The 144,179-nt window shown below is 42.7% G+C and overlaps 3 protein-coding genes and 2 pseudogenes across 6 annotated transcripts; 1 reads left to right on the forward strand and 4 right to left on the reverse strand.

The window, feature by feature from the left end:
• Positions 1 to 541: 541 nt before the first annotated feature.
• Positions 542 to 30,884, reverse strand: LOC129018315 (leucine-rich repeat-containing protein 37A3-like). The gene is given in 20 exon segments (XM_063657043.1): positions 542 to 1,109; positions 1,207 to 1,339; positions 4,247 to 4,347; positions 4,940 to 5,130; positions 5,133 to 5,664; positions 5,666 to 6,226; positions 6,326 to 6,556; positions 7,990 to 8,340; positions 8,483 to 8,749; positions 9,133 to 9,524; positions 10,136 to 10,461; positions 14,222 to 14,307; positions 14,781 to 14,892; positions 15,284 to 15,355; positions 15,922 to 15,993; positions 19,441 to 19,521; positions 20,169 to 20,240; positions 26,027 to 26,098; positions 27,998 to 30,284; positions 30,287 to 30,884. Coding segments are annotated over 19 exon segments (6,456 nt in total). The 3' UTR covers positions 542 to 1,109; positions 1,207 to 1,287.
• LOC129018319 (cyclic AMP-dependent transcription factor ATF-4-like) lies at positions 8,456 to 9,522 on the reverse strand (annotated as a pseudogene).
• On the reverse strand, positions 9,762 to 10,657 carry LOC129018317 (endophilin-A2-like; annotated as a pseudogene).
• A 16,059-nt stretch (positions 30,885 to 46,943) lies between the features above and the next one.
• LOC129018318 (nucleosome-remodeling factor subunit BPTF) lies at positions 46,944 to 54,518 on the forward strand. The gene is made up of 3 exons (XM_054459920.2): positions 46,944 to 47,654; positions 50,928 to 51,148; positions 52,909 to 54,518. The coding sequence occupies exons 1-3, from the start codon at positions 47,515 to 47,517 to the stop codon at positions 52,938 to 52,940; spliced, it is 393 nt and encodes a 130-aa protein (XP_054315895.1). The 5' UTR covers positions 46,944 to 47,514; the 3' UTR covers positions 52,941 to 54,518.
• SUZ12 (SUZ12 polycomb repressive complex 2 subunit) lies at positions 53,200 to 116,480 on the reverse strand. Of its 4 annotated transcripts, XM_063656132.1 has the most exons (17): positions 115,967 to 116,472; positions 113,150 to 113,196; positions 112,996 to 113,060; positions 105,779 to 105,847; positions 87,330 to 87,379; positions 80,333 to 80,418; positions 78,079 to 78,098; positions 77,867 to 77,931; positions 76,970 to 77,063; positions 70,500 to 70,605; positions 65,114 to 65,291; positions 60,967 to 61,058; positions 60,283 to 60,426; positions 59,519 to 59,676; positions 58,475 to 58,673; positions 57,339 to 57,418; positions 53,200 to 55,578 (listed from the first exon to the last, which is right to left on the reverse strand). In XM_063656132.1, the coding sequence occupies exons 1-17, from the start codon at positions 116,238 to 116,240 to the stop codon at positions 55,233 to 55,235; spliced, it is 2,073 nt and encodes a 690-aa protein (XP_063512202.1). In that variant the 5' UTR covers positions 116,241 to 116,472; the 3' UTR covers positions 53,200 to 55,232. The 4 variants fall into 4 exon arrangements, with proteins under 4 accessions (XP_063512202.1, XP_054315889.1, XP_054315890.1 ...); XM_054459914.2 differs by having other exon boundaries at positions 77,867 to 78,098; positions 115,967 to 116,480; XM_054459915.2 differs by lacking the exon at positions 105,779 to 105,847 and having other exon boundaries at positions 77,867 to 78,098; positions 115,967 to 116,480.
• Positions 116,481 to 144,179: the final 27,699 nt, after the last annotated feature.

Here is a 144,179-nt window from a genome sequence, read left to right on the forward strand (position 1 = left end):
CAGGCCTGCGCTACCACGCCCAGCTAATTTTGTATTTTTAGTAGAGACAGGGTTTCACCATGTTGGTCAGGCTGGTCTCGAACTCCCAACTGTTATGTGCGTCCATGTGAAAAGAGTCCACCAACAGGCTTTGTGAGAGCAACAAGGCTGTTTGTTTCACTTGGGTGCAAGTGGGCTGAGTCCACAAAGAGAGTCAGCAAAGGGAGATAGGGGTGGGGAAGTTTTATAGGATTTGGTAGGTAGTGGAAAATTACAGTTAAAGGTGGTTATCTCTTGTGGGCAGGGGAGGGGTCACAAGGTGCAGGGTTGGGAGTTCATGAGACTCATTGTCCAGGGGAGGAATGCCACAAGGTTGATTGATTAGTTGGAGTGGGGCCTGTATATGTGCAGGTCACAGGGGTTATGATGGCTTAGCTTGGGCTCAGATGTCTGACATTGAGGATCCTTCTTTATCTTCCTCTGATGCCCTTCTATGAGAATGAATCTGTTTTGGAAGAAAACGCAATTAAGATTATCCATCACAACAACCATTAGCTCCAAATCTGTATTCATTCATTTTATTCATTATAAGTCTCATCTACCTGATGAGATAACTTTTTTGAAGACAGGAATTGTATGCTGTTTAACAGTGCTTTGATTCTTCCACAGTTCAGTCATCCTTGCTATCTTGAGGGGGATAGCACTTTGGATAATCCCAAAGTGCTGGGATTATAGGTGTGAGCCATTGTGCCCGGCCAGTTTTTTCCTTTTACTGTGTCTGTGGTTCCACAACGTCCTTTTTGCCCGTTCTCTGTGGACTTTCTATTTCATCTGGACTCTGCTTAGATTGGCCAAGTTTTCTCTTCAGTCAAATCTTCAGGAACCAATTTATTACCATTAAAAATGATCTAACAGGCTTTATTTTTATTATTGTTAAAAATCCTCATTTTGAGGAACACAAACACAAAGTAAAGAATGTTTTCATTGATTTAACCAGTAAAAAAAAATATTTAATAATAAAATTTTAAAAACATGGCTCCAGGCCATCCAGATGCCTTAACTTGGGCTCAGCGGCCTGATACTGATGAGTCTTCTTTATCTTCCTCTGATGCCCTTTTGTGCGAATGAATCTGTTTTGGAAGAAAACACAATTAAAGTTATCTATCACAACGACCACTATCTCCAAATGTGTATTCATTCTTTTTATTCATTTTAAGTCTCATCTACCTGATGAGGTAACTTTTTTGAAGACAGGAATTGTATGCTGTTTAACAGTGCTTTGATTCTTCCACAGTTCAGTCATCCTTGCTACCTTGCGGGGGACTGGTTCCAGGATATCGCCCTCACACCATACCAGAATCTGTGGATGCTCAATCCCTTACATATAATGGTGCAGTATTTGCATATAACCAACACACACACACCCCATATACTTTATTTACTTACTTAGAGACAGGATCACCCTTTGTCACTCAGGCTGGAGTGCAGTGTCACAATCACAGCTCACTGCAGCCTCAACTTCCTGGGCTCCAGTGATCTGCCCACCCCAGCCTCTTGAGTAGCTGGGACTACAGGTGCATACCACCACACCTGGCTAATTTTTTTATTTTTATTTTTATTAAAGACAAGGTCTGACTATGCTGCCGAGGTTGTTCTCCCAAAGTGTTGGGATTACAAGTGTGAGTCACCGTGCCTGGTCCCATGTACTTTAGGTCATCACTAATAAAATGTATAGATATTGTGTAATGGTGATAGTTGTTATACTGTACTTTCTATTTGTATTTTTATTGTTTCTTTCTTCAAATATTCAGCCTCATCTAGTTGAATCTGAAGATGTGGACCTGCTGATGAAGAGGGCTGACTGTATCTAACTTAGGGTCTTGCATGCAGCTGGCACTTAATGCATTTTATTGACTGTTTTAGCTAACATTCAATGGACAACTCCTAATAAAAAACTCTTAAAAGTATGAAAAAAAGGAAACCTGCTCTAAAGTGGCAGGAAAACCAGCCTGGGCAACATAGCAAGATCTTGTCTCTACAACAAAAGTTTTAAAATTCGCTGCCTGCCTGTAGTCCCAGCCACTCTGGAAGCTGAGGCAGGAGGCTCCCTTAAGCCCAAGAGTTTGAGGTTACAGTGAGCTAGATCACACCATTGCTCTCCAGTCTGGGTGACAACAAGGCCCTGAGAAAGAAAAAAAAAAAAAGAAAGGAAAGGAAGGAAAGAGTGTAAGTATTGAAAAGGAAGAGACAAAACTATCATTATTTGCATATAAAATAATAAATGTTAGCCAAAGAAGCCTAAGACAATCAGCTAAGATTTTACTGGAAGTAATATGAAAATTCAGTACGGTGGCTAGAAACAAAATCAAGAGAGCAGCACACAAACCTCAAATACTTTTCAGATGTACCACCAATAACTAACTAGAAAATGGAAGAAAGATCCCATTTACAATGGTAATACAAATGTCTGAAGAATTTATGAACAAAAATACAAAGATCTATTATCTAACAAAAGTCGTGTAAGATCTATATGATGGAAAACCTAAAACTCTTCTGAAAGACATTAACAAGAAATGAATACATGACATGAAATACCATGTTCTAGAATGTCATACAGATGTCAATTCTCAAATTAATCTACGAATTTAAGGTAATCCTATTCAAATCCCAAGATAGTTTTTGGTGGTGGCTGTTTTTGAGACAAGGTCTCGCTCTCGCTCTGTTGCCCAGGCTAGAATGCAGTGGTATGACCACAGCTCACTGCATCCTCGACCTCCCAGGCTCAAGCAATCCTCCCACTTCAGCCTCTGAAGTTTCTCATATGGTGTCCAAGAAATGGGGACAAATCTCACAAAGGGACTAGGCTAAGGAGGGCCGGAATATTCCGGGAAGGTCTCTTTTTTTTTTTTTTTTTTTTTTTTTTGAGGCAGAGTCTCGCTCTGTCCCCCAGACTGGAGTGCAGCGGCCCGATCTTGGCTCACTGAATGCTCCACCTCCCAGGTTCACGCCATTCTCCTGCCTCAGCCTCACAAGTAGCTGGGACTACACGCACCTGCCCTAATTTTTTGCATTTTTAGTAGAGACAGGGTTTCACTGTGTTAGCCAGGATGGTCTCGATCTCCTGACCTCATGATCCGCCCGCCTTGGCCTCCCAAAGTGCTGGGATTACAGGTGTGAGCCACCGCACCTGGCCTATTCAGGGAAGGTTTCAAGCAGAAAGATGAACTGAGTTGGCTTTGGAGAGATTCACAGGACTCCCACAGGCAGAGGGAAATAAGGGAATTTTAGATGGACAAAGGCACAGACGAGCAGAAATGGGGATGGTGTGACTGGGGTATGGTGAGGGGCTGCTCTGGCTGGAATGGAGGGCTACCACAATAATGGAAATGGTAAATGAGGCAAATAAGGTTGGATTAGGAGCATAGCGTCAACGTTGCCACCTTACTAAATCACTCTTCCAATATGCTAGCACTGGCCTGTTGGGAAAAGTAACACATCACATAATCAAACAAAAGGCAAAAAGAGGCAAGCTCCAGGAATGGGCACACAGGACTCACCCCAGAGTAGCCAGATGCAGACTTTAGATATGTTGATGCAGGTTGAGCATCTCTAATCCGAGGGGGAATGTCTCATATGGTGTCCAAGAAATGGTAACACATCTCACAGAGGGCCTAGGCTCAGGAGGGCTGGAGTATGAGACATTCCCCCTCCCCTGTGAATTTAAAAACATGGCCAAATTTTTTTTTAAAAATGGCTACCCTGTAGTGCTTTAACTGGACAACACCTTACACACTGGAGAAGGATGATACTATGTGAATCTAATAAGTCTACAAGACAATACTTCTCTCTTTTGGCTGTCTTCTTGCTCTCCAGGGTGATGACAACTCCGTGAGGGTGGAGATTATACATCTCTCATCATTTAAGCAACAAGGAAATAAATTAGTGGCAGAAAGGGGTGACTCGGTGAGTACATCCAATTGTTGACATAGTTTTGGATGGGAGAAATTTTGCTATTATATCAACTTAACTTCTTAAAATAGTCTAGTGGGATTAACTTGGTTTCATTTCACAGAGATCTCCTGGAAGTGAGGATCCTTTAAAAATCCTGGAATATACATTGCAGTAAAAGAACAAAGCATACCTCAGCCTTAAACAACAGAAGAAGAATGTCAAGTGGGAAAGTGACGTTGATTTTCAGTTTGTGGGTTCTGAATCCACACAAAGAGAGGATTGCATTCTGAAAACCTGAATTAATTATTGTCCTTACCTCAACAAGACAAAAATTATAATCAAAATTGTTAGTATTACAGTCACAGATATTGCCAAGATGAGTTTATTATAGCCATATCCTGGAACTTCTTTCGTAAGCTAAAAAAAAAAAAAAAAAAAAAGGAAAGAACAATTAAAAAAAAGAATGGAAGCTAACTTTTCAAAACCCCAGTCAGTATTCCAGTTGAGTAGCTTACAGGTTCTTTTTTATTTTTTTTGAGACAGGATCTCACTCTGTCACCCAGGCGGGAGTACAATGGTGTGATCACAGTTCACTACAGACTCGACCTCCCTGGGCTCAGGTGATCCTCCCACCTCAGCCTCCTGAGTAGCTGGGACTACAGGCACGTGTCACCACACCCAGCTAATTTTTGTATTTTTTGTGAAGACAGGGTTTCACTTTGTTGACCAAGCTGGTCTCAAACTCCTGACCTCAAGTGATCCACCCACATTGGCCTCCGAAAGTGCTGGGATTATAGGCATGAGCCACCACCCCCGGCCTACAGTTCATCTTGTGCCCTAATCTATTTCACCGTCTACATGAGCAAAGTGGGAGATCACTGTCATGGCCAAAGTTACATGGCCAAGACAAGCTATGGCCTGGGAGTCCCAGGTTCTCCTATGTGGGCACTTTCATGGCATATGCTAAATGATGGGAAATCTGGGTCTCATGTTTCTGTGTGGTCCTCACCTCACTTCACTTCTGCTCTTTCTGTTCACTGTGTTCCATGCTCTCATTAATATAGTTATCAGTTTTCCATTGGTCCGTATCCCATTCTGCCTTGGATGCCTTTGCTTCCTGCTGCTCGCTGAGAAGCTTCATCAGGAGATCTGTTCATGAGATGAGCTTGGCACAGGTCACTTTCACATATGCTTCTGAATATTCATTTTCAAGGTCCGGATAACATGAGACATGAACCTTCTCACATCCTCTTTGGGGATGAGGGACCATAGCTGCTGGGTTAGCTGAATTTCAAGCTGATCACCTGGAGACGAGAGCAACGGCTAATTGAAGCTTTTGGGCTCGGGGGACAGGTCAGTGACCACGTTGTTGTATTCCCGTTTTGTCTCAGTTTGTTTAACAGTTGGCTCTAAGTTGAATGCAGTCCCAGTGGAATCTGCCTCAGGAGGATGATTGTAGTTTGTGTTTTCAGAGACGGTGCCTTGTGGCATAATAGTGTTTTCCATAAAAACGTTTTCTTCGAAGGCATCTCTTGCAGTCGTGTCTTTTATATTAGTGTTTTCTGTAAAACTTTCTGAAGGAGCAAATACTTCCAGAAGACTGTTTTCTTGAGGACTCAGGTCTCCTAAGGATGAAAAAACACCTTGTGAATTTATGAGGCTCTTCGCTGCAGAGAACGGCGGCCTCTTTGTGAGCATCAGTCTGTTGAGATAACTGCCCTGTCTAAGCTTTCTAATCTTTTTTGGCCTTGGGTGTTCTGTGGGCCACACGGGAGTGAGTTTTATAAAAGCGGTATTTTTTTCTGGAATATGCGATTGATTTAGCAGCCTTCATGTTTTTCACTCTAGCCATTGCCATTTCTAAAATTAAAATGGTGTAGGCTAAGTCTTTCGATCTGTCTCTGACCTGAGGTAGGGCTTTTGCCGGGCTAGAGGCAGAAGGCACGCTCATGGAGAAGGGTTTCAGCACAGAGGAGACTGCTGCCTTATGCTCTCGGTTGAACGAAGGCTTGGTGTAGACGGTGTTTCCCGCTACCTTCTCAGGCCCCTGCACTATGTGAGGCTGTTCCAGCTCCCTTGGGTCTGGACCCTCAAGCCTTTTTTCTTTGGCAGCATTGTCCACAAATGCCTGGGCATGCTGTTCTTTCCTAGTGCTGTGCTTTCCCACCTCTTTGAAGTGCCTTTTCTGGATGCTCCTTGGGCCTGTGAGGACTCTGTTTACTCTCTGAAGGTTTTTGCCTAACTTTGAATCTGCCGGCTGTTTTCTTGTGGTTGGACAGTTTTGGTTTTTTTTCCCCTACAAAATAATTTATTGGAACACACAGCTACAGCAATGTACAAGCACATTGATGCTCCTGACTACCCTCAGCTAGGGGACCCTTTTCTTCCCCCTTGCCTTGCGGACCTCTTCTATCAAATCTTTCAGGCACTGGATCTCCTTGGCCAGGGAATCCGCCCTCCCTTTTAGAGCCTCGTTCTTCTTTTCCAGCTCTTTGCACTCGCCAGTGAGAGCCTCTTGCTCCACCCTCTTCTTCTGGCGGTACCTAGTGGCTGCTGTCTTGTTTTGCTCCATTTTTTTCAGCTTCTTCTCCAGTATCTCACCCTTTACTTTTGCTGCTACCATCTTCTCTCCAGGAGGATCGTAAGGTTTGGGGCGGGCAGACCCTCAGAGAACACCTGGAGATGGGAAGCACTCCTCACTTCCTAGACGGGGCGGCCGGGCAGAGGCGCTCCTCACTTCCTAGATGGGGCGACCAGGCAGAGACGCTCCTCACATCCCAGACGGAGTGGTGGCCGGGCAGAGACGCTCCTCACATCCCAGACGTGGTGGTGGCCGGGCAGAGTCACTCCTCACTTCCTAGACGGGTTGGCGGCCGAGCAGAGATGCTCCTCACCTCCCAGACGGGGTGGCGGCCGGGCAGAGGCACTCCTTACCTCCCAGATGGGGCGGCCGGACAGAGGCGCTCCTCACTTCCCAGACGGGGCGGCCGGGCAGAGGCGCTCCTCACATCCCAGACGGGGCGGCCGGGCAGAGGCGCTCCTCACCTCCCAGACGGGGCGGCTGGGCAGAGGCGCTCCTCACTTCCCAGACGATGGGCGGGCGGGCAGAGTCACTCCTCACTTCCTAGACGGGGCGGCCGGGCAGAGGCGCTCACTTCATAGACGGGGCAGCTGGGCAGAGGTGCTCCTCACTTCCTAGACAGGGCGGCCGGGCAGAGATGCTCCTCACATCCGAGACAGGGTGGTGGCCGGGTAGAGGCGCTCCTCACTTCCCAGACGTGGTGGTGGCCGGGCAGAATCGCTCCTCACTTCCTAGACGGGGCAGCCAGGCAGAGACGCTCCTCACATCCCAGAAGGGGTGGTGGCCGGGCAGAGGCGCTCCTTACGTCCCAGATGGGGCGGCCGGGCAGAGGCGCTCCTCACTTCCCAGACGGGACGGCCGGGCAGAGGCGCTCCTCACATCCCAGACGGGGCGGCTGGGCAGAGGCGCTCCTCACATCCCAGACGATGGGTGGCCAGGCAGAGAGGCTCCTCACTTCCTAGACTGGGTGGCGGCCGGGCAGAAGCTGTAATCTTAGCACTTTGGGAGGCCAAGGCAGGCGGCTGGGAGCTGGAGGTTGTAGCGAGCCGAGATCACACCACTGCACTCCAGCCTGGGCAACATTGAGCATTGAGTGAGTGAGACACCGTCTGCAATCCCAGCACCTCAGGAGGCCGAGGCGGGCAGATCACTTGAGGTCAGGAGCTGGAGACTAGCCCGGCCAACAGGGCGAAACCCAGTCTCCACCAAAAATACACAAACCAGTCAGGCATGGCGGTGCGTGCCTGCAATCCCAGGCACTCGGCAGACCGAGGCAGGAGAATCACGGGAGCCCGAGGCAGGGAGGTTGCAGCGAGCTGAGATCACTGCAGTACAGTCCAGGCTCGTCAACAGAGGGAGACCGTTGAAAGGAAGAAAGGAAGAAAGGAAGGAAAGAAGGATGGAGCAGCCTTCATGTTTTTATCTCTAGCCATTGCAATTTCTAAAATTGGTGTAGGCTAAGTCTTTCAGTCTCTGACCTGAGGTAGGGCTTTTGCAGGGCTAGAGGCAGAAGGCACGCCCATGGAGAAGGGTTTCAGCACAGAGGAGACTGCTGCCTTATGCTCTCGGTTGAACGAAGGCTTGGTGTAGACAGTGTTTCCCGCCACCTTCTCAGGCCCCTGCACTATGTGAGGCTGTTCCAGCTCCCTTGGGGCTGGACTCTCAAGGCTTTTTTCTTTGGCAGCATTGTCCACAAATGCCTGGGCATCCTGTTCTTTCCTAGTGCTGTGCTTTCCCACCTCTTTGAAGTGCCTTTTCTGGATGCTCCTTGGGCCCGTGAGGACTCTGTTTACTCTCTGAAGGCTTTTGCCTAACTTTGAATCTGCCGGCTGTTTTCTTGTGGTTGGACAGTTTTGTTTTGTTTTTTTTTCCCTACAAAATAATTTAGTGGAACACACAGCTACAGCAATGTACAAGCACATTGACGCTCCTGACTACCCTCAGCTAGGGGACCCTTTTCTTCCCCCTTGCCTTGCGGACCTCTTCTATCAAATCTTTCAGGCACTGGATCTCCTTGGCCAGGGAATCCGCCCTCCCTTTTAGAGCCTTGTTCTTCTTTTCCAGCTCTTTGCACTCGCCAGTGAGAGCCTCCTGCTCCACCCTCTTCTTCTGGCGGTACCTAGTGGCTGCTGTCTTGTTTTGCTCCATTTTTTTCAGCTTCTTCTCCAGTTTCTCACCCTTTACTTTTGCTGCTATCATCTTCTCTCCAGGAGGATCGTAAGGTTTGGGGCAGGCAGACTCTCAGAGAACACTTGGAGATGGGAGGCTCCTATCTGGAGAGCCCCTGGTAGAGGGGCTATGGTGAGCAGACCCTAGATAGGACTCTGGGCTCATAGAGATGCCACTATCATTGTCTGAAGGGGTGTCTTCCTCCTTTATGCACTGAGGGATCATGGTATAGTAAGCAGTGGAGTCTGGCTTCCTATCTCCTTCAGGATATCCACTTCACTGCCCAGCTCTAAACTAAAGGAATGATCTGGAGTGGAGGACAGGACCCCTGGGGAAAGTGGAAGAGGTTGCAAGAAGGTGAAGGGGGCAACCTAGTAGGGTTTTGTTAAACTTTCTGGGAGATGGTCAGTTGGGTTCATGGTCTGGGGGTGCTCCTTATTAGTCTCCTGGACTAGGGGGGCAAAGAGATCACAAGTGTCATCCAGCGTGGTCAAAAGGTCATCTGGCATGGTTTCCAGGTCATCTCTACCCAACAGGGCATCAAAGTCGAACTCCTTCAAATCCATTTTCTCCAACATCCAATCTGTCCCAGAGAAGGCATCCTCCTTGCTGTTGTTGGAGGGACTCCCCAACCCATCCACAGCCAGCCATTGGGAGGAGCCCGCCTTAGCCTTGTCACTGGACAACCCATGAGGTTTGAAATCCTGGGCCACCTCCAGGTAGTCATCTAAGAGACCTAGGCTTCCTTCTGCCCCCAAACCCGACTGCTGGAAGGGGAACATCAAGTCCCCCACCAACACCTCGCTGCTCAGGAAGCTCATTTCGGTCATGTTGCAGTGCATTGCTGGAATCAAGGAATGTGCTTAATTCGAAGGTGTCTTTGTCGGTTACAGCAACGCTGCTGCTGAATGCCATGAGAAGCGCCATGGCTTAAGCCTCTGGGGGTGCCGCTGCAGAGCCTGGTGCTGCTTCCACCGCTGCAAAGGCCAATGCTGCCGCAGGCACTGCTGCCCTTAATACACCATGGTGGCCGTGGACCCTGAGGGCGGGGAGGTGGGAAGGCGCGCACGTGCGGAGAAAACTACATCTGCGGGTGGGTGAAGTAGAAATGCGCTTGGACAGTTTCTAGTTTCTTTTCAAATATTTGATGTGAGGAAGATTTCCGCATCCTGTGCTTGAGCTTCTCTGTCAGCTCATCCAGGATCTGCAAAGCCTGCCAATGGTAGTCCAGCTGCGCCTCTACCAGGGCTGGGAGTTGACTCACCTGCTCAATGTTGGTGTCCAGGAGGTTGTGCATGCTGGTTTCTTCCACCTCCTTGGAGTCCTCAAACTTCTCCAGTGCCTGGCACAGCTCCTCATCGGGGCTCTTGCCCTGCCACTTCTTTTATTCTAAGTCCAGGCGGCGGCCGTCCAGCTTCTGCAGGTGGTGCGGGATCCCCTTCAGGTCTTTCTCACACAGGTTCTGGAGGAGGTCAATGAAGTTCTGCTTGACCTCTATGTCCAGGGAGTACTTCACCTCTGCCAGGTGCTTCATGGACTCACTGGCATCGAGCAGTGCATCACTGAAGTTGGACTCGTTGCCCAGCTCCTCCTGGTGGCGGATCAGGCACTCACTCAGGAGCCCCTCCGAATGCGGGTAGCCGGGGTTCTTCACCTGGCCCCGGATCTTGCACACCGTGTTGAGCATGGTCAGCTTAGCCTGCGAGGCTGGGTTGGGCTGCAGGTACTTGATGGTCCTTGCCAGCATTTCCATCACCGCCTTGCTGATGACATCTCCATCTCTTTGAAGTTATCGTCCAACTTGGTCCCGTCAGCCCCTCCGACCTTCTCACTGACCAGCTGGCTCGCCTTGTAGAACTGCTTCTTCAGCCCTGCAACCAACATGCTGCCTCCCACCGCCGAACCTCCCGCCCGGACTCCACCAGCAACAGGCTCCCAGGTGCTGCGACCCTCTGCGCGCCTCAGAGGCCCCACCATGTGCTTGCCAGCTCTGCACTTGCCCCGGCACCGCCTCGAGTTTATGAATCTTTAGTCTCCTTCAGTATAGATCTGTTCCCAGGATTGTTTTAAAGTATACTGACAAAACTTTGAGACTGCAAATGACCTGAGATTTACAGTATCCTTACTTGAGAATAGTAATTTTTCAATACGCATTAAAGATCATTACGCATGAGCCAAGACAAATGAGCTGGCCTACTTACTTTGTATATAAATGTGTAAACTCAAGAGTTCCAATAATGAACTCCAATAAGGAAATTAGTTCAATGTCTTTATGTCCTTGGTGACAAATGGTTACAGACAATCAGAGCATTTTTCCTATCCACTAATGGTCAAGAAAAAAGCAGACACTAGAGAACTGAGTGAGAAAGTTGGTCGATGAAGAGGACTTCATCCAGAGAGGAAGGGATCTAGCTCACAGGGAAGATGCTGCAGGAGGCTGAGGAAAGTGAGGCTAGAGCAGTAAAACAGATCTGACAACCTGATGAAAATAAGAAAGTGACCTGACAAAAATGAACGGAGCAGAGTGCTAAATGAAGGGCCCCTTCCATGCAATCTTGCATAATGCCCTGAACCAGCCTTAGCATAACTGAGTTTCTATTTAGCTTGCCATATTGTGGGGGGTGCTGGTGGCACAATTTAAGTTGCAGTAAGTTGTGTAACAAACTCACATAGGGCCCTGCAGAAATTATATATATATATATATATATATATATATATATGTATGTATGTATAATTAATATATATATTATATATGTTATATAATATATATACATATAATATATATGTATATTTTTTAGGCAGGATCTTGCTCTGTCACCCAGGCTGGAGTGCAGTGGCGTCATCTTGGCTCACTGCAACCTCTACCTCCTGGGTTCAAGCGATCCCCCTGCCTCAGCCTCCCTAGTAGCAGAGACTACAGGCATGTGCCATCACACCTGGTGAAGAGAGATATATATATAGATAGATATAGATATAAATATATATAGATATCTATACCTACAAAGAAGGCCAGGCATGGTGCCTCATGCCTATAATCCCAGCACTCTGAGAGAATGAGGCAGGAGGATCACTTGAGGCCAGGAGTTCGAAACCAGCCTGGGCAACACAGTGAGACCTCATTTCTCCAAAAAATAAAAATAAAATTGCAAAAAAACAAAAAAAAATAAACCTCACACCATATATGCAAATTAACTCAAAATGGATCATAGATCTAAATGTAACTATACAATTTCTGGGAAAAGACATAGAGAGTAAATCTTTTCCACTGTGGATTAAACAACAGGTTCTTAAAGATTTCTTAGGTAAGAAACAAAAAAGCACAAGCCATATAAGAAAAAATTGCTAACTTAAAGGTGATCAAAATTAAAAACTGCTCTTCAGAAAACTTTATTTTATTTATTTATTTATTTATTTTGAGACAGAGTCTCACCTGTTGCCCAGGCTGGAGTGCAGTGGTGCAATCTTGGCTCATTGCAACCTCCACCTCCCAGGTTCAAGCACTTCTTGTGCCTCAGCCTCCTGAGGAGCTGGGATTACAGGCATGGGCCACCACACCTGGCTAATTTGTGTATTTTTAGTAGAGATTGGGGTTTTGCCACGTTGGCCAGGATGGTCTCGAACTCCTGACTTCAAGTGATCCACCTGCCTCGGCCTCCCAAAGTGCTGTGATTATAGGTGTGAGTCACTATGCCCAGCCAGAAAACACTTTTAACAGAATGAAAAGACAAACCACAAACTGTGAGAAGATATTTGCCAAATACATATCTATAAGACCTTGTTTTTTGTTTTTATTTATTTACTTATTTAATTTTTGAGATAGTATCTCACTCTGTGACCCAGGCTGGAGTGCAGTGGCGATCACAGCTCACTGCAGCCTCGACCTCCCAGGCTCAAGCAATCCTCCCACCTCAGCTTCCCGAGTAGCTGGGACCACAGGTGAGCACCACCACACCTGCCTAATTTTTATGTTTTTGGTAGAGACAAGGTTTCACCATATTGCCCAGGTGGTCTAAAACTCCTGGCCTCAAGCAATCCTCCTGCCTCAGCCTCCCAATGTGCTGGGATTATAGGCATGAGCCACTGTACCTGGTCCCTGAAAAGACTTGTATCTAGAATCTATAAAGCACTCTTTTTGTTTGTTTGAGATGGAGTCTCACTGTGTCGCCCAGGCTGGAGTGCAGTGGCGTGATCTCTGCTCACTGCAAGCTCCACCCCCTGGGTTAACGCCATTCTCCTGCCTCAGCCTCCCGAGTAGCTGGGACTAAAGGTGCCCGCCACTACACCCGGCTAATTTTGTGTGTGTGTGTATTTAGTAGAGACTGGGTTTCACCGTGTTAGCCAGGATGGTCTCGATTTCCTGACCATCAACCCGCCTTGGCCTCCCAAAGTGCTTGGATTACAGGCATGAGCCACCGCGCCCGGCCTAAAGCACTCTTAAAACTCAATAATAATGAATCTCCAATGGAATTACAAGGAAAAAAAACCTCAATAAAAATATTAATATCCAATTAAAATATGGGAATAGATTTGAACAGTAAAGAAGATATTTGCACATGAACATTCAACATCACTAGCTATTAAAGAAATGCAAATTAAAACCACAATGAGATTCCTCTACACATCTAGCAGTAGAAAGGTGAACATTTCTTTAAAAACTCAAATATAAGAATCTGCTGGGCTGGGCCATGCATGGTGGCTCACGCCTGTAATCCCAGCACTTTGGGAGGCCAAGCCAGGTGGATCAAGTGAGGCCAGGAGTTTGAGACCAGCCTGGCCGACAAGACGAAACCCCATCTCTACTAAAAATATAAAAATTAGCTGGGCATGGTGGTGTGCGGCTATAATCCCAGTTACTCAGGAGGCTGCGGGAGGAGAATCGCTTGAACCTGGGAGGCCGAGGTTGCAGTGAGCTGAGATCTTGCTGCTGCACTCCAGCAACGACTCTGTCTCAAAAAAACATCTGCTGGGCTGGACATGGTGGCTCACGCCTGAACCACAGCACTTTGGGAGGCCAGGGGGTGTGGATCAATTGAGGTCAGGAGTTCAAGACCAGCCTGGCCAACATGGTGAAACCCTGTCTCTACTAAAAATATAAAAATTAGCTGGGTGTGGTGGTGGGTGCCTACAGGTACTTGGGAGGCTGAGGCAGGAGAACTGTTTGAACTCAGGAGGTAGAGGTTGCAGTGAGCCGAGATGGCACCACTGCACTGTAGCCTGGGGATAGAGCAAGACTGTGTTGCAAAAAAAAAAAAAAAAAAAAAAATGCTGAAGATGTGGAACAACTGTGACTCTCATACAATGCTGGTGGAAATGTAAAATGGCACAGCCACTTTAGGAAACAGTTTAGCAGCTTCTTAAAAAGTGAAATATACACTAAGCATGTGAACAATCCAACTCCTAGGTATTTACCCAAAGAAATGAAAACATAGGTTCACACAAAGACCTGTATATGAGTGTTTTTAGGAGTCTTATTCATAATTGCAAAAAATTGGAAGCTACCCAAATGTCCATACATTGATGAATGGATAAACAAATTGATACATCCACACAACTGGAATACTACTGAGCAATAAAAAGGAGGGAAGAGTTGTCCCTTGGTGTCTGCAGGGGATTGGCTCCAGGACCCCCTACAGATACCAAAGTCCACAGATGCTGAAGTATTTTATATGGAATGACATAATACTTGATGTAATAAATGACATAAGCCTTGGGTATACTTTAAGTACCTAATACAGTGTAAATTGTATGTAAATAATTATACCATGTTTTAAATTTTCTACTGTTTTTATTGTTGTATTATTTTATATTTTTTATTTTTTCTAAATATTCTCCATCCATGGTTAGTTGAATCCATGGATGAGGAACCTGTAGATATGGAGGGCCAGCTGTACTGATAGGTGCAACAACATGGATGGTAGCATAATCTCAAAAAAATTATGCTGAGTGAGGCCGGGTGAGGTGGCTCCCACCTAGCACTTTGGGAGGCTGAAGCAGGCGGATCACTTGAGGTCAGGAGTTCGAAACCAGTCTGGCCAGCATGGTGAAACTTCATCTCTACTAAAAATACAAAAATTTGCTGGGCATGATGGCACACACCTGTAATCCCAGCTACTTGGGAGGCTGAGACAGGAGAATCGCTTGAACCTGGGAGGTGGAGGTTGTAGTGAGCTGAGGTCATGCCTCTGCACTGCAGCCTGAGCGACAGTGAGACTCTGTCTCAAAAAAAATAAAAAACAATACTAAGTGAAAGAAGTCAAATACAAGAGGCTACATGCTACATGATTTCATTTAAAAGACATTCTGAAAAAGACAAAACTATAGGAACAGAAATCAGATTAGTAGCTAACAGGGGCTGATGGTGGGAGGAAGGGATTGCCTACAAAGGGAAACGAGGGGCCTTTCTGAGGTGACAGAAATGCTTTATATTGGGAATGTGGTGGTGGTTATGTAACTATACATTTGTCAAAACTCATCAAACTATACACTTACAAAGGGTGAATGTTATATGAAAATTATATCTCAATAAACCTGACTTAAGAAAATAATAAAGCAAACCTAAAAAACCAACTAAGTAAAAATAAATCTAAGAAAAAAATAACTTACAGTTTTTCCAGTTCAACAGTCATCATGAGAATGTTAAGTATTGTAAGTGTGATGTGCGTTGTTCCCATGTCTCTGAAGAAGAAAGCTGAATCATTCATGATATGAACCCATTACAAAATTCTGTACTTCAAAAGATAATTCAAGGACATGTGATTACTTCTATTTTGGCTTCTCTATAAAACAAGCCACTTCAACAGGATATTTGCTGTAAAATTCCAGAGAGATCTTATTAAAGAAATTTAAGTTGATCTACATTATCAAATTAATGATATTTAAGAGAACTTACACTTTTTTTTTTTACCATTATCTTACTTCTCATTTCATATTGCATTCACCCATCTTGATTTACTCTTTTTTTCGTTTTTAGAATAATGAACACCTATTCCTCTTTGCTTTCTTGGTTAAGTAATATTCCTCCATGTGTCAACATGTTCCAAATCTATACGGGTTCTTCAACACTGTTCTCTTCCCCCGCTGGCTGTCTTGACCATTATACATCCTTTCTTAATCCTCTTCTTTGCCAATAACTTTTTTCAATAACTCAGTTAAAATTTAAATTATGACTTTTTAGCCTAAATGCAAAATACTTTAAAAAGCATAAATCATCTCATGACTCATGAGAGTACTATAGTACTTACAGATATTTTAATGCCGGCAGTTCAAAGAGATATGGATCTTTGACAGCAGTCAGATGATTGCGACTGAGAATTCTGAAAAATGCAATGAAATTAAAATTACCTGCATTTTCAATGTGTGAAACTGCATAAAAAGTTTATATTCATTTTTTGGTATGGAAATTTTAGGTAAAAAAAATAATTTTCTGCTTTTACATAATAAATCACCATTAGACTCCATAAAGCACTATTCCTTTGGTAACTAGCTAGGTCTCTAGAAGCTAAAGTAGAGGAGAGAAAGCAGGGAAGAAATAGAAAAAAAAACAAGAAGTGGATAGCAAAGAAAAAATATGCCGCAGAAGTTTTCAGGTCAAAAACCCTAGAAATGACAATGTTGGTAGGAAGCCCTGAGTCTGTAGGAAACACTATTCTAGTGTCCTCCATAATTCAAGTTGTTCATCCATAATTCAAGTTCCTTTTTTTTTTTTTTTGGAGATGGAGTCTTGCTCTGTCGCCCAGGCTGGACAGCAGTGGCTCCATCTTGGCTCACTGCAACCTCCACCTCCTGGGTTCAAGCAATTCTCCTGCCTCAGCCTCCTGAGTAGCTGGGATTACAGGTGCCCGCCACCACGCCCAGCTAATTTTTGTATTTTTAGTAGAGACGGGGTTTCATCATGTTGGACAGGCTGGTCTCCAACTCCTAACCTAGGTGATCCACCCCCCTCAGCCTACCAAAGCGTTAGGATTACAGGTGTGAGACACTGCGCCTGATTGCTTGCCTTTTATCTGTATAAAGTTTTTTAAATTTATGGTTTAATTTGCACAGTTAAGGAAAAAAATAGGACCAATTCTTTTGCTTTATACCCAAAGAAAAAGGGATAAATCTAAGACGAGGAACTGGTCAAAACCATACTCCCATCACATACTCCCACTTGTCTTCTTGTATGACATCACAGCCTTCGTTACACTGCATGTAACCACCTGTCTACTTGTCAGTCTCCTGGGCTATCAGCTCCTTGAGGGCAGAGACCACATCTTATTGTCATTGTCATCCCTGTGCCTGGCATGATGTCTGAAATTTACTACGGATTTAATAAATGTTTACTGAATAAACAAATGACATTTTGTTTATATGTCAATAAAATGAATAAATTCATTTTGATGTGAATTTTTATTCCAAAATGCTGGAATCTATTTTCTTTTTAATTCTTTAAAATGAACATGAAAAAGAAAAGAAACAGGAAGAAATAAAAGAAAATCACCCTTTAGATTAACCCAAGAATCATCATTGTACTTTTGCAGAAATTATAAAAGTAATAATTATTACAGTGAGTATCTATTAGGCTGCCACATATTTGTGATCAGCATTTCACATTTCATCCTCACAATAACTATGTGGTAGATATTATTATTGCCCTATTTTATAAATGAGGAAACTGAGGCACAGAGAGGTTACATAACTTGTCCTAGGTCACCAAGCTACGAAGAAGCAAAGCTATAATCTGAACTCACGTGCTTAATCTGTATGAAGAAAAAAGGTTTACTTTAACCTTATGGTTTTACAATTTTTTCTTTTCTTTCTTTCTCTTTCTTTCTTCAATTCCCTCCCTCCCTCCTTCTTTCCCTTCCCTCCCTTCCCTCCCTCCCCTCCCTCCCTTCCTCCCTTCCTTCCTTCCTTCTTTTGAGTTAAAGTTTCCATTTATTGGCTGGGCCTGGTGGCTTAGGCCTATAATCCCAGCACCAGCACTTTAGGAAGCCAGACGGGTGGATCATCTGAGTTCAGGAGTTCCAGACCAGCCTGACCAACGTGGTAAAACCCCATCTCTGTCAGAGCCTTGCTCTGTCGCCCAGGCTTGAGTGCAATGGCATGTCCTTGGCTCACTGCAACCTCCGCCTCCTGGGTTCAAGTGATTCTCCTGCCTCAGCCTCCTGAGTAGCTAGGATTACATGTGCCCGCCACCACACCCAGCTAAGTTTTGTATTTTTAGTAGAGACGGGGTTTCACCATGTTGGTCAGGCTGGTCTCGAACTCCTGACTTCAGGTGATCCACCCACCTCAGCCTTCAGAAGTGCTGGAATTACAGGCATGAGCCACTGCTCCCGGCCGCCAGATTGTTATGTGGGACTCCTACTGTTATAAAGTGCTTAGTAAAGGTGGTGAGTTTAAGACATTTGTATGGACGCTACCTAAACCTCTTGGTGGAGGGACCTAATGAGCCTGTTCTCTGGTGTGAAGGCAAAAGAAAAACAGACCCTCAGTGTCTCTTCCCTAAGTTAAGCATCAGCAAATTAATGAAGACAGAGAGGAGCATCTGCAGAAACTGCTGCTCTAATCCAGATACATCCTGAACACCTCCCTCTACCTCAAAATGAACTGTGTGAAACTAGATTTCTCAACCACAAGAAAGGTGGAAAGTATTTTCTAAAGTCAGATGTAGAGGAGAATCTTCACCTTGAGTCTAGAGTCCCCTTCAGGCCATTGAATATACCCACTCTGATTTGCTGGGTATGTTATACAGAGAAATCATAGAATTTTTGCACTTATGGTAGAAGAGTAGTCAGGAAAGTATATGGAATTAAAATAGAGCGACGTATTTTCTTTACAAAATTTTTTTTTGCACAACAGCTTAACAAAAACACCATTTTGGCCAGGCATGGTGGTTCACACCTGTAACCCCAGCACTTTGGGAAGCTAAGGTGGGCAGATCACCTGAGGTCACAGGAGTTTGAGACCAGCCTTGAGGGGAGGTTGGAGTGCAGTGGCACAATCTCGGCTCACTGCAACTTCCACCTCCCGAGTTCAAGCCATTCTCGACCCTCAGCCTCCTGATAGCTGGGATCACAGGCGCCTGCCACCACGACCTACTAATTTTTGTATCTTTAGTAGAGACAGGGTTTTGCCATATTGGCCAGGCTGATCTCAAACTCCTGACCTCAAGTGATCCTCCCACCCCAGCTTCCCAAGGTGCTGGGATTATAGGCATGAGCCACTACGCCCAGCCCTACACTTTGGATTTAACTTTGATTCCTGCTCACATGCAGAGTTTCAAACTGCTTAAATGTCTGCAACATTTAGCTTCAAGGAAGAAAGCTTAACACAAAGTCCTCCAGGGAGCAAAAAACTGCACCACTACACCCAGCTAATTTTTTTGTATTTTTAGTAGGGATGGGGATTCACTATGTTGGCCAAGCTCGTGTTGAACTCCTGACCTCAGGTGATCCGCCCCCCTCAGCTCCTAAAGTTCTGGGATTACAGGCCTGAGCCACCCCACCCAGCAACAAGGCTAATTTGAGGGTCACTTGTTTGATGCCTTTTCTTGCCCATGCCATAGGTCAGAACTAGGACAAGCAGAGCGGGTCATATATAAGCTGCGTAAGTCTCTTGGCCTCTTTGTACCTTAGTTTCCCCATTTGAGAAAAATGAATGGATCTTAAGACATGCTTTTCAGAGTTCGTAATGGGCTTATACCCAGCTAACCAATAATTGTATGAGTTTTTATACAAAATAGTTGTTTACACGTATTCATCTTCTATTTCACTTACAACTTGTATAAAAACTGCATTCCGTGCCAGGCCTGAAATGTTCCAAGGCTCAGTTCCGTAATTAAATTGCAGCCCAGATTTCTACAAAAAAAGACATAAGCCAAAGGAAAAAAAATTATTTCAGAACACTTACATTTGCTGTGAGTCTAATCTATATAGGATGGAACATAACCTCAATCCTTTCTGTATGCACTAAGGAAATCTCACTGTGGAAGATACTGGCTTATGATTTATACTTTAACATTGCACATGTGGTGCATTAGCTACAAAAGAGTGAACGCTCATTAAATACCTATGTTAAGTGACCTTTATTTCTCTAGAACAGGATTTCACAACTTCAGTACCATCGACAATTTGGACTATATACCTCTTTGCCTTTGGGGCTTGTCTTATACTTTGCATGATGTTTAGCAGCATCTCTGGCCTCTGCCCACCAGATGCCAGGAGCACAAACACAGTTCTGTCAACCAAAACTGTCTCTGGACATTACCAAATGTCACCTGAGTACAAAATCACACCAGTTGAGAACCACTGCTCTCTGATGATTCACTATGATCTGTGTAATAATTCTCACACTAATCTTTGCTAGAGACAAAAAGGACTTGCTATATAATTTTAGTACCTTTCTACTGGTCAAATTTTAATCATATTTCAAAATGAATAGCAAAGAGGTTATAATTAAGTTTTATAAAAATTCCAAATGTAATAAAGTTATATTTGTAACTTACGTATATTGCAAAAATGGTAGTGATTCAAATGTATGTCTTTCAATATACCGTATTTTATTGCAGGATAAATCTCTAGGAAAAATAAAAGGAAAATATTGCCTTGATAAGTTATCAGTGTTGACTAGTAAGAATAATAGCAAGAGTTTAGAATAATATTGAATACACATTTTTCATCTCGACTCTAAACGTTTGGACCTGTATTTGAACTTTCCAGAGCTCCTAACCCTGCCTGTACCTCTCCTAGAGTCTCACCTTCATACTTTTAGTAAATAAAATATACAACTTAATAGACTTTGGAATTAATTTTTCCTGAGAGCAGTAGACTTGATTAGATGCCCTTTTGTAGTCTCATCAAATCCTAGATTATGAGCTCAAGGCTTTTATCTCTATATATAGTTTCTAATATAAAAACGAATAGCCTCACATTTATATACCTTCCTAGTTTAGGTTTGTTTTCCTAAGCCAGTTCAGTATCAGAAGAAATAAAAGACATCCTTTCAACAGCATTTGAAAGGAAGTTACCCCTTTACTTAATAAATAACGTTGAACTAATATTCAAATCATATTAATACAATTAATTTCTATCATATTAATAGAAATTCATTTTTGGTTTTATATTGCTTTAATATTTCATGAAAGCAATTTCTTCAGTTATACAGTGATGGGGCTTTTCCCTCCTCCTTTACCTGGATGGTGTAACTTTGGCTGGTGTCTCCATCTCTAGTCTCTCCCTTCCTAAACTATCCTACACACAGTCATCATATAAACTCTCCAGAAGTGGCTTGCAAAGACCAGCACCTCCTGGGAAATTATTGAGGATGCAAATTCTTGGTCCCACTCTAGACCAACTGAATCAATAACTATGAGGGTGGAGTCCAGAACTGAGTTCTAACGTGCCCTCTCAATGATTGTGATGCAGATCCATCTTACAGCACTGCTGTGATAACACGGTTCCCCATGATGGCTCCTCAGCTTGGCATTCAAAGCCCTAGAAGATCTGGCTCCAATTTCCTACTCTCCCTCCTTGTAATCTACAGGTACTCATGGCATTCCTCGAATACTTTCCTGTGTTTTGCCCTTCTCCTATTTCCCTTTTGCAAGTTTAGAATATTGTCCCCAAGATGTCTGTCCGATGCTACACAATGGCCCTTCAAAGTCCTATTCAAATGGGATTGTTCTAGTAACATCTTCCTGGGTCCAAACTGAAGTCATTTCCCCCTCTTCTGTGCTTCAGAAACAATTTATCCCTCCTAGTGCCCACATCCATTTCTTCTTCTTAATGGAGTTATTTTTCATCCCATTTTTTCTGAGCATAAACTCCTTGAAAGCATGGACTAGGTCTTGCTCATCTGCATTGCCCACCATGTTTAAAACTGACACATGGAAATAAAGTAAATTCAAATATTTGTAAAACAAATGAATAGCTGGCCGGGCGCAGTGGCTCATGCCTGTAATCCCAGCACTTTGGGAGGCTGAGGTGGGTGGATTACAAGGTCAGGATATCGAGACCATCCTGGCTAACAAGGTGAAACCCCATCTCTACTAAAAATACAATAAATGAGCTGGGCGTGGCGTGTGCCTATAGTCCCAGCTACTTGGGAGGCTGAGGCAGGAGAATGGAGTGAACCCAGGAGGCAAAGCTTGGGGTGAGCCGAGATCGTGCCACAGCACTCCAGCCTGGGTGACAGAGCGAGACTCCGTCTCAAAAAAAAAAAAAAATTAAAAAAATAATAAATAAATAAATAAATGAATGAATAGCTGGGGGAGTGAGTAGAAGGAAAATGATTATTTTAAAGCAAATGTAGTTTTATTACTTCATGGCCTCTGTAGCACTTTGGCATCCACTTGAGGGTCTTTACACCCACTTTCCTTAAGCCTTTCACATTTGAAAGAATCTGTTTGCAAAAGAGCATCACTAATAAGGATTAATGACATACACACCTCTATGGACAGAGGATAAGAATCAAGCTTTCATAGCAATTGAACATAGTATCTTCTTGTCTCTAAACAGACAGAAATACTATGCAGGTATCCCTTTCCTGGTAACAGGGCTGGGGAGATAGTTACTGTGGAATTAGTGAAGAGTTAGGGGCATTTCTGATATGCTTGTTAGTGTAAACATTTCTAGCTCTACCACTTAACCATCATTTTAAACATCTGTTTTAATATAACAATTCCAAAAATGAAATCCTTAATACTAGTCTATTCTCTTGGTAGCTTAATATTCTTGATAATATTATTTCTATAATTCAGCTGATTTCAAATATTTAAATGTTAATTTAATTCCGATTAAATTACCAAAAAATTCTGGATTAATGATGTTCAAATGAATGTAGGTGGTCTATATTTTCTTCTCCTTTAGGCAACAATCTGAAGTTAACTTTAATTCCTTTCAGCCTACCAAACCAACTTTTTCAAATCTTTTTTTGTGAAGGTCAGACGGTAAATATTTTAAGGCTTTGTGGGCCACATATGATCTCTCTCACAGATTTCTCTTTTTTCTTTCACAGTCCTTTAAAAATGCAACAACCATTCTTAACTTAATAGGCTATTAAAAAACAGACCTTAGGTTAGCTTTGATCTATTGGCTGTAGACTGAATAGAAGAAGATGGTATGTAAACCCTTATAAAGCAAGGTTCATATGGGTGTCAGTCACTGCTCAGATCTTCTTACCACGTGAACTTTTTCTGTCTGTATTTTGTCTATACAATTTAAAAACTGAAAATGCATAGGACGTAGCTAATGCTAGAGATGGGCTGAGACCCTATACAAACTTACAGAATTGCAGAATTTTATTGCTGGGAGAAATCTTAGAGATTATCTCATTTGAACCCCTTATTCATTTTAAAGATAATATGACTAAAAACTCAAAAATATGATTAACTAACTTATAAATACTGGAGGGATTGCAGGCTTTCAAATGAATCCTTACGTAATTCAGTCAAATAATTTTCACTGAGAATTCTGGAAAATGAAAAAGTTATTTCTAGATTAAAATGCAAACTACAACTATTTGCTACACAGGGACTATCTCCTGCATGTGGAGGAAAGCTGGGTCATGATCATTTCAAAATGGTGGGATCTGCTCTGCTTTCATTCAAATCTTTCCCTACATTTTCCTTTTAGTGTCTATCTCTCTCCACCAACACCACCACACACACAGGCAAGCACACACACACATATGCAAGCACACACACACATGCAAGCACACACACACACAAGCACACACACATGCAAGCACACACACACATGCAAGCACACACACACACATGCAAGCACACACCCACACGCAAGCACACACACACACACGTAAGCACACACACAAGCAAGCACACGCACACAAGCACACCGCTCCACTCTTCCCACCAAATTATATCTTTAACGATTCCTCTCTAGATCATAATATACCTTTCAGAATCCAACTCTGGGTGGCACCAAGATCAGCAGAACCTCCATTTCCTCCTCTCTTTTCCCAAACCTTACTATGAAAGCTCCACATGGGACCATGTCAGGGCTGCAAGTGAAGCCATTCAACTCTTTTCCCCCATCAAAAAAATTTGAGAACTACAGTGTGCATAAAGTGCACATAACATAAATGTTGTTTATATTTAATTTAATTTAATTTCTGAGACAGGGTCTCATTCTGTTACCCACACTGGTCTCGGACTCCTGGCTCAAGTGATCCTCCTGTCTCTGCCTCCCAAAGTGTTGGGATTGCAGACATGAGCCACCTCACCGGGCCAAATATTCAGTTTAATAATTATAAAGCAGATACCCATGTAAACATTGTTACAAAAGATTATTGCTAGCATCCCAGAAGCCCCAGTGTGCCCCTTTCCAATCATATTCCTCTCTCTAACCCTAACAGGTAACCACTACCCTGACTTTTGTAATGATTTGCTTGCTTTTAAAATGTAGTCCTGGCCTGGCGTGGTGGCTCATGCCTGTAATGCCAGCATTCTGGAAAGCTAAGGCACATGAATCACCTGAGGTCATGAGTTTGAGACCAGCCTGTCCAACATGGCAAAACTCTGTCTCTACTAAAAATAGAAAAATTAGCTGGGCATGGTGGTGGGCACCTGTAATTCCAGCTACCCAGGAGGCTGAGGCAGGAGAATCCCTTGAACCCGGGAGGTGGAACTTGCAGTGAGCCAAGATCGCACCATTGAACTCCAGCCTGGGCAACAAGAACAAAATTCCGTCTCAAAAAATAAATAAACAATTCTCCTGCCTCAGCTTCCCAAGTAGATGGGATTATAGGCACCCACCACCATGCCTGGCTAATTTTTGTATTTTCAGTAGAGATGGGGTTTTGTCATATTGGCCAGGCTGGTCTCAAACTCTTGACCTCAGGTGATCCGCCTGCCTCGAACTCCCGAGGTGCTGGGGTTACAGGTGTGAGCCACTGCACCTAGCATGTGTTTTATTTTTAATTTAGAATTCATGTATATCTTGTCTATATAAGTCAAACTAATGATGTGACACAAACTGTTGTGAAAAATGTTACTTTGAATGTAAGCATTTTTTCCAAAATCATTTATGTGTCTAAACTAATTCCTTCCATAAATCAGGAAGAAAACGATAGAACAATTCAACAGGAAAATGAACAAAGGACAGAAAACTCAGAGAAGAAACACAAATGTTCAACAAACATATAAAGATATTTAATTAAATTCATAAGTGATCAGAAAAATTCAAATTTGGATGGAATCCCTTTTATTCATCCATAACTTCAACAAAAAGTTGGCGAATACCTAGCAGTGAAAAGGTGTGGGGAAGTGAATGCTGTCCTATTCTGCTGACAATAGAGTCAGTTGGCACAACATTTTTGAGGACAATTAAAATTTTATATCTACATAGTCTTCACCCCAACTCTTCCATTTCTAGATATCTATGCTACAGGAACACTTGCCCACTAAGCATAATCTAAATATTCGTCAGTGGGGAAATTATTAAATAAACTATGATGCATCCATACTATGGATTATGCAGGACTTTAAATGAATGGGGTGACCCTCTAAGTCCTAGGAAGGAAAGAAATTATGAAGTGAAAGAATATCATGTGATATAAGTGATACCATGAAGTGAAAGAATCAAGTTGCAAGATGTTACCCTTTATGGAAAGAAAAAAGATTTTAAAAACCACACAACAAATCTATTTTGCTTTATGTAAATATGTATGTAGGTAAATGGGGAAAAGTCTGGAAGCATGTATACTAAACACAGAGTAGCATTACCTCAGGGATGAGGGAGTAGGGCACAAGGAGGGTTTTTGTTATACCTGTTATTATATTTTTATACATTAAAAATAGAATCATGGGCTGGGGGTGGTGGCTCATGCCTATACTTTGAGCACTTTAGGAGGCCAAGGTGGGAGGATCACTTGAGCCCAAGAGCTCAAGACCAGCCTAAGCAGCATAGGAAGACCCTGTCTCTACAAAAAATACAAAATTAGGTGGGCATGGTGGCATGCACCTGTGGTCCCAGCTACTTGGGAGTCTGAGGTGGGAGGATCTCTTGTGCCTGGGAGGTGAAGGCTGCAGTGAGATGTGATTGTGCCACTGCACTCCAGCCCAGGGAACAAAGAAAGACCCTGTCTCTGAAAAAAAAAGGGAAAAAAAAGAATATAACCATGTATTATTTGTATGATAAAAAATAAATTTAAATTGCCTCTTATTTTAGAGAGAGCCTACCAAATTTAATTTTAAAATAACCATAGGATTGCAATCCACAGAGGTTGATTTGGGGTATGGAGGGGAAATATCTTTTCTCGGAGGTACGGACCTCAAAATTCTGGACCAAGAAGGATCTTACAATGCAGTTAGTTTTTTGTCATATTTGGAGAGAATATACTCACAGTTTTTCGGTCCAACTGTATGCTTTCCATACATTTCCATCAATATATGAAATATAGTTTCCTTGGAAATTTCTGTGAAGAAAGACAGTTTATATCCTTGAATAGGCAGGAAAAGAATGAACAGGATAAAAGAATCACAGCAACCTTGTCGGGGATATTCAGAAACAGAAAATAACACCTGCTTTCTCATTTCCAGAGCTATCAGCTTCCCAGTTTGCACAATTCATCAAGAAATAATGCGGGGCCACTGGCACAAATGATGAGGCATCTCCTGGAAGCTTAACTTCCTATCCATCCCATCTCTTGGACAGACGATGCCAGTTAATTACTTTGAATGTAAGTATTTTATCCAAAAGCACTTATGTGTCTAAACAAACTCCTACAAATCAACACAAAAATGGTAAATAATTCAACAGAAAAGTGGGCATAAGCTTATCTTTATCGATAAATAAGTAGAAAGAAACCCTATGCCAGGTAACACCAAAGCTTTGCTCTCTGTTGAAACATCCTAGGCTTTTCCTTTCCACTCTTATTACAACTGATCTGATTTAGCCCCTTCACACTTTACTCCTACATTTTGCTAGACCTTTCTATTTTGTCTCCCTGAAATAAGCTTTTCCTTTTGGGCATTCTATATATGGATTCTAAAATAATCCTTTGCATGTCTGTACTTGAACATAAAGCAAAAAAACAAAATAAAATAAAATAAAATAATCTTCCTGTTTTAATCATTTAATCTCTCTTGCTTGGAAACTTTCAATGGCTTTCCATACCTCATTGTGTACTCTTTAAGACCCAAGTAAACTTTTAGCTTATCCATGTAGATTTCCCTGATCTCCACACCTCAAGGATCACAGATTCTGGTAAATTCTAGCACTGATGGTATGCATTATACTTTAGTAATTAATTATATACACCTCCCTTTTTATGCCTATTCTCTTTCTTCCCTCCTATCATTTTCATGTTCTGCAGACGACAGCATACTTCATCCTGGGTTTGACACAAAATGAGTGCTACATATAATAAAGCCAGGGACAAAGATGAGTTCTGGACATAACTAAAGGATGGAGTAATCATGCTAACAGCCAACACTCCTACATATGCTAGGCACTGATGAAGTGTTTCATATATTCACTCACCTAAATTTCACAACAATCCTATGAAATGGTAACTAGCATAATCCCCAGTTTAAAGGTGAGGAAATTGAGTCACAGAGCAGAATAACTTGCTCTGGATCACCAAGCTAATAAACAGACCTGGGTTCAAACCCAGGCAGCCTGGCTCCAGAATCAACTCTTAACCACTTAGAGCATCATCACTGAGATCGGGAGAGTGACAGGCTGCTGTAAAGAGGGTGAAGCAGGCCAGGCATGGTGGCTCATGCCTGTAATCCCAGCAATTTGGGAGGCTAAGGTGGGTGGATCGCCTGAGGTCAGGAGTTCAAGACCAGCCTGACCAACATGGAGAAACCCCGTCTCTACTAAAAACACAAAAAATTAGCCAGGTGTGGTGGTGCATGCCTGTAATCCCAGCAACTCAGGAGGCTGAGGCAGGAGAATCACTTGAACCTGGGAGATGGAGGTTGTGGTGAACCAAGACCGTGCCATTGCACTCCAGCCTGTGCAACAAGAGCAAAACTCTGTCTCAAAAAAAAAAAAAAAAAAAAAAAAAAAAACAGGGTGAAGCGAAAATAGGAGCAGAGCAGCGGTTAAGCAATGATGTGATGGGGCTAAATAAGAATGGATAAGAAAACGAGTAAGAGTAAAAGACTGGAGTAAAAGTAAAAGACTGGAGAATGGGTCTAACATTAAAGGAGAATGAGGAGAAGGGAGAGTTGACAAGCAAAGGTGAAAGCAGAAAGTCAGTTGTCAGTACGGCTTGGGGAGATAAAGAAGGCCCAGGAAGACCTCCAGGAAAAGGCTGCCATGTCAGGCAACACACAGAGGATGATTGAGGAAAGGTGATTCTTACAAGGTGGTGAAGATGCCATTGTAGGTGTTGGGCTCTGGCACAGGCACTTGGCGGAGCCTCTGCTTTGGGCTGAGATCAACACATGACAGAGTCTCATCTCCACAGGTACAGAGCTCACATATGTTGTTGCTTGTGGAGGCCATCTGTTCCTCTGGTGCAGTTTCAGACTGCACCAATGAATTCTGCGAAGATTCTAACTTTGTAGGTGGACCTGTGACTTCAGTCAGGCTTCGATGCAGAGTCTGAACCTGGTCTAGACGAGGAGCTGTAGTCTTCTCCAGGACTGTGGAATGTCCAATCTCTGTAGTGGGTTCTGGAGTTATGGCAAGCCCCGGGTCTGGAGGCTGAGCTGAGGTTTCCTCCTTGGTTGGAGATGGTTTAACCTCTGTAGTAGGCTCTGTAGTTTTGCTAAGCTCCAGGTCCAGAGGTTGAACTGTGGCTTCAGTCAGGTGTGAATGCTGAGCCTGACCCTTGTCTGAAGGTGGAAGTGTCACCTCAGGGTGTTCTGGAGGAGGAGCTATAGTCGTCAGGGCTGTAGAAGATTCAACCTCTGTTGTGGATTCTGGAGTGGTGGTAAGCCCCAGATCCAAAGGTTGAACTGTGGCTTCAGTCAGGTGTGAATGCTGAGTCTGAACCTGGTCTGGATGTGGAAGTGTCACCTTAAGATGCTTTGGAGGAACTATAGTCCTCTTCAGGGGTGTAGAATGTTCAGCCTCCATAGTGGGTCCTGGAGTGATGGTAAGTCCCAGGTCCAAAGGTTGAACTGTAATTCTGGGTGACATTGGATGCTGAGCTTGATCCTGACCTGGTGTTGGAATTGTTACCTCTTGATATACTACAAGTTGGGGTACAACTTTCTTAGGAGGCTGAGTTGGGGTCTCCTGCATGGTTGGAGAAAGTTCAACCTCTGTCGTGGATTCTGGAATGATGGTAAGTCCCAGGTCCAAAGGTTGAATGGTGACACTGGGCAATGTTGAATGCTGAGCTGGATCCTAGCCTGGTGTTGGGACTGTCACCTTATAATGAGCTGGAGGTTGAGCTGCAACTTCCTTAGGTGGCTCTGGAAGCTGAACTGGGACCATTTGCTGCCTTGAAGGTTCTACCTCCTTAGGGGCCTCTGGAGCCTGAACTGTGGCCTCCTGCTGGGTCACAGAAGGTTCTGCCTCCACAGGGGGCTCTGGAATCTGAGCTGGAACCTCCTGCTGAGTTACAGATGGTTCTACCTCCTGAGGGAACTCTGGAGGCAAAGATGGGGCCATCTGCTGGGTCAGAGAGGGTTCTATCACCATAGCGGGGTCTGAAGACTGAGCAGGGACTGTCTGCTGGACTGGAGAGGATTCTACCTGTTTAGGTGGCTCTAAAAGCCGAGTTGGGGCCTGCTGTAGGACTGGAGATGGTTCGACCTTCTCAGGTGGCTCTGATGGCTGAGCTGGTATCTCCCACTGTGGTGGAGGACTGACCTCTTCAGTGGATTTCCGAGGATGACCTGAGGCTTCCTGCTGAGTTGCAGATGGTTCAACCTCCTTAGGGGGCTCTGGTGGCCCAGCTGGGAACTCTTGCTGGACTGGAGAAGGTTCTGCCTCCTTAGGGGGATCTGGAGTCTGAGCTTTAGCCTCCTGGTGGACTGGAGAAGTTTCCACCTCTGCACTAGGCTCTGTTGCTATGGTGAGCTGCACGTGTGGAGGCTTAACAGAGACATTGGGAAAATCTGAATGCTGAGTTTGATGGTGACCTGGAGGTGAAACTGGGATTTCATGATGTTCTGGGGACTGAGCTGGGGTCTCCTGCTGGGTTGGAGAAGATTCAACCTCCCCAGAAGACTCAGAAGGCTTAGCTAGCTGCTCCTGCTCACTGGGGGAAAGTTCAGGCTCTATAGGAGGACCTGGAGGCTCAGTTGGGGCCTCCTTTTGGATTGAAGATGGTTCCATCTCTTCTGGAGGCAGAGCTGGGGCCTCCTGCTGGGTTGAAGGTTCTACCTCCTGAGGGAGCTGTAGAAGCTGCGCTGGGGCTTCTTCCTGGAGTGAAGAGGACTGGATGTCTTCAAGGGTCTCTGGATTTTTACTTTTGGGCTCTAGATGGAATTGAGAAAGTCCAACTTGCTCAGGAGGCCCTGGAGGCTCATCTGCATTCACCCAGAGCTCTGGAGGCAGGCTGCCAGGATACAGTGTGTCCATACTCAAATATTCATCCTGCAAAGTCTGCTTCTGATGCTGAGGTTTGGATAATTGGTGTGGAATCCCAACAATCTCAGCAAGGCTCCAACGCTCAGCTAGATCTTTCTTCTCAGCGAAACAACAAATTTGGTTGGTTTTGAAACCTTACTGTCTAGTGAAACAAGTATTTCATCTGCCTGATGACCTGCAGCCCGATCTAGATCTGCAGTTTGAACCTTACTTTTGAGGCGAGGAAGCTGAACTAGGGCCCGGTTCTGATCCCGGTCCAGCAGTGGAACCACCTCTGGGAGCCTTTCTTGCGGAGTCAGCTTGTCATTTAAATACTGATGTGCAGCCAAGAACTGCTCTGGCCCCAGGGGCAGCTCTCCAGCTGAATCCGTGTTCAGGAATGGAGCCAAATTTTCAGTCGATTCCTGGGGCAGGGATGACATCTGTGAAGAAGCAGAGGGCCCCAGGTAATCAAAGTCCCCCGGGGCTGCTGGGGGAGCAGGTGCATGGGGAGATTCCCACGGGAGATGGGAGGAGCAGGAAGACCAGGGCTCAGGTGGCCCCAGGGGTTTAGAGGTCAGCTGGAGCGGGTCCTTGACCCACACCAGAGGCTGAGCCTCCTTGACTAGTAGACACAACAGTTGCCACGTAAGGAGGGGTCATGGGCCCCAGAAACGCAGCCAAGACATGACACACGCTGGTGCTATGCACTCAACGAGAGCCATGCTAAAAACTCTTCATGCTAAAAACTCTTCATGCTAAAAACTCTCAATAAATTCATGCTAAAAACTCTCAATAAAACAACCCTTCATGCTAAAAACTCTCAATAAATTAGGTATTGATGGGATGTATCTCAAAATAATAAGAGCTATCTATGACAAACCCACAGCCAATATCATACTGAATGGGCAAAAACTGGAAGCATTCCCTTTGAAAACTGGCACAAGACAGGGATGCCCTCTCTCACCACTTCTATTCAACATAGTGTTGGAAGTTCTGGCCAGGGCAATTAGGCAGGAGAAGGAAATAAAGGGTATTCAATTAGGAAAAGAGGAAGTCAAATTGTCCCTGTTTGCAGATGACATGATTGTATATGTAGAAAACCCCATTGTCTCAGCCCAAAATCTCCTTAAGCTGATAAGCAACTTCAGCAAAGTCTCAGGATACAAAATCAATGTACAAAAATCACAAGCATTCTTCTACATCAATAACACACAAACAGAGAGCCAAATCATGAGTGAACTCCCATTCACAATTGCTTCAAAGAGAATAAAATACCTAGGAATCCAACTTACAAGGGATGTGAAGGACCTCTTCAAGGAGAACTACAAACCACTGCTCAAGGAAATAAAAGAGGACACAAACAAATGGAAGAACATTCCATGCTCATGGGTAGGAAGAATCAATATCGTGAAAATGGCCATCCTTCCCAAGGTAATTTACAGATTCAGCGCCATCCCCATCAAGCTACCGATGACTTTCTTCACAGAATTGGAAAAAACTACTTTAAAGTTCATATGGAGCCAAAAAAGAGCCCGCATCGCCAAGTCAATCCTAAGCCAAAAGAACAAAGCTGGAGGCATCACACTACCTGACTTCAAACTATACTACAAGGCTATAGTAACCGAAACAGCATGGTACTGGTACCAAAACAGAGATATAGATCAATGGAACAGAACAGAGCCATCAGAAATAATGCCACATATCTACAACTATCTGATCTTTGACAAACCTGAGAAAAACAAGAAATGGGAAAAGGATTCCCTATTTAATAAATGGTGCTGGGAAAACTGGCTAGCCATATGTAGAAAGCTGAAACTGGATCCCTTCCTTACACCTTATACAAAAATCAATTCAAGATGGATTAAAGACTTAAATGTTAGACCTAAAACCATAAAAACCCTAGAAGAAAACCTAGGCATTACCATTCAGGACATAGGCATGGGCAAGGACTTCATGTCTAAAACACCAAAAGCAATGGCAACAAAAGCCAAAATTGACACATGGGATCTAATTAAACTAAAGAGCTTCTGCACAGCAAAAGAAACTACCATCAGAGTGAACAGGCAACCTACAAAATGGGAGAAAATTTTCGCAACCTACTCATCTGACAAAGGGCTAATATCCAGAATCTACAATGAACTCCAACAAATTTACAAGAAAAAAACAAACAACCCCATCAAAAAGTGGGCGAAGGACATGAACAGACATTTCTCAAAAGAAGACATTTATGCAGCCAAAAAACACATGAAAAAATGCTCACCATCACTGGCCATCAGAGAAATGCAAATCAAAACCACAATGAGATACCATCTCACACCAGTTAGAATGGCAATCATTAAAAAGTCAGGAAACAACAGGTGCTGGAGAGGATGTGGAGAAATAGGAACACTTTTACACTGTTGGTGGGACTGTAAACTAGTTCAACCCTTGTGGAAGTCAGTGTGGCAATTCCTCAGGGATCTAGAACTAGAAATTCCATTCAACCCAGCCATCCCATTACTGGGTATATACCCAAAGGACTATAAATCATGCTGCTATAAAGACACATGCACACGTATGTTTATTGCAGCATTATTCACAATAGCAAAGACTTGGAACCAACCCAAATGTCCAACAATGAGAGACTGGATTAAGAAAATGTGGCACATCTACACCATGGAATACTATGCAGCCATAAAAAATGATGAGTTCATGTCCTTTGTAGGGACATGGATGAAATTGGAAATCATCATTCTCAGTAAACTATCGCAAGAACAAAAAACCAAACACTGCATATTCTCACTCATAGGTGGGAATTGAACAATGAGAACACATGGACACAGGAAGGGGAACATCACACTTCGGGGACTGTTGTGGGGTGGGGGGAGGGGGGAGGGATAGCATTGGGAGATATACCTAATGCTAGATGACGAGTTGGTGGGTGCAGCGCACCAGCATGGCACATGTATACATGTGTAACTTACCTGCACATTGCGCACATGTACCATAAAACGTAAAGTATAATAATAATAATAATAATAAAGAAATTTAAAAAAAATCACCTCTGAGATGCTCATGCCCCTTATAAGCGTGCGCCCCGCCCTGTCTTTATGACACCTTTATTTATGCCACTTTTATTAGGCTCGGGTCCAGATCTGCTCCGTGTTAACAGGGCAATCTTATGTCATAATCCCACCCAAGCACCCCTTCCCACCCCGCCCGGCCGGAACACCCCTCCCCTCCCCTTAGTGAGGAAAGATTTGGGCCGCAGACCGGGGTGGTCCCAGGACTCCAGTGGCCTGCTGTTGTGGGGTGGGGTGGGGGCACGGCAGAGCTTCCCAAGGAAGTCACAGGACCTCGCCTTGGGATCTTCAGAAGTTCTAGTCCAGTTCTGGCAGCCTGAATTCTTCCTCCTCCGAGGTGAAATCCGAGAATACTCTTCCTTCCGGGGAGAGCAACTGACCTGCAAAATGGGCGCCAGTTAGGGTGGCAGGCAGGATGCACGTTACAGTCATTTATTCCAAAATGTTGCCATTTTCGCTAAACTGTTGCATGTTTGATAATTAATTCACCACCCTATTAGGTAGGATCTGCCAGGGAATAACAAGGACTCCAAATTTTCTGTAGGAGGGGTGTTGGGGGTGGGCAATTCAGTCTGGGAGAGAACGTCTTAATCCGAGGGAAGAGCCCTTTGCACTAGCCTGGCAGGAGGCTGAACTGTCATCCTGCCTTAACTCAACACAGCCATTATCCTAGAAGTTACAGCGCCACCCTTCAGAGATCTACCCTCTGTGCACACATGGAGAAGAGGCTTAGGTTGTTAAAGTCAGCATGTTAAATAATTTCCTGAAATGCTACTATAACTAGAACCCAGCTGACTTCCCCCACAGCCCTTACCTATTTTATTACTGTCTGGCACAATTATCAGCATGTAAACTCCAAGAAGGCACTTCATCTTATTCCAGTGCCTAGCACAGGCACAGGGTGCATAGTGATGGTTTTAAAATTGAAGGGGGGCTGTGCACAGTGGCTCACACCCATAATCCCACAACTCTGGGAGGCCGAGGTGGGTGGATCACTGAGGTCAGAAGTTCCAGACCAGCCTGATCAACATGCTGAAACTCCGTCTCTACTAAAAATACAAAATTAGCCAGGCGTGGTGGTGCATGCCTGTAATCCCAGCTACTCGGGAGGCTCAAGCAGGAGAATCACTTGAATCTGGGAGGCAGAGGTTGCAGGGAGCCGAGATCGCAACATTGCCCTCCAGCCTGGGCAACAAGAGAGAAACTCCGTCTCAAAAAAATAAAGTAAAATTGAAGGGATTCCAAGATTCGCCTCATTTAGGGATGGATCTATTGTTATAATCAGATTTCTGAAATCAGTGCTAACTTCCTCTCACATTTCACAGGAAGCTAGACTTCTTAAAGCTGGAGGTTTCCTTGGTGGGTTTTATTTAAATTGAATTAAAATAATTATTTTACAGGGAAAAACTTCAAAACACTTTGCAACTTTGGAGTGAAAGTTAAATAAAACACTCCAGCCCCAAATTAAGTTCCCATTGAAATGAAACTTTTGCTCCTTTTTTTAAAAAAAATCCATAAATAGTAAATGATTACTGTTTTCTTTTGAGATTAATTTAGAAACTTAATCCCTATTTAAGAGCTTTCATATGCAGTCATGCATTGCTTGCCATGTGAAGAGCTTGAGAAATGTGTCAGGTGATTTCACCACTGTGCTAACATCATAGTGTATACTTACACAAACCTAGGTGGTGTAGCCTACAGCATACCTAGGATATACGGTATAGCCTAGGCTACAAGCCTGTACTGTATGTTACTGTACTGAATATTAAAGGCAACTGTAACACAATGGCAGGTATTTGTGTATGTAAACATGGAAAAGGTACAGTTAAAATAGTGTATAAAAGATAAAAATGGGGCCCAGGCGCAGCGGCTCACACCTGTAATCCCAGCACTTTGGGATGCAGAGGTGGGTGGATCACCTGAGGTCAGGAGTTCGAGACCAGTCTGGCCAACATGGTGAAGAACAGTCTCTCCTAAAAATACAAAAATCAGCTAAGTATGGTGGCGCGTGCCTATAATCCCAGCTACTCAGGAGGCTGAGGTAGGAGAATCACTTCAACCCAGGAGGTAGAGGTTGCAGTGAGCTGAGATCGTGCCATTGCACTCCAGCCTGGGCCACAGAGTGAGACTCCATAACAACAACAACAACAACAACAAAGATAAAAATGGTACCTGCCTGTGTAGGGATAGCTCCTTTATACTCCTATGGAACCACCATCATATATGTGGTCTATTGTTGACCGAAACCTCATTTTGCAGCACGTGATTGTAAATGATTGATAGAAAGATCTTCAGCAAAATAGTCCACCCAAGGTATACGGGAGATAATGAGATCCAAGCAATAAGCCATATTTGAAAGGCATTATAGTTTTTGAAAGCCGTAGCACAATCAGTCTTAAGGCCAGTTACATTCCCCCCACATCTCTGGTATCCTGTTTGAAGGGAGTTCTAAAAAGGCCTGTGTTCAAGCAGCCCAGCATCCCTTACTCCTGGGGCCAGGAGAGACTAACCCCTCTCCTGTGTCCACAGCTGTAGTAATACAGTACTCAGTTCTGCTTTCCAAACTTCAAATAAGGGGTCAGAGCCAAGAGTCAAGACTTTAGGAAAGCCCCAGAAATATCCTGCACTCAAAAAGCAGTTTCAGAGTTTCACATTTTCCTCAGAATGAAACAAATTATCCTCCAAATTCTGCTGCTTGTTTTGAATTATGGTTACACTGGCTATGTTATCCGACCCTTGAGTTTTGTTTTCTGAGATGGAGTTTTGCTCTTGTCGCCCAGGCTGGAGTGCAATGGCATGATCTTGGCTCACCACAACCTCCACCTCCTTGGTTCAAGCGATTCTCCTGCCTCAGCTTCCAGAGTAGCTGGGATGCATGCACCACTGTTTCCCCCATGTTGGTCAGGCTGGTCTTGAACTCCCAACCTTAGGTGATCCACCCACCTTGGCCTCCCAAAGCACTGGCATTACAGGTGTGAGCCACTGTGCCTGGCCCTGTTACCTTTGAGTTTTTATCTCCACATACTTGAATTAAACTGTAGTTCTTCCCATCTGACATCTACAGTCTCTCCACTGGGTCTGTACTCCACAGCTATTTTACCACTTTCTGAAATAAAGTTAGCAAGTATCAGTTCAGAATCTTCTTCATTCTAAAACTTCCTGAATATAATGATAGCACCCCACAATGAGACATTCTTTTGGTTTCTAAAAGCAGAAAATAAGAACATTTTCCTGGAAGTGTCCTTATCATATGCTTCCTTTTTTTTTTTTTTTTTGAGACTGGGTCTCACTCTGTCACCCAGGCTGAAGTGCAGTGGCACTAGCATAGCTCACTGCAGCCTGGAATTCCTGGGCTCAAGTGATCTTCCTGCCTCAGCCTCCAGAGTAGCTGGGACTACTCCCCTGTGCCCAGCTAATTCTCTTTTTTAGAGACATGGTCCTGCTTTGTTGCCCAGGCTGGTCTCGAACTCCTAGCTTGAAGTGATCCTTCCGTCTTGGCCTCCCAAATTGCTGAGATTTTAGGCGTGGGTCACCATGTCCGGTCTCACAGCTCAGTTTTTAACATATGTATGAAATATCAACTGTGTTTGGTTCAAAGGACTTTATGATCTTACAGATAAGAACTAAGGAATAATAACATAAGAAATAAAAAATGTGGACACAAAAATGTTCAATCACAATATGACTAAATGGTAAGGCATCAGGTTGGGGGTCGAAGTAAGTTCAAATCCAAAATAGAGACCATGGGCTAGTAGACACTTCACGTTAGAAGCATGGCTAGGTGTCTACTCCCTGAGAACCAAAATTTCACCAGATACAATGAACAAAGCTTCAGAGAGAGAGAGAACATTTGAACATTTTATTGGGAGAAAATGGCCCACATGCTCTACAGATAATACAACTTCCTTCAAGGCAAAGTAGAGCTATAATGCTTTTGGTCTAAGAAGTTTTCAGTGTGTGCAAGGGATACCTTTGCATAAGAGGGAGAGGTAAACAACCCACACATTTAGCTTGGTTATTAAAGGTCCTCCTTCCCTATAACCTGATAGATTATTTCCCCTAAGATCCAGATGAGTACACATTAGATGAAATTCCAGAAGTTATCTTCAAACTTTGCTACTCATTGAATGTCATGAAGATCCTAGAAAAAAAAGAACAAAACAAAAAACAACCTTGCTACTCAACAAGGGATTGATATTATCACATCTGAGAGAAATTCAGAATCTCAGGCCTAAACCCAGGCCTACTAAATTAGGATCTGCAGTTTCTCACAATCTTCAGGTGATTTCTGTGGTGATGAAAGTTTGAAAAGTTGCCTTGAAACAGTCCTTCCTAAAACTGAAGTGGAGGTGCAGCAAAAATCATCTGGTAAATTGTTAAAAGTAATCTCAAATGCAACCCAAATTTACAGAATCCCAGGTGAAGCTCAGTAGTCTGTATTTTTATCCTTCTCCCCAAATAATTGTGATGTGCAGGCCAGTTTGGAAACCACTGCTTTAAAGAAAATGGATACTCCCCTTACCAAGTAGAAAGTAGGATTTTGGAAACTCATGCAAGGGAAGCAAAAAGATGCCTCAGGAGGCATGATTACAACAGGATTGATGCAAACGGAAGCCGAAGCTTAACCACAGACATTAATATACGCCTACAAAAGAAAATGCTAAGGAAGTCAAGTGGTCTGCATGAATTCTGAAGAAAAACGGAGAACCAAAGACCAAAATTTGTCAATGAATTTCCAGCACAGCCCTAGGTTACAGGAGTGAATTTCTTGACTGAATGACACAGACTCTGGACCACCTGATCGGTTATTACCTTAATGGAGGAATTATATTACAATGTATAGGTACTTTAATTAGAATGACCTGGCAGTTACTGAGGCAAAATTTTCCGCTCCTTTGTATTCTGTAATACAAGAAGGATCTACATGGATGTTCTCTGAACTGTTTGAATGAACTGGTCAACGGCACTCATCATGCCTTGGGTTTTAAATCTGCATTGTGGTCATAATCTGTTATTTAATTAATTTCTCATATTTTAAATAAAAAGTTTGCCTATATATTTTAGATAGAAATTACCTTACTTGGCTGAAATTCTGAGAAATCCTAGACGGTTTTCAAGGCCGGGCTCAAATGTCACCTCTACTACCCTTTGCTGTGCCTCCTGGCGCTGTGCTTCTGACACTTTGTACAGTTCTCCATGACAGCGTGAGCACAATTATATTACAGGCAATTACTCATGCCCCCCTGGCTCATTTTTGACTCCTTTAGAGCACAGATCATGTTTTAGTTATTGTAGTAACTAAAACAATATTTGTTCAACCAATGACACCCATAAACAAAAGTACCCACTGAGGGCAGAGATGCAGGGGTAAAGTCATGCCAAGATTAAATCCCAGAAACCATTGTAGGCTTTTCAGAGTTGACCCCTACATTTATTGTATTCTAAAAAAAAAAATTACAGTGTTTTCAGACTTCTAGACTTCAAAAGACAACTCTCTATATAATGTATGTTTCTAGAAGGAAAAAGTGTAACATTGTCCCCTTATTTCTAATTGGTATCTGAGAAAAGAGGCCTCACTCAGTATTGGTATAGGGAAGGGGGAAGTTCATTTCCAGCAGAAGTTAATACTCCAGAACTAATAAAATCTAATTATTTAATCTGCTATTACACATCTATAAACCATGAATGGCATACAAGGATTCACCTTTTGATGTGGAATAGTGTCCCAATCTGGTATTAACGTTATTACTGAACAAGGCTGTGCTCTTTGAGTACATTCCATTTGCCCCCAATCCCTGTCTTCTGTGTCAGTAATAATATAAAAATCACCAGCTAGCTTTTATAGGTGCTTTCTTTTTTTTGAGACAGTCTTGCTCTGTCGCCCAGGCTGGAGTGCAGTGGCACAATCTTGGCTCACTGCGACCTCCACTTCCTAGGTTCAAGCCACTCGCCTGCCTCACTCCCAAGTAGCTGGGATTACAGGAGGCCACCACCACACCTGGCTAATTTTTATATTTTTAGTAGAGATAGGGTCTCACCATGTTGGCCAAGCTGGTCTCAAATTTCTGACCTCAAGTGATCCACCCACCTAGGCCTCCCAAAGTGCTGAGATTACAGGTGTGAGACACCATGCCTGGCCTATAGAGTGCTATTTGCCAGACACTGTGCTGAGCACTTTAAAGTGCATTATCTTATTTTATCCTCAGATCAGCTCCATAAAATAGCTACCATTATTACCTCTACATGTATATAGATATAGGTATCTATCTATCTATCTATCTATCTATCTATCTATCTATCTATATACATATATTGGAAGTCTCACCAGTGTTTTAACTTGTGCTTTCAACCACTATACATATTTTAAAGAGTGTAAGAGGAGAAACAACCATTTGTATTTTAAAATTTTCCCAGATACCATTTCTGCTGCTCTTTCTTTATCTCTGAAGTTCTAGTATTACCACTGGTATAATTTTCCTTTGGCCTAAAGACCTTCTTATACATTTATTTTAGAGCAGAACTTCTGACAACACATTCTCTTAGATTTTCTTCATCTGAAATGTCTTTTTTCTTTTTCTTTTTGCCTTAATTGTTGAAGGGTATTTTTGCTGGATATAGAATTCTGGACTGACATTTCTCTCAGTACTTTAAAGATGTTCTGCAGTTACTTGAATCGCTGAAAGGCTTAAAGTTGGGGACCGGCTCTATCACATACATGTTTTACAGAAAGGTTCATTGCTTTTATATCTTCATTGTGGACCATAGCCTTTATCATCACTAAATCTTTGTCTCATTTATGAGTTTTTAAATTTTGCTTTGAACCTAAACTTTTATAACTCCTTTCTTTTTATTTCCTACAATATAGAGTTTATCGGGGACAACATGGGCAGTTGGAAATACGTAACTCGAGTTTAGAAGAGAGGTCTAGGTAGGAAAATGGATCTAGAAGTCATTGATATTTTGGTGGTAATTGAGTCAAGTGATAATTAGGGGAAAGTTGAGGTAACTAAATGCTGAGGACTATCACATGTAAGAGAGATGTTTGAAGGAGGAAAAACAGGTCAAGGAAATTGGGTCATGAGTGGCAACAGGCAATTTAAGAAGGATGTAGTGGCCAAAGGTATCATACATGCATTGTATATGTATGTAGATATATATCTTTCAATGTATGTGGATATATGTCTACATACATATACAATGTATGCATGTAGATATACATTGAAAATATAGATACATATCTATGTATCTACATACATTGAAAGTGTATATAGATATATACACACATACACACACAGAAACATATATACAATTATAAGGGAGGGGGACTAGAATAAAGAAACCTATATGGTTGCAATATTTTTACGTTTTATTTAGATGTAAAAGGCTAACTCTAAGTAGGTAGGTTAGGTATATATTTTGTAATTCCTACAGCAAAAACATAGCACAGATATGACCAAAAGCCATTTAATAAAACATAGCACTAAAAAATATTCAATTAATCCAAAAGTAGGCAGAAAAAAGAAACAGAAGAAACCCCCCAAAAAAGAGATAATCAGAAAGCAAATAATAAAATAGGAAACCTAAATCCAGTCATTATCAATCATATTAAATGTAAATGTTCCAAAACATATTAACTAAAAGACGCTGTCAGATTACATTTAAAAGAAAAATAAAAAAACAAGAAACCATTTGAAAATATAATGATGTGGCCAGGTATGGTGGCTCACACCTATAATCCCAGCATTTTGGGAGGCTGAGGTGGGCAGGTGGCTTGAGCCCAGGAATTCAAGACCAGCCTGGGCAACATGGTGAAACCCCATCTCTATTTTTACAAATTGAAAACTAAACGAGTATCATGATATATAGATTAAAAGCAAAAGGGTAGAGAAAGATGTCATCCTAACACTAGTCAAAAACAGTATTATATCACTAACATAAAACACTAATTTTATATTAGTATTAAATAATGGTTTTTTGTTTGTTTGTCTGTCTGTTTTTGAGACAGGGTCTTGCCCTGTTACCCAGGCTAGAGTGCAATGGCATGATCTCGGCTCACTAAAACCTCTGCCTCCCAGCTTCAAGCAATTCTCCTGCCTCAGCCTCCCAAGTAGTTGGGATTACAGGTGCCCGCCATCGCGCCTGTCTAATTTTTGTATTTTTAGTAGGGACGGGGTTTCACCATCTTAGCCAGGTTGGTCTGGAACTCCTCACCTCAGGTGATTCACCCACCTCAGCCTCCCAAAGTGCTGGGATTACAGGTGTGAGGCACCATACCCGGCCTGTATGTATGTATGTATGTATGTATGTATGTATGTATGTATGTATGTATTTATTTAGAGATGGAGTCTTGCTCTGCTTCCCAGGCAGGGATGCAGTGGTGTGATCTCAGCTCACTGCAATATCCACCTCTTGGATTCAAGTGATTCTCTTGCCTCAACCTTCTGAGTAGCTGGGACTATAGAAGTGTGCCACCACGCCAGCCTGTTTTTCTACATTTAGTAGAGATGGGGTTTCACCATGATGGCCGGTCTGGTCTCGAACTCCTGACCTCAGGTGATCCACCCATCTTGGCCTCCCAAAGTGCTGGGATTACAGGCATGAGCCACCATGCCTGGCCAAATAATGGTTTTTAGTATAATGATTATTACCAGAAATAAAGATTATTTCAGAATGATAAAGGGGTCAAATAATCATCAAGAGGACAAAACTGTAAATGTTTCTGCATCTAATAACAGGGCCTCAAAATACAGGACGCATAAACAGAATTTCAAGGAGAAAGAGAACAAACCCATAACAATCGTTGTAGACTTCAACACTCCTTTCTCAGTAATCACTAGAACAAGCAGACAGGAAATCAGCAAGGATACAGAAGACCTTAACACGATCAACCAACTTGACCTAATTATTATTTATGAAACACTTTACCTAACGGCAGCAGAACACATCTTTCCTATTACAAACTGAACATTCACCTAAAAAAGGTTTCAGGCCATATACAAACCTCTAAATTTTTTTTTTAATTCATCATACCAAGTATGTTCTCTAACCATAATGGAATTAAATTAGAAACCAACAACAGATATCTGGGAAATCCCTAAATGTTTGAAAATTATGTTTTAAAACAAATCATTGGTCAAAGAGTAAGTCATAATAGAAATTTTACTATATTGTGAACCAAACGAAAATGAAAATAAAATATATATCACAAATTCTAAGATATGTTTTAAAAAGTGCACAAAGGGGCTGGGCGTGGTGGCTCATACCTGTAATCCCAGCACTTTGGGAGGCCGAGGCAGGTGAATCACCTGAGGTCAGGAGTTTGAGACCAGCCTGGCCAACATGATGAAACCCCATCTCTACTAAAAATCCAAAATTAGCTGGGCGTGGTGGTGGGCGCCTGTAATCCCAGCTACCTGGGAGGCTGAGGCATGAGAATCATTTCAACACGGGAGGTGGAGGCTGCAGTGAGCCAAGATCGTGCCACTGCACTCCAGCCTGGGCAACAGAGCAAGATTCTGTCTTAAAAAAAAAAAATGAATAAAGGAGCACAATAGTTTAGCCTGGAATCCCAGCATTTTGGGAGGCCAAGGCAGGAGGATTGCTTGAGCCCTAAAGTTCAAGACCAGCCTAGGCAATATAGTGAGACCTCATCTCTACTTGAAAAGAAAGAAAGAAAGAAAAATCAAAGAAAATGAGGTATATATGCACGATAGGATATTATTCAGCCATTAAAAAAGTGAAATCCGGGCCCGGTGTGGTGGCTCACACCTGTAATCCCAGCACTTTGGGAGGCTGAGGCGGGCAGATCATGAGGTCAGGGGTTCGAGAACTGACTGGCTAACATAGTGAAACCCCGTCTCTACTAAAAATACAAAACTCAGCCGGACATGGTGGTGGGTGCCTGTAGTCCCAGCTACTTGGGAGGCTGAGGCAGGAGAATCGCTTGAACCCAGGAGGCGGAGGTTGCAGTGAGCCAAGATTGTGCCACTGCACTCCAGCCTAGGTGACAGAGCAAGACTCCATCTCAAAAAAAAAAAAAAAAAAGGTGAAATCCTTCATCTATAAAGCTGGAGGTTTGGAAAATAAAACCTGTTTGCAGCAACACGGATAGAACTGGAGGACATTATGTTAAGTGAAATAGGCCAAGGACAGAAAGACAAGTACCGCATATTCTCATTCATATGTGAGAGATTAAGAAGTTGATTTCATGGAGATAGGCAGTAGAATGATGGTTACTGGGGGCTGGGAAGCAGGTAGGGATGAAGACAAGTTGATTCATGGGCATAAAAGCTCAGTCAGATAGAAGGAATAAGTTTTAGTTTTTGTTTGCACAGTAGGGTAACTACAGTCAACAATAACTTAGTGTATATTTTAAAATAGCTAGAACATTTGTTATCTTCCCAACACAAAAAAAGGATAAACATCTGAGATGATGGATACCCTAATTAACCTGATTTGATCATTATGCATTGTATGAATCTATCAAAATATTACATGTACCCTTATAAATATGTACACTCTACCTTAAGGAAACAGTGAAAAAAGAAGGTGTGGAACAACAATGAGCATAACAAAATCAGAGAGGAAAATCTTTGTGAACTTGGGTTGGTCAGGCCAGGAATCAGCAAACCATAGCCAATCCACTACCCATTTTTGTAATAATCAAAAGAATAACAATATAATTGATAATTTGTAAATTATGTGAAATTCAAACTGCAGTGTTCATAAAGTTTTATCGGAACAGCTATTCTCATTCACTTACATATTGTCTATGACTGCTTTCATTGCTACAGTGGCAGAGCTGCAACAGGGACAGCAAGGCTGAATATTTACTATCTGACCTTTTACAGAAAAAGTCTGGCAAGATCTGGGTTAGGCAGAGTTGTTAGATGAACACCAAATCTGTAAAAGAAAAAATGTGGTAAATCAGACTTCATCAAAATTTAAAACTTATGCTCTGGGAAAAAGACACTGCTAAGACAATGAAACACAAGGCACAGATGGGGAGAAAATATATGAACATCACACAACCTAACAAAGCACTTATATCCAAAATATATAAAGAACTCTTACCACCCAATAATAAGAAATTGGCCAGGCATGGTGGCTCATGCCTGTAATCCCAGCACTTTGGGAGGCCAAGGCAGGCAGATTGCTTGAGTTCAGGAGTTCAAGACCAGCCTGGGTAACATAGCAAAACCCCATCTCTATTAAAAATACAAAAATTAGCCACACATGGTGGTGGCATGCACCTGTGGTCCCAACTACTTGGGAGGCTGAGGTGGGAGGATCACCTTGAGCCCAAGGTCGAGGGGAATGACAGGCTGCAGTGAGCCGAGGTCATGCCACTGCACTCCAGCGTGGGTGAAAGAGCGAGACTCTGTCTTAAAAAAATAAAATAAAAGAAGAATAACAATAAAGAAAGCAACCCAATTAAACATCTTAAATAAAGATTTTGGTATCTTGGCCAGGCATGGCGGCTCATGCCTGTAATCTCAGCACTTTGGGAGGCCGAGGCAGGCAGATCGCTTGAGCCCAGGATTCGAAATCAGTCTGGGCAACATATCAAAACCCCATCTCTATTTAAAACAAACAAACAAACAAAAAACTAGCTAGGTACGGTGGTGCGCACTTGCAAGCAATCCCAGCTACTTGGGAGACTGACAGGTGGGAGGATGGCTTGAGCCCAGAAGGTGGAGGCTGCAGTGAGTGGTGACTGTGCCACTGCTCTCCAGCCTGGGCAACAGAGCAAGACTCTTATCTCAAAAAAAAAAAAAAAAAAAAGATTTTAGTATTTTTCCATAAACAATGATATACAGATGGCAAATAAAAAGATGCACATAAAAAGAGGCTCAGAACCATTAGTCATTAGGGACAAGCAAATTAAAACCACAAGGAGCTACCACCATATACTTATTAAGGTGGCTAAAAACAACAACAACAACAAAAACTGACAATATCAAGTGCTAGGGAGGATACAGGGCAACCGGAACTCTTCACACATTTGCAGGTAAGAATGAAAAATGGTACAGCTACTTTGGAAAACAGTTTTGGCAGTTTCTTATAAAAATACAACCCAGAAATCATACTCCTAGGTATTTACTCAAGAGAAACAAGTATTGTGTTCATACAAAAAACATGATGGAAATATTTGGGGCAGCTTTATTCATCGCTGCCAAAAACTAGAAATAACCAAAACAATTTTGAATCGGATGAATTGCCGAATTTGGTTGGATCTTGTTTGGCTTTCTGCTTTGCTTTTTAATCAGCCATTTACCAGCAACTGTTGCACAGGCCCGTCAGCACTCGAAGAATAAAAACAAACAGGAGGACCAGGTAAGGTTCCCCTACTAAACCAAATGATCCATTTCCTTAACACAATTTAAAAGCCACAGCTAGGGATGTGAACACAGGCATGTTTTTCTGTGTGTTTCTGTGCCACAATCTGTCCAAATCCTTAATTCCCTTTTAAGGAACAGATATATAATGAAAATCCGAAAGGAAACACATTAGAAATGCAAAGAGGTTTGCAAAACAAGAGGCTTCTTTCATTCCAGAAAACCACACCAAAACAAGGGGAGAAAAATGAATGCAATGGATATGTGCTTGCCCAAGTTTCAATCCTGCCCGGTGGAGACACTGCACTGGCACAAATTTTGAGGAGAAAAAAAGGGGGTTGGGGGGACGGGGAGCAAGCCAGTGTGGCCTGCAAACTGCAACAATGCAATCTCCATTTTGAACAATGTGCTGCTTTCCTCTTATAAATCTAGTTTTTTGCCACTTAATGTGCCCTCCCATTTCCCCTCTGTTTAGGGGTCGGTGGGGTTGGCGGGAGATCGGAGCGGGATGCACAGCATATAAGTGAGAAAGGGGGGAGGGGAGAGGAGGTGGGGAATGAGTCTGCAGCAACTGCGCTGGGTGGGTACCTGGAGAGCTGCTGAAGCTGCTTTCCGTGGAGTAACTGGCGTCCTCGTGGTCATCTTCCAGCTCCTCCGGATAATCGGAGTCATCGTCGTCCTCCTCCACGTCATCCTCCTAGTTGTCCTCAGACTCCTGGGTCTCCTCGTCATCGCCGTTCTCCTCCTCTTCCTCCTCGCTCTGGTGGTCATCATACACCACTTTGTTGACGGCCCTCCGGGCCGCGGTGGTCCGCACTAGGTGGCTGCCCCGCCCCCACCCCCCCCCCCAGCCCGGTACGCTGGTGCTGGCCAGCCGCGGTGGCTTCCTCCGGCTACTGCTGCCCACCCTGGGCGAGCTCAGCCGCGTCTTGGGTGCCACCTCATCCTGGCGGCTGCCCACCTGCCTCGCATATCCGCGAGTGGAGCCCCCGATGGGTCCGGACGTGGGCTGCGGCGGCGGGGCCCAGGCGCAGCGCTCCGCAGCGGGAGCCGCGGGCTGCTTGGTCGGCTTGCCCCGCTGGCCCCTCTTGTTGGAGCCTGAGGCGGGGGGGCCGAGAAGGGAAAGCTGACAGGGAGGGCCGGGCGCAGTGGGGGCGGTGGGGAGCGCCGGGGCTGGGTTGGGAGGCCCGAGGGGCCCGGCGGGAGGGGCCTGGCGGGCGGAAGCGGATGGAGGGAGAAGGCTCAACCGAATTGCTGGGGCCCCACTGAAGATCGCCTTCGACCGCCACCTTCAACCGCCTTCAACCGCCACGGTCACGTGAGCTGCACCGGAGGAGCCTGGGACGGGGGCGAGGTGGCGCGGGGCGGCTAGGGGGAGCGCGGGAGCGTTGAGTTGAGGGCGGAGAGCCCGGGGCGCCTGGACTGGGGGCAGCGCCGCGCGAATGGACTCCGGGCACAGGTGGGGCGGCTGAGAGAGGCCCGCAGCTCGTGACATGCCTGGGGTCTAAGGCTTTCCGAGACCACAGTCTCCGAGGACCCCTGGCTGGAGCCCAAAGCGGGCCGGACCTCCTTCCTGCGACTCCCCTTCTGCGGCTCAGAGAGGAATGCAGGAGAGCCCCCAAATATCGTTCCCTTCCCGCCCCCTAGGGAAACTGAGGCTGAAGCAGCGAGAGAAAGAAAAAAAAAGTCATGGAGGGGGGCGGCCCGAGCGACCTAAGGGACGGGGCAGCGCCAGCGACCGAGGGAAATTAGTCGGGGTGGGGTACAGGGAGACAAGCCCCCAGAATTTAGGAAACTCCGAAGCTTGGAGCTGGAGTCCTGAATTGACTCCGATGACAACTGCTCCGGATCTGTGCCAGGAGCCACGCTCCGGGCTGCCACGCCCCGAGGGAGGGGGGCTCTAAGACCTATTGCATGGAATCCCCACTCGGAAAGCCTCAGTAAACTCCAGAATGCAACTACTGCATGTTCCAATCTCCCGCCAGTTTCCCAGTGTCCCAGCTAGGACCCCGACCGCCTTAGCAAGAACTTACCTCTCCTTTGCAGTGGAAAAGAGGGAATCCTGCCTAAAACCAACTTCGCGGTGTTACAGGTTTGTATTATCGGGAAATAACCTTAATTTATTTACCTGACAAGTCACTAGGTTTGAGCTTAGCCCAGGGGACGAATCATGGTGACATTTCAGGCACCCTCAAACCTTACCACAGGGACTCAACCCTGAGTGGCTGAGGTCAGTTCTTCACAGAAGAGAAAGGTTTGCCGGGCGCAGTGGCTGACGCCTGTAATCCCAGCACTTTGGGAGGTCGAGGCGGGCGGATCACAAGGTAAGGAGTTCCAGACCATCCTGGCTAACACAGTGAAATCCCATCTCTACTGAAAATACAAAAAAAAATTAGCAGGGCGTAGGTGGTGCACGCCTGTAGTCCCAGCTACTTGGGAGGCTGAGGCAGGAGAATGGCGTAAAATCCGGGAGGCAGAGGTTGCAGGGAGCCGAGATCGCGCCACACTGCACTCCAGCCTGGGAGACAGAGCGAGACTCCGTCTCAAAAAAAAAAAAAAGGGAGGTTTTGTAAACATATATTAATATTTATTGAGATAAGTGACAACCAAAAAGTAATTTAAAGAAAAATAGTTGGCCGGGCGCGATAGCTCACGCCTGCATTCCCAGCCCTTTGAGAGGCCAAGGCCGGACGATTGCTTGAGGTCAAGAGTTTGAGACCAGCCTGGGCAACATAGCAGGACCTCGTCTCTAGAAAAAAATTGAAAAATTAGCCGGGCATGGTGGTGCGCACCTGTGGTCCCAGCTACGCCAGAGGGTGATGGGGGAGGATAGCTTGAGCCTGGGAGGTGGATGTTGCACTGAGCCATGATTGCACCTCTGCACTCCAGCCTGAGTGACAGAGCAAGACCCTGTCTCAAAATTTTTAAAAAAGAAAGAAAAATACCTAACAGGAGATGGCTTATTTCAATCTAGTTAGGAAAATGGAACACATATGTGAAATGAAAATTAAAATACAAGCACTAATTGCCAAATACATGCATTCAATACAGTTTGGTTGAGCTCTAAGGGTGGCAAATGTGTGTATGTCTTCAGGGACTAGGTAAGTAATGTAAGTCAATAAAGTAGACAAGGTGAAGACCTAGGCCAATGGAAATGCCCATATTTTGTTTGAAGAGGGTGGCCAGGTGTGGTGGCTCAGGCCTGTAATCCCAGCACTTTAGGAAGCCAGGTGGGCAGATCACTTGAGCCCAGAAGTTCGACATTAGCCTGGCCAACATAATGAAACCCCATCTCTACTTAAAACACAAAAATTAGCTGGGCATGGTGGCATGTGCCCATAGTCCTAGCTACTCAGGAGGCTGAGGCAGGAGAATCGCTTGAACCTGGGAGGCGGAGGTTGTGGTGAGCGGAGACGTGCCACTGCACTCCAGCCTGGGCAACAGAGCGAGACTCCGTCACCACCCCCCTCCCCCCCAAAAAGAGAGAAAAGTTAAACAAAACAGACCAAAAAAATCCCAACTCTTCTTTGAATGGATTAGCAGGTATTTGCTGTTTTGCTACTTTATGCTTTCATGAATTTATCTTTCTGTGGCTTCAAGAAGAAAAATGCTAAGTCAGTGAATACTGTATATAGGTTGAGCATCCTTATCTAAAATGCTTTGGATCAGAAGTGTTTTGGGCTTTGGAATATTTGCATTATACTTACCAGTTGATCATTTCTAATCTGAAAATCTGAAATGCTCTAATGAGCATTTCCTTTGAACAGCATGTTGACACTGAAAAACTTTTGGACCTTGGAGCATTTTGGATTTCAGATTTTCAGAATAAGGGTACTCCACCAGTATCCATTTATCTATGATTTAATATAGCCCTTCTTTCTTCAGAATTACTGAGTGACTCATTCCTGTAATGCTGCTAAATTTTTATTCATTTATTACCTTAATAATAATATTTAACATTTATTGATCACTAATGTGCCCAGGCACTATGGTAGATGCCTCATCATTATACTTTTAAGTCTTATAGTGGCACACAGGCAGGTTTTATTATATCCTCATTTTACAAGTGAGATAAATAAAATGTCTTAGAGACTCGGAGAGGTTGTGTTTTGTCCATGTCCACGTATCTTATAAGCACATTAGCCTATTTAAAGCCAGATCTCTACGAAAGCCCAGTTTTTTCAGTTCCCTCAGTTTGACATTGAGGAACAGGAAAATCAGACTCGCTCTCATCAATTGCCTCACACATACTCTTGAATTCCTTTTGAGTGGGAACAGAAATACCATTATATGTGTTCCTCTACGTCTAGTCCTAGACATTAATTTGCCTTGTTTCTTTTAAGTTAGTGACCATCTCTGTTGAAGTCTTTAAATCCATTAAAAGTGAATGGAACCTTAGGAGAGTTTTAGGCTGGAGAGGAAGCTCCTCTTCTCTTCAGTTTGGGCTTCGATTGTCCAGAAGTAAAGAGGGATGAGATATTATTTGAGATAACTCCTTCAAGAACCAGAACTTAGCAAAGCGTTTACACGATTTTGATGGAAATATTTCTAAACTGTATTATAAAATTAGCCAGGTATGGTGGCACATGTCTGTAGTCCTAGATACTTGGGAGGCTGAGGCTGGAGAATTGCTTGAACCTAGGAGTCTGAGTATGCAGTGAGCCATGATGGTGCCACTGCACTCTAGCCTGGGTGACAAAGTGAGACCCTGTCTCTAAAATAAATTTATTTTATTCTAAAATAATTCTAGGCCAGGTCCAGTGGCTCATGCCTATAATCCCAGCACTTTAGGAGGCCGAGGTGGGCAGATCACAAGGTCAGGAGATTGAGAACATGTTGGCCAATATGGTGAAACTCCATCTCTACTAAAAATACAAAAATTAGCTGGGCATGGTGGCACATGCCTGTAGTCCCAGCTACTCTGGCTGAGGCAGAAGAATCACTTGAACCTGGGAGGCGGAGGTTGCAGTGAGCCGAGATCACGCCACTGCACTCCAGCCTGGGTGACAAGAGCAAAACTCCATCTCAATAAATAATTAAAATAAAATAATTCTAAATACATTCTGCTCATCATATTGTTACATTGATGATCTTAAAGTTGATTGAGATGTAGCTGAAACTGGCTTCCACAAAGTACTCTCATGTGGTTCTGAAGTTTGAGGTCATCTTTCTCTGTATCAAGTTCTTTAGACGTCCTTTCTCAGAGTAAATCAAGTTTGAGTAAGATCTGCAGGGATCTCTTATGAGCACATATATTGAGTTTTAGTGCATAAGCTTTGTTTTAACTTTTCACTGGGTAGATGAAACTGTCAGATAAGTGGCATTATGTCTAAGATACAAAGTATTTCCCCCCATTTTTAAACAGCGAAGATACAGAAAATGAAAATGAAAATAAAATTTGGTACTACAGCACAAAGGTCCAGCTTGCAGAATTAATTGACTGTCTAGACAAAGATTATTGGGAAGCAGAACTCTGCAAAATTCTGGAAGAAATGCGTGAAGAAATCCACCGACACATGGACATAACTGAAGACCTGACCGATAAGGCTCGGGGCAGTAACAAATCCTTTCTGGCGACAGCTAATGGTGAGAGGGTCATTTTCTCATTTTATTTTTGTTAAGTCTGAGCTAAACTGTTGGTATGAAATCACTGCAAAATTTGAAAATAGATTAAAATTTTCTTTTTTTTTTTTTTGAGACGGAGTCTGGCTCTGTTGCCCAGGCTGGAGTGCAGTGGCACAATCTTGGCTCACTGCAACCTCCGCCTCCCAGGTTCACGCCATTCTCCTGCCTCAGCCTCCCGAGAAGCTGGGACTACAGGCGCTGACCGCCACCACGCCCGGCTAAATTTTTGTATTTTTAGTAGAGACGGGGTTTCACCGTGTTAGCCAGGATGGTCTCGATTTCCTGACCTTGTGATCCGCCCACCTTGGCCTCCCAAAGTGCTGCGATTACAGGCTTGAGCCACCGTGTCCGGCCAAAAATAGATTAAAATTTTCAAGTACAGTCATGTATTGCTTAATGATGGGGATACATTCTGAAAAATGTGTCATTTGGCGATGTCACGATTGTGTGAACATCATAGAGTACACTTATACAAACCTAGATGGTAGGGTTTCCTATACACCTAGGTTATACGGCATAGCCTATTGCTGCTAGGCTGCAAACCTGTACGTCATGTGACTGTACTGAATCCCGTGATCAGTTGTAGCACAACGGTAGGTATTTGTGTATCTAACCATATCTAAACATTTAAAAAGGTACTACATAAAATCTTATGGGATCACCGTCATGTATGTGGTTCCTTGTGGACAAACATCGTGCAGTGCATGACTGTGTGTATATTTTACTTTAGTTCTCCGTATTTCATTTTCCCAAGAGAACCTTGTTCATTCCCACATAAATTAGGGATGATATACATTTTAGTGTTTTATTTCTGCCTTGGGTCATTACTAATATTCCCCAAAATGTTAGTTTAATTCAAGTATCTTATTAAACTTTTTTGGCATTCCAGCTTTTAAGAAATATTCTTTTTGAACTTTTTGCCTTTTTTAAAAAATAAAACTTTAAAATTTTAGAATAGTTTTAGATTTATACAAAAGTTGCAGAGATAGTAGAAGGTTTCCATATATCCTGTACTTGGTTGCCCCTGTTATTAGTATCTTCGATTAGTGTGGGATATTTGTTACAACTAATGGACCAGTGTTGATACACTGTTATTAACTCAAGTCCATACTTTATTTAAATGTCCTTAGTTTTTACCTGATGTCCTTTTTCTGCCTCATGATCCTATACCACATGATATTTAGTCATCATGTTTTCCTCTAGACTGTCGGTTTCTCAGACTTTCCTTGTTTTTGATGACCTTGACAGTTTGGAGAAAGCCCTCCTTATGGGTTTTTCTCATGGTTAGCCTAGGTTTTTGCATTTTGGGGAGGAAGACCACAGAGGTGATGTGCAGTTCTCATCTTATCAAGAGTGCACGCTGTCGTCGTGACTTATCACTGATGATGTTAACCTTGGTCCTCTGGGTGAGGCAGTGTTTGTCAGGTTTCCCTACATCCTCCCCCATCTCCTCAAACCCCCAATACTGTAAGTCACTGTAAACAGCCACACTTACTGGGTGGGGAGTCATGTTCTACCTTCTTGAAGGGGCAATATCTACATAAATTATTTGGAAGTTTTCTGCACAGGAGATTTGTTTATTCATTTCTTTTCAGACATTTATTTCTGAGTATAGATTCATGGATATTTTATACTCATTGGGTTATAACTGGTTATTTATTAGGTTATAATTCAATGTCACCTTATTTATTTTGTCACTCAACTCTGCTTTTCTTTTTTAGGTTTGAAAAACATATATACCTTAAAAGTTTAAATAGTATAAAAAGGTATGCTGTGAAAAATGAATCTCTCCTTCATTACTCTGAACTATAAATTTTTAAATATTTATGAAATACCATAAATGACATATTAGTTGTAACTGCTGAAAGCAGGATTTCACATTAAGATTTTCCTAATTTCTTATTAGCTCTGACTCATTTGAGGCTGAAATCTTACTATGCTATCTAAATCGAAATTTTAATGTACATGTTAACAATGCATAGTAACAAAAAAACCCCAAAACAGAATACAGCTTTTATATTACTGAACTTTATGTACAAAATCATTTGATTTCAAATAAACATTTAATGTAAAAACAAATGTTCTTTTAAACTGAATTTTTTTTACATCTACTGTACCATTCAAATGCTTTATCATCTTACATGATTTCTTCAAAATCTGTTATCAAGGGTACATATAGAAAAGCACTTTTTTTATAAATAGAAACAAAGGGATTTTTTCAGCTTTTACGATGACATAAAAAGTTTACTCAACAGAAGTAATTTTATTACTATTTGGGGGAGGGAATCACCAACTTTTTGTGCAAACAATGCTAGCCTTCTTTTAAGCATTAAGAGCATAACTGCTTAAGAAATGACATAAGCAATAATTCTACACCTACATCTCCCCTAAAATAATCTATTTTTTTTTTTTTTACATATGTGCACAGCTTTAGCAAATTAAAGCCCGAGATAAACGCTCGAGATCTACTATCCAGAGGCAAAATCAGAGTTTACTAGAACTCACCATTTGGAGAGCTTACCAATCAAGGAATCTGTAATGAAAGCTGCAGTTTCCCTCTTTCCTATTTTTTTTTTAAACACAAAAATCAATGACTAAGAACTTAATACTGGATGACAAATCACATCCACACTATTCGTTAAATAGCCTCACAGTTAAACACATCTTAAAGACCAATCAAATCAGTATTTACATTTTATAAATTTCTGAAGACACCATTAGAAAGCTTATATATCCCTTCATTAAACAAAATAGGGAACTGCATCTGATGGTGGTGGAATGAAATTTTAAAATTAAAAATACCTGTATTTACAGCAGCATTGATCCTTTATAAATAAAGAATATGAAAATGCAATATCTTTAAGGATAATAAAAAATTGAGGTGATGTTACTCAACCACAGTGCTCGGAGTTGGAATAAAAACCTATTGATGCTTGTTAATGTGCCAGTAGTGAATCCACTTTCTGTTGGAGAAAATCCAACTGCAAATATGTGCGTGAAACACATATAACACAGGGCAAAATTGCTCAAAATGATTCAAGTCAGCTTATCTGTATTGGATATTCTATTCATGAAACACATTACAAAGACATCCTTGCAAAGAAATAAAAGGCATAACAGTTTTCTGGTTGACTTTTTAAGAACACTTCTCCCCTTATAAGTGACATCTTAAAATCTCAAATGTGTTCTTCCCTTGGTTTGCAATCCTAATTTAAAGATACGAACAGCTTAATTTTCCATGTGATTATCTAATTAAAAAAGAAAAACCAAAACAAGCAAAATGTTCAAGTTAAAAAAAAAAAAACATACTGGGCGAGCAATGCACTAAAATTATCCACATGAAAACAAATGGTCAGTAATCTTATAAACCAACATAGCATTTCACTGTCAACAATGTGAAAATTTAATATCTTCTCAAACAGGCATAAGATGAAGAAGTGCTATTTTTTAATTATAAAATCAACTTATGTAAAATATCTTACATTGTAACTTTTCATTCCGAATTGACAAATGATTTCAAAAACAAGGATCAAAGTTTGACTGCAAATAGTAATGCAATATAATTTCATAAAAATCCTTCAATTTCTATTTTTTTCCTTTTCTGTAGTTGATATATGAAGACCACTTCAATTTCTAAAAAAGGGAACCATTCCAATTTTCCCTCCCCAAGAAAATGTCTCACAACTACAAAGTAGAAAAACAGCCGGTCATAAATGCAAAAAAAATTCTAATTTATCTATGAAATAATTTCTAGACCAATTCAACATATTTGATGACATTTGTTGAGTTTAAAAATACTTTGAAATATTGCTTTTCATGCTTAAAGTACAGAATGTTTTGATGACATCAATAAAAGTGATATACATGTAATGCTGCATAATGAAGTGAAGTAGAACCCTGATACAAATATCCTTGTTGAAATCATTTACTTCATCTAACAGTGCCTGTTTGGAACCTATGATTAAAAACAAAAACATAATTCTTAGAGGATGAATTCCCTAAAATGTAATTTCAGTGTTTGTCCATAACATGGGGTTAGATCTTTTCAGAGTTTTTGTTTTTTGCTCTGTTTTGAAACCCCTGAGACGCTATCTGTTTCCAAAGCTTTCTCTTTTGAGTTAATTTCACTAAATCCATTTGCTGTCCCATTTTGTTCTTCAGTTATTTCTTCGTTTGCAGGGGAAGCAGATTCCCCCTTTTCTAATTTTTGCTGCATTTCACGGAGCTTGGTAACAGCTTTATCTATTGACATTATGCTAATAAGATTAAAGTCATGCATGCTGACTAGATGAAGCATGAAGTTTCGACATAAATTCTTCTTAATTATTTTCTGTCCATAATTTTCTACAAACAGCATACAGGCATGATTCATTTGATTGTCAGCAATAAACCTATTTAATAAAAACAGAATATGAATAGCAATACAAAGCATTTTTGTCAAATGCAATAGTGATAACCATTATAATAAGACTATATCCAATTCCAGTAAAATAAAAGATGATTAAAGAAGCAGTAAAACTATAGAGAAACTGAGATTCAATCATCTGAATGAGCTTACCATTTTAGAAATTTCAAGAGATTTAATCTAACTTAAGCTTAAACAGGTGCCATTAGAACAGTAGATATAATTTCTGTTCTTCAATTACATAAGCAGTCTTAAAAGCATAAAATATTTGGGCCGGGTAATTACGCCTGTAATTCTAGCACTTTGGGAGGCCAAGGCGGGTGGATCACAAGATCAGGAGATGGAGATCATCCTGGCTAACACTGTGAAACCCCGTCTCTACTAAAAATGCAAAAAATCAGCTGGGCGTGGTGGCGGGTGCCTGTAGTCCCAGCTGCTCCGAAGGCTGAGGCAGGAGAATGGCGTGAACCTGGGAGGCGGAGCTTGCAGTGAGTCAAGATCACACCACTGCACTCCAGCCTGGACGACAGAGCGAGACTCCGTCTCAAAAAAAAAGAAAAAAAATTTAGTAGAGACAAGGTCTCACTATGTTGCCCAGGTTGGTCTTGAATTCCTCAAGTGATCCTCCTGCCTTGGCATCCTAAAGTGCCAACATTATAAGTGTGAGCCACCACACCAAGCTGGGAACATACTTTCAGCCACAAAGGAATAAGAAACAAAAATTGTTCTCCTTTCACCTCTGTGAAATGGTAAACAAATCCAAAAAGCCATGTTTTATTCTGAAAAATTAACCAATGGTTAAAAATTGTGGTAATAACTGGTAATTTTCAGGATTTCCAGACATGTAACACGTGGCAATAAAAGGCATGAAAATTGGGTCATTAAATGAACCTACAGCTCCGTCTTGCCTTCTGCTGCTCCCTGGTTCTAGGTCCCACCAAGGTGGCTTTTTTTTTTTGGAGATAGGGTCTCACTCTGTTGCCCAGGCTGGAGTGCAGTGGTGCAATCTTGGCTCACTGCAATTTCCATTTCCCGGGTTCTTCAAGTGATTCTAGTGCCTCAGCCTCCCGAGTAACTGGGATTACAGGTGTGTGACACTGCACCCGGCTAAGTTTTGTACGTTTAGTGGAGACAGGGTTTCACCATGTTGGCCAGGCTGCTCTCTAACTTCTGACCTCAAGTGATCCACCTGTCTTGGCCTCCCAAAGTACTGGGATTACAGGCATGAGCCACTGTGCCCAGCTCTATGAAATGTTTTGAGTGTGAACGAGTCAACCCTGATAGAGTTTGCAAGCATGGGAGAAACACTACTACGAGAGTTAGGATGGGCACCAGTGATTTCTGAGGAGGGTCTATGATGATGACACCCTTTCCTACGGACACCAGGGTTGCAGCAGCCTGTTTCCTCTTGAAAGCTGACGGAACCACAACCCTGATATATAATGCTGCAATGACTCACATCTCTCCAACAAGTTCTAAAGGCAAGGCCCGGTTTTTGCCCTGATTTTATTAATACTAATGAATATAATATTAGTTCATTGTTATAAATAATACCAAAAGGAACGTCTTTGTACCTAAAAAAAACCTGCCAAACCAAAAAACATTGGACTAGAATAAAATTTGGGACAAATATACATTAATAGAATTTTAAATAAGATTCTAACACACGCAAGATTTCTAGAATGTGAAACAGCAAAAGACCATAAAGAATAATAAAATATTTAAATTAATTTAGAAATACCCTACCCATGCTTCATGACATGGAGATTCCAGAGTTTCATCACTTCTTTCTCTCCTTCATTAACATCAGAAAATTCTTCAATTTGCTGGGAAAAAGAAAAACACCTATTAAACACATATTTTAAGAAAAATTTGTGAGAATGTCAAAAACAGAATGTTTTGGAACTAAAAATACCACAACATATTTATACAGCAAAGTGGCAACATTTCTTAAAATTAACTTCTATTTAAGCAGTCATTTAATTTAATTTAATTTAATTTATTTATTTATTTAGAGACAGAGTCTTGCTCTATCGCCCAGGCTGAAGCACAGTGGCACGATCTCAGCTCACTGAAACCTTGACCTCCCGGGTTCAAGCAATTCTCCTGTCTCAGCCTCCCAAGTAGCTGGGATCTCAAGCACGCGCTACCATGCCCAGTTAACTGTTGTATTTTCTTTTAGTAGAGACGGGGTTTTGCCATGTTGGCCAGGCTGGCCTCAAACTCCTGACCTCAGGTGATCAGCCCAACTTGCCCTACCAAAGTGTTGGGATTACAGGCATGAGCCAGCACACCTGCCGTCATTTAAAAAGGGAAAGCCTAAATTACGATTACCTATAAATATAGAAATGAAAACACACAATACAAATTTACTTGAAGAAAATCCATCTTCCCTTTAACTTGGTAACTTTTTTGTTTGTTTTGATACAGGGTCTTGCTCTGTCACCCAGGCTGGAGTGCAGTGGTGCAATCTTGGCTCACTGCAACCTCCACCTCCTGGGGTTAAGCAACTCTCCTGCCTCCGCCAACTGACTAGCTGGGACTACAAAGTCCCAGCTACTAGCCCACCATGCCCGGCTAATTTTTTGTATTTTTAGTAGAGACCGGGTTTCGCCATGCTGTCCAGACTGGTCTTGAACTCCTGAACTCAGGCAATGCACCTGCCTCACAAAGTGCTGGGATTACAGGTGTGAGCAACCACCACCAGCCTGACTTGGTTAAGTTTTAAAGTGACATAATTTTAAAAACTGTACATTTCTGGATTCCTTAATTTTTTTTAAAAAAAAGTTCCTTTACACTAAAAGTCTAGTTCATAGTAAGCGATTTTCAAAACAAATTAATAATGTTCCAAGATAATTGCCAATAAAGATAATAATAATTACCGTAATGGTTTTTTCTCTTAGCCATTCAGGATCCTTTTCATCTTCACTATCTACTTCCATTTCTTGTGGACGGAGAGGTAAGCAGGTATCACTATGGAAATACAGACGATTGTGGCCACTACTATATGTTCTTTGCTGTTCTACTTCCCCATCTTCAGATTCAAGAAATTCAGACATGCTTGCTTTTGTTCGTTTTGGTCTAATGAAAAGAAATAAATGTTGATTTATGGCCTCTACATGTATACCATCTAACCTCACGACTAGGAGTTGAGATCTGTGATAATCTGCAACATCACCATTTTATAAAACTAACCATAAAACAACAGTATTAGAGGCACACCCCCACTAGTTATTTTCTTTCGGTACATAATGTAAATCAAACCTATTACATATTAATTCAAACACAAACTGTCTTTCTGGGTGTGAAAAGTTACAGTTAAAAAGGAGGAAAAAGAAATGAAGTGCTAGTTAAGGCACATTCAGATAGGAATATGCATATAAAATCCTACATGTCAAAACTGTGTATTCTAACTCATGTATATTCACAAAGCAGAAAAGCCGTAACACTGGTTATACGCGTACACCTGCCTGAAAAATTTTTTCAGTTTTACTAAGATTAAAGATTCCCTGTTTGTAATTTTATTTATTACTATTATTATTATTTGAGATGAAGTTTCGCTCTTGTTGCCCAGGCCGGAGTGCAATGGCACGACCTCGGCTCACTGCAACCTCGGCCTCCCAGGTTCAACCAATTATCCAGAAACTTCTACTGACAGAATTCTTTAATCCCAATAACCACTGCAGCAGTAGTGACATTAACATCATTAAAACTTAAGTATAAAGTTCAAAGAAAAAGTGAGAAAACTTCTCTGTAGAAATAGGAGCTATCAAGTGTTATAAACTAGTTAACAACCCCATAGACACCTAATACTGAAAAATAATAATTTCCACCTAACTAACTAGTAGCTTCGTCTGGCTCCTTTGTTTCTCCAACATCAGTAAAAATCAGAGCTTAAATTTTTGTTATATGCCCTTTTTACCTACCTGCACACAAGAATGTGTGTGATAGGTGTTCTCTTAACTGGTCCGTTGCGACTAAAAGCAAATCCAGGTTGGCGATGAATATCCTGAGGATTTCCTGCATAGGAGCCATCATAACACTCATTGATAGAAACATCTATCCTAGCACCTTTTGGATGATACTGCAACAAAAATGTCCAAAAAAAAAAATTAATTATCCTATCCTAAATATCCCTCCAATTTAATTAAAGAATTTGTGGGCTCTTAATATTTAGAAAACTGAAATAGGCCAGGCACACAGCATGGTAGGGCTCTTCATATTTAGAAAACTAAAATAGGCCAGGGACATCAGCATGGTAAACAGGCAATCAGAAGACCTGGGGTCAACAAAATGTGTTAAAATCTTAACTATGTCATTTATTGCTTGGTGACTTTGTACAAATTATTTCTTGGTTGAGCAAGAATAAAAAAAATTATCACTTAATTCAAAGAGTTGGTTGAGGATTTTGTGAGTCAATTAGAGACACTACACAAACATTAATTATAATTCCAAATATATGTCAACTCTGAATCATTCACTGTAATCCATATATACGGCAATCTATCAAATACAGAAATTTGTTATTTTTATACAAAGTACAATTTCTGAAAGTCATGCTATCTTGTACTTAATGCCTATTTTTTCCCTTTTTTAATTTAAAAAATTTTTGTGGGTACATAGGTGTATATATTTATGGGGTACAAGAGATTTCTTAACACAAATTGAGAAAATATGAAAAATTACTCACAACATAGTTGAAGATAAATCTGCTATGGCAGAGTTTAAGATGCTTGAGTAAACTATAAAGTTTGCGGCAGTTCAGAGTACACCAAGGGCAATGCAGGTCATCTCTTGCTTCAGTTTGTTGTCTCGTATTGTTGTTATAGAGAAACTAAAAACAATAAAAAAAAAAAAAAAGCAAATCTCCAATTTACGCATAACAAGATATTTTGTTTAAGTTTAAATATCACTTCTAAAAATAGTTTTAAAAATTTAAAAGGAAAATCAAATTAGAGATATTCTCTTTAATTAAATATGCCCAGCGAGGCGAGGTCACTCACGTCTGTTAATCCCAGCATTTTGGGAGGCCAAGGCAGACACTGTCAAATGTATCGCTTGGAGCTCAAGACAAGCCTGGGCAACATGGTAAAACCCTGTCTCCACAAAAACTACAAAAATTAGCCGGGGGTGGTGGCATGTGCTTGTAATTAGTTACTCGGGAGGCTGAGGCGTGAGAATCTGGTTGAACCCAGGAGGCAGAAGTTGCAGTGAGCCAAGACTGCACCACTGCACTCCAGCCTGGGCAACAAAGTGAGATCCTGTCTCAAATAAATAAATTAATTAAATAAAAATGAACAAAAAAGTTTCATGTTTGACATACAAAAAACAAATACATTTCATAATTACTTTAAGAAGGGTCAGCTATGTTTACCTGATAAAATATTCTTAATTTTTGTCGGTTTTCATTTGGAGTATCCTTTTCTTTTCTTGTTTGTAGATCTGCAGTCAATGATTCTTTAACAGCTGAAAACATACACTTTTATATTCAATAAAAACATTGCTTTTGAAAAGCAAAATAACATACCTCTCAAAAACTATTAAATATTAAAGGTTTCACAGAACTCTACTTCTGGTATTTAAATACATTTCTGTTATCTCCCTCAACTGATGATTACGGGAACAATACCCATAATCAGCATCCCTAATCTGATGTTAAGGTCTATTGGCAGGACATATTTTTTTTCCTTAAAAAGCACCTCTGGCCGGGCGCGGTGGCTCACGCCTGTAATCCCAGCATATTGGGAGGCCAAGGCAGGAGGATTACGAGGTCAGGAGTTAGAGACCAGCCTGCCCAACATGGCGAAACCCCATCTCTAATTAAAAATATAAAAAATTAGCAGGGCATGGTGGCGGGCACCTGCAATCCCAGCTACTCAGGAGACAGAAGCAGAATTGCTTGAACCCGGGAGGCGGAGGTTGCAGTGAGCCAAGACCACACCACTGCACTTCCGCCTGGGTGACAAGAGCAAAACTCCGTCTCAAAAAACAAAAACAGGGCCGGGCGCGGTGGCTCACACCTGTAATCCCAGCACTTTGGGAGGCCGAGGCAGGTGGATCACGAGGTCAGGAGATCGAGACCATCCTGGCTAACACAGTGAAACCCCATCTGTACTAAAAATACAAAATTAGCTGGGCATGGTGGCAGGCACCTGTAGTCCCAGCTACTCGGCAGGCTGAGGCAGGAGAATGGCATGAACCTGGGAGGCAGAGCTTGCAGTGAGCTGAGATTGCGCCACTACACTCCAGCCTGTGCGACTGAGGAAGACTCTGTCAAAAAAAGAAAAACAGAAACAAAAACAAAAAACCACCTCCTATGTCCTAAACAATTATAAAAGTAACTCCAAGTAATTATATGTCATTACCATGCTGTTTTAAGCACTCTGAGGTCAGAATGTGTTTTTTGTTGTTGTTGACACAGATTCACTTTGGTGACTAGGCTGGCGTGCAGTGGCGCAATCTCAGCTCACTGCAACCTCCACCTCCTGGGTTCAAGCAATTCTCGTGCCTCAGCCTCCTGAGTAGCTGGGATTACAGGCGCCCGCCACCGCACCCGGCTGATTTTTTGTATTTTAGTAGAGACAGGGTTTCACCATATTGCCCAGGCTGGTCTTCAACTCCTGAGCTCAGGCAATCTGCTCATCTCGGCCTCCAAAAGTGCTAGGATTACAGATATGAGTCACCGTGCCCAGCCCAGAGTGTGGTTTTAATTGGTGTTTGTATTCTCAGATCCCAGGTGTGAGCAGGCACTAAGTGTTGGTTTATCAGAAAGTAAGTTACACTTATTATATTAAAATTATTTCAGGCCGGGCACGGTGGCTCATGTCTGTAATCCCAGCACTTTGGGAGGCCAAGGTGGGCAGACTGCCTGAGCTCAGAAGTTTGAGACCAGCCTGGCTAACATGGTGAAACCCCATCTCTATGAAAAAAAACTAGCCAGGCATGGTGGCACACACCTGTAGTCCCAGCTACTTGGGAGGCTGAGGCAGGAGAATTGCTTGAACCCGGGAGGCAGAGGGTGCAGTAAGCTGAGGTTGCGCCACTGCACTCCAGCCTGGGCGACGGAGCAAGACTCTGTCTCCAAAAAAAATAATTATTTCAAATCTAAAAAGATAGTGACAAATGATTCTGGTATATTTCCTCTCAGACATAAGAAGAAAAAAAGGTATTTATATTTCCTTACATGATTAACAATTAGGTATAATTTGTATAGAACTTTTTCTTAGTTTTGATGCAATCTTTTACCTATTTCACTGGCTTCTGAGTATTCTGAGAAGTGCCCATACTACAGTTTACTTGCAAAACCTTTCCCCTGACACAAGCCATTTCTTATTTTATTTATATTTTTTATTTTTTATAAGCGACAGGGTGTCACTATGTTGCCCAGGCTGGTCTTGAACTCCTGGGCTTCAAGCAATCCACCCACCCTGGTCTCCCAAAGTGCTGGAATTACAGATGTCAGCCACTGCGCCCAGCCCCATTTCTTATATCTCCTTAATCTGACCATTACTGTGACCTGCACACAATGAGTGTACATGAGTGGTCAAAGAGGACAACTTAAGCCTTCTGCCTTCTTTAAACAGGCAGATAAAGACACATGAGTGCTCTCTCAGGTCAAGGACAATGTACCTACTGGACAGATACAAAAATGACAGAACTTGGCCAGGCGCAGTGGCTCAAGCCTGTAGTCCCAGTACTTTGGGACGCTAAGGTAGGTAGATTGCTTGAGCTCAGGAGTTTGAGACCAGCATGGGTGACAGCAAAATCCCATCTCTACCGAAAAATACAAAAATTAACAGGGTGTGGTGGCACGAGCCTGTAGTCCCATCTATATGGAGGGCTAAGGTGGGAGGATCACTTGAGCCTGGGAGGCAGTGGTTTCAGTGAGCTGAGATGGCACCACTGCACTCCAGCCAGGGTGACACAGAGAGACCCTGTCTCAAAAAAAAAAGTAAAATAAAAATGATAGAACACTGCAACTTGGGCCTTAAACTCAGCAGAAAGTTAACTCTATTTGTAAATGTTTTTTCCTCTTAAAAACTGGCTGGGCACAATGGCTCATGCCTGTAATCCCAGCACTTTGGGAGGCCGAGATGGGTGGATCTCCTGAGATCAGTAGTTTGAGACAAGCCTGGCCAACGTGATGAAACCCTGTCTCTACTAAAAATACAAAAATTAGCCAGGCATGGCGGTGTGTGCCTGTAATCTCAGCTACTCGGGAGGCTGAGGCAGGAGAATTGCTTCAAACCGGGAGGCGGAGATAGTGCCGAGCCGAGATCACGTCACCGCACTGCAGCCTGGGCGCAGTGGCTCACACCTGTAATTCCCAGCACTTTGGGAGGCCCAGGCGAGCGGATCACGATGTCAGGAGATCGAGACCATCCTGGCTAACACGGTGAAATCCCATCTCTACTAAAAATACAAAAAAATTAGTCTGGGCATGATGGGTCACGCCTGTAATCTCAGCACTTTGGGAGGCCGAGGCAGGCAGATCATGAGGTCAGGAGATTGAGACTATCCTGGCTAACACGGTGAAACCCCGTCTCTACTAAAAATACAAAAAAAAAAAAAAAAAAAAAAAAAAATTAGCCGGGCATGGTGGCCGGCGCCTGTAGTCAGTCCCAGCTACTCAGGAGGCTGAGGCAGGAGACTGGCATGAACCCAGGAGGTGGAGCTTGCAGTGAGCTGAGATCGCACCACTGCACTCCAGCCTGGGTGAGACAGCAAGACTCCATCTCAAAAAACAAAACAACATACAAACAGAAAAACTTATGTGTGAGTTATAAAAAACATAGTTCCTGGGCTGGGCACAGTGGCTCATGCCTGTAATCCCAGCACTTTGAGAGACTGAGGCGGGCAGATCATGAGGTCAGAAGATGGAGACCATCCTGGCTAACATGGTGAAACCTCGTCTCCACTTTTTTAATTTATTGACTTACTTTTATTTTTTTTGAGATGGAGTATTGCTCTGTCGCCCAGGCTGGAGTGTAGTGGCGCAATCTCGGCTGCAACCTCCGCCTCCCGGGTTCACGCCATTCTCGTGCCTTAGCCTCCCAAGTAGCTGGGACTACAGGTGCCCGCCACCACACCTGGCTAAATTTTTTTGTATTTTTAGTAGGGACGGGGTTTTACCGTGTTAGCCAGGATGGTCTCCATCTCCTGACCTTGTGATCTGCCAGCCTTGGTCTCCCAAATGCTGGGATTACAGGTGTGAGCCACTGCGCCCGGCCAACCCTGTCTCTATTAAAACTACAAAAAATTAGCCAGGTGTGGTGGCATGCGCCTGTAGTCACAGCTACTCGGGAGGCTGAGTCAGGAGAATCGTTTGAACCCACAAGGCAGAGGTTGCAGTGAGCCGAAATCACGCTACTGCACTCCTGCCTGGGCAACAGAGCAAGACTCCATCTCAAAAAAAAAAAAAAAAGAATCACATAAAGCAAAACACAAATGAATTAATCTAAAGCACAAGACCTAACTCTGCAAACCATTATTTTATTATTTTGATTGCAATGTTTTCTTACCAATAGTTTGAGTAGGTTTAACTGAACCAGGCTTGTTTTCCTGATGGAGACTCTCTGAATTTCTAGTAGCAAGAGGTTTGGCAATAGGAGCTGTAGATTTATCATTGGTCTCTCCTGTCCAACGAAGAGTGAACTGCAACGTAGGTCCCTGAGAAAATGTTTCGAATGGAGGCAGCCTCTAAAAAATAAAAAACATGAAAAGACTGGAGACTCAGATAATGAATTCAAATAAATTGCAGAAATTTAAAAAAAAATTCATTATAAGTCAATGTGGATTTGCCTTAATAGATTTGTCTTGAAAATCCAAATGCTGACTGAGATGGCTAGGCAAACAAAGTCAAAGTATGGAACGGACACTGTAGAACTTGAACTGGAGAGCACAGGCTGTCTAAAAGAGGCGACCACTGATCAGCAACAGGTGAATTGTTGCCATGTGAAAACATTGGTCCAACACAGACAGATTTTCAGATTTTTCCAAATAGGTCAGAAATCAAAGTTTTCATGGGAAAATTTCCCATTTAGGTTGTTGCTAACCAGTTCAAATGTCTTTTTTTTTTTTTTGAGATGGAGTTTCACTCGTCGCCCAGGCTGGTGTGCAATTGGTGTGGTCTCAGCTCACTGCAACCTCTCCCTCCCAGGTTCAAGCAATTCTCCTGTCTCAGCCTCCCAAGTAGCTGGGATTACAGGCACCTGCCGTCACGCCCGGCTAATTTTTATGTGTGTGTTTTTAGTAGAGACGGGGTTTTACCATCTTGGCCAGGCTGGTCTTGAACTCCTGACCTCAAGTGATTCGCCTGCCTCGGCCTCCCAAAGTGCTGGGGTTACAGGCATGAGCCACCACGCCTGGCCTTGAAATGTCTTAAAAACAAAATTGTGGTACCCAAAGCCCACCAGCATGCAACCTTTGCTCTTAGGTGACCACTTTTTTTTTTGTAAATTGAACAGCTTTTCAATTAGTAATTTTCTTTGACTTCTCTCAGTTTCACTGACAATGACTGCCAGTGCTTCTCTTCTTTGATTTTAGGACACTGAGGTATTGAAAATAGCTAACTTTTAGCCATCTGACTGAATCACTCACCCATCCTCAAGAATTTACCTATTAAGCTGATGATCCCAAATTGTTTCTCCATTCTTATCCTTACACTTGAACTGTAAACTCATATCTCCAATTGCCTCTTGGACATTGCCAGTTGATCTCAATGTCACCTTGAACTAAAACATGTTTAAAAGTGTATCCAGTATCTTTTCTTCTAAAACACTTTCCTTCTCACGTTATTTTTGTTCTTGTCATTATCATTCTACTAGTGACCCTAAGCTAAAAATTCTGGAATTATACTTGATTCCTATTCTTTCGTTTCTCATGTAATTACCAAGTCCTTTTTGAAATGTCTATCATTTCTTTCTTGTCCTTCAAGGATCACCAAAAAAAAAAAAACCTTTGTATAGATCAGTATTGCCTTACTACTAGAGTATCTCAATTGTTCTACTTGCTTCTGATTTTTACTTTCCTATTCAAATATAGGAGAGATCAAGTAATCTTCAATGAGCTTCAATTTATTTTACTGCCACTGAGGCCTAAACTCCTTCTATATCATTATTACAAAGTAATCCTCTTAAAACTATTTAGACTAGAGGACTGGGCGCAATGGCACACGCCTGCAATCCCAGCACTTTGGGAGGCCGAGGAGGGCAGATCATGAGGTCAGGAGTTCGAGACCATCCTGGACAACATGGTGAAACCCCGTCTCTACTAAAATACAAAAAATTAGCTGGGCATGGCGGCTGTAATCCCAGCTACTCGGGAGGCTGAGGCAGGAGAATCGCTTGAACTCGAAAGGCAGAGGTTGCAGTGAGCCGAAATTGCACCACTGCACTCCAGCCTGGCGACAGAGCAAGACTCCATCTCAAAAAACAAAACAAAACAAAAAACTATTTAGACTAGAATGTAGTAGAAGTGTGTTCAGAGACTAGTTTGGACACAGCAGTCCACAGGAATTTATCTTATAAAATACTTGACACAGGTTCAAGTATAATCACTATTAACATTTTTGACAAGATTTAAAAAAATCAAATAACCCAATTATCTATTAGACCAGCATTGGTTTAGTCAATTAAGGAACCCAAAAAAACAAAACAAAATAAAAAAACTCAGAACTTTTAAAAAGAGGTAAATCTATATGCTCTGACTTAAAAGGATGCCCATTTTACAGGGTTAAGAGCTTCCAGATAGGCCGGACACAGTAGCTCACACCTGTAATCCCAGCACTTTGGGACGCCGAGGTGGGTGGAAAACCTGAGGTCAGGAGTTTGAGACCAGCCAAGCCAACATGGTGAAACCCCCAGGCGTGGTGGCGCATGCCAGTAATCTCAACTATTCAGGAGGCTGAGGCAAGAGAATTGCTTGAACCCAGGAGGCAGAGGTTGCAGTGAACCAAGACCACGCCATTGCACTCCACCTCTGGGTGACAGAGCGAGACTCCATCTCAACAGAAACAAAAAAAAAAGGCCAGGCCGGACACGGAGGCTTATGCCTGTAATCCCAGTACTTTGGGAGGCCGAGGCGGGCGCACAAGGTCAGGAGTTCGAGACCAGCCTGGCCAACATGGTGAAACTCTACATGGTGAATCTCTACTAAAAATACAAAAATCAGCTGGGCATGGTGGTGCGCACCTGTGATCCCAGCCACTCAGGAGGCTGAGGCTGAAGAATCGCTTGAACCCGGGAGGCGGAGGTTGCAGTGAGCCAAGATCGTGCCACTGTACTCCAGCCTGGGTGACAGAGTGAAACTCCATCTCAAAAACAAAACAAACAAAAAAAACCAAAAACAACAAACAAAACCAACAACAACAACAAAAACCCTTCATATATATAATCCTTATAGTCTCATGAATAAAAACATACTTTAAAACAAGAAATTTAAAATGAAAAAGATCATAAAGATAAATCCATGCAGAAAACCCAAACAGTATAGATAAAAATTATTTGAAATCTCATCACCTGGAGTTGACCACTATTATAAATTTTAGAAAGAGGGGAAAAAAAAAAAAATATATATATATATATATATATACACACACACACACACACACACACACACTTATGTAAAAATTTAATATGGAAATCTTGTCAAACTATCATCCTTTTTAATAGCTTTTTAGATTTAACATGTTTCTAACGTTTCATTATTTAAAAAATGCTGAGAAAACCTGTTACCTACATCTTTTGTTAACAAGTTACTACAGTGTGACAAAAATATAAAATTTGAATTGTTAAAGACTATATATACAATTTTAACTTTATACATATTGCCAGTCTGCCCTATAGTAAGACTGTATCAACCTTTTTTTTTTTTGAGACAGATTCTTGCTCTGTCTCCCCGGGTAAAGTGAAGCGGCAAAATCTCAGCTCACTGAAACCTCTGCCTCCCAGGTTCAAATAATACTCCTAACTAAGCCTCCCAAGTAGCTGGGACTACAAGCATCTGCCACCATGCCCGGCTAATTTTTGTGTTTTTGGTAGAGATGTGGTTTGACATGTTGGCCAGGCTGGTGTCAAACTCATAACCTCAGGTGATCCACCCGCCTTGGCCTCCCAAAGTGCTGGGATTACAGGCATGAGCCGCTGAGCCCGGCCCCAACTTAATGTTAACATCAAAATATTATTTGAGAGTATATGTGTCCTCACATCCCTAAAACACTAGAAACTGTCAAACTTTTAAACTTTGTTGAACTCTCAAAACTAGTATCTCTGCATTTGCATGCCTTTGAGTACTAATAAGGTTGAGTACTGCTTTAAAAGTTTGCTGGCCATCTATGTTTGTTTTTTTAAGAACTGCGTGATAGTTCTTGACACATATTTCTTATTAGACTGCGTATCTTTTTCTTGTTTTATAATTCACAATATTATGTATTCATATTAGCATTTTGTTACAGGTATTTCCTCATTCCATAATTTGTTTGTAACTTTAGATATTTTGCAGTATAAAAATGACTAATTTTAACCCGACAATTTTTACTTTATGCTTTCTTACTTTTAAATCATCCTTAGAAGGGTCTTCCTCACTGCAATATATTAACATTCACCTATTTTTTTTCCATGCTTATGAATGTTCATTTTCACATGTTTATGAGCCTTCCAGAATGTATTAGGTCTAAGATTATTTCCAGATGACTGGAGAAGAGTTGTCACAATTAATGAACAGTTTCTCTTTCTCACATCGCTATAACCACCACCTTTATCATAAACTAAATTTCAAATATACATCAAACTATTTCAGGACTATGCCTGAATGATATGCTTGTCTATTCCTATGCTTATACCATAGGGTTTAAATTCTCTTAACTTTATGGTATGTACTACTGTATATTGTATATCATACTAAAACTGGTAAGTAAAAATTCTCAAAATATTTTTCTAAAATTTCCCTTAGTATTACTAAATACTTATCCTTCTAGATTAACTTGGAACTAATTTTAAGGCTTAAAAAAATCCTTATGAGATTTTGCATTGGATGGTACACTGACCTAACATATTTAGAAATAAAAGACATCGTTAGTTTTGAATCTACCTATTTAAGAAATGTATGGATTCCTCTTTATCTCTTAAAAGAGTTATTTTAAGTATGCTTAATCTAAATTCTGCAGATTTCTTGATAAATGTATTACTAGTCATCCCTTATTACCTGCCATTACAATGAATAGAATTTAAAATAGCCGTTAACATTTATTGAGCACTTATTGTATGCCAGGCACTGTACTAAATATTTTATTATTTCATCTAATTCATCAATTCTGTGTCTCATGTTACAGGTGAAGAAACTGAGACATGGATAAGTAACTTGCCAAACGCCACATAGCTAGGAGCAGAGATTTGAATCAGGCAGTCTGGCTCTCAAAGTATGATGCCTTCCGTGTGGCCGGGTGCAGTGGCTCATGCCTGTAATCCCAGCGCTTTGAGAGGCCAAGGTGGGCGGATCACAAGGTCAGGAGTTCCAGACTAGCCTGGCCAACATGGTCAAACCCCGTCTCTACTGAAAATAAAAAAAATTAGCCAGGCATGGTGGCACGCACCTGTAATCACAGCTACTCGGGAGGCTGAGACAGGAGAATCGCTTGAACCCGGGAGGTGGAGGTTGCAGTGAGCCGAGACCATGCCACTGCACTCCAGCCTGGGAAACAGAGCAAAACTCCCCCTCAAAAAATAAAAAATAAAAAATAAAATAATACCTTCGGTTAAATGCTCTGACTATATCATTTACTTGTGTTTTTTAAAGTATAAAAAACAAAGGACTCTACTTCCAACATGAATTAGCATTTGGAGAAGAAAACATCAATCAAAAATGGGAGTTCATAACTATAACGTGCTCAACCTTCTAAGTAGTCCATACCTTCCCATCAAGAATAGTCTCCCATGTTGCTCTTTTCTTGCTTATTGGACATTCTTCCATTTCCTGCATGGCTACTTCATATTCCCCATCTAAAAGCTGTAAGCGCCTGTTAGACAAACACATATACTTTAAAGTAACCTGTGTTATTACTATAAGTACACAAATTCTACATCTTTAGATTTATACTAAAAGCATTTATTAAATTTATAAACTAGCTTACAAACCCAACAAGATTTTAAAAATACAGCTACACTCCAGTCCTGATGAAAGCAATTTTAATGATGTACACTAAAAACTGTATTACTAGGAATTCATTACTGTAGCTACTCAGATATAACTCTAAACATGTAAAGTATAATATGCCTGAGGTCTCAAAACCTGGTACGTTGTCAACATTAAATATAAAGCGTTAAGTACAGGCTTTATTTATTTATTTATTTGAGATGGAGTCTTGCTCTGTTGCAACCCAGGCTGGAGTGCAGTGGTGCAATCTCCGCTCACCACAATCTCTACTGCCCAGGTTCAAGCCATTCTCCTGCCTCAGCCTCCCGAGTAGCTGGGATTACAGGCGCGTGCCACCATGCCGGGCTAATTTTTGTATTTTTAGTAGAGACGGGTTTCAGCATCTTGGCTAGGCTGGTCTTAAACTCCTGCCCTCGTGATCCACCCACCTCGGCCTCCTAAAGTGCTGGGATTACAGGTGTGAACCACCGTGCCCGGCCCAGGCTTTATATTTTTAAAAATAGGATAACAGTGTTACAATGCTCGTCTTAGAGAAACACTAAGAATTCTGTTACTTCTAACTACTGTAATTGTTTGAACTAGAATCCTTTACTTTTATACTTGACCAGTAAACTGATTATTATAATGACGAATCTGGTAACTATGGAATTCTGGGGGCACCTGGCACATATAGGTGCTCAATAAACACTTCATGGAATACTAATTGAATCAAATAATTCAAATATATTCACACAATATAGTTTTAAGGTGTGTGTACATATGTGTCTATGTATAACTTATTTTTTCCATACTTTAAACACTAGTAACCACTACTAAACACCATTCTTCAACCATGCTCAGTAATTAACTGTATATATCAAGAAACTGGCTTCTCTTCATCACTCTTAGAGAAATTCTATTAGGTAAAAACAGCTGACATTTATTGAGTGTTCACTATGTGCCAGGCACTATTATAAAGATTTTACATGGTTCATTTAATCTTCCCAACAATGCTATGAACTATGTACTATTACTCCACTGCCAGAAGAGAAAACTGAGGCAAGAAAAGGCTAAATAACTTGCCTTTAAATCAAACCGTAAATAGCCAGATCTAGCAAATGAATCCAGGTGTCTGTCTCTAAAGTCTCTTAAAACCCAACGATTGACACTTAAGAATTTTTGTCTTTTCTCTATGCTGTACGACTTAAATTTAGTCAACTTCAATAGTACATCAGCAAAGCCATTCAACTCTCTATTTTAAAAACTAATTTATTTATTCAAATAGGTAATAAATTCATATATTTCTAAATCAAAAAGGAGCTTCCTTATGCTTTTAAATAGATATATACTATTCCATTTTGTGGGTGTACATTTGATACCTACAATCCAATGCACCCTCCTATCTGTAATGTACGTGGAGACCTTTCCCCCACAGCCTCATCAAGTGCTTTATCAAGTTTTTTGGTCTCTGTCAATCTGGTAAGTGAAAAAACGCATCTCAGTGTACTTTTAATTCAGATGTTTTATCGTTTTAATTGTTTAAGAACCATATATATCTATTTTGGTAAACTTTTTATTGTTTCCTTTGCCCATTCTTCTATTGGGCAGTGGTCTTTTAAAATTAGTATGACCTGTTTACATTCAAGAATGAGATATCTACCTGAAAGACAAGTTGAAAATAATTTCTCCCCATCTTGTCATTTTTGACTTTGGTTATGGTGGCTTTTTTGTTTTCTGAAGAAGTTTTTGATTTTTATTTTGTTCAACTTTGCATTCTTTTCCTATATGGCTTTTTAATATTGGTTATTATTTCAAGGAGTTAACTGGATTTTTTTTTTTTTTTTTTTGACAGTCGCTCTGTCACCCAGGCTAGAGTGCAGTGACACAATCAGAGCTCACTACAGCCTCAGACTCCTGGGCTCAAGAGATCCTCCCACCTTGGTCTTCTAAAGTACTAAGATTACAAGTGTGAGCCACTGCACTCAGCCCTCTGTGAGATTTTAAAAACAATTTTTACACATCTAACATGCAGATTTTGGCTTAAAAATACTATTCTTCTATAAGGAATCAGGACTGCTTGAAGAAATCACAACTTCAGAGCAGAGGTAACAAAAGAAGAAGGTAGGCCGGGCGCAGTGGCTCACGCCCGTAATCCCAACACTTTGGGAAGCTGAGGTGGGAGGATCACCTGAGGTTGGGAGTTCAAGACCAGCCTGACCAACAGGGAGAAACCTTGTCTCTACTAGAAATACAAAATTAGCCGGGCATGGTGGCGCATGCCTGTAATCCCAGCTACTTGGGAGGCTGAGGCAGAAGAATCGCTTGAACCCGGGAGGGAGAGGTAGCGGTGAGCTGAGATCGTGCCTTTGCACTCCAGCCTGGGCAACAGGAGCAAAACTCCGTCTCAAAAAAAAAAAAAAAAAAAAAAAAAGGAGAAGGTGATTCTGGTATATCTTACTATTCTAGAAAATCAGGAAAAAATAGCAGCAACAAAACAGAACACAGAGGCCTACTTAGAAGGGCTCCTCCTGACCAAATATGAGACAATTTGAGCATTAAAATAACAGTATCAATAGATTAAAACTAATTGAATAAATAGAATTTGTTCATCCATACTGATTTTAAAATATCAAAGCTGGGGAAAGGAACGCTCTTCTTTTTAAATTTACATGTAACTTTAAAAAAAATTTTTTTTTTCTTTTTAGGAACGAGGTCTTGCTATGTTGCCCAAACTGGTGTCAAACTCCTGGGCTCAAATAGTCTTCCTGCCTTGGACTCCCAAAGTGTTAGGGCTACAGGTATCAGCCACCATGCCTGCCTGTTTCTTTCTTTCTCTCTCTCTCTCTCTATATATATACACACAAATATTTTTTTTTAGGGTTAGTCAAGTGAAGCAGTGGGAGCAGAGAAGGAATGCTCTTCTTCATATAAAAATGCAAATAAATGTGGAAGAAATGTTAGAAAATTACCATTTTCCAACTGCCAAAGGAATAATTTATTCAAGCAAAAATAATCAATTGATGCTAAAACTATTGGGTGAAAGGCTATGGGAAGAAAATTGATATTTACTCAGCTTCACATATTAGCATAAGAATTATATGCTGGTTTATATAAAAGGGAAAAAAAGTACTGTTACAATGGAGAAATATTGTGAACAGCATCTTAACTGAGTGATCAAACCTAATATTACCTTTTGTCTGTGATGTAGTATGTAAAGAACACATCACTCATTAGAATCCCTGCCAAAAATCTTTAACCTGAAGCTAATCAAGAGGAAATCTTCACAGACGTCCTAATTGAGATACATTCTGCAAAACTACAGGCCTATACTGGGAGAAAAATGTCACAGAAGGTAGGGAAAAAGGCTAGGGGACTATTCCAAATTGAAGGAGACTGAAGAACTATGACATCTAGCTATGGAATCGGGGTGGGGACAGGACAAATTATAAAGGACATTATTGAGGTCAACTGGGGAGACAGTATTGTATTTGTATTTTAATTTTCCTCATAAGTGTACGGTGGTTATACCAGAAAATGTCTTTGTTCTTAGGAGATACATGCAAGAGAGTTTATAAATGAGGAATAAAGCAAACTTTCAAATTGTTCAGCACAAAAATGAAATATATACTCATAAATAAAATGTGGCAAAAAGTTAACAACAGATACAATCTAGATGAAGAGTATGTGGATATTAAATGACTTTAGTATTCTTTCAACTTTCCTATAGTTTTGAATTTTTCTTTTTCTTTTTTTTTTTTTTGGAGACAGAGTCTCACTGTCACCAGGCTGGAGTGCAGTGGCACGATCTCAACTCACTGTAACCTCCGCCTCCCGGGTTCAAGCGATTCACCTGCCTCAGCCTCCCGAGTAGCTGGGACTACAGGCACGCACCACCACGCCCAGCTAATTTTTGTATTTTTAGTAGAGATGGGGTTTCACCATGTTGGCCAGGATGGTCTCGATCTCTTGACCTCGTGATCCGCCCACCTCAGCCTCCCAAAGTGCTGGGATTACAGGCGTGAGCCACCACGCCCAGGTGAATATTTTCAAAATAAGCTGCTGTGGGGAAATTCTCCCAGTTTCTTCTTGGCACTTTTTCTTTAAAATAAAAGCATTATCTTTTTCTTACAAGAAATGTGTAAACATATGTGTCAGGTACAGTGATTAAAAAAGAAAATAGAACATACCCCATGCTGCCTAAAATAGAACAATTAACAGCATCGATGAAGTCCAGTGTGCCTCATTTTAATTGTTTCCCCCACAGACATGACCACTATTTTCTAGTACATTTATGGTTCTATTGTTTTCCATTTAAATCTTCGATCCACAATAAAATTTCTGACTTTAAAAAGACACTGGCCGGGCACGGTGGCTCACCTGTAATCCCAGCACTTTGGGAGGCTAAGGCAGGTGGATGATCTGAGGTCAGGAGCTCCAGACCAGCCTGGCCAACATGGTGAAACCTCATCTCTACTAAAAATACAAAAATTAGCTGGGCATGGTAGTGGGTGCCTGTAATCCCAGCTATTCAGGAGGCTGAGGCAGGTGAATCGCTTGAACCCGGGAGGCAGAGGTTGCAGTGAGCTGAGATCATGCCACTGAACTCCAGCCTGGGTGACACAGCGAGAGTCCGTCTCAAAAATAAACAAATAAATAAATAAAAAATAAACAATAGGAGAAATGGCCTAGTTACTTTCCCTGGTTCTTTGTCCTATACCTGACAATAAACTGTTAACTACCAGCACACAGCCTGGTACAAGAAATGACGGCATAGGTTTCTTTCTCCAATCCCAAAAAGAAAAAATGCTGGATTTGCTTCCCAGACATTCTTTCACTGGTGATATTTTCACTAAAATATTTCGTTTCCAAACAGAAATTGCAGAAATTATTATAAGTCTGTGTTTCTTGCCATCCTGTACAAAATGCACAGAGGTACACAATGATTATACATGATTTTCTTTTCTTTTTTTTTTTTAAAGATAAGAGTCTTGCTCTGTCACCCAGGATGGAGTGCAGTGGTGTGATCTCGGCTCACTGCAACCTCTGCCTCCTGGGTTCAAGCGATTCTCCTGCCTCAGCCTCCTGAGTAGCTGGGATTACAGGCACATGCCACCATGCCCGGCTAATTTTTGTATTTTTAGTAGAGATAGGGTTTCACCATCTTGGCCAGGCTGGTCTCTAACTCCTGACCTCGTGATCCACCCGCTTCAGCATCCCAAAGAGCTGGGATTACAGGCGTGAGCCACTGCGCCCGGCCTTCTTTCTTTTTTTTAAAAAAGATGGGGTCTCGCCTAGGCATGGTGGCTCACGCCTGTAATCCCAGCACTTTGGGAGGCCAAGGCAGGCAGATCACGAGGTCAGGAGACCGACATCATTCTGGCTAACATGGTGAAACTCCGTCTCTACTGAAAATACAAAAAATCAGCCGGGCGTGGTGGCACACACCTGTAGTCCCAGCTACTCCAGAGGCTGAAGCAGGAGACTTGCTCAAACCCAGGTGGCAGAGGGGTTGCAGTGAGCAGAGATTGCGCCACTGCCCTCCTGCCTGGGTGACAGAGTGAGACACCATCCTAAAAAAAAAAAAAAAAAGATGGGATCTCACTTTGTCACTCAGGCCAGAGTACAGTGGCATGATCACAGCTAATTGTTGCCTTGAACTCCTGGGCTCAAACAATCCTCCCACCTTAGCCTCCTATGTAGCTGGAACTACAGGTGCATACCACCATGACCAGCTCCTCTTCCTTAATTTTTAATAAACACATAACCCCAAGATTTACGTAGGGCCCAGTCCATTTAAGTCTCTTCTCAAATACTACCTCCTCCCAGAAGATATCTCTCTAAAACAGGAACCATTTATTCTCTATCTTTCTTCACAACACTCATCACTAAGTGACATTAGTTGATTTTTTGGGTGGTGGTCTGTTTCCTCCACTAAAAGTTAAGCTCCATGGTGAAGGAAGGGATTTTGTTGCCTTCTTAATGTCTAGAACAGTGTCTGGCAAAGAGTAGACACTCAGAAAATATTTGCCAAATAAGTAAGTTTAACTGAGCTATCTATCCAAATAGTTCCTTAATTATTGTTTTCTATGAAACAGACAAAAATTCAGTGTTTGCAAATTTGTTTTTTCATCCATAAGAATAAAAAGAAACAAAGGCAATGAAATAATCAATATAAATAATTATATTCTGCTTCAGAATGAAAACATTTCCAGAACATTGTGGGAGCCTCATTTGTTCATCAACATTACCTGTTTTTATCAAATACTGTCATTTGTGCAACAAATGTCTTTTCCCCATCCTCACGATTTCGTTTTCTTCTGGCTGGAAGCTCTTCATTGACATCTAAATTTAACAAACATTTCTCATAAATCAAGCATTAGAACAAAAATGTGTTATGATATATGGTCCCTTAACATAAAACATGCTACATTTATCCCAAATGAGGTACGAATTACACTAAAGTTGCAATAATATACAGACCACATTTTCCAATTTTGCATTTTTACTATATGTTCTTTTTAACACTCACAACATTAACCCCACATCTTTGCAAATGCTAATGTTTCTGTTTAGAATTATCTTTGCTAGGCAAACTCCTTCTCACTCATGGTAACTCTCCAAAAATTTCAATCAATACTTCAAGAGTCAAAGATTATTTCTTCCAACGTGTTTCTCTGCTGAACTTCACATATACCTGTATTATGCCACTCATCATTTTGCTGCAATGATATATTTCATGTCTATTTCCCTACACTAGGGTTGTGAGACTTGAGGATAGGACTGAATGTTTTAATCATCTTCAATTAAATTAAATCATCCCCAGCACCTATGTGTTTGTTGAATGAATACCTCAAAGATGAATTCACAATTGTTGGAAGAAAAGAGGGATGGGTAGGGGGATAAATATGCAACAAGTATAATAAAATGTTCATTGTTGAATCTAAGAGGTAAGTAGATAGGTGTTCACTATAAAATACTCATTGTCCTTTATGTTTGAAAATTTGCACAACAAAATGTTGAGGTGGAGGTGAATTCACTGTTTGCTTTAAGACTCAGCACCATGACTATCATGAAGGAACACTGGTACAATCATTTTCAATGACCATCTTAATCTCCAGTGATAAAATCTAGTAAAAAAAAATTACCAATATTTTCATTGGTTTCTCCATTAATCATTCCATTAAACTCTCTTCTTCCTGGACGAGTCACTCTAAATAGCAACGAGTAAGACTTCACCATATGGCTGTTACTAGGTTCAAATTCATTACTGGAAACTGCAAGGGATGGGAAATTTCCAGGTTTTGTTTGATTGAGGTCAGGATTCAAAGGCACCTGCTTTTTACCTGTGGGAACTTGCCTTATTGGACAGCTTACATCCTGCAAAGGTAAAGATTATTAATTATTTGTACATAAGCAATAAGAATTATAATAAAACTTCTAATCACAGCTATAGGAAACACGAGAGATAGGCCATGATCACCAAATGTAATGTTAAAATTCTAACCATAGTTCTGAAAACTGTGAAGCAAAAATAAAAATTTGAAATACCTATATTCCAAATATTAAAGCAATTGAGGTTTTCTCCAACATAATGAAATTATGATACAGTACATCTAATATTTAGCTAACAGTGATCTGAAACAGTTGTATATTAGAAATTTAGAACTAAAAGTATGCTAAATCTCTCTGGTAAGGCTTTTTAGCAACAACAAAAAAACCATGCTAAAATGTTAAACTCATGTACTTTTATCAAATCTCTTAAATGTTCTATTTTAACATGACAATGACTAATAGGACCATTAGAAATAAAAAAAATGACTAATAATCCCATGGTCAACAACTACATTATGAAACAGTAAATCCATATAGTTAAAATGTTGTTTAACAGAAAGGATCATCATCCTTAAAAAAACAAAAACAAAACTGGTTTTATCTACCAATGATCATATTCTGAGTAATATTCTGTTATTGTATGATTAGTTACACTGAAAATGCATACTAGAAAAACTGGAAGGATCAGAAGACCTTTATGACAGTATCTTACAGCAGCTACTTCTTTTAAAATAAATACACACAGTCTAAAAAAATTTCTATTTTCTATGACTATAAAGTGAAAACTATGAATTCTCACCCACCCCCAGGTCTTACACTCCGGAGATGACTAATACTAGCAGTTGGCTGTGTATATTCTTCCAGGAAAATGATTACCCCGATACATTTTTTTGAACATAAGAATGACTATATTTATATTCATATCTTATTCTAAGTAATGTATCTTGGATTTTCGTATCATCACTTGTTGTAATGTGTATGGAGGTTAGGTAGGAGTAAGAAGTGATAAAGGCTGGAGTGCAGTTGTGCGATCTCAGCTCGCTGCAAGCTCCGCCTCCCGGGTTCATACCATTCTCCTGCCTCAGCCTCCTGAGTAGCTGGCACTACAGGTGCCTGTCACCATGCCTGGCTAATTTTTTGTATTTTTAGCAGAGACGAGATTTCACTGTGTTAGCCACTCGATCTCCTGACCTCGTGATCTGCCCACCTTGGCCTCTCAAAGTGCTAGGATTACAGGCGTGAGCCACTGCACCTGGCAAGGAGTGATATTTCCTAACTTTACATACATTTTTTTTTTTTTCTTGAGACAGTTTCACTCTGTCGCACAGGCTGGAGCTCAGTGGTGCAATCATGGCTCACTGCAGCCTCGACTTACTGGGCTCAAGCAATCCTCCCGAGTAGCTGGGACTACAGGCACAGGCCATCATGCCTAGCTCATTTTTGTATTTTTGGTAGAGACAGGGTTTCACCATGTTGCCCAGGATGCTTAACTCCTGGGTTCAAGCAATCTGCCCACTTCTGCCTCCCAAAGTGCTGGGATTATAGGTGTGAGCTACGGCAACCGGCCTTTACATAAACTTTCAAAAATAAAGTTCCACTGCTGCCTCCGAGGTGCCTTAGTCTACTCCCTCCCAATGATTGAGGCCCTTATGGCCTATGGTCTTGGAAGAATATCAGCACTGGGACCCTGGACCCAGACCAGTTCCTACTCCTCTTGAAACACTCGAGGACTTGAGGCAACTAAAGGTACATATGTTGGCTTTCATCGGTTGACCAGGAAACATCTTAACACTTGTTTCTATGGTGAAATAACTTCACCTTATAAAAATTTGAAGCAATGTACTAATAAGTGAATGGCTAATAACGCTGACAACAAAATTTCTTTGCCTGAGAGCAGTGTTACAAAGGATAATCTTGTGGAAAAAACTCTCTCTTAGCCCTTATCTAAAATGTCAATGGGTACAAATAGCTAAGAAATACGCTAACAGATTGAAATGGTAGGAAACCAACTGAATTTATGCCAGATGCTAAAACACAGCTTCTCCATTTCCAGACTCCTATGAGAAAGTTTTGTACAGACACTTATTAAAAGACTAGAAAAACTACACAGATATGCGAGTTGGCAAAACAGGTTATCAGTTTTATAATTAGGCCACCAACATACTTCTTAAGCTTTCAAAATTTAAAACTCAGCTTTAAAATACAATATATATGCATAAAGATGTCCAATTAAGCAAACTATTCCATTTAATCTACCAATATCATTTTGTTGACATTACCTTTCTTTTTTTGTGGCAAACTTTCACAAGCAGGACTTCCAGGGTAACAGAATTTTGTTCATTTTCTGAGTTTTGTGATGGCTTATCTAAACAGAAAATCAGTATTTTAAAATATATTTTAAAAATATATGAACACGGTATTCATTTTGCTAACAAGACAGGGAACTTCCAACAGTTTTCCCTTCCCATAATAAGACTTCTCAAAAGTTCACTCATTCTTTTTTCCTCAAATCAGTTCCAAACTTACAGCAAACTCTTTAAAAGCCTTTATATATAGTGTAAATAAACCATTCACAAAACAAATATAATTACCGTCCTATATGCTGTAATTTTTTTTCCCATTAGATACAGGTTTTGCTCTGTTGCCCAAGGTACAGTGCAGTGGCACAATCACAGCTCACTGCAGTCACAAGCTCCTGGGATCAAGTGATCCTCACACATCAGCAAGGCAGCCTCCTGAGTACCTGGGATTACAGGCGTGAGCCACCATGCCCAGGTTGTAAGTATAAAAAATATTCACTGGCCAGGCATAGTGGCTCATGCCTGTAATCCCAACACTTCGGGAGGCTAAGGCAAGAATATCACTTAAGGCCAAGAGTTCAAGACCAGCCTGCGCAACACAGAGACCTCGTCTCTACAAAATGTCAAAAAATTAGCTGGGTGTGGTGGGTGTCATGTGCCTGTAGTCCTAGCTACCTCAGAGGCTAGGTGGAAGGATCTCTTGAGCCAAGGAGTTCAAGGCTGCAGTGAGCTATGATCCTGTCACTGCCCTCTAGTCTGGGTGAAAGAGTGAGATCCTGTGTCTAAAACACATCTACACGTTTCTATTTCTATATATATTTCCTAACTCCTTTTTTCTTTTTGAGACAGAGACTCGTTCTGTCACCCAGGCTGGAGTGCAGTAGGGCGATCTTGGCTCACTGCAACTTCTGCCTCCCAGGTTAAAGTGATCCTCCCATCTCAGCTTCCCAAGTATCTGGGACTACAGGTGCGCACCACGACACCCAGCTAATTTTTTTAATTTTTAGTAGAGATGGGGTTTCACCATGTTGGCTAGGCTGGTCTTGAACTCCTGACCTCAAGTGATCCACCTGCCTTGGACTCCCAAAATGCTGGGATTACAGGTGTGAGCCACCACACCTGGCCATATTTACTGAATATTTCTAATTTGAAGATTTAATATTTTTGTTTGTTTTTCAGACAAGGGTCTGGCTATGTTGCCCAGGCTGGTCTCAAACTTCTGGGCTCAAGTGATTCTCCCATTTTAAGCCTCCTAAGTAGCTGAGACTACAGGCACATGCAACTGGGCCGGCTTGAAGATTTAACATTTATGATAATACACTGCTAGTCAAAAGTAATTCTGACAAATACAGTTAAAGCTTCTTGGCAGAAAGCATAAATGAAAATAGTTGCAGGAGGGCCGGGTGTGGTGGCTCACGCCTGTAATCCCAGCACTTAGGGAGGCCAAGGCAGGTGGATCACCTGAGGCCGGGAGCTCGAGACCAGCCTGACCAACACAGAGAAACCCCGTCTATACCAAAAATATAACATCAGCCAGGCATGGTGGTGCATGCCTGTAATCTCAGCTACTTGGGAGGCTGAGGCAGAACTGCTTGAACCAGGGGTGGGGGGCAGAGGTTGCAGTGAGCCAAGATCACACCATTGCACTCCAGCCTGGGCAACAAGAGCGAAACTCCATCTCCAAAAAAAAAAAAAGTTGTAGGAGACAACCACATTCAAAATAAGCATCTTCAATTTTTTTCTTCTCCTAAAATCTACTAGAAAAATTATTAAGATAACATTTGAATTAAATCAGTTACTATTATACGTTTCATTATGAATGCATAGAGACAACTAAACTAAAAAGTTCTTGATCTGACGAAGACTTGTGGCCAAAAGGATAAAAAATGGATTTCAAAAAACATTAAACATTACAAAATGTAGAGACAGAGCTATTTTTAGACGCTTTCCCCAGAATTTCTCTACAGTTTAAATGGGATAACAAAGATCAAGATGTTATTTACTATCTAGAAGAATATCTTGGCTTACAAAAAATTTAGGGGTGTTAATTTTGAAAACCATAGTCTATATTCTCTATGTAAATTAACTAACAAAGGCTTTACAAATTAAGGTTCTAGAGTGTCCTCCATAACTTGTTTTTAAAGTCCCAAAGGTATTAACAGTTCATAACTGAATATTTAATCACTAATTCATCAAATAGCTTCAATAACATCCAGAACTATTATAATAGATGAATCCATGAACATACAAAAAAAATTTTTTGTTCTAAGGCATTGGGCAACACATTTTTTCTTTCTTTTTTTTTGAGAGATAGAGTCTTGCTCTGTTGCCCAGGCTAGAGTGCAATGGAATGTTCTTGACTCACTGCAACCTCCGCCTCCTGGGTTAAAGCAGTTCTCCCTGCCTCAGCCTCCCGAGTAGCTGGGACTACAGGCACACGCCACCAAGCCTGGGTAATTTTTTTTTTTTTTTCTTGAGTCAGTCTCACTCGGTTGCCCAGGCTGGAATGCAGTGGCACGATCTCGGCTCACTGCAGCCTGCACCTCCCAGGTTCAAGCACTTCTCATGATTCAATCTCCAGAGTAGCTGGGATTACCGGGATGAAACACCATTCCCAACTAATTTTGTTATTTTCAGTAGAGACGGGGCTTCACCATGTTGGCCAGACTGGTCTCAAACTCCCTACCTCAAGTGATCTACCTGCCTCGGCCTCCCAAAGTGCTGGGATTACAGGCGTGAGCCATTGCGCCTGGCCGGCAACAGTTTTTTTCTACTTAAAAACATTCTTATTGGGGGTGTGTGTGTAAAACACATTTGATCAGTTTCTTCGGAAGTTGCATCCAGGATAAAAACACCTTAATACAGCAAAAAATAGTCCAACATCTAAATGCAGTAACAAAAATATTTGCCGAACAATACTCACCATGAAAATAGTACCCAAATAATCTTTGTGTATTCATTCTAAGAAGCAGTTTCAAGTAGTACTTGCCAAACAAAAGTTTTCATTTAAAAACAAAAGAGGCCGGATGCAGTGGCTCATGCCTGTAATCCTAGCCCTTTGGGAGGCTGAGGTGAGAGGATCGCTTGAGCCCAGGAGGCTGCAATGAAGCAAGACTGCTCACTGCACTCCAGCATGGGTGACAGAGCAAGACTCTGTCTAAAAAATAATTAATAGTAAGAAAATAAGAAGAAAAAATCACATTTTAAGAATTAAAATTTTTTTTTGCTTGTTTTGAGAGAGGGTTCCACTATGTTGCCCAGACTCTATACAAACGCCTGCGCTCAAGCAATCCTCCCAGCTCAGCCTCCTCAGTAGCTGGAAATACAGGCAAGCATCACTGCTCCTGGTACATTTTAGAGAACTTGATGCTGGTTTTCTATCCTCGTTTCTTAAAAATATTACTGAAAACAAAAAAGGTACAAATAAACCTTGGATGGAAAAGAAACACAATATATCTACTTCCAACTTCTACTAGCTTCAAAGTTATAATAGAAATTATTTTCAACACAGGCGTTGTGGCTCACGCCTATAATCCCAGCACTTTGGGAGGCCGAGGTGCGCGAATCACTTGAGGCCAGGAGTTTGAGACCAGACTGGCCAACATGGTGAAATGAAATCCTGTCTCCATTAAAAATATAAAAATTAGGGGCCGGGCTCGGTGGCTCATGCCTATTGAAATCCCAGCACTTTGGGAGGCCGAGGCAGGCAAATCACCTGAGATCGGGAGTTTAAGGGACCAACCTGACCAACATGGAGAAACCCCATCTCTACTAAAAATACAAAAAATTAGCAGGGCATGGTGGCGCATGCCTGTAATACCAGCTACTCTGGAGGCTGAGGCAAGAGAATTGCTTGAACCCGGGAGGTAGAGGTTGTGGTGAGCTGAGATTGCACCATTGCACTTCAGCCTGGGCAACAAGAGCAAAACTCTGTCTCAGAAAAAGAAAAAAAAAATTAGCTAGTGTGGTGGCACCCGCCTGTAATCCCAGATACTTGGGAGGCTGAGGCATGAGAATCACTCGAACCTGGAGGCAGAGGCTGCAGTGATCTGAGATCAAACCACTACACTCCAGCCTGGGTGACAGAGGAATGATTTTCTGGAAACAGAGATATCAACAGAGTTCACTATCTCTTTTACTTCAATATCAAGAAAAATAAAAACAAAGTAAATCTGAGCAATTGTTGAACTTTATATATTTTGTCATGTAGACAGGAAAAAAGCTTAATATGACTACTTTCCAAAAATTTCAGTGATGGATAAACTATGTGTTCTACACAAGTCCCTGAGAACAAAGGGCTAATGAATGTATAAAATTCAAATTATAAGCTTCTGAAGAATTAAAGTCTAGACACGTCAGAAGTACCACAGAAAACAAAATACGATGACTAGAAATAAGGACTCTAAGCAGACCATTACAAATAATTTAAGGAAAACAAAAACCGTAATGCTACACAGGTTACTTCTATATAAAAAATAGACCAGATCTAAGGTAAAAACTAGAAGTTACATTAGCTGCTAATACAAATACGAGATTTCAAATTTCTTACATAAAAACCCTAACTAGGGCCAGTCTCAGTGGCTCACACCTGTAATCCCAGCACTTTGGGAGACTGAGGTGAGAGGATCACTTGAGACCAGGAGTTTGAGACCAGCCTGGGAAATGTAGTGAGATTCCATCTTAACAAAAAAATTTTTTTTAATTAGCCAGGCATGGTGGGGACGCCTGTAGTTCCAGCTACTCAGGAGGCTGAGGCAGGAGGATCACTTGGGCCCAGGAGTTGATCACACCACTGCACTCCAGCCTGGGTGACATGAGCAAGACCCTGTCTAAACAAACAAACAACCCCCAAAGAGTCATTAAAAAATGGTTATATTAGAGCACTTTGACAATTGGCCAATTGGCAAGGTTGTCTTTTTGTCTTTTTTAGACAGTGTCTCACTCTGTCACTCAGGCTGGATTACAGTGGTGTGATCTTGGCTCACTGCAGCCTCAACCTCCAAGACTCAAGCAATCCTCCCACCTCAGCCTCCTGAGTACCTGAGACTGCAGAATAGCTGGAACTACAGGCATGTGCCACTGTGCCCAGTTAATCTTTTTTTACTTCTTACAGATAGGTACTCCCTACGTTGCCCAGGCAAGCCTCAAGCAATTCTTCCATCTCAGGGTCCCAAGGTGTTGACATTATAGCTGTGAGCCACCACGCCCAGTCTAATATTTGGGATTTTTTGGAGACAGGGTCTCACTCTGTTGCCCAGCCTGGAGTAGAGTTGTGCAATCATAGCTCACTGTAACCTTGAATTCCTGAGCTTACGCCATCCTGCCATCTTGGACTTCCAAGTACCTAGAACTACAGGACATACCACCATACCTGGCTAATTTTTGTAGAGATGGGGTCTGTGTTGCCCAGGCTGGTCTTGAACTCCTGGCCTCAAGTCATCTTCCCACCTCAGCCTCCCAAAATGCTGAGATTACAGACATGAGCCACCAGGCCAGGCCTCATTTTCTTTCCTTTTTTTTTTTTTTTTTTTAAGACAGTCTCGCTGTCACCAGGCTGGAGTGCAGTGGGATGATCTTGGCTCACTGCAACCTCCAACTCCCAGGTTCAAGCGATTCCCCTGCTTCAGCCTCCCAAGTAGTTGGGACTACAGGTGTGCACCACCACACCCAGCTAGTTTTTTTGTATTTCAGTCGAGACGGGGTTTCACCATGTTAGCCAGGATGGTCTCGATCTCCTGACCTTGTGATCCACCCACCTCGGCCTCCCAAAGTGCTGGGATTACAGGCGTGAGCCACCATGCCCGGCCCACCAGGACTCATTTTCAATCTTTGTTTCTTACTAAACGATACCAAGACAACCAACCTGGCATGTTTCTAATAATGGTTTTATTCCATTGCATAATAAAAAGATATGCCATATACACAGAATTATGATGGATAAGCTGAAAAGTAATTTTCCCTTTTTTTTTTTTTTTTTGAGATGGTCTCGCTCTGTCGCCCAGGCTGGAGTGCAGTAACGTAATCTCAGCTCACTGCAACCTCCGACTCTCAGGTTCAAGCGATTCTTCTGCCTAAGTCTCCCAAGTAACTGGGACTACAGGCACCCACCACCACGCCCGGCTAATGTTTATATTTTTAGTAGAGATGGGGTTTCACCATATTGGCCAGGCTGGTCCTGAACTCCTGACCTCACGATACACCCGCCTCAGCCTCCCAAAATGTTGGGATTACAGGCGTGAGCCACTGCACCTGGCCGTATTTTTCCATTTTTAAAACATCTCTAATTCTTTCCAGCATGCTTTGAGCTTTTACTGGAGTAATACACTATATAATTTCCTTTGAATAATATCTAAAATATTAATATATCCCATTGGTAATAGTGGTTATTTCAGTTGTTTTACTGTGTTTTTTTAAAACATGATACAGTATCATTAACTCAAAATGTTTATGCATAAAAGGTTCTACTGAGGAGATTCTTTACCTATTGAAGTTCTAAGACAATTTGTTAAAATCTTCATCATTAGCCAGACGTGGTGGCTCACGCCCCCTTGGGAGGCCAAGGCGGGTGGATCACGAGGTCAGGAGTTCAAGACCAGCCTGGCCAGCATGGTAAGACCCTGTCTCTACTAAAAATACAAAAAATTAGCTAGGCATGGGGCGCGTGCCTGTAATTCCAGCTACTCAGGAGGCTGAGGCAGGAGAATCGCTTCAACCTGGGAGGCGGAGGCTGCAGTGAGCCAAGATCACAACATTGCACTCCAGCCTGGACGACAGAGCAAGACTCTGCCCCCCCGCAACCCACCAAAAACAAATTTCATCATTAGCCTTCATACCTTAAAGCTCAAAAACATCAGAATCAACATCTTTTCCATTAAACATAATTTTATAAATTTACACTCAGAAGCCCCACTTTTTTTACATTCACAAAGGTATCTTGCTATTAAAATGCCACTTTATTTACTTTTAAAGTACATACCATTTTTGTGGAAGAAACCAGTAAACGTAAGCTGCAAATGAGCTGACAAGCTAAAAAAAAAAAAAAAAAAGGAAATACTTTATCATTTTAATGCTCTGTAGTAAAATAACTTAGACTTTAAAATATAACATTGAAATCAAAGTTACTTCAACTAATTTATAAATATTTGTACTCAATTGTTATTCAGGCCCATGACTCTATGCTTTCCCTGTTAAATACGACATCTAAAAGTGTGTCTACACACCTAACAAAAAATAAACAACAAAAAACCCCTCACAACTCACAAAAAGTAAGAACAAAACCACAAAAACACCAGGGCAAGGCAGAAAAAATCAGACTACCAAGTTGGAGGCCAGGTAATTTACTGTGTTTTAGTGTTCTACCTATAAAATGACAGCAGGTATGCCTTCCCATCTTTAAAAAGGAATTTTGGAGGGTTTTTGGAATTATTTTTTTGTTTTGTTTTAATGACGCTTTAGTCAATGACTTCATCAAAAGGAAATTTTGAAAAGGGTAGCTAAATCCATGCAAAAAAATTTGAATATTTTGAAGCTATGGAAATTCAACCTTCCCAATAAATGATACAGAACCATTACTTTATACTTCAAATAACAATGAAATACACAATTACAAATCTGGTATAGATCTATAATTTACTGTTTCAATATATCATTTTCACTGTTAGTTTTAGAAGCTATGGAAAAGCAAAAGAAAGCATGAACTAGAACTAGTGCTCCTTCTATTTTCACAAACACCTATTAACAATAGAAAAAAACTATAAGGATGGGATAAAATAAACAGAAGCATCAATAAGCTTTTGAAGTACATTTAAACTGCAAAACAGAATACAGTTGTTGATCAGGAGACATTCATAACTTTCCTGAGCATGGTTTCCATAGCGTGACATGTACAGACACCAGATTATGGAGGGCTATACAGAACAGATGGTGGGGAAAGGAAAGCAGTACTGATCCCTTACATAAGGCATTTACTAATGAAATAGTTGCTGGGCACTAAGGACTAGTAAAGGGCATATATATATATATATTTTTAAATGATGGTGACAATCTAGGCATTTTTATAGTCAGATGGGAACAGTTACAGAAAGACATTGTGGCAAGAGAGTACTAAGGAGCAAGTAATGACTGGAAATAAGGACATATTATGAAGAGGTTAGCCCTGTAAATTTGACCAGGACTCCTCCTTTTCTTTTTTTTGAGATGAAGTTTCGCTCTTCTCGCCCAGGTTGGAGTGCAATGGCGCAATCTTGGCTCACTGCAACCTCCGCCTTCCGAGTTCAAGCGATTCTCCTGCCTCAGCCTCCCAAGTAGCTGGGATTATAGGTTTGAGCCACCGAGCCCGACTGGATTCCTCTTTTTCTAAGATAGAGAAATAAGAGGCAAGTAAGAAAGACATTTCCATGGAAGATGGGGGGATATCTCCATCTACTTAGTGAAGTAGGCCATGAAACTGTCTGCTAAAAAAACTACAGTGTGGGCCAGGTGCAGTGGCTCACATCTGTAATCCTGGCACTTTGGGAGGCCGAGGCAGGGGATCACCAGGTCAGGAGTTCGAGACCAGCCTGGCCAATATGGTGAAACCCCGTCTCTACTAAAAATACAAAAATTAGCTGGGTATGGTGGCACATGGCTGTAGTCTCAGCTACTCAGGAGGCTGAGGCAGGAGAATCGCTTGAATCTAGCAGGCAGAAGTTACAGTGAGCCGAGATTGCGCCATTGCGCTCCAGCCTGGGCAACAGGGGGAGACTCCGTCTCAAAAAAAAAAACCTATAGAGTTGGGATTTTGAAGGGCATTTCTAGAACAGTAGTACAGAAAGTATGCTAGGGGCCAGGTGCAGTGGCTCACAACTGTAATCCCAGCATTTGGGGAGGCCAAGGCAGGAGGATCACGAGATCAGAAGATGGAGACCATCCTGGCTAACACGGTGAAACCCAATCTCTACTAAAAATACAAATATTAGCCAGGCACGGTGGCATGTGCCTGTAGTCCCAGCTACTTGGGAGGCTGAAGCAGGAGAATCACTTGAGCCCAGGAGGCAGAGGTTGCAGTGAGCCAAGACTGCATCACTGCACTCCAGCCTGGGCAACAGATCAAGACTCCGCCTCAAAAAAACAAAAAACAAACAACAAAAAAGTATGCTATCAGTAGTGGACAAAATTATTATGGAAGAGTAGAACTATAAGGGTCCAAGCAGAGTTAGAAAGCATAGGGCCGGTGCCTATGGCCATACCACCCTGAACGTGCCAAATCTCGAAAGCTAAGCAGGGTCGGGCCTGGTTGGTACTTGGATGGGAGAAAGCAAAAATACAAAGTTAAAAACTAAGAATGGCCAGGCGCGGTGGCTCACGCCTGTAATCCCAGCACTCTGGGAGGCCAAGGCGGGTGGATCATGAGATCAGGAGTTCAAGACCAGCCTGGCCAAGATGGCGAAACCCCGTCTCTACTAAAAATACAAAAAAAAAAATGCCGGGCTCGGTGGCAGGTGCCTGTAATCCCAGCTACTCGGGAGGCTGAGGCAGGAGAATCGCTTGAACTCAAAAGGTGGAGGAATCACTTGAACTCGGAGGGCGGAGGTGGCAGTGACCAAGATCGCGCCACTGCACTCCAGCATGGGCGACAGAGTGAGACTCCGTCTCAAAAAAAAAAGAAAAAAACCTAAGAACCACCACCCCAACTTAAGTATCAGCTGGGCGTGGTGGCTCATGCCTGTAATCCTAGCACTTTGGGAGATGAGGCGGGATGGGAGATGAGGCGAGTGGATCACGAGGTCAGGAGATCAAGAACCATCCTGGCTAACACGGTGAAACCCAATCTCTACTAAAAATACAAAATTAGCCAGGTGTTGTGGCATGCGCCTGTAGTCCCAGCTACTCAGGAGGCTGAGACAGAATCACTTGAACCCAGGAGGTGGAGGCTGCAGTGAGCCAAGATTGTGCCACTGCACTCCAGCCTGGGCGACAGAGTGAGACTCTGTCTCAAACAAACAAACAAAAAATCGTATACATTAGGAGTCTTAAAAACCTATTCTGTATAAGCAATTCATATATTATAAACATTTTTACATGAATCAGATAATTTCTACATGCTATTTTACTAAAAAGACAGCATTATACTAGAAAAAGTTCCATAAATACTACCTTACATAGCAGAATTAGCTAAAACCCAAAACATAAGTGAAAGAGGAATATTCTACAATTCTCACATTAGAAGATAACCCACCAGTCACAACAAATCTATCCTACTCTGTTGCTTCAATTAAACCTACATACTAAGACCAGATTAACTTTCATAAGAATCTACTTTTTATCTATCATTCCTTTCTCCACATCTACTGAGACCCCAACTACCAAATCTTTTGTCTAACTGCTGAAATGGTTCTCATTTCTTGTTCTACGAAAGCCTTACATACGAAAATAGAATCGAATTTATAGAGTCAGAAAATCCAAGTTTGAATTCTGGTGCCACTTATTCACTGTGGTCTGTTATCTATAAAATGAGGATATTTTGTCTCACAAAGAGTGTGAGGCTTAAGATTTTGTTTTTTGCTTTCAGACAGGGTCTCATTGTGTCACCCAGACTGGTGTACAGTGGCACAATCTAGGCTCACTGCAACCTCCAACTTCCAGGCTCAAACGATCCTCCCACCTCAGCCTCCAAGAATAGCTGAGACTACAGGCATGCACCATCACGCCTGGCTAATTTTTGCATGTTTGTGGAGTCAGGGTTTTGCCATGTTGCCCAGGCTGGTCTCAAACTCCTGAGATCAAGAGATCCACCTGCCTCAGCCTCCCAAAGTGCTGGGATTACAGGTATGAGCCACTACGCCTGGCCTGTTTAAGGTTTTAATTCAATTATTTTTTTTTTCTTTTAGAGACAGGGTCTCGCTATGTTGCCCAGGCTGGTAATGAACTCTTGGCACAAGTGATCATCCCACCTCAGCCTCCCCAAGTGCTGCGATTATAGGCATGAGCCACGGTGCCCAGTCAGGCTTGCAGAAACTAATAAAGCATCCAGCAAAATACTCTCTCCCTCTTCTACAAAGACCCTAAACCCAATCAATCAAGAGCTAAATGACCACTTTATCCCTTTACAAGCACTCTTATTTACCACTTTTTAGTCACTATTTTTCCATATACATCTTTTTATTAGTGTCCCTAGCACCTAGCAGTGTCTTAGGGAAAGTGACCCAACAAATTTTTTTAATAAGATAATGTCCTCCTAGAGTAATACAAATTTAAAGGTCAGGAATGATGGCCCATTACACTGCAGTACTATTAGTATTATTTACATTATTTTTCTGAGAAGTGTGAAGGTAAGCTCCAACTCTGAAATGCCAGAAAGATCTTACATTTATTTACCCCAGAGAATATTTTAAATCAGTATTACTTAAAATGTTGTCTACAAACTGAGGTCACTAGGAAAAATGTTACCATTCTATAACAACTCAAGAAATTGAGAATACTACTAACAACACACTGAAAATTAACAAATAAACAAAATGATCTTTCACCACAGGTGATTTGAGACAGTTTTAAATGGTACATTATACCTTACATAGGATAGCCTGTATAACCAGCTTTTTTTGTTTTGTTTTGCTTCGAGACGGAGTCTCACTGTAGCCCAGGCTGGAGTGCAGTGGCGCGATCTCAGCTCACCGCAACCTCCCACCTGGGTTCAAGTGATTCTCCTGCCTCAGTCTCTGAGTAGCAGGGATTACAGGTGCCCGCCACCATGCCAGGTTAATTTTCCTATTTTTAGTAGAGATGAGGTTTCACCACGTTGGCCAGGCTGGTCTAGAACTCCTGACCTCAGGTGATCCACCCGCCTCAGCCTCCCAGTGCTGAGATTACAGGTATGAGTACTGTGCCCAGCCAACCAGCCATTATTATACTAGTGTTTCTTTGTGAGAAAGAATTTTTTTTTTTTGAGCCGGAGTCTCGCTCTGTCACCCAGGCTGGAGTTCAATGGCGTGATCTCGGCTCACTGTAACTTCTGCCTCCCAGGGTTCAAGCCATTTTCCTGCCTCAGCCTCCTGAATATAGCTATTCCTGAATATGCTCCCATGAATATGGGAATATGCTGCCATGCCCAGTTAATTTTTTGTATTTTTTAGTGGAGAGAGGTTTCGTCGTATTGCCCAGGCTGGTCTCAAACTCCTGAGCTCAGGCACTCCACCTGCCTTGGCCTCCCAATGTGCTAGGATTACAGGGGTGAGCCAGCATGCCCGGACTTTGAGAAAGAATTCTAAATTTCAATTAACCGATTTTAAAAGGCAACATTGGGGCCAGGCACGGTGACTCACACCTATAATCCCAGCACTTTGGGAAGGAGGCAGGGGGAATCACTTGAGGTCAGGAGTTGGAGACCAGCCTGGCCAACATGGTGAAACCTTGTCTCTACTAAAAATACAAAAAATTAGCCGGGCGTGGTGACACCTGCGTGTAATCCCAGTTACTCAGAAGGCTGAAGCAGAAAAATAGCTTGAACCTGGGAGGCGGACTTTGCAGTGAGCCAAGATCACACCACTGCACTCCAGCCTAGGTGACAGAGAAAGTCTCAAAAATAAATAAATAAATAATAAATAAAGGTGACATTGGGAATGTGACTTGCTATGCATGATTTCCCCTTCCTCACCTAAAAGTAAACACTCTGGCTGGGCACAGTGGCTCACGCCTGTAATCCCAGCACTTTGGGAGGCTGAGGCGGGCAGATCACAAGGTCAGGAGTTCGAGACCAGCCTGACCAACGTGGTGAAACCTCATCTCTACTAAAAACACAAAAATTAGCTGGCCGTGGTGGCAGGCACCTGTAATCCCAGCTACTCAGGAGGCTGAGGCAGGAGAATCACTTAAACCTGGGAGGCGGAGGTTGCAGTGAGCCGAGATTGCGTCACTGCACTCCAACCTGGGCAACAGAGCGAGACTCCATCTCAAAAAAAAAAAGTAAACACTCTGATATGTACCTAGAATAAAGTGTACCAATGATCCCTTCCATAGGTGGTTTGTTCCAAGGAAAAGGGCAAAGTTTTCTCTCCCTTCCCTCTCCCCTCTCTTGCAGCTACTTTGTCTACATCTTAATTGGTTAGGCTGGACCAGATGAACAGAAGGAAAAGAAACATGTAAGGTTGGTCAGGACTATTTGGTTTTAGGCCACAAAAAAAATCTAGTTTAGATGAACAGAATAAGATATAAGAAACTTAGTTCATCTATGTGATGTGCTCCCTGTATCTTCTCAGGAAGTAAGACACATGATAACAAGTCGTCAGGTAGAGAATTTGAAATTTTGAGATGCAAATTTCAGCATTCCAAGCACAAACATCTGACAGTTCTGATACAGTCTACAGAAAATGATGCTAAGCTAATTCATAAGAGACTAACACTTTGAAATCTAATTCAAGGAAGAGCCTCCCATTTTAAGAACAGCCAGATCCCACAGAGGAAGTAGTTTTTATGACAAGAGGAGACCAAGATTAGTGCCTCTAATTTATATACATGAATCTGCTAGCGGCAGGAATAAGGCTTCATTTTAAGGGCATGGCAGTATTACCTCAAAACAGGACAAGTCTGATAATCTACTTGGTTTCTATAGTTAGATGTTAGCTATTCAACTTTTGTTATATACATTTTATCCTATGATATGTAAAGCTGAGAAACTCGTGTCTACATCAAGTCCAATATTCTGAAATCCAGGATCTCAAAATATAGGGGTTAGATGCACTATGTAATGAGAAGATAAAGCTGAATGGTAGATGATGTGTGTGTGTCTATTAATTATAAATGGATCACTCTGCAGAAGTACTGTGAAGAAAACAAAGGAATTACTACAAAACCAAAAATTATACAAGGAATATTTTTACAATTTGTTCTTGAATACTCAAATTTTTAAGAATCAGATATGCTCAAGTGGCAACTGATGAGGCACCTTCAAGAGTAAGTACGCAAAAAGAAATGTACAGCCAGGTTCTGAAAAAAGAACAAAAACTCAAGACTGAAAAGATGACAATTTGAAAACAACTTCAAAGCTTATAGTCAAGGCAAAGTGTATTAAAAAAAAAGAAAGGGAAAACATCAGATCTTATTAATGGTGGGAAAGACACACAACCAACCTAAGAGGTAGTCTACAGATTTTATTTATTTATTTATTTTGAGATGGAGTCTCCCTCTGTCACCCAGGCTGGAGTGCAGTGGTGAGGTATCTGCTCACTGCAACCTCCACCTCCTGGGTTCAAGCAATTCTCCTGCCTCAGCCTCCCGAGTAGATGAAATTACAGGTGCACGCTACCATGCCCAGCTGATTATTTATTTATTTATTTATTTATTTTTGAGACAGAGTTTCACTCTGTAGCCAGGCTGGAGTGCAGTGGTGTAATCTCGGCTCACTGCAACCTCCACCTCCCAGGTTTAAGCAATTCTCCTGCCTCAGCCTCCCGAGTAGCTAGAAATACAGGCACGTGCCACCACGCCCAGCTAATTTTTGTATTTTTACTAGAGACGGGGTTTCACCATGTTGGCCAGGATAGTCTCAATCTCTTGACCTCATGATCCACCTGCCTTGACCTCCCAAAGTGTTGGGATTACAGGCGTGAGCCACCGCACCTGGCCTAATTTTTTGTATTTTTAGTAGAGATGGGGTTTCACCATGTTGGTCAGGCTGCTCTCGAACTCTTCACCTCAAGTGAACCACCTGCCTCGACCTCCCAAAGTGCTGGGATACAGGAGTGAGTCACCATGCCTGGCCAACCTAAAGATTTTAAAATGCAGCTAAATGTACAAAATAGAAAAGTAGGAAAAAATCATTAATACAATAGTTCTCTTAAAAATAATTTAATAGGTCGGATGCAGTGGCTCACGCCTGTAATCCTAACACTTTAGGAGGACAAAGTGGGCAGATCACTTGAACTCAGTAGTTCGAGGTCACACTGGGCAATATGGTGAAACCTCATCTCTACAAAAAGTACAAAAGGGGCTGGGCGCGGTAGCTCACGCTTGTAATCCCAGCACTTTGGGAGGCCGAGGTGGGCGGATCATGAGGTCAGGAGACTGAGACAACTTGGCTAACACTGTGAAACCCCATCTCTACTAAAAATACAAAAAAATTAGCCGGGCATGATGGCAGGCGCCTGTAAGTCCCAGCTACTTGGGAGGCTGAGGCAGGAGAATGGCATGAACCCGGGAGGCGGAACTTGCAGTGAGCAGAGATTGTGCCACTGCACTCCAGCCTGGGCGACAGAGCAAGACTCCATCTCAAAAAAAAAAAAAAAAAAAAGTACAAAAGGTGAGCCAGGGCCAGGTGCAGTGGCTCACACCTGTAATCCAGCACTTTGGGAGGCTGAGGCCGGTGCATAACTTGAGGTCAAGAATTCGAGACCAGCCTGGCCAACATGGTGAAATTCCATCTCTGCTAAAAATACAAAAACTGGCCGAGGGCAGTGGCTCACGGCTATAATCCCAGCACTTTGGGAGGCTGAGGCGAGCAGATCACCTGAGGACAGGAATTCGAGACCAGCCTGCTCTACCTGGTGAAACCCTGTCTCTACTAAAAATGCAAAAAAATTAGCTAGGCGTGGTGGCAGGCGCCTGTAATCCCGGCTACTCAGGAGGCTGAGGCAGGAGAATCGCTTGAACCTGGGAGGTGGAAGTTGCAGCGAGCCAACATCATGCCACTGTACTCCAGCCTGGGCAAGAAGAGAGAAACTCTGTATCAAATAAAAATAATACAGAAATTATCCGGGTATGGTGGTGCATGTCTGTAATCCCAGCTACTCAGGAAGCTGAGACAGGAGAATCACATGAACTCAGGAGGTGGAGGTTGCAGTGAGCAGAGATCACACCACTGCACTCCAGCCTGGGCAACAAAGCAAGACTCCATCTCCAAGAGAAAAAAAAAAAACAAAAAACATAGCCAGGTAGTCCCAGCTAATCAAGAGGCTGAGGAGAGAGGATCTCTTCATCCCAGGAGGTTGAGACTGCAGTGAGCCATGATCGTGCCACTGCACTCCAGCCCGGGCAATGGAGCAAGACTCTATCTCAGAAATAATAATAGTAATAAAATAAGGCCGGGCACGCTGGCACAGGCCTGTAATCCAGCACTTTGGGAGGCCGAGGTGGGTGGATCACTTGAGGTCAGGAATTCAAGACCAGATTGGCTAACACAGTGAAACCTAGTCTCTGTTAAAAATACAAACATTAGCTGGGCGTGGTGGCACACGCCTATAATCCCAGCTACCTGGGAGGCTGAGGCATGAGAATCCCCTGAACCTGGGAGGCAGAGGTTGCAGTGATCCTAGATGGCGACATTGCTGGGCCATAGAATGAGACTGTCTCAAAAAACCAAAAAACATATATACACATATATACATATATATACACATATGTATATACACACACTATATATAGAGAGAGAAAATAAAATAAATAATTTAAGAATTTAATGACTTTTTTACATACCACAATACTAGGCGAGAAGTGCAATAATAGCTGAGGTGGGTAGGGAGGGTTTTCGGTGGTATCTCGAGGTTCTGAAGTGACCAAAGAGCAGCATCCTGCTCCTGGAACTCAGATTACAATCCTAACCATCATATGTACTAATGGTCTGATGTTAGAAGAAACAGAACAATGCAGAAACAATAACTATATATATTTAAAAACTGACTGGGTGCGGTGGCTTATGCCTGTAATCCCAGCAGTTTGGGAGGTTGAGGCGGGCCGATCACGAGGTCAGATCAAGACCATCCTGGCCAACATGGTGAAACCCCATCTCTACTAAAATACAAAACATTAGCCAGGCATGGTGTCGCACGCCTGTAGTCCCAGCTACTCCAGAGGCTGAGGCAGGAAAACTGCTTGAACCCAGGAGGCGGAGGTTGCAGTGAGTCGAGACTGCTGGCGACAGAGTGAGACTCCCTCTCAAAAAAATAGTAATATTGGCTGGGCGCGGTGGCTCACGCCTGTAATCCCAACACTCTGGGAGGCCAAGGCGGACAGATAACGGGGTCAGGAGATTGAGAACATCCTGGCTAACACGGTGAAACCCCATCTCTACTAAAAAATACAAAAAATTAGCCGGGCGTGGTGGCAGGCGCCTATAGTCCTAGCTACTCAGGAGGCTGAGGCAGGAGAATGGCGTGAACCCGGGAAGGCAGAGCTTGCAGTGGGCCGAGATCGCGCCACTGCACTCCAGCCTGGGTGACAGAGCGAGACTCCGTCTCAAAAAATAATAATAATAATACACAACTTTAAAAACAACAGGCTGGGTGTAATGGTTCACACTTGTAATCTCAATGCTTTGAGAGGCTGAGACAGGAGGACTGTTTGAGGCCAGAAGTTTGAGACCATCTTGGGCAACATGACAAGACAATGGATCTCTACTATTAAAGTTTTTTTGAGATGTAGTCTCGCTCTGTCGCCCACGCTGGAGTGCAATGGCTCAATCTCGCCTCCCTGCAACTTCCATCTCCCAGGTTTAAGCGATTCTCCTGCCTCAGCCTCCTGAATAGCTAGGATTACAGGTGCACGACACTCTGCCTATCTAATTTTTGTATTTTTAGCAGAGATAGGGTTTTACCATGTTGGTCAGGCTATTCTCAATCTCCTGACCTCGTGATCCGCCCGCCTCGGCCTCCGAAAGTGCTGGGACTACAGGCATGAGTCACCATGCCCGGCTACAAAATTTTAAAAAATCATCCAGGCATGGTATATTGCGCCTGTGGTCCTAGGCTATTCGGTAGGCTGAGGCAGGAGGATCATTTGAGGCCAGGTGGTCAAGGGTAAAGTGAGTCATGATCGCACAATTGCAATCCACCCTGGGTGATGAAGTGAGACCCTGTCTCCTAAAAAAACTTTTTTTAATAAAATAAAATAAGTGGGGCATGGTAGTACGTGCCTGTAGTCCCAGCTACTCAGGAGGCTAAGGCAGGAGGGTTACTTGAGCCCAGGAGTTCATGGCTGTAGTTGAGCCATGATCACACCACTGTACTGCCACCTCAGTGACAGGGCAAATCCTCATCTCTAAAAAGTAAAATAAAAAATAAAATAAGACAATGGAGCCTGGAAGTTCGAGGATGCAGTAAGCTATGAACGTATCACTGCACTCCCGTGTGGGTGACAGAACAAGACCCCACCTCTTAGAGAAAAAAAAAAAAAGAACGAACGAACGACTTTCTTAAGACCAATATCCTTAAATTACCTTGAAGACAATGCACTGTCTGGCCCTGGCCATCTGCTCCAGCTTCTTCTCATACCACTCTCAAGGAGACTTGCTCTTTCTACATAGCTACTCTGGCATCAAATGCTGTGTACGTAATATTCCCTTTAACTAGAACCACCTATTTGTTCATCCTCCCACCCCATTTTACTTCTGTACACTTCTTTCAAATCTCAGCTTATTTCTTCAGAGATGCCTTCCCTGATCATCATTATTCCCAAATCTAACACCTCAAATGAAAGCTGGTTCTCCTGTTTTATACACTCACAGTTTTCTTATGCTTTTCTTTCCCAGCACTTATTTCATATTTATTAAATGATTATGTCTTTCTCCCCTAAACACTAAGCTCCATAAAGGCAGGGCCTTCATCCATTTTGTTCACCATTATATACCCGAGGGCTTAGTATAGTGCCTAGGACATTTGCACACTACGGAAACGAAACGCGCCCCCAAGAATATAGATGCAGGCCCTCTTATTGTAAAAATAAATGCTTAAAAAGGGGGAGGTTTAGAAAAGGAAGGTTACTAATTCAAAAGCTTAGGTTGCATCAAAAACAAAAAGTCGGCTGGGCGCGGTGGCTCACGCCTGTAATCCCAGCACTTTGGGAGGCCGAGGTGGGCAGAACACGAGGTCAGGAGTTCGAGACCAGCCTGACCAACATGGTGAAACCCCGTCTCTACCAAAAATACAAAAATTAACCGGGCGTGGTGGTGTGTGCCTGTAATCCCAACTACTCAGGAGGCTGAGGTAGGAGAATAGCTTGAACCCAGGAGGTGGAGGTTGCAGTGAGCCAAGATGGCACCACTGCACTCTTGCCTGGGCAACAAAGCAAGACTCCGTCTCAAAAATAAATAAATAGTCAAAAAAGGCACATTGATTTATCAACCTACTAAAAATAAAAATGAGCTGGGCACGGTGGCTCACACCTGTAATCCCAGCACTTTGGGAGGCTGAGGCGGGTGGATCACAAGGTCAGGAGATCGAGACCATCCCAGGCAACATCGTTAAACCCCTTCTCTACTAAAAATACAAAAATTAGCTGGGCGTGGTACCGCGTGCCTACAATCCCAGCTACTTGGGAGGCTGAGGCAGGAGAATTGCTTGAACCAAGGAGTTACAGGTTGCAGTGAGCTGAGATCGCGCCACTGCACTCCAGCCTGGCGACAGGGCGAGACTCAGTCTCAAAAAAAAAAAAAAAAAAAAAAAAAAATTGAGGCTGGGCATGGGGGGCTCATTCCTGTAATCTCAGCACTTCAGGATGTCGAGGTGGGAGGATCATTTGAGGATAGGAGTTCAAAACTGGCCTGGGCAAGATGGTGAGACCCTGACTCTACAAAAATTCAAAAAATTAGTGAGGTGCGACAGTACATGCCTGTAGTCCCAGCTACTCAGGAGGCTGAGGCAGGAGGATCCCTTTAGTCCACGAGTTCAATCCATCAGTGACCTATCATTGTGCCACTACACTCCAGCCTTGGTGACAAAGTGAGAGCTTGCCTCAAAAAATAAAAATAAGGCCAGGCATGGTGGCTCACACCTGTAATCCCAGCAATTTGGGAGGTCGAGGCAGGTGGATCACCTGAGGTCAGGAGTTTGAGAGCAGCCTGGCCAATAGGTGAAACCCTGTCTCTACTGGAAAAAACAAAAAACAAAAATTAGCCAGGTGTGGTGGCAGGTGCCTGTAATCCCAGCTACTGGGGAGGCTGAGGCTGGAGAACTGCTTGAACCTGGGAGGCGGAGGTTGCAGTGAGCCAAGATCATGCCACTATATTCCTGCCTGGGTGACAGAGCAAGACTTTGTCTCAAAAAATAAAAATATATGCTTGAAAATAACCTAATAAAAGTTCTAATTCGGGTATCCTTTGAGGGGATTTTTCTCCAGCTAACAGAAGACCAGGAATAGAAGAGGAATAAGGGCAAGAGAGAAGTGACATTTTGCTTCGTTTGGCCCTGGTCAACACTCGGAAGCAACTCAGATTTAAAAGTCTTTTCATGATGCATTTTAGTCCATGGAGATGCACTCAGCACTCAAGAGTTGTTACCAGAGAATTCCAACACTGGGGACAGGCACGGTGGCACACGCCTGTAATCCCAGCACTTTGGGAGGCCACGGAAGGCGGATCACTTGAGGTCAGGAGTTCAAGACCACCCTGACCAACATGGTAAAACCCTGTCTCTACTAAAAATACAAAAAGCAGCTGGGCGTGGTGGCAGATGCCTGTAATCCCAGCTACTCAGGAGGCTGAGGCATGAGAACTGCTTGAACCCGGGAAGAGGAGGTTGCAGTAAGCCGAGATGGCGCTACTGCACTCCAGCCTGAGCGACACAGCTACATTCCATCTCAAAAAAACAGCAACAAAAAAAAGATAATTCCAAAATTGGTAGGACCGCGTAAGAATCCCTAGAATCCTGCTAGCATATACAACTACACAAAGGCAAGAGATTTATTCTAATCAGCCATAGTGCCTAGTCAAAATCCATGAAAAATTCAAAACTGGAGTACCAGAAACAAGAGTTGGAAAGGATGTAAGGCATTATATCAGACCTTCTGTAAAGAAAATAAAGGCCAGGCGTGGGGGCTCACATCTGTAATCCCAGAACTTTGGGAAGCCAATTTGAAAGGATCACTTGAGGCCAGGAGTTTGAGACCAGCCTGGGCAACATAGCAAGATCCTGCCTCTACGAAAATTTAAAAATTAGCCAGGCATGGTGGCATGCACCTGTAGTCCTAGCTATTCAGGAGGCTAAGATAGGAGGATGGTTTGAGGCCAGGAGTTAGAGGCTGCAGTGAGCAGCCACTTGCGCTCCAGCCTGGGCAACAGAGCAAGACCCTGTCTCTTAGAAAAAGAAGGCTGGGAGCAGTGGCTCACGCCTGTAATTGCAACACTTTGAGAGGCCAAGGTGGAAGGATCACTTGAGGTCAGGAGTTTGACACCAGCCTGGCCAACATGGTGAAACCCTGTCTCTACTAAAAATACAAAAATTAGTCGCACGTGGTAGGGCATGCATATAATCCCAGCTACTAGGGAGGCTGCGGCAGGAGAATCACTTGAACCTGGGGGATGGAGGTTGCAGTGAGCCAAGATCGCACCACTACACTCCAGCCTGGGCGACAGTGTGAGACTCTGTCTCAAAAAAAAAAAAAAAAAAAAAAAGGCTGGGCGCGGTGACTCACACCTGTAATCCCAGCACTTTGGGAGGCCAAGGCAGGTGGATTGCAAGGTCAGGAGATCGAGACCATCCTGGCTAACATGGTGAAACCCTGTCTCTACTAAAAATACAAAAAATTAGCCAGGCGTGGTGGCACGCACCTGTCCCAGCTACTCGGAAGGCTGAGGCAGGAGAATGGTGTGAACCTGGGAGGCGGAGCTTGCAGTGAGCTGAGATGGCGCCACTGCACTCCAGCCTGGGTGACAGAGCGAGACTCCGTCTCAAAAAAAAAAAAAAAAAGAATAACCATTTAATAGCCCATGTTTTTCTATCAGCTCCTTCCACCAACAAGTTTCTGCAAGTGACTTAAGACAACTGTAGGTCTAAAATATAAAAGACCCTGAAACACCAACTTCTTTTGAACAGATAATGCTCATATCTTGGTTTAGTTTATAAATTACTACAAATGTCATAATAAACTCAGGCATTTATTTGACTAAACTAACTTTTGGGCTATACTACTATGGTACTTTTATCTTGATACCCCTTGAACTTTGAGGAATGAAATATATTGGGCTCAGGAGCAGACAAACTATAACTTTGGAGTGCTAAAAGAACATGAATTCTAGTGGAAGACTCCCAGACTAGACCTGTACAGATCCGGGACCCAGTCAAACTGAAATAGTACAAAGAATGTATGCCGGGTGCGGTGGCTCACGCCTGTAATCCCAACACTTTGGGAGGCCGAGATGGGCGGATCATGAGGTCAGGAGATCGAGACCATCCTGGCTAACACGGTGAAACCCCGTCTCTACTAAAAATACAAAAAATTAGCCGGGCGAGGTGGTGGGCACCTGTAGTCCCAGCTACTCGGGAGGCTGAGGCAGGAGAATGGTGTGAACCCCGGGGGAGCAGAGCCTGCAGTGAGCTGAGATCGCGTCACTGCACTCCAGCCTGGATGACAGAGCGAGACTCCATCTCAAAAAAAAAAAAAGAAAAAAGAATATAAATGGAGGAGAGATACTTTTGTGTATGATTTAAGATATTAACTTCTACTAACTAATGTTATGGAACAACAAAGATTTATCATCTTTTTTCTTTGTTTGAGACAGAGTCACATCTTGCCCAGGCTGGAGTGCAGTAGCACAATCTTAGCTCACTGCACCCTCTGCCTCCCGGGTTCAAGGGCTTCTCCTGCCTCAGTCACTCAAGTAGCTGGAATTACAGGTGTACACCACCTTGCCTGGTTGAATTTTGTGTTTTTTGTAGAGAAAGGGTTTTCCCCTGTTGGCCAGGGCAGTCTCAAATTCCTAGCCTCAAGTGATCCACCCACCTCAGCCACCAAAATGCTGGGATTATAGGTGTGAGCCACTATGCCCGGCCTGTGTTATCTTTTAAGAATTTGACAATAGATTTTAGAAGCAAATATTTATACTGCTGGCATCATATACTGGTGTTTAGGGTCCTTCTTACAACCCTGTGTGATAGGTTTAGGAGAAAAATAAGATTACCTTGATTTGAAATAAGAAATAGATTAAAGGAGGCTGGGCGCAGTGGCTCATGCCTGTAATTCCAGCACTTTGGGAGGCTGAGGTGGGCAGATCACCTGAGGTCAGGAGTTCAAGAAAAAATTAGCTGGGTGTGATGGCGGGCACCTGTAATCCCTGCTACTTGGGAGGCTGAGGCAGGAGAACACGGGAGGCAGAGGTTGCAGTGAGCAGAGATCACGCCATTGCACTCCAGCCTGCACAACAAGAACAAACCTCCATTTCAAAATAAATAAATAAATAAATACAAAAATTGGCCAGGCTTGGTGGCTCACACCTGTAATCCCAGCACTTCAGGAGGCCAAGGCAGGTGGATCACTTGAGGTCAGGAGTTCAAGACCAGCCTGGCCAACATGGTGAAACTGTTTCTACCAAAAATACAAAATTAGCTGGGTGTGGTGGTGCACGTCTGTATTCCCAGCTATTCAGGAGGCTGAGACAGGTGAATCGCTTGAGCCCGGGAGGTGGAGGCTGTAGAGCCAAGATCGCGCCACTGCACTCCAGCCTCAGCGAGAGGGAGACTAGGTCTCAAAAAAAAAAAAAAAAAAAAGGCTGGGTGTGGTGGCAGGCGCCTGTAATCCTAGGTAATTGGGAGGCTGAGGCAGGATAATTGCTTGAATCCAGGAGGTGGCAGTTGCAGTGAGCTGAGATAGCACCACTGCACGACTCCATCTCAAAAAAAAAGAAATAGATTAAAGAAAGTTAATAATGTAGGGTCTTAGCAGTAAACTTAAAATGATACACTTTCTTAATTCATCTTAGTGCCTCTGGGAGCAATACTGAGACATTCATAAGAATCTTGAGAGGCTTAAATGGCCAACTCACTGGTCCTAGCTAGACCCTAAAGACTGAAAAAATACTCTTCCAAAACTACAAGCAGGAATTTATGTAACCCTCTGATTTTAATCTTTGAGTTGCTATTGAACCCACCGGGTCAAAAGGAACAAAATTACTGGTGAAACAATTGTTCAGAGAGAATTGAACAGTATGTATCTCCCACACACTCTTACTTAGGGAAGCTCTGTAATTTCAAACCCAATGTCACAATGAGATAGTAATAGGGTTTAGTAGTGAAGGTAAACCTTGATGAGGAAGATGAAGAAAAGGGTCAAGTGTTCTTGTTGTTGGTTCATGCTTCCTTCTCACTTGAACCCTGAAATGACTATAGGGCAAACTTTTAATGTGGTCAGGAGAAAAGAAGCAGGGAGGTCAGACCAGGATCTTACTACAGTCTGTATTTTAAGTAAGAAAGGCCCTGAGGATCCCAAGAGCTCTGTCTAGGGTGGGTGACCAGACAAAAATCTGGAATATAAATTCTAGTAAAGAAAAATGTGTGTGCACTGGGAATATTCTCAGTTCTATCTTATAGGGTCCTCCCTGGGCAGTAACAGATATAACAGGTAACAATTCAGCATCTCAGCTTCTAGAATGGACTATCACAGTTTATTTACAAGTCAGGATTGCCTAGACATGGAAATATAAATTATACTTCAACCCCACAAGATTGCAGGATATAAAATAAAAAATATCATTTTACAATCCAAGTAAAAAAATCACTTAATTCCAAAGCCAAACTTAAAATGTAAGGAAGCCAAACTGAAAAAAAGGAAGTCTTTTACCAGTCAACAAAACAATGGGAAAACAATGAGATGCATAAATGATGCATCATTAAGTGTATATCCTATCTAAATTCGTAAGCTGTGATTTAAAACTAGGAGGAAAAGAAAAATGCAGTGACAAATTTTCCAACTCTATTTTTTCAAGAATCTAATATTTTTAGTTCTGCATTCTCTCTAAAGGTAGTTAATGAATGAACAAACACCACCCAAGCTGCTGTTTCTCTTTAGACTATTCAATTTTCTATCAAAAATATCAAAAAATAAAGTTTACATATCAAAAAATAAACAGAAGCATACTATCTAGAGTAGACAGATATTATTAGACTAGTCAGAATATTTAGGGATTCATTCTAGGTATATATTTGATAATGTACAATAAGTAGATTCTGTCCAAATGTTCACGTTTCTAAAACTATGTGAGAAACATATTTCAAATATAAAAGAAAAGTTATGACTATGTTGCCTGACAGATTTAAATGAGAAGAAAAAGATGGAAAAAAAGAGAACCCCTCTCATATTTCAGAATAACTTACAAGATACGTGATATTGTGAAGTCCCTGCCACAGTACCTAGCACATATACTATAAATGTGAGTATCCCTCTTTAAATGAGGTGGTAGAGTTAAGACCAACGGCTGAAGTCAGAGGTTTCGCTCAAAATGGAAGAAACTGGTAATAAAGATAAACAATAATAAATACAACTACACTGGAGGTATTCAAGCCACAGCTTAAGTATTCTCTGCCAGTAATGCTACAGAAATTAATTTCTGACTTGTGTGTGAGTTTGGACCAAACTGACCTCTAAGATTCCTTCTAACTCCTTATATCAAGGTGATCACTAGGAAAATGATCACTGTAATTTTTCCTCTTTCCTGAAGTATATCACTTAATGTAAACTGATAGGTTATCTTACCTATGAGATTCTTGCTCTCCTTTCATTTTCTCTACTTTTGATAACATATCATCAACTTTAAATGTTTTCCTGGAAGAAACAGATAAACAAAATAATCACTTCTCAACTGGGAAAAAGAAACAAATTATACTTTATTGTCACTCTAATAGGCAAGATGGAAATCAGATTTTGATTATTTTTAGTAAGATAAATTATGGATGATTAGCCATAACAATGAATACTATGGAGACGGTGTATAATACAGCACACAAGCCTTCAAGCCCCATCTAAAACGCTAACTTGTTTTCATTAAACCTTTTACCCAATTATTCCCAAACCAGTGATTTCTCCTTACCCATGGTACTTGGTTTATATTTATTTTGACACTTAGTTTTCATTCAGTTTCCTACATGTAAAACTCATGTAAATATTTTATTTCTCCTACTAGATTATACACTCCTGAAGGGCAGTAATTGCTCTTCTTCAAGGAAAGCTATGCAGGGCTGGCACAGTGCCTTATACTTGGTAGGTATTCAAGTATCTGTTGAATTAAGCCAAACAAATATAAATTATGTGTATTCTGAAACACTTAATACGTCTACTAAGCAACACAACAAATATGTACTAGCACCATCACATGAAAAAAGAAATATTCTATAAAATATATTTGAAGTTCATAAGGTATCCTCAAAGATTATCAGCAAAGCCTAAAGCTCAATGGTATGTCATATTAAAGAGATGGTTGTTGACATCATGAAAAAATTTTGAAGTTAGGGAATGATCCATCAAATCGTAATAAAACTATTAGCTTTTAACTTCACAAGTTTAAGAGAAAAAAGCTATTTCCCAAAAAAATAGAAACTTAAGTATAACTTCTCAAAGCAATTAAAGAATGAATGGATTGTAAAACAAGCCTCATCTTAGTTCTTAAGGTGGTCTATGACATGTTCTAGAGATAGAGTCTAAAAATCTATACCCATATATAATTTAATTAGAAAAAATGTTTCTCTTGATACTCATATAGTCCCTTCCTCTTTAGGACTTGAAAAGCCAAATGTATTCCACATCAATTTATTACTTTATAATGCTTGAATGCAGACACCAAAAATTACGAATAATCTCATTCCTCAAAAAGAGCTTTTTTTGTTTGTTTTTTTTTGGTTGTTTGTTTTGTTTTGTTTTTGAGATGGGAGTGTCACTCTTGTTGCCCAGGCTGGAGTACAATGACGTGATCTCGGCTCACTGCAACCTCCACCTCCCGGGTTCAGGCAATTCTCCTGCCTCAGCCTCCCGAGTAGCTGGGATTACAGGTGTGCACCACCACGCCTGGCTAATTTTTGCATTTTTAGTAGAGACAGGGTTTCACCATGTTGGTCAGGCTGGTCTTGAACTCCTGACCTCAGGTGATCTATCCACCCCTGTCTCCCAAAGTGCTAGGATTAAAGGTGTGAGCCACCATGCCTGGCCAAAAAAGAGCTATTTATTGTATTCAACTACTGTAAAAATTATCAGTAGAGAAATGTTAATGTAAATATATTATAGTAAACTACTGATATTAGAGCAGAATTGATACAATCTATATTTCAAGTGAATGAGAAGAGCCTGCATAGTGAAGATCTTAAGGGAAAAAAAAGCTTCTCTCTTTACCTTTAGAGTTACTGAAAACTTCAATATTAAAGTTTCATCCAATAGAGTATAGTAAGAAGTGCTTTCTGAAGGATGGCAATATATTTTCAATCTCCACAGATAAGAGAGAAAAAAGAACAAAAATAAAGGACTCTTTCAGGCTAGTTGCAAAGAGCTATTCAGTATAAATACTGAAAGTTACTATTGAGGAGGACCATGAAATTACTGAAAACTTTTCAGAATAATGTTTATGTAATGATTAAGAAATTCTGTCTGCAGAAAAAGACTGTACATTCTAAGGTTCATCTCGTCTACCTTTATGAAGCTGTATACAGGAGAAGTGAATAGAATTGAATATTAACCATTTGAAACAGATTAAGATCACAAAAGCAACCCAGCCTTCCTGAGGAAAAAAACAAAACAAACCTCATAAGCAACTATATAAAAGCCACTCCTCCCCCAACACCAAGTATTTCTGTTCTTTAGAAAGGTAATGTTACTGTAGGTCAGATTTAAAGAAGGAAATAATTATCAAAACGCCATCAAAAAGGAGAATATTTAAAAATTCAAGAAATTTCAGAAAATTTTCTTGGGAGACTTCAGAAACAGCTTACACAAAATCTAGCAAAATGGATTCAATAAAAGATGCCCTTCTCGTGACCTATATTTCTATTTTGTTGGGGCAGTGTTAGCCTACAGAAGTTGAATACTTCTAGAAAGAGTAAAGCCCAAGCTGACTTTAATAAATATACCTGAATTAATATCACGACTGAGAGTATGACTTTAAAGGGAGTGATATGCTTATTCCAACAATGGATATTATGTTGTTGTAATAGTAAAAAAGGAGTTCTGAAAACATTTTGAGAAAAGACGACAATCACTGGGCTAAATCTGCCACCTTCCAAAGTCACCAACTACGCTGAAGACAACAGCAAATGAGTTGTGCTTTAATTTCTTAATTAGTCCTAATAAGTAATAAGATCAGGCATCTAACAAGATGATTAAACGATTCCCATACTTTTTTTTTTTTTTTTTGAGACACGGTCTCCCTCTACTGCCCAGGCTAGAGTGCACCGGCACATTCATAGCAACCTTCGAACTTCTGGGCTCAAGTGATCCTCCTGCCTCAGCCTCCTGAGTATTTGGGACTACAGTCATGAGCCACCACGCCCAGCTAATTTTTTTAACTTTTTGTAGATACAGGGTCTCGCTATGTTGCCAGGGTTGACCTATAACTCTCGCCTTTAAATGTAAACTTGTTCACTTGATATGCTCAAATAAATATAATCTTGCACCTAGGACAAAAAACTTGCATTCATAATTATGTATGGTTAAGTACTAAATGTTACACAAGCAATCCTCCCAACTCAGTCTCCCAAAATGCTGAAATTACAGGTCTGAAACACCATGCCTAGCCTATTCCTACCCACTTCTGTAGGAACTAAACTAGGTGGAACTTAAATTTGTTTCTTGGCTGGCAGATTGCTTAAAAATTCCCCAAAGACTTTTTTTTTTTTTTTAACCTAAAGGGCAATAATTAAGAAAATCAGTTTTTACTTAACCAAGCTTTTAAAATTATCTCTACCCATGCAGACAACAGAAACATATCCTGCAATGGGACAAATTAATAAACATGACGGGAAAATGGAACTTAGATTTTAAATGTATACTTTTTAGCAGGACGCGGTGGTTCACACCTGTAATCCCAGCACTCTGGGAGTCCGAGGTGGGCAGATCACCTGAGGTCAGGAGTTCAAGACCAGCCTGACCAACATGGAGAAACCCCATCTCTCCTAAAAATACAAAATTAGCCAGGCATGGTGGCGCATGCCTGTAATCCCAGCTACTGGGGAGGCTGAGGCAGGAGAATCACTTGAACCCAGGAGGTGGAAGTGGCAGTGAGCCAAGATTGCACCATTGCACTCCAGCCTGGGCAACAAGAGCGAAACTCCATCTCAAAAAAAATAATAATAATAAAATAAATGTGCACTTTTTAATCTATGAATGCAAACTTATTTTATAATAATTTAATAACTTTGTAAATTAAGATCAGGTTGCATCCTAGGCAGCAACTCAACTGACCTTCTATATTAAAAATGCTTTGATGGCCAGGCACGGTGGCTCACGACTGTAATCCCAGCACTTTGGGAGGCCAAGGCAGGCGGATCATGAGGTCAGGAGTTTGAGACCAGCCTGACCAACATGGTGAAACCCTGTCTCTACTAAAAATACAAAAATTAGCTGGGCGTAGTGCCACACGCCTGTAATCCCAGCTACTCAGGAGGCTGAGGCAGAATTGCTTGAACTTGGGAGGCGAAGATTGCAGTGAGCTAAAATTGCGCCACGGCACTCCAGCCTAGACAACAGAGCAAGACTCTGTCTCAAAAAAAAAAAAAAAAAAAGCTTTGATGAAACAAAACAGTTAGTCGAATTCTACTAGTTTTATAGAATAAATCAAGGGTGAGGAAACTATGGACCATGGTCAAATCTGGCCTATCACCTGTTTTTGTACAGCCCGGAAGGTAAGAATGGTTTTTACAGATAAACATTAGCAATTGATTTGATTATAGAAAACACTAACTCTGAACCCCAATTCAGCTAAGTGTTATCTCCCCTACCCTCACAAAAATAAAATTCTCATTTCTCATTAGTAGGCCTGTATTACAAAATGTTCTATCTTATATTGTTGTATTTTTATCAACAAAAAATTACAGATTGACATTTTGGACTGAAATTTTAAAAAACTGTAAATTTTTTCTTTCTTTTAATATTAAGTACCTACATAATATCCTCAATTTTGCATCCTGGCCGCAAAGGCTAAAATAATTACTATTTACTGGTCCTTTACAGAAAAAGCATGCTGAATGCTGGCAAAAATCAAATAATGGAGTATACAGGTAAAGGGTGGACAAAACTAATTCTGTAACCTAATTCATCACCTCCTTTTTAGTTACGTAGGTGCTCAGCAATTTTCACCTATTAATTGCAATGCAAACTTGCTCATGCACGCTCTCTATTCAGAAAGACTGCCAAAAGACAAATAATTTTCACACTTCAATCCTTCAAAATACAAGTAGATTTACAAAACTCAACTATGTCTTGCTATAGAAATGTGATACCTACTTAATAAACAGTAGCAGTCCACCAAAGAGCTTAGTTTCAAACTCTATCGAGATAACTTGATGGTTTTACTAAAACTATAATGACAATACCAAATGCTTAACACAATTCTCGCCTTTAAATGTAAACTTGTTCACCTGATACTCTCAAATAAATATAATCTTGCACCTAGGACAAAAAACTTGCATGGATAATTATGTATGGTTAAGTACTAAATGTTACACAGCAAAAATAAGCTGTCTCCCACCTCCAGACCCCACTTTAAAATCTAATGATTTAAGACTTCATTGTTTTTAAAAAACCTTCATCCTACTGATTTCAAAAGTGTTTCCCCTTCAATAAGACCACCACCAAGGCCTGGCGCTGTGGCTCAGGTCTGTAATCCCAGCACTTCAGGAGGCCAAGGTGGGTGGATCACCGGAGGTCAGGAGTTCAAGACCAGCCAGGCCAAAATGGTAAAACCCCGACTTCATGAAAAATACAAAAAATTAGCCAGGCATGGTGGTGGGCACCTGTAATCTCAGCTACCTGGGAAGCTGAGACAGGATAATCCCTTGAACCCGGGAGATGGAGGTTGCAGTGAGCCAAGATTGCGCCATTGCACTCCAGCCTGGGAAACAAGAGTGAAACTCTGCCTCAAAAAAAAAAAAAAAAAAAACCAAAGATATAAAATGAGACTTTCTGAACCCATTACAGGAGCTAATTCAAATTACACACAATAATCAAAAATTAACTTAAATTTTACGTAACAAATATAGTTACCCTGAGCCCTTTAGTAAATATTTAAATCCTCAACTTCTATCAAACTTGAAAATAACCAGCGGAGGCCGGGCGCAGTGGCTCACATCTGTCACCTCAGCACTTTGGGAGGCCAAGGCAGGAAGATCATGAAGTCAGCAGTTTGAGACCAGCTTGGCCAACATAGTGAAACCCGATCTCTACTAAAAATACAAAAAATTAGCTGAGTGTGGTGGCGGGACCCTATAATTCCAGCTACTCGGGAGGCTGAGGCAGGAGAATTGCCTGAACCCGGGAAGCGGAGGTTGCAGTGAGCCGATATCGCACCACTGCACTCCAGCCTGGGAGACAAGAGCGAAACTCCATCTCAGAAAAAAAAAAAAAGAAGGCCAGGCTGGGCATGGTGGCTCACTCCTGTAACGCCAGCACTTTGGGAGGCCAAGGCAGGTGGATCCTGGCATCAGGAGATCGAGACCATCCTGCTAACACAGAGAAATCGCGTCTCTACCAAAAGTACAAAAAATTAGCCAAGCATGGTGGCACGTGCCTATAGTCCAAGCTACTCGGGAGGCTGAAGCAGGAGAATCTCTTGAAATCTGGGAGGTGGAAGTTGCAGTGAGCCGAGGTTGCACCACTGCACTCCAGCCTGGGAGACAGAGCGAGACTCCGTTTCAAAAAAAAAAAAAAAAAGGCCAGGCATGGCGGCTCATACCTGTAATCCTAGCACTTTAGGAGGCCGAGGCGGGTGGATCACCTGAGGTCAGGAGTTCGAGACCAGCCTGGCCAACATGGGGAAACCCCGGATCTACTAAAAATACAAAACTTAGCCAGGTATGGTGGCAGGCGCCTGTAATCCCAGCTACTTGGGAAGCTGAGGCAGGAGAATCGTTTAAACCCAGGAGGCAAAGGTCACAGTGAGCCGAGATTGCACCATTACACTCCAGCCTGGGGGACAAGAGTGAGACTTCTCTCAAAAAAAAAAAAACAAAAACAAAACAACAACAACGATAAAAAAAAAAAATAAGGAGGCTGAGGCAGGAGAATGGCATGAACCCAGGAGGCGGAGCTTGCAGTGAGCCGAGATCGTGCCACTGCACTCCAACCTGGATGACAGAGACTCTGTCTCAAAAAAACAAACAAACAAACAAAAAGAGAAATAACCCATGGCACAGAGTAAAAATATAATCAGTAAAATCACTTTATTCACTTCACTACTAAAATCAGTTGTTTTTTTTCTTTGAGGTAGAGTCTCTGTTGCCCAGGCTGGAGTGCAACGGCGCAATCTCGGCTCACTGCAACCTCCACCTCCCGGGCTCAAGCAATTCGCCTGCCTCAGCCTCCCAAGTAACTGGGATTACAGGCACACACCACCACGCCCGGCTAATTTTTGTTTTAGTAGAGACAGGGTTTTGCCATGTTGGCCAAACTGGTCTCGAACTCCTGACCTCAAGTGATCCGCCCAACTTGGCCTCCCAAAGTGCTGGGATTATAGGCATGAGCCAACACACCCAGCCTCATTTCTATTAGGTGAAAAAAAAAAAAAAGCTAATAACAACCTGAGACTTACAAAAATTATACTATTGAAAACCACTCTGCAACCAATTCAACCAGTCACTCTCTCACTTCAGTTTTCATATTAAATCTTTAGTTAGAAATAGTACTTATTTTTGTTCTTTTTTTTTAATTTTGAGAAATAGTACTTTAAAATAAAACTAACGGCTTGATCAGCTTGAAATAAGATTCATAAAATGTACCTTTTGATGTTTGTTCTGGAGTTTCGATGAGACATGTAAGTAAGAGTTCTGTGCAAAAATATTGGCTACAAAAAGAGTTTTAAAAATGTTAAAATTGAATACAGATGCAGTTATAAGAGAGAAATAATATTGATGAATTTTGTTGACTACTTACTGCTATGAGATTCCGAGTTCGAAGAAATCTATAGATCTGTGTTGGCTCTAGGTAATAGGAAACAAAATCCAAACATGATCTAAACTTACTTGTCAGAAAAATATCAACCTAGACCATGTTATAATCAACATAAACTTATCATCTGCTATGGAAATCATGCACTAAATATTTATATCGCACTAAATATTTACATCAAGAAAGTTAGTATGCACAGTAAGATCAAGTTATTCAATCAATGGCATACATTCACAAAGTTCATCTACACTTTTTATACTGAAGATTCTCTACAATATTTTTCTTAAGCCTTTCTAAGATAGTTACTGTTACCGAGCAGAACTCAAGAGAAGTAGTTGTACTCATTTAACTTAGCTAATTTAAACTATTTATAACTGATTTTCTTCCAAAAAGCAGCTGTAATAGGTAGCTGGAGTCAACAAAAGAACTACTGATTGATGCCAAACAAGATGAAAATTTCACTTTTTAAATTGTCACTTAAAAAATTTGTAGCCAGCCGGCCAGGCGCGGTGGCTCACGCCTGTATTCCCAGCACTTTGGGAGGCCGAAGTGGGCAGATCACCTGAGGTCGGGAGTTCGAGGCCAGCCTGACCAAGATGGAGAAACCCCGTCTCCACTAAAAATACAAAAATAGCCAGGCATAGTGGCGCATGCCTGTAATCCCAGCTACTTGGGAGGCTGAGGCAGGAGAATCACTTGAACCTGGGAGGCGGAGGTTGCCGAGGGCCGAGATCGCGTCATTGCACTCCAGCCTGGGCAACAAAAAGCGAAACTCTGTCTCAAAAAAAAAAAAAAATTGTAGTCAGCCAAAACAGAATCCTAATACATCCTAATACAGACATGATGACATCCTAATACAGATCCAGACATTCCTAATACAGGTATGATGAAAGTCAGTCAAGATTTTTTTTTTCTTTTTTTGAAAAGGGGTCTTGATATGTTGCCCAAGCCGGTCTCAAACTCATGGGCTCAACAGATCCTCCTGCCTCAGCCTCCAGAGTAGCTAGGATTACAGGTGGGATCCACTACACTCAAAATTCAGTCAATATTGAAATAAATCTCGGACAGAAACTGCAGCAAAAATTCTCAATAAATATTCCTAATTATAAAGTTGTATCTATTTTGTTCAATATAAATATTACCTCAATACATTTTTTACACAATTGACAGATTCACAAAAAGTCTAATGCTTTAAATGAGTTGAATTAAATTTCAAATTAGTTAAAATGTAATTTGTTATACAGGACTTAAGTCGATGAAAAATACATATACTATTATATCAGTTACATTAATGACCTATTAGTATCACGTTAGGTCATTATACAGCAGTATCAGAATAAACCAAATCGAAATAACTATGTGAATAATTACATTCAAGTATTTAAACTTTCCAGAAAACAACTTCAAGTTGTTTTATGACCAGATCTAGCTCTTAATGACACTTGACTTCCCTGAGGTCGACTCATCAGAACGCAAATAGTTAAAACTTTCTTGGAGGATGTGTCTTCTCTTAACATTCAGAAAGAACTTTTAAAATTTCCACCTAAATCTTCAATTGGTTAGTTTTATTTTAAATTAACTAAAGGGAGATGAGATACTTTAGAAGGGGTACAAACAAGTATCATTATTGTCACCACTGCCCTTCAGTTCTCCATACTATTTCCAATTAAAGCCTCTCCAGATATTTCAAAGTATATTAAGAAATATAATATGTGAATAATGTGAATCTCTCTGAAGCGGGTTCAATATTCGTTTCGATAAAAACTGAAATTCCTTCTATTAAGTTCCAATTAGAATTTCATGAAGCACTAATGAGAGAGAATGAAGGAAGGGTATTAAACAACGTAATACGTCTTTCTAAGCACAGCTGATACCATGCCCTTAACATACGCCACAGTGAAATTATAAATAAGGACACTGGGCGGTAGAGCCAAGTTTATTCAAGTTTCTGTAAGATTATTTAGCTATTAAAGATCACCCAAATTATAACTCACAAAAGCAAAAAAGGAAACCAATCAGGATATAACATTCCCTAAAGAACAATCAGGATTATTTATAGTCACGATGTTTTTAATAAATTCTATTGTTTGTTTCCAGACACCTTGCTCTCTTTCCAAATAAGTCAGTTTCACCTTCCAGACAGACCTTAGAAACAGAGATTGACGCAAGAAAATGTTCTGTAAGCCGAGGAGAAAAAGCAGAATTCCGGGGTCGTCTCCAGAGAAGATGCTTGAGCACTCTCTGGCTCAGTTTACATATCCACAAAATGGGTGGACAGATTTGAAGGGTTTTAAGCATCCAAAGGTGCCATATGAACCTGCAGCACCAAGTTAGCGCGAAGGCATTTCAGACTAAGGACAATTTCTTCGGTTCCACTGCACTCATCCCTTCACTGGCTTCATTTTGCCCCTCAAAAGCTACAACCGAAACCCCTGTATTTCTAGAGTCCGAAAGGCAGGAAAGAAAACAAGAACCAGTCTCGGGATGTGACTGCGGCTCAGTTCAACTGCTACCTCCTCATCTAAAAGCCGCCTGTTCTGAACGTGGGGCCCCAGTCCCGAGCCTCTTGCGTCAATCTTGGGGGAGCCAAGAACCTACCCGAACCCTCTTTTCCAGCTCTCCCAAGGCCCTAGACTCCGGATCCCCTGGAGACGTAATCTCCGAAAGGGGGACATCCCCTCAATTCCTCCCTCCACTACCACACAAGTGGACTCCCGAGGAGGAAGGGGGCCCAGCAGACTGTCCCATCCCCGGTGTTGGCAGAGTGGGTCTTCCTGCCCTCAAAGCCTCGCACACACTCACTCTCAAAGGCCTGGAGGAAAAGCTCGTGGTCAGCCTGGACGTGCTCCATTTTCGGCTTCTTCACCGGTAACACCGCGGCCCCCGCCGCTGCCGCCGCGGAGGAGGAGGAGGAGGCCGAGTAACTGCCACCGCCTCCACAGCCCCCGCCGCCGGATTTGCCGCCCGAAGCCGTCGCCGCCGCCACCGCCGCCGAACCCCCGAAGCCGCCTCCCCCGGACCCCGCGCTGGGCCCCGAGCCGCCCCCTCCCCCACCGCCGTGCTTCTGAGGCGCCATCGCGGTTCCTGCCTCCTCCCCCCGCCAGCTACCCGCCGGGCGGCCCCGGAGAGTGAGCGCCTGCAATACCAACCGCTCGCCCCAGCAGGCTCCGGCGGACCGAGGGGGGAAGGAGGAGAGAGGGGAGGAGAGGGGAAGGGAAGGGAGGAGGAGAGGAGGGAAGGAGGGAGGAAAAAAAAAGTGTCTCCTCAGAGCCCCGCTCCGCTTCGGAGGCCGCTCACCCTACCCTGGCCTCGCTCCGCCCACTTCCCCCGCCCGGCGCTCTGATTGGCCGGCGGGAGCGCGCGCCGCCGGGCCGCCCAGCCCGTTGGCCCGCGGATTCCCCCGTCAGTCACGCGGAGGCGCTTCTCGCGGAGGCGCGGCTTGGTTGGCCCGTGCGCGCTGCCGATCGCGGGCCCGGCCGCCTCTTTGAACTGAATTCGCGGGAAAATTAGGGGTCGGAGCGGCCTTCCTGCTGGCCCCGGTGCATTGTGGGGAGAGAAGGACCCAGCGAGCGGTTTAGGGAGTCTAGATCCTTAGTTTTCTGCCCCCAAACACCGTAAGAGTGGTCAGAGAGGTAAACTGGTTGAGAAGTACTTACACTCTTCTTTTCTTGAGGATCTATACCTTTTCAGCTCAGAAAGCTGAGAAGGAATCCGGTGTTTTGCGAGTCTTGCTTTTTTTTTTTTTCCCCAGACGGAGCCTCCCTCTGTCGCCCAGGCTGGAGTGCAGTGGCGCGATTTCGTCTCCCTACAACCTGCGCCTCCCGGGTTCAAGCGATTCTCCTGCCTCAGCCTCCAGAGTAGCTGGGATTACAGGCGCTCGCCACCACGCCTGGCTAATTTTTTGTGTTTTTAGTAGCGACAGGGTTTCACCATGTTGGCCAGGCTGGTCTTGATCTCCTGACCTCGTGGTCCGCCTGCCTCGGCCTCCCAAAGTGCTGGGATTACAGGCGTGAGCCACCGCGCCCGGCCAAGTCTTGCCTTGAATGATAGACACATAGGCCCATTTCAGTCTTCTGGCACAGATTGGTTTGGAGTTGAGCTAATATTCTTAAAGATTTGAATTTCAGGTTGGACAAGATGATCTCTAAGGATGTTCTTCCAATTTACATCCTATTATTTTATATTACATTAAAATTTCAAAAATCCCAACCTATAAACATAGAACCATTTCATACCCTAAACAGCATTTTTTAAATGTCTACTTGGGTTCTCTATAGTTAACTGCAAAACACTGTTTACAAAACAAGTGTCTTTGGAATGGTTATTCAAGTTGTTTACAAAACTAGTTATCTTTTTAATGATTAAATACCTAAAGTACAGGTTTTATCAAAGCCTTTGCTACTTAAAGTGATCTCTACAAATGACGTATATAGTATTTGGCATTTCAGGAACACATCTGAAATTAGGTATACCTTCTTACCTGAAATAAGGAATGCCTGTTGGTAAGGACAAGCTATTTTTTATATTCAGACAAAAAGTTCAGAATCCCGTCTTGTTTATTACACTATCGTCTGTACTCTTTTTTTTTTTGAGACGGATTCTCGCTCTGTCACCCAGGCTGGAGTGCAAGGGCGTGATCTTGGTGCACTGCAACCTTGGCCTCCCAAGAGAAATATCAGTAATTTCTCTTGGTAACAAAGCCACAGGCACTGCTAACACTACTATGATTTGTCGCCTATTAGTAGTTGAAGAAGATGCTAAATTCTAGCTAGAGGTTAGTGTAAATAAATATATATATTTTTTGTCATTCAAGTTCTCAGACTTCCTGAAGCCTGTTCAAGTTAAGAACCTTTGTGTTATGGCAGCAAGTGTTTTTCTTTCTCCTTTACTGTTAAGCTCTTGGGGCACGGATGATGAATGCTTTGGTAGCTGAGGTGTCTATCACTGTGCCTGGCATAGAATCAGGATTCATCCAATGAGTCTTGATGAATAAGGTTGGACACCAGTGCACAAATATAAATTAGGATAATAATGACTGAGTGCTTACTATGTGCCAGGCAATATTTTAAGTTTTTACAAGCTTAACTCATTCAATTCGCACACCAATCCTCTGAGGTAGACACTTATTAGTATCTCCATTTCATAGATGAGGAAATAATAGCAAGACTTGTTAAGAAGCTTGCACAAACTGGGATTTTAACCCAGGCAGTGTCTCTGGAGTCCTCATGCTTCACTATCATGCCAGAAAAATAAAGAGTTTTGTTTGTTTTTTGTTGTTGTTGTTGTTGTTTTGAGACGGAGCCTCACTCTGTGGCTCAGGCTAGAGTGCAGTGGCACAATCTCGGCTCACTGCAACCTCAGCCTCCCGGGTTCAAGTGATTCTCCTGCCTTAGCCTCCCAAGTAGCTGGGATTACAGGTGCACGCCACTATGCCCGGCTAATTTTTTGTATTTTTAGTAGAGATGGGGTTTCACCTTGTTAGCCTGGATGGTCAGGATCTCCAGACCTCACGATCGACCAGTCTTGGCCTCTGAAAGTGTGGGGCTTACAGAAGTGAGCCCCGCACCTTGCCAAGAGTTTTAAAGATAAAAGATGTAGGATATGTCAGGCCAGGCGCGGTGGCTCACGCCTGTAATCCCAGCACTTTGGGAGGATGAGGCGGGCGGATCACGAGGTCAAGAGATCGAGACCATTCTGGCCAATATGGTGAAACCCCATCTCTACTAAAAATACAAAAATTAGCTGGGCGTGGTGGTGCTTGCCTGTAGTCCCAGCTACTCAGGAGGCTGAGGCAGGAGAATTGCTTGAACCTGGGAGGCGGAGGTTGCAGTGAGCTGAGATCGTGCCACTGCACTCCAGCCTGGCGACAGAGTGAGACTCCGTCTCAAAAAAAAAAAGAAAAAAAAAAAAAAGTTGTAGCATATGTCATGTCTAAGTCAAGAAAGATCAGTAGGCCCGGTGCGGTGGCTCACGCCTGTAATCCCAGCACTTTGGGAGGCTAAGGCGGAACACAAGGTAAGGAGATCAAGACCATCCTGGCCAACACAGTGAAACCCTGTCTCTACTAAAATACAAAAAATTAGCCGGGCATGGTGGCATGTGCCTGTAGTCCCAGCTACTGGGGAGGCTGAGGCAGGGAAATCACTTGAACTCGGGAGGCAGAGGTCACAGTGAGCCTAGATCGTGCCACTGCACTCTAGCCTGGTGACAGAGAAAGACCCCATCTCAAAAAAAAAAAAAAAAAAAAAAGGCCAGGCGTGGTGGCTCAAGCCTGTAATCCCAGCACTTAGGGAGGCCGAGGCAGGCGGATCACGAGGTCAGGAGATCGAGACCATCCTGGTTAACATGGTGAAACCCTGTCTCTACTAAAAATACAAAAAAATTAGCCGGGTGTAGTGGCGGGCGCCTGTAGTCCCAGCTACTAAGGAGGCTGAGGCAGGAGAATGGCGTGAACCCAGGAGCTGGAGCTTGCAGTGAGCCGAGATCACGCCACTGCCCTCCAGCCTGGGGGACAGAATGAGACTCCGTCTCAAAAAAAAAAAAAAAGATCAGTAAATATTGCCTCTAAGGCTGGGCGCAGTGGCTCACGCCTGTAATCCCAGCACTTTGGGAGGCCGAGATGGGTGGATCATGGGGTCAGGAGATCGAGACCATCCTGGATAAAATGGCAAAACCCTGTCTCTACTAAAAATACAAAAAAATTAGCCGGGCGTGGTGGCGGGCGCCTGTAGTCCCAGCTACTTGGGAGGCTGAGGCAGGAGAATGGCATGAACCCGGGAAGCAGAGCTTGCAGTGAGCCGAGATTGCGCCACTGCACTCCAGCCTGGGTGACAAGCGAGACTCCGTCTCAAAAAAAAAAAAAAAAAAATTGCCTCTGATGTGCTGAAATGAATAATCATCAGTATGAATGCACTTGACTTAAAATAACCAAGGTATCAAGCCTCCCTTTTACTTGTACAGTGTCTATCCTCCATTCATCCTCATTTCCTTAAAATTTAGCACTGAGACTATTACAATAAGTCAACATGGCCAGGTGTGGTGGCTCACACCTGTAATCTCAGCACTTTGGGAGGCCAAGGTGGGCAGATCACAAAGTCAGGAGCTCGAGACCAGCCTGGCCAATATGGTGAAACCCTGTCTCTACTAAAAATACAAAAATTAGCTGGGCGTGGTGGTGGATGCCTGTAATCCCAGCTACTCAAGAGGCTGAGGCATGAGAATTGCTGGGTGTGGTGGCACGCACCTGTAGTCCTGGCTACTCGGGAGGCTGAGGCAGGAGAATCGCTTGAACCCGAAAGGCAGAGGTTGCAGTGAGCCAAGATCATGCCACTGCACTCCAGCCTAGGCGACAGAGTGAGATGCCGTCTTAAAAAAAAAAAAAAAAAGTCAACAGAGGCTATATCCGAAAAAAAATTTTGTCTTGCTTGAGGAAACTGACATGTTATATTAGCTGATAAGTTCTTAAAGAAATAGAATCAAATTTGATTTTTTAAAAAAAGAATGTCAACTGGTGATTGATTATCTGAATAGGAAAAACAGAAAAAGAAAAAGAAATAAAAATAAGTAAAAGCCTGGGTGTGTTGGCTCATGCCTGGAATCCCAGCACTTTGGGAGGCCAAGTCAGGTGGATCATCTGAGGTCCTGAGTTCGAGACCAGCCTGGCCAACATGGTGAAACCCCATCTCTAGTAAAAATACAAAAATTAGCCGGGCATGGTGGTGCATGCCTGTAATCCCAGCTACTTAGGAGGCTGAGGCAGGAGAATCTCTTGAACCCGGCAGGCAGAGGTTGCAGTGAGCTGAGGTCGTGCCACTGCACTCCAGCCTGGGCAATGCAGCAAGACTCCATCTCAAAAATAATAATAAGTAAAAAAAAGGCCTCCAAGATAAAAATAGTAATGACCTGCCTAATAAAAGGTAGTTTGAAGGAACAGTTTTAACAGTCCTGTTCAACTCTTAAAACCAAAAGTTTACTCATTTTTGTTTTCTTTGTGTAGGAAAGAAAAGCATGAGAACCATGGAACATTCACTGTATATTATAGGGTTTTCATAATAAACCACTGATTTGTGTATGTGTGTTTATCTAGAGTTAACGAGATATAATAAGGATGTTAGTAAGCCATAGTTAGAACTCCTGGGACAGGAAGAAACTTGACACTAATAACCTGGGGAGAAAAAAAACCACCTGAGCCAAAGTGGAAATATCTAAACCTGAATTTTGGGAGGCCTATGTCTGGAAAAAAACTATTAGGGCTGTTTTTCAGACTGTGGGACAAGTTGTTTTACATTTAACTTGAAACAAATGTGAAGTAAGTTGCCATTTATTGAGCAACCTGTCCACACAACAATCATAAACAGTAATGTTAGTTACTATTAGTATTAGTCAACCCCCTCAGATACTTCTCACTGAATCTCAAAGAGATTAAGTAACTCCCCCACCATTACACCATCCCACAAAGGAGAGAGCTGGAGTTTAAACTCAGCTACAGGGGACTCAAAACCCCATGTTTTCCAGTATGACTAAAGTATCCAAGCTGTCTTTCTGGAACCCCAGAGTTTCAGGAAGCTACCCTCAGGGAGAAGAGGAAGCTGCAATATGGTGGGCTCTGCATTCCCGTTTGTCTTTCACAGAGACGTTCTACTTGTGACTGTTTTATAATTTGTTTGAAGATAATGGTTCTACTTGCTAAAAGAATTTTTTTTGAAAACCACCACAGTATACTATGCTGTCTTCCCAAGTCTGATAATAAGAAATAACCAGCTAAAATAGCACCAATAGTGTATTCTGGGATATACTCATCTCAAAATTTGACAGCATTAAAAACAAACCTGGCCGGGCATGGTGGCTCACGCCTGTAATCCCAGCATTTTGGGAGGCTGAGGTCGAGGCAGGCAGATCACGAGGTCAGGAGATCAAGACCATCCTGGCTAATACGGTGAAACCCCATCTCTATTAAAAATACAAAAAATTAGGCCACGCATGTTGGCTCACGCCTGTAATCCCCAGCACTCTGGGAGGCCGAGGTGGGTGGATCACCATGTCAGGAGATCGAGACCATCCTGGCTAACAAGGGGAAACCCTGTCTCTATTAAAAAATACAAAAAAAAAAATTAGCCGGGCATGGTGGTGGGCGCCTGTAGTCCCAGCTACTGGGGAGGCTGAGGCAGGAGAATGGCATGCACCTGGGAGGCGGAGCTTGCGGTGAGCCGAGATCACACCACTGTACATCAGTCTGGGTGAGAGAGCGAGACTCCTTCTCAAAAAAAAAAAAAAAAAAAAAATTAGCCCGGAGTGGTGGCAGGCGCCTGTAATCCCAGCTACTCTGGAGGCTGAGGCAGAGGAATCGCTTGAACCTGGGAGGCAGAGGTTGTAGTGAGCTGAGATCGTGCCACTGCACCACTGCACTCCAGCCTTGGTGACAGAGCAAGACTCTGTCTCAAAATAAAATAAAATAAAATAAAATAAAAAATAAAAACCTATGACAAGACTAATGAAGATTACTTTGTTTCATGGTAATGAAATGCAGATGAAAAAGATCATTCTGGCCAGGTGCGGTGGCTTGCACCTGTAACCCCAGCACTTTGGAAGGCCGAGGCGGGCATATCACCACACGTCAGGAGTTCAAGACCAGCCTGACCAACATGGAGAAACTCCATCTCTACTAAAAGTACAAAATTAGCCGGGCATGATGGCGCATGCCTGTAGTCCCAGCTACTGGGGAGGCTGAGGCAGGAGAATCGCTTGAACCCAGGAGGCGGAGGTTGCAGTGAGCCAAGATCACACCATTGAACTCCAGCCTGGGCAACAAGAGCAAAACTCCATCTCAAAAAAAGAAAAAGAAAATGAAAAAGATAATTCTGTAAATATGTCATGCATGCCCTGCCCAGAAAAAAAAAAAAATTAGTTTTGCTGATAATACCACTAATCTTTGTGTGAACTTATGTTTTCTTCATTTTCTAGGGAAAAAAACAGCATTATTATGTCATCATACTTCATAAATCATGTCAACATGATTATTAGGGTCAACCTGTCAGGTATTAGCATCACTTCTTTTTTTTTTGAGACCGAGTCTTACTCTGTCACCCAGGCTAGAGTACGGTGGCACGATCTTGGCTCACTGCAACCTCTGCCTCCCAGGTTCGAGCGATTCTCCTGCCTCAGCCTCCCGAGTAGCTGGGATTACAGGCATGCACCACCACGCCTGACTGATTTTGTATTTTTTAGTACAGACTGGGTTTCACCATGTTGGTCAGGCTGGTCTTGAACTCCTGACCTCAGGTGATCCGCCTGCCTCGGCCTCCCAAAGTGCTGGGATTCAGGCATGAGCCACTGTGCCCAGCCATCACTTCTATAATACTACTATAGTCTGGATGTCTGGATTTCCATTCAGAGTTTGTAAATTAACCTTTATTTTGCAATTGCTAATTTACTGCTGTTAAGCAGAACATATTAAGAGATGCAGACCTTTATTTTTAGCTAGTTTTTTTTTGTTGTTGTTGTTTTTTTGAGAGGTAGTCTCGCTCTGTCTCCCAGGCTGGAGTGAGTACAGTGGCGCGATCTTGGCTCACTGCAAGCTCTGCCTCTCGAGTTCACGCCATTCTCCTGCCTCAGCCTCCCGAGTAGCTGGGACTACAGGCATCTGCCACCATGCCTGGCTAATTTTTTTGTATTTTTAGTAGAGACAAGGTTTCACCATATTAGCCAGGATGGTCTCGATCTCCTGACCTCGTGATCCACCCGCCTCGGCCTCCCAAAGTGCTGGGATCACAGGCATGAGCAACGCACCCGGCCAGCTAGTTGTTATTATTACAAATATTGTTCTTATTTTCATAATACGATTTTATTTATTTATTTATTTATTTTTTAGACAGAGTCTCACTCTGTTGCCCAGGCTGGAGTGCACCGCAGCCTGGGCAACAAGAGCTAAACTGTCTCAAATCAACAACAACAACAACAACAACAAAAACATTTTTAGGGCCGGATAAGGTGGCTTAGGCCTGTAATCCCAGCACTTTGGGAGGCCGAGGCGGGCAGATCACAATGTCAGGATTTCGAGACCAGCCTGGCCAACATAGTGAAACCCCGTCTCTACTGAAAATACAAACAATTAGCCAGGCTTGGTGGCACGTGCCTGTAGTCCCAGGTACCCGGGAGGCTGAGGCAGGAGAATCGCTTGAAGCCGGGAGGTGGAGATGGCTGTGAGTGGAGATCAGGCCACTGCACTCTAGCCTCGGCAACAGAGCCAGACTGTCTCAAAAAGAAAGCAAAAAACTTATTTAGGGTGTAGAAGTACATATTTCCTAAAGGCATATATTATGTAGCAGTAAAGTCTAAGCTTTAATGTAGGTTCTTGTTAAAGTTACCTCAGTTCTTTAATTCTGAGAACTCACAGAAATTACCAGTGTGCAATACCAAAGTTAAATTCACTTTTTTACACCAAAATTAAATTTATACAAATGTTATTTTTCTATAGAATTATAATTTTTTTTTTGAGACAGAGTTTCACTCTGTTGCCAGGCTGATGTGCAGTGGCACAATCTCGGCTCACTGCAATCTCTGCCTCCCGGGTTTAAGCAATTCTCCTGTCTCAGCCTCCTGAGAAGCTGGGATTATAGGTTCGCACCACCATGCCCAGCTAATTTTTGTATTTTTAGTAGAGACGGGGTTTCGCCATGTTGGCCAGGATGGTCTTGACCTCCTGACCGTGTGATCCGCCTGCCTTGGCCTCCCAAAGTGCTGGGATTACAGGCGTGAGCCACAGCGCCCAGCCTAGAATTATAAGTTTTATAAAGCTTGAGATCCATTTTTTATTCCTGAATTATCCAAAAATAAAAGGCAAATGGTGTTATCGTCTAATGGGTGCAAAAAAGGGTTACAAATTTAGCTCAAAACATGTCAAGTGATATAGAAGAGTTCGGCCGGGCACGGTGGCTCAAGCCTGTAATCCCAGCATTTTGGGAAGCCGAGGCGGGCAGATCATGAGGTCAGGAGATCGAGACCATCCTGGCTAACACAGTGAAACCCTGTCTTTACAAAAAATACAAAAAAAAAATTAGCCAGGTGTGGTGGCGGGCGCCTGTAATCCCAGCTACTTGGGAGGCTGAGGCAGGAGAATGGCATGAACCCGGGAGGCAGAGCTTGCAGTGAGCGGAGATCGCGCCACTGCACTCCAGCCTGGGCCACAGAGCAAGACTCTGTCTCAAAAAAAAGAAAAAAACAAGAAGAGTTCCTGGTAAGAAAATATACAACATTTAGGAAGGGAAACAAAATTAAAAACTAGACTTTACATTACACTTACCATATAGTAATTTAAAAGTTATCTTTTTTTTTTTTTTGAGAGGAAGTTTCGCTCTTTTTGCCCTGGCTAGAGTGCAATGGCACCATCTTGGCGCACTGCAACCTCTGCCTCCCAGGTTCAAGCAATTCTCCTGCCTCAGCCTCTCAAGTAGCTGGGATTACAGGAATTTGCCACCACACCAGGCTAATTTTTTGTGTTTTTAGTAGAGACGGAGTTTCACTATATTGGCCAGGCTGGTCTCGAACTCCTGACCTCAGGTGATCCACCCACTTTGGCCTCACAAAGTGCTGTGATTATAGGCATGAGCCACAACATCCGGCCTTGTCTGATGTTTTTCTAATGATTGGAGTTCAGTTATAGGTTTTATGGAGGGAGACCACAAAAGGGAAGTACCACTGTTATCATACCATATCCAGGTTGATATCCATATGATTGTCATTGATGACATTAATCTTGATCACCTGGCCAACATTTTTCAACCTTCTCCATACTTTTCTCTCCTGTACTCTTTTTCTCTGCTGTACTCTTTCTCTCCTACTTTTTCTCTCCTATATTCTTTTGAAGCAAGTCCCCAAGTGTAGCACTACACTCAAGGTGTGGTAATAGTGGTTGTGGTGAATTAAGCTCTGCCACCTTGATGGCTAAGTATCTGTATGAAGAATTTGGAATTCTTTCGTGAAGTGGATATTTACCTTCTCTTCCATTTCTATATTTATTCAATACTTTATATCAGTATGGGTTCACGGGTATTTATTTTATACTTTGGGGTATAATCTAATACTATTTTTTTTTTTTTTTGAGACAGGGTCTAGCTCTGTGGCCCAGGCTGGAGGGCAGTGGCACGATCTCGGCTCACTACAACCTCTGTCTCCCAGCTTCAAGTGATTCTCCTGCCTCAATCTCCAGAATAGCTAGAATTACAGGCTCCTGCCAACACGCCCAGCTATTTTTTGTTTTGTTTCGTTTTTTTTGCTTGAGACAGAGTTTTGCTCTTGGTCCCCAGACTGGAGTGCAATGGCACAATCTCAGCTCACCACAACCTCTGCCTCTGGGGTTCAAGCGATTCTCCTTCCTCAGCCTCCCAAGTAGCTGGGATTACAGGCATGAGCCACCGTGCCCAGCCCTGTTGCCACATTTTAGTGAGGAAGAACTAATTTCATTTTCCCAGGAACCTTGAAATGTTAGGGAGGTAAGAGATGACAACCAAATACTAGAGGAAAAGGAAAGCTAGAACCAGGTGCCATGGGTCATGCCTATGGGAGGCCAAGTCGGGAGGATCACTTGAAACCAGGAGTTTGAGACCAGCCTGGACAACACAGCAGGACCCTCATTTCTTTCTTTCTTTCTTTCTTTTTTTTTTTTTTTTGAAACAGAGTCTCGCTCTGTCGCCCAGGCTAGAGTGCAGTGGCATGATCTCGGCTCTCTGCCAGCTCCGCCTCCAGGGTTCACACCATTCTCTTGCCTCAGCCTCCCGAGTAGCTGGGACTACAGGCGCCTGCCACCACGCCCGGCTAATTTTTTGTATTTTTAGTAGAGACGGAGTTTCACCGTGTTAGCCAGGATGGTCTCAATTTCCTGACCTCGTGATCTGCCTGCTTCGGCCTCCCAAAGTGCTGGGATTACAGGCGTGAGCCACCTCACCCGGCTCTTTTTTTTTTTTTTGATACTGAGTTTCACTCTTGTTGTCCAGGCTGGAGTGCAATGGCGCAGTCTCGGCGCACTGCAACCTCTGCCTCCCGGGTTCAAGTGACTCTCCTGCCTCAGCCTCCCGAGTAGCTGGGATTACAGGCGCATGCCACCATGCCCGGCTAATTTTTATTTTTAGTAGAGAGGGGTTTCTCCATGTTGGTCAGGCTGGTCTCAAACTCCTGACCTCAGGTGATCTGCCCACCTTGGCCTCCCAAAATGCTGGAATTACAGGTGTGAGCCACTGTACCAGGCTGCGAGACACTCATTTCTACAAAAAATAAAAGAAGGCTGGGTGCAGTGGCTCAATGTCTGTAGTCTCAGCTACTTGGGAGGCTGAGGTGGGAGAATCTCTGGAGCCCAGGAAGTCAAGGCTGCAGTGAGCCGTTATCACTCCACTGCACTCCAGCCTAGATGATGGAGCAAGACCTTATCTCAAAAACAAATAAATAAATAAAATTAAAACAAAAAAAAAAAAAGGAAAGGGGGCACTGCTCATTGCCCTTCCCAGCAAATGTAGTTGAAAGAGGAGATGAGGGGCCGGGTGCGATGGCTCATGCCTGTAATCCTAGTACTTTGGGAGGCCGAGATGGCCGGATCACCTGAGGTCAGGAGTTTGAGACCAGCCTTCAACATGGTGAAACCCTGTCTCTACTAAAAATACAAAAATTAGCTGGGCGTGGTGGCGCATGCCTGTAATCCCAACTACTAGGGAGGCTGAGGCAGGAAAATCGCTTGAACCTGGGAGACGGAAGTTGCAGTGAGCTGAGATTGCCCCACTGCACTCCAGCTTGAGCAACAAAGCAACACTCCATCACAGGGGGAAAAAAAAAAGGTAAGAAAATCATTTGAGCCCGGGAGTTTGAGGCTGCAGTGAGCCATGATTGCACTACTGTATTCCAGCCTGGGTAACAGAGTGAGACCAAGAGAAAAAAAAAAGCACAGTTCCCTTTTCCTCATTAGAAGCTACTTTTCATTTCTTAGAAATCTTTAAATTTTACCAACGTGTCTGAGTGGAAGAAGGGAGAACAGAATATGTCATGAATAGACATTGAGTTCACCATAAAACTCCGAAACAGAATTGGGGAACTTGTTATATTCTGAAACTCTTGTTACATCAAGAGTTTTTCAGAGAGAAGCATGGCTTATAATAAATAGTTTGGAAATCTGAGTCTTAAAGACCTTTTCAAGAGCCTAAGCTACTGACTCCTCCTTCAAAGAACACTAAGATGGAGACTTTTGCAAGTAAATAAATATCCCTAATTTCTCAGATAAAGGCATTGCAAAATGAGTGCTTTCTACCTTCTTAACTCCTTCCATTCCTGGCCATACTGCTCTCTGATCATTCAGCATTATTCCATGAACATTTTCTACATTTTCTTTTTTTTCTGAGGCGGAGTCTTACTCTGTCACCCAGGCTGGAGTGCAATGGCGCAATCTCAGCTCACTGCAAGCTCCGCCTCCCGGGTTCACGCCATTCTTCTGCCTCAGCCTCCAGAGTAGCTGGGACTATAGGCGCCTGCCACCACGCCCGGCTAATTTTTTGTATTTTTTTAGTAGAGACGGGTCTTCACTGTGTTAGCCAGGATGGTCTCGATCTCCTGACCTTGCGATCTGCCCGCAATATAGAGCTTTACTCAAGAGAGTGACATGATCAGAACTGCATTTGGAAGATTATTCTGATTTACCTTTTTTTTGAACCCAGGAGGCAGAGGTTGTAGTGAGCCAAGATCCCACCACTGCACTCCAGCCTGGCGACTGCGCGAGATTCCTTTTCAAAAAAAAAAAAAAAAAAGTTGGCACTTAACTGAATAAACTAGCAGTTTTTTCTGAGGACATATCTTGTAGATTAAAAAAAAATCAACTAGCAGTCTTTGAAATGAACACTATACTTTACCTTTATGGCTTGTATTGAGAAAAGTATATAATGCTTAATAAAATAAAAACTCCAGCTGGGTGTGGTGGCTCATGCCTGTAATCCCAGCACTTTGGGAGGCCCAGGCAGGCAGATCACCTGAGGTCAGGAGTTCGAGACCAGCCTGGCCAACATGGAAAAACCCCATCTCTACTAAAAATACAAAATTAGCCAGGCATGGTGGCGCATGCCTGTAATCGCAGCTACTCGGGAGACTGAGGCAGGAGAATCGCTTGAACCAAGGAGACAGAGGTTGCAGTGAGCTGAGACCATGCCACTGCACGGCAGCCTGGGTGACAGAGTGAGACTCCGTCTCAAAAAAAAAAAAAAGAAAAAGAAAAAAAGAAAAGAAATGTATATTACTCATCCTTGTATCCTCAGCAGCTTGCTTAAGCTTGCTTAAGACCGTGCCCATAGCAGATACCTAATCAATATTTGTTTGAGTAACTAATAAGAAAGGTGGAATGTGGGCCGGGTGCGGTGGCTTACGCCTGTAATCCCAGCACTTTGGGAGGCTGAGGCAGGTGGATCACCTGAGGTCAGGAGTTCGAGACTAGCCTGACCAATATGGTGAAACCCTGTCTCTACTAAAAATACAAAAATTAGCCAGGCATGGTGGCGGGCACCTGTGGTCCCAGTTACTGGGGAGGCTGAGACAGGAGAATTGCTTGAACCTGGGAGGCGCAGGGTGCAGTGAGCCAAGATCGCACCACTGCACTCCAGCCTGGGTGATAGAGCAAGACTCCTTCTCAAAAAAAAAAAAAAAAGAAAGGTGGAATGTGAATTGAGCCTTGAGGGTTTCAGTAAGCACAGAAGCAATATAGAGCTTTACTCAAGGGAGTGACATGATCAGAACTGCATTTGGAAGATTATTCTGATTTACCTTTTTTTTTGAGATGGAGTCTTGCTCTGTCACCCAGGCTAGAGTGCAGTGGCACCATCTCGGCTCACTGCAACCTCCGCCTCCTGGCTTCAAGCCATTCTCCTGCCTCAGCCTCCCCAGTAGCTGGGATTACAGGCATGCACCATCATGCCCAGTTAATTTTTGTATTTTTAGTAGAGATGGGGTTTCACCATGTTGGCCAGGCTGGTCTCGAACTCCTGACCTCATGATCTGCCCACCTCGGCCTCCCAAAGTGCTGGGATTACCGGTGTGAGCCACCGTGCCCGATCCCTGATTTACCTTTATTACATTAGAGACCATGATTATTTTGAAGCAATAGTTTACAAGAGCTGGCTCATACCAGGTTGTAAGAATCAACTGTTGAATTTTTAGAAATTTTAAAAGCCAGTTGTTAAAACACTGTCACTGTTAAATTATTATGTAAAGTTACAATTAAATCAGTTATATTAAAAACCAAAATAAATACTCAAAAATCATTACTTCCAAATTATTATTATTATTTTTGGAGACAGAGCTTCACTGCTGTTGCCCAGACTGGAGGGCAATGGCATGATCTTGGCTCACTGCAACCTCTGCCTCCCAGGTTCAAGCAATTCTCCTGCCTCAGCCTCCTGAGTAGCTGGGATTACAGGCACCCGCCACCATGCCTGGCTAATTTTTGTATTTTTAGTAGAGGCAGGGTTTCACCATGTTGGCCAGGCTCATCTCGAACTCCTGACCTCAGGTGATTCGCCCACCTCGGCCTCCCAAAGTGCTGGGATTACAAATGTGAGCCACTGCGTCGGGCCCCAAATTATTTTTCTACATTTTATTATTATCTATGCTCTTGAGATTATTTATATGTGTTCTATCTATATAGTGGGAATGCTATGATATGCTACTGTGCATCTCTTCCTGACTCCATCTTCAGTGATACAATGTTAGTAGCTTGAAAGCAACCATGATGGAAATATTCGCACTATCAAAATAGGCAAACACTACAAATCAAGGCTTTCTTCCCCCTGCTTCTGAGAGTTGGTTGTTAGAAATTTACTAGCACACCATTGTTTTTTGTTTTTTGTTTTTTGGGTTTTTTTTTTGAGACAGAGTCTCACTCTTGTTGCCCAGGCTGGAGTGCAATGGCACAATCTCGAGTCACCGCAACCTCGGCCTCCTGAGTTCAAGCAATTCTCCTGCCTCAGCCTCCTGAGTAGCTGGGATTACAGGCATGGGCCACCATGCCTGGCTAATTTTTGTATCTTTAGTAGAGGTGGAGTTTCTCCATGTTGGTCAGGCTGGTCTTGAACTCCCGACCTCAGTTGATCCACCCACCTCAGCCTCCCAGAGTGCTGGGATTACAGGCATGAGCCACAGCACCCGGCCTAGCACACTATTATTTAGAAGGCAACATTGATAAAAGGGCAATGAAAAGTTTGGAAAATAGAGTTGAGGAAATTTGCAGACAGTGGGGGAAAAAAGAAAGTTAAGTGTGAGAGAAAAGATGAGAGGCTTAGACTTACTTGGAGATTCCAATATACAAGTAACAGGAATTTAAGAAAGAAAGAACAAAGATGCATGGGGTGGAGCGGAGTGGGGTATGAGTGTGTGGAGGTGGAAGATATGAGTAATGCAAGAAAAACAAAGCAAAAAAAATTCCAGAACTGAGGGCAACAGTTTCTAAATTGAAAGGGCTCTCTGTCTAGCACAATGAGTGAAAATGCACATCAAAGCATGGCATGTCACTTGCATTTTCTTTTTCTTTTCTTTTTTTTTTTTTTGAGATGGAGTTTTGCTTTTGTCATCCAGGCTGGGGTCCAATGGCATGCTCTTGGCTCACCGCAATCACCTCTTCCCAGGTTCAAGCGATTCTCCTGCCTCAGCCTCCCGAGTAGCGGGGATTACAGGCACCTGCTGCCGCATCGGCTAATTTTTGTATTTTTAGTAGAGATGGGGCTTCACCATGTTGGCCAGGCTGGTCTCAAACTCCTGACCTCAGGTGATCCACCTGCCTCGGCATCCCAAAGTGCTGGGATTACAGGCGCGAGCCACTGCGCCTGGCCTGTCACTTGCATTTTCAAAACATCAAAGATAGAAGATCCTCAGAGCTTCCAGAATTAATAATAAAATTAGGGTCATACAAAAGGTATACAGTTGTGTTAGTTGGGCGCGATGGCAGGCGTGTGTAATCCCAGCTACTCAGGAGGCTGAGGCAGGAGAATCGCTTGAACCCGGGCAGCAGAGGTTGCAATGAGCTGAGATCGCGCCCCTGCACTCCAGCCTGGGTGACTGAGTAAGACTCCATCTCAAAAAACAAACAAACAAACAAAAAAGGTATACAGTTATGTTCTTTTGTAAGTAAGGATTTCCTTAGATTTCTCAGCAATAACACAGAAATGAGAAGACAAGTCATAGTCCTAAGGAAAAATGGATTCCAACCTAGAATTACGTAACCAGACAAACTGTCACATTAATCAAGTGAGATCAAATAAAGATATCTTTCACCCAGGAGGCTGAGACAGGAGGACGGCTTGAGGCCAGGAGTTTGAGGCTGCAGTGGCTATGCTGGTGCCTGTGAATAGCCACTGCATTCCAGCCTGGGCAACATAGCAATACTTCGTCCCTTAAAAAAAAAAAAAAAAAGATATTTTCAGACACGCAACATTTCAAAAAATCTTCCCCTTCACCACATCCTTTGTCAGAAAGCTACTGGAGGACATATTCTACCAAAGTGAGGGAGAAAAACAAACATGGAATCCAGGACAAAGGGGACTCACACAAAGAAGTAAAGAAAATTCCCAGGATGGTGAAGAAGGGAATTCCCAGAACAGCTGTGCAGTTCGTCTAGTGAGCAACAGTTAAGATTGGCATGGGAGGGATATTTCCAAGAAAAAACAAAATAGATGTATTATGTGATGAGTTTGAATGAATGGAGCCTCGTAGTTCTGGCAAAGCATTTGTGGGGTGGGGGGGGGGGTGGAAATTAATGATGGGTACATAGAAGCCTTAACAAACCAACCATTGAGACAATCACTAACCCCAAGGAAAAGAAAAGAAAAAAAAAAGTCTGATAAGAAAGGAAATATGGCCGGGGCGATGGCTCACACCTGTAATCCCAGCACTTTGGGAGGCCGAGGCCGGCAGATCACTTGAGGTCAGGAATTCGAGACCAGCCTGGCCAACATGGTGAAAACCCATCTCTACTAAAAATACAAAAATTAGCCGGGTGTGCTGCTGGGCCCCTGTAATCCCAGCTACTTGGGAGGCTGAGGCAGGAGAATCGTTTGAATCCGGGAGGTGGAGGTTGTGGTGAGCCGAGATCCAGCCACTGCACTCCAGCCTGGGGAACAAAGCGAGTCTCCGTCTCCACAACAACAAAAAAGGAAATGTAATCATAGTATATTACACAAACCAACTGGGAAAAGTATTTTCTTTATTTTTATTATTTTTTGAGACCGAGTTTCCCTCTTGTTGCCCAGACTGGAGTGCACTGGCGCGATCTGGACTCACCGCAACCTCCGCCTCCCGGGTTCAAGCGATTCTCCTGCCTCAGCCTTCCTGAGTAGCTGGGATTACAGGCATGCGCCACCACGTCCGGCTAATTTTGTATTTTTAGTAGAGATGGGATTTCTCCATGTTGGTCTGGCTGGTCTCAAACTTCCGACCTCAGATGATCCGCCCGCCTCAGACTCCCAAAGTGTTGGAATTACCGGCGTGAGCCACAGCGCCGGAGGGGAAAAGTATTTTCAAACTCATAATAACATAAGTTCAAAATCGGTTTAACCCACAATTTGGGGAGGTTGGGGGATGAGTGTGTGTAGGGAGGGGGCGGGCAGAGTTGGTGAGAGGCCAAAAAGAGGATGATACCATACTTAGTGGGGAACCAGACCCCCCACCATAAAGATAAAGGAAATCGCTCTCAGAAACTGCTCAAGTCCTGGACCCCCTCAGACGGATAATGGACAGAGAAAGGGGGTCAGGAGGGAGCAGTAGAGAGGGTTGGTAGGGGGGTTTGTTTGGAGCAAGGCTTCAGTGTTGTGACTCCCGCCCTCTTTGGAGGAGGAAGGGGCATGGAGTGCTCCCCTCAATTCAGAGCTCCAGGAGGGGCCTTTGAACGGTAACGCGCGAGCTGGGAAACCTGAAGCCTTGGTGCCCTCCCCACGAAAGCCAGAGGCCGGCTGCGACCTGCGCCGGATTCCCTCCCTGTGGACAGGGAGGCCGATTCCTTGCTTGGGGACAGGACAAGGCTGTGAGGTTGGGCTGGAGCTGCGGGCGTGGAGTTGCCGCGGTGAGCACGGCCCGCTTGGGCACCCCAGAGGCCGGGCAGGGGCGCGGGCACCCGGCACCGGCGGCGGTCGTCCTCTCCGCGGCAGTCGTCCTCACCGCGGCAGCTGCTGCCGCCCTGTCGAGCGCCCGCGGGAAAACCCCAGAAGGCCCCGGCCGCCGCCGGGCAGGGCGGCGCCCGCTTCCATCTGCTGCCGGCCCGGAGTCCCGGCCGCTCGGCCAAACGAGGAGAGAGGCCTGACGCTTCCAGCCACGACCTGGGCCCTCGCCCTGCGACTCCGACTCCTGTCCCAGTCCCCTACCACACGGTCACCTCGGCCCCAACCACGACGGTCACCTCGGACCCTGGATCTCGCTCCCCGACCCTCGCTCTCTGGCAAAGGGTCTGGGGCGAGGGCGTGGAGCCGCGGCCGGCGGGAGGCGAGCGCTCAGCCCCGGTGCGGGGTCCCGGGGGTAGGGGTCGCTGAGCCCCGACCGGGCTGGCTGGGGCTGCGCAGCCCAGGGTGCATGCGGCAGGCGAAGGCCTGTGCCCCACCTAGAGCGGAGCCCGCAGCGTGTGCACCTAGGCCAAAGAGGTGACCCCGGGAATGAAATCTAAGGAATTGAGGGAGTTAACTGTAGAATGGCGTTTTAGTTACATCGTAGTTGAGTCTGTGCCACACACCAGTTAAACCGGTTATTTAGAAAGACGGCGGGAAACCAGCAGAAATACCTGAAAAAAATACCACATGATTGCACAGGAAATTTACAATTCCAGAGAGGGGATGCATGGGGGAGGGGAATGCTGTTTTTCTTTACAAGTCTTAGAGTGCTGTTTGGCTTTTAAAACTAGTTAATTAAAATTTTCCTGGTGGGGCGCGGTGGCTCACGCCTGTAATCCCAGCATTTGGGAGGCCGAGGTGGGCGGATCACCTGAGATCAGAAGTTCGAGACCAGCCTGGCCAATATGATGCATTTTGTAAAAATGCAAAAATTAGCTGGGCTTGGTAACGGGCACCTGTAAGCCCAGCTACTCCGGAGGCTGTGGAGGGAGAATGGCTTGAACCCGGGCGGCGGAGGTTGCAGCGAGCCGAGATCCCGCCACTGCACTCCCACCTGGATGACACAGTGAGACCGTGTCTCTAAATAAATACATAATAAAATAAAAATAAAATTTTCTTTAAAAAAGAACCGTAATGACCTTTAGTTACCCCGAATCCTAGATTTCCCAGCAGGCTCCCCAACTCACTGGCTGTGAGATCTTGGTCAAGCCATTTTATCCTTTGGAGCCTTGGTTTGCTTACCTGTTAAATGATACTAGTAACACCCAACCAGAGTTGCTGTAAGGATTAGTGACGAGTTAGGCGAAGTGCTTTGTCAGGGCCTGTGATGGGCACAAACCAGCTGTTCAATGAACCTTATGAATGAAGTTATTTTAAATGAATAAGGGGGTTTGTAGCCAAGAGTGGCCTCTAGCCTACAATACCTGTGTGCTTAAGGCCTGGAGTTTATGTGATCCAATTTGAATGTGGGTTTTTGAGCAGACCAAGGCTGTAAAGGAAAGCAATAATAGAACTATTTGTGTGAACAACTTGAGGGCTTTTTAAATGTTAATTGGTACCTGGACAGTTCCCAGGTTGTGGACTCTTGAAGTGAGATACGGAGAAAAGGGGATGGAATTTGCGAAAGAGACAGAATATGTTATATTTATTATCTTATTAGCAAATAGAAAAATTAGGGAAATGATTCACTTTACAAAAAATGAAAGATGGATCACAAGCCCCTTAAGAGGGAGTTGTCTCTGGTGTTTAAAAACAATGTATAAGAGAAAAGCTCAGATATTTCAGTCATTTGCTGTGAAGTGACGATCAGAAGTTAAGGTAAAGGAAATTTTCATCTTAATATTCCACTGAACCCTAAAAAGTTGATGGCACTAGGATTTGAATCAGAGTTTGATTCTGAAGCCTCTTCTTACTTTTTTTTTTTTGGTCTCCATTAAAATGTTTTATTTAAATAGAAATTAAAGGTCAGGCGCGGTGGCTCATGCCTGTAATCCCAGCACTTTGGGAGGCCGAGGTGGGGGTGCAGATCACCTGAGGTCAGGAGTTCGAGACCAGCCTGACCAACACGGAGAAACCCTGTCTCTACTAAAAATACAAAATTAGCCGGACGTGGTGGTGCATGCCTGTAATCCTAGCTACTCGGGAGGCTGAGGCAGGAGAATCACTTGAATCCGGGAGGTGGAGGTTGCGGTGAGCCGAGATAGCACCATTGCACTCCAGCCTGGGCAAAAAAAGCAAAATTTCATCTTGAAAAAAAATTAATAATAATAGGATGGGCGCAGTGGCACATGCCTGTAATCCCAGAACTTTGGGAGGCCAAGGTGGGTGAGTCACGAGGTCAAGAGATCGAGACCATCCTGGCCAACATGGTGAAACCCCATCTCTACTAAAAATACAAAAATTATCTGGGTATGGTGGTGCACGCCTGTAGTCCCAGTTACTCGGGAGGCTGAGGCAGGAGAATCTCTTGAACCTGCGAGGCAGAGGTTGCAATGAGCCGAGATTGTGCCACTGCATTCCAACCTGTAGATGGAGTGAGACTCCATCTCAAAAAATAAATAAATAAATAAATAGAAATTACAAATATGATATGCCTTTGTTATATTACCTAACAATATAGCAAGGTACAAAGTCCCTTTTCCACTTCCCAGAGTTTATCAATATGAATGGTTTGGTGGGCAATCCTCCAACCTTTTTTTTTTTGAGACGGAGTCTCACTCTTTGTCCAGGCTGGAGTGCGGTGGCAAGATCTCAGCTCACTGCAACCTCTGTCTCCCAAGTTCAAGCAGTTCTCCCGCCTCAGCCTCCCTAGTGGCTGGAATTACAGGTGCCTGCCACCACACCTGGCTAATTTTTGTATTTTTAGTAGAGAGGGGTTTCACCATCTTGGCTAGGCTGGTCTTGAACTCCTGACCTGGTGACCCACCCCACTAGGCCTCCCAAAGTGCTAGGATTACAGGCTTGAGCCACAGTGCCCGCCTGCTTTTTCTTTCTTTCTTTTTTTTTTTTTTTTATGACACACACATACACATATTTAAAATGGATTATTCAATACACTGTTCTGCAACTTGCCTTTCTAAAATTTAGCAATGTAAAATAAGCCTGTTTCCATCCCATTAGATATACACACTCCTTACTTTCTTTAATAGTTGCATAGTATACTATTGCATGGATGTACTATAATTTATTTAACCACTTTTCTTATACACCATTTGGGATCTTTCAAATTTTTTGCTCTTATCAACATTGCTTCAGTGACCGTCCTTATATATGTTTGTGCACTTTTGTTAGTATTTCTGTAGAACAGATTTGTAGATGTTGGAATTATTGGGCCTTAAAGTATGTATGTTTAAAATATTGGTAGATACTGCCAAAGTATACTTAAAGCTGGTGGTCTTAACCGTTATGCCCCACTGCCCCTCAAGCAAAGTAGTGAATACATTTTAAAATAGCTGGCTTCCTTTGTGGTGGTGGCAGATGTGTGGACTCATAGGGGTGAGCTTCTCATGGAGAAGGAAAAAGAGAAAGACTGAACAAGTCTTTGAAGCAGAAAGCCCTTTTCCTTAGATATTTTGTGTTTATCCAAGGCAATGGTATTAACTGAAACTTTGCAGGTTAACTTTGGGTTTGTGGCTTTCTTGTGGTTCGTAAATTCTCACTATTCAAAAGAACATGGTATTTGAATTTCTTTTAAATTCTCACTATTCAAAATACATGGGTATTTGAATTTCTTTTTTTTTTTCTGAGACAGAGTCTCACTCTGTCACCCAGGCTGGAGTGCAGTGGCGCGATATCGGCTCACTACAACCTCTGCCTCCCGGGTTTAAGCGATTCTCCTGCCTCAGCCTCCTGAGTAGCTGGGATTACAGATGTCTGCCACCATGCCTGGCTAATTTTTGCATTTTTAGTAGAGATGGGGTTTCACCATGTTGGTCTGGCTGGTCTCCATCTCCTGACCTCATGATCTGCCCGCCTCAGCCTCCCAACGTGCTGCGATTACAGACATGAGCCACTGCGCCCGGCCGGTATTTGAATTTCTAACAGTATGTTACTTTTGTGGTAATATAAATAAATGTTAAAAGTGGCTGAATGATCTGTTGCTGTAAATCCAGAGTTTTGAACTGGTTTAAAGCAAGGTGGCCGGGCACAGTGGCTCACGCCTGTAATCCCAGCACTTTGGTAGGCCGAGGCGGGCATTCACTTGAGGTCGGGAGTTCAAGAACAGCCTGACCAACATGAAGAAACCCCATCTCTACTAAAAATACAAAAATTAGCCAGGTATGTTGGCGCATGCCTGTAATCCCAGCTACTTGGGAGGCTGAGGCAGGAGAATCACTTGAACCTGGGAGGCGGAGGTTGTGGTGAGCCGAGATCACGCCATTGCACTCCAGCCTGGGCAACAAGAGTGAAACTCCGTCTCAAAAAAAAAAAAAATAATAAAAAATAAAAAAATAAAGCAAGGTGCATTCACACTGTAAGTGTATTCTAGCTTGCCACAGGAGGGCAACCTTTAAAGGAGAACCAAATGGCTGCAAAGAGAACACTCCTTTGTGCTTCCTAATAATTGTTCAAAGCTCCAAGGGTCAATCACCTTAGGATTTGAAGAATATCGCCAACGTATCATTTGGCAGAAAATACGAAAATGAAATACCCTGGCTCTTCTAGATGTGACAGCAATTATATAAACTAAGAATGGCATTTTTGTTAGGTTTTGGGAGTTGTAAAAAAAGAGACACTCCCTTAAGGCACCTCAGCAATTTGGCATTATTGTAAATTGACACAGAGAATAACAAGAAGCACAAAGCTTCAAGAGGATTGGATTCAAAACAGCTCAAATGAGACCTTAACTGCAGTTTGTGGATCTTCACTCCAGGGTGCTCTTATTAATGTGATTCATTGACTCTCCATTTTCTCTTAGGTACTGTGTTCCTTTTTCCTGCACTTTGCCCTGTATATATTTTCTATACTTCATAGTTTCTACATACTCATACTTATTGCTTTCTTACATCTTTGCCTTGTCAAGCTCCTCAATCTCCTATCTCTAACTAATGGTAATTCGGAGTCCAGAGAGGGAGAGTTAGATTAGTTCAGTTCATCTTTTCATACCAGGATACATTATAGGATTTTGGCCAACCAGTGGATTGGTTGCCCTTGAGCCAAGAGCTTACTTGTGATCTGATCCGTAGTGGCAAATTGCCCAGGATCAAGTGATCAGAATAAAGTAGCTGTAGGTTCATCAGTTTCCTTCAGGAAGTGTTTTGGGCATATTAGACACTGGGATTCTTATAATAGGTGGCATGCTAAATGTCCAGTAGTTTCCTTCCAGATAATGTTTATTGAGTACATACCTAATGTTTTCCAGTGGTAGGTTTCGGGGAATTCAAAGATAAAGTACTCATGGAAGTCACAGTATCACTAAATACAGACATATGGATTCAAGAAATGTTGTAACCAGCCTGGCCAACATGGTGAAACCCCGTCTGTACTAAAAATGCAAAAATTAGCTGGATGTGGTGGCAGGCACCTGTAATCCTACCTTCTCGGGAAGTTGAGACAGGAGAATTGCTTGAACCCAGGAGACAGAGGTTGCAGTGAGCCAAGATCGTGCCACTGCACTCCAGCCTGGGCTACAGAGCAAGATTCCATCTCAAAAACAAAAACAAAAAAACAAAAAAACCACAAACAAACAAAAAAAACACAAATGTTGTAATAGGCAGTGGCTCATGCCTGTAATCGCAGCACTTTGGGAGGCTGAGGCGGGTGGATCACCTCAGGTCAGGAGTTCGAGACCAGCCTGGCCAACAGGGTGAAACCCCAACTCTATAAAAATACAAAAATTAGACAGGCATGGTGGTGCATACCTGTAACCCAGCTACTCAGGCAGCTGAGGTTGGAGAATTGCTTGAACCTGGGAGGAGATGAGCTGTTATCAAACCACTATACTCCAGCCTGGGCAACAGAACAAGACACTGTCTCAGGAAAAAAAAAAAAGAAAAAAGAAATGTTATAATACAAGCTAAGTAGTACTGTACAATTATACAAATATACATTCAAAAATTTCAGTTCCAGCCAGGCTCGGAGGCTCAGCCTGTAATCCCAGCACTGTGGGAGGCCGAGGCGGGTTGATTACCTGAGCTCAGGAGTTTGAGACCAGCCTGGCCAACATGGTGAAAACCATCTCTACTAAAAATACAAAAATTAGCTAGGCATGGTGGCAGGTGCCTGTAATCCCAGCTACTCGGGAGGCTGAGGCAGGAGAATTGCTTGAACCCAGGAGGCGGAGGTTGCAGTGAGCCGAGATCGCGCCCTTGCACTCTAGCCTGGGCAACAACGGCAAAAATCCCTCTCCAAAAAAAAAAAAAAAAAGCCAGGCACAGTGGCTCACGCCTGTAATCCCAGCATCTTGGGAGGCCAAGGCAGGTGGATCATGAGGTCAGGAGATCGAGACCATCCTGGCTAACACGGTGAAACCCCGTCTCTACTAAAAGTAGCCGGGCATGGTGGGGGGTGCCTGTAGTTCCAGCTACTCAGGAGTCTGAGGCAGGAGAATGGTGTGAACCTGGGAGGCGGAGCTTGCAGTGAGCCAAGATTGTGCCACTACACTCCAGCCTGGGCGACAGAGCCAGACTCCGTCTCAAAAAAAAAAAATTTCAATTTCATGGAGCTTATGCTTTAATGTACATATGAGGAGAGACAAATAATAAACACTATTACAGTATGTTAGATGGCGATCAGTGATATGGAGAAACAAAAAGTAAGAATGTAGAATAAGAAGTATTGAGGTGAGGGGCTGCAATTGGTAATAGGAGAGGCCTCCCTGAGAGAGTGACATTTGAGAAAAATCTGAAGGTGGTGAGGGAATGAGCCATACATTTATCTGGGGAAGAGAATTCCAAGCAGGGAATAGCCAGGGCAAAGGCCCTGCATTGCCAGGTTGAAGGAATACCAAAGAGGCTAGTGGATCTGGAGTGGAGGGAGCAAGGGATCAGAGTGGGAAATAAGGTAAGATATGGCAGGAGTGTGGTACCGGGACCAGATCATATGGGAACTTTTCTGCAAACAAAAAGGTTTTTTTTTTTTTTTTTTTTTTTTTGACAGCATTTCACTCTTGTTGCCCAGGCTGGAGTGCAATGGCGCAATCTTGACTCACCACAAACTCTGCCTCCCAGGTTCAAGCGATTCTTCTGCCTCAGCCTCCCGAGTAGCTGGGGTTATAGGCATTTGCCACCTTGCTGGCTAAATTTGTATTAGTAGAGACGGGGTTTCTCCATGTTGATCAGGCTGGTCTCGAACTCCTGACCTCAGGTGATCTGCCTGCCTTGGCCTCCCAAAGTGCTGGGATTACAGTAGTAATCCACCACACCCGGCCATGAAAAGGTTTTAGTTTTTGCTTTGAGTGAGTCAACCACAGCAGGGTTTTAAGCAAGAGAATGCTGTCCTCTGACATATTTTAACACAATAATTTTGGCTGCTGTGTTAAGAATAGACTTAAAGGGGCCAGAGTGAAAGCAGGGAGACCAGTTGAAGACTACTGGAATAATCCAGATGAAAGATAATGGTGGCTTGAACTAGGGTGATAGCAGTAGCTGTGATGAGGAGTGGTCATATTTTGGCTATATTTTGTAGAGCAGAGAGGATCGCTGATTAATTAAATATAGAGTCAGGGACAACTCCAAGGCTTTTGGGCTGAGAAACTGGAAGAACGGAGTTGCCTTTCACTGAGATGGGGAAGATTATGGAAAGAACAGGTTTGTGGGAGAGCATCAGGTACTTTTTTTTAGACATACTAATTTTGGAATGCCTGTAAGCTCTCCAAGTGCAGATGTTGAGTAGGCAGCTGGATATACTGGCGTGAGTCTGGAGTTCAGGGGACAGTTATGGATTGGTGCTACTAATATATTTGGAAGTTATATAGGTCAGTGTTGTCCAACATGGCAGCCACTAGCTACATGTGACAATTTAAATTTAAATTTAAATTCATTAAATGAAATTAAAACTTCAGTTCTCGGCTGGGTGCAGTGGCTAACACCTGCAATCCCAGCACTTTGGGAAGCCGAGGTGGACGGATCACTTGAGGTCAAGAGTTTGAGACCAGCTCGGCCAACATGGTCATGGAAACTCTGTCTCCACTAAAAATACAAAAATTAGCTGGGCGTGGTGGTGGGTGTCTGTAATCCCAGCTACTCAGGAGGCTGAGGCAGGAGAATCACTTGAACTCAGGAGGCAGAGGTTGCAGTGAGCCGAGATCATGCCACTGCACTCCAGCCTGGGCGACAGAGTGAGATTCTGTCTCAAAAAAAAAAAAAAAAAATTCAGTTCTCAGTTGCTCTAGCCATATTTCAAGTACTCAATAGCAACATGTAGCTAATGGCTACTGTATTTACTGTATTGGATAGTGCAGATGTGGGACACTTCCATTATTACACAAAATTCTATTGAACAGCACTGATGTAGATGACATTTGAAGTCATGGGTCTGTAAAAGATCACTTATAAAATTAATATTAAGGGAAAAAGAGATTCAAAGACTGAAGCCTTTATGTTTCTGTACTTAAATATACAAATTGGTGGTGAGGGTGGGATGATGAGGTGGTAAAGGGCATGCTTCCTTTTTATTTATTTATTTTTTTAAATGAACTGTGCTTACTAAGTGGATAAGGGGGCAAAAGACATTCCAGGCAAAGGGAATAGTGTGTGTTAATAGAGGTATAAAATGGTATGATTGGGGAACTGTAAGAAAGCTGTCATTTCTGGAGCAAGGCCACATTATTTTAGTATAGTTACACACACACACACACACACACACACACACACACACACACACACCCAACTCCAAACCTCTTCTTTGCTTCAACACTTTGGGACTGAGCATGTGGTGCTGAGGCTAATCAGTTTAGGTCTAATTGGAAGGCAGAATGAGAAGGGGAAAAAGAATTTTCCTTGTCACTTGTAAATTGTGAATGGGAACAGATGTAAGAATTAAGTTTAGGGAAACAAATACTGCTTCCTAACAAGTTTTTTCAGTGATAGAAATCAAATGTGATAGCCATTTTTAATCCTGTTCAAATAAAACCTAAAAGTTATTTAAGCTGGAACTGGATTTCTATCTGGACTAGGGCAAACTGAAGGTAAGCTGATGTAGCTAATCAGCTATGGCTTTGATGAGACGTATTCACGCACACAACAATCCCCAGGCACCATTCTGGAAGGCCAATCATTTCAGAACATGTTTTTTCAAGATGCCAGTTTGTTTTAATAGTAGGTTGTTATACCCAAACTACCATATTCTTAGTTTTCTTTTTTTGTATTTTTTTTTTCAAGTTTGTAAAAAGCAGTAACTTAAGCCACAGGGAAAAAAGCACAAAACTGTTTTTCACCAATTAAAAGGAACCCTTTCTATTTACATGTGTTTTAAACTAAAATAGCCTTTAAAAAGGTAAAGATTTCATTAGAATAAAAAAAGCTTAAAAATAGAATCTATTAAGATCTGGCATTATCATTCCATGCTCTTTGCAGTTAAAAATCATGTCATTATTTCCATTATACTTACCTCCTATTTTTCTGGGCTTATTAGCCTGGCTGTAGAAACTTGCTCCAGTTGAAATTTGGCAAGCTGACAAGGCTGCGTGCCAGAAGTAATTTACTATCCAGTGCGGTTTGCAAAGTAAAAGAAGCTATAAATAATAGAAAAAGAAATGAAAAGTTACTGGTTCCAAATATTTTAATGTGTGTAAAGTGTGTCACCTCAAACTTTTCAGCTTTTGTTGTTGGCAATGTGAGATAACATGAAAGGTTCGAAAAGTACAGATGCTTTGCATTCGCATCAAACTGAGGGCTCTGATGTTCTTAGGCATCAAAGACCAGTCTGCGTCTATCACTTCTCTGACTTTGAAGTCTATGAGGGCTCTCTGT

Source organism: Pongo pygmaeus, chromosome 19 (assembly GCF_028885625.2).
Source record: "Pongo pygmaeus isolate AG05252 chromosome 19, NHGRI_mPonPyg2-v2.0_pri, whole genome shotgun sequence".
In the NCBI taxonomy this organism is placed as follows: Eukaryota; Metazoa; Chordata; class Mammalia; order Primates; family Hominidae; genus Pongo; species Pongo pygmaeus.

Coding starts and splice junctions, on each gene's coding strand:
- SUZ12 (XM_054459914.2), bottom strand. CDS start 116,240: ATGGCGCCTCAGAAGCACGGCGGTGGGGGAGGGGGCGGCTCGGGGCCC. Junction 113,061..113,149: donor GAACTCGGAATCTCATAGCA/GTAAGTAGTCAA, acceptor CTCTTTTTGTAG/CCAATATTTTTGCACAGAAC. Junction 61,059..65,113: donor TAAACCTACTCAAACTATTG/GTAAGAAAACAT, acceptor GTATGTTTTCAG/CTGTTAAAGAATCATTGACT.
- LOC129018318 (XM_054459920.2), top strand. CDS start 47,515: ATGCAACTACTGCATGTTCCAATCTCCCGCCAGTTTCCCAGTGTCCCA. Junction 47,655..50,927: donor CCAACTTCGCGGTGTTACAG/GTTTGTATTATC, acceptor ATTTTTAAACAG/CGAAGATACAGAAAATGAAA. Junction 51,149..52,908: donor CTTTCTGGCGACAGCTAATG/GTGAGAGGGTCA, acceptor TTTCTTTTTTAG/GTTTGAAAAACATATATACC.